Source organism: Puma concolor, chromosome C2, assembly GCF_028749965.1.
Source record: "Puma concolor isolate L17-30 chromosome C2, mPumCon1.1.hap2, whole genome shotgun sequence".
Taxonomy (NCBI): domain Eukaryota; kingdom Metazoa; phylum Chordata; class Mammalia; order Carnivora; family Felidae; genus Puma; species Puma concolor.
The window spans coordinates 141025784-141169962 of record NC_141675.1 but is presented as its reverse complement, the minus strand read 5'-3'; the positions used below and the strand labels follow the sequence as shown (position 1 = coordinate 141169962).

At 38.0% G+C, this 144179-nt stretch overlaps 1 pseudogene; it reads right to left on the bottom strand.

Moving 5' to 3' along the window:
- Nucleotides 1-63748: 63748 nt before the first annotated feature.
- Nucleotides 63749-137854, bottom strand: LOC112849794 (small ribosomal subunit protein eS6-like; annotated as a pseudogene).
- Between the last annotated feature and the right edge of the window lie 6325 nt (nucleotides 137855-144179).

Below are 144179 nucleotides of genomic sequence, written 5' to 3'. Positions count from 1 at the left end.
ATTACATTGCCCAGGGGATAATTTTATGTAGGAGAAGACTCTAAATTAGGTTCCTGGACTCTTGGGACTATAACTCAAACTTATTGGCACCCCCAGTGTTCTGTCACCATATTTTTTCAACTGTTTAGGTTTTGGATTTTGACAAATACACATTAGCAGGTGTGATCTTTTTTTAAGGAGCCATATGGCAACTGACTGGTATTTAAGTGACACAAAGGTGGTATTAACCAATTGTTCCATGACACAACAGCCATCTACATGAGCCTTGACTGCGTTTTGCTGTCTTTGTAATGAAGACAAATTTTAACTGTCCTTGACTCTGTGACGCGTGTGGCAGTTTGTCTTTCGCCAATATTTTAGGCTCTCATAAACATAATTAAATAGGAGGTAATGTAGTTTTACTCTGTGTTTATGTTGCCTCAATTCACTGCATTTTGAAGAAGTCTTAAATAATTTTGTTTACTCTTACATTGCGTGCAACCTACAACTTTTGCTAGAGCGCAAGGAATTATGAAGCTCTCTTAACTAAATCAGACTCCGCAGAAAATAAGACCTACAGAGGAAACAGTATTTATTTTGTTGATTAAAGTAGCATGTAGGTACCCAATGATTTACAGGCACAGTGTCATGTTCTTACAATATTCTTGGGGAAAGGAAAGTGTTGAGACTTCAGAAACATATTTATCCTCTATGCTGGTTTCATAAAACAAGAGACAGGATGGTTACCAGCCTTTATATGTGAAAACACCATTGTTGTTAGGGATTTTTTTTTAATTTTCTTTTTGACATTCTTTCAAGGAAACCACTCAAAAGTTCTTCTTGAAATTTTGAATCTGATTCCTTAAGAGCGCAGATATCTACTCAACCAGAAATGTATATTTTAATGACACATTTTATTGACCCCAAACAAAATTTGACTCACGATCTTAGATACTAATTAAAAAACCTTTTGAGAACTGGAATTCAAGAATTTTTGTGAGGTACGGCACTTGCAGCGTTTGTAGATCCATGATATTTGTCTCCTTATTCAGTGTGAACCAGAAAGTCTTCTCCTTTGAGCATAAGGCGTTTTAAAGTTAGTGTAACCACCTATCTCATAATGGAAAGCTAAAGAGTGCACAGCACAGCATCTTCTTGGCTTGGGAATGTTATAGTTCAATTCGCTGTAACCCCAGGGGGGCAGGCCCAGTGCCGTGTGATCTGTAAGCTTCCTATCTACAAATACAGAGGAAATTCTCAGCGGCTGCACCGTAGGTGGCATTAAAAATTATACTTTCAGCTCACACGTCTGTTGGAGATGAATGAGAAGTTAGATCCTGAACACTTATAATTATTTGATACTTTCTTTTGCCCACTCGTTACGATCCATTCACAGCAGGGGAGAGACAGCACAAGGGACTATATTGAACAGGTTTTGCGCCTACGCGTCTTTCAGCAGGATACTTAAAAGTGGTGCATGACTCAGAAACCTATTCATATGGTCTCTTGTATTAGTCCATTGAGACAAACACTTGCAGTCTGACTTGCAAACTTTTTAAAAAAAGATTCACACATGCAAAGTTTCCAATTTTCTGGTTATTTTGCTGTAACATTTTCCATGCTCGAATTGGAAAAAGGAAAATATAATATTGCCTGTATTTTTGTCTAGATTGGATGGGGGCCTATTCTCACATCTAAATATGAATCTTGCTTTTTTCTTCTTCATCCAGTTTATAGCCGTAGTCATGATTAGAGGAATAGTAAGTAGAGCTAACATTTACTGATCATTTACTATGCAACAAGCACTGGTTACTGCTTCATATACATTTTCTCACTTAAACCTCACAGCTCCTCTACCGTTAAAGTTTTTATATTCGACAGAAGTGAAGTTGAGGCTTAGAAAAATTAGGCACTTGGCTGAGATTCTAAAACCAGGAAGGGGTGGTGGTAAAGTTTCAACCCGAGTGTGTCATGTCAAAGCTCATGCTTTTAAACCCTTCTGCTTTCGTAATAGAAATCCTTACACAGAGGAAAGTTGTGAATGCAAAACGTAATGATATCATATTTATAAAAACTATGCAAAATGGAAGTGGAAATGAATGGGAGAATATTTCCCTGCTGAACTTGACTTCAGGTACTTTGGTAAGAGGAGAATTGTAAAAGGAACATGAGAGGAAACTTTTATTGACACGTTTTGATGCCCTGTGAAGCAGCGCCACCGGTGGGGATACTGGTTCAGTACTATCCATACTGAAGCAACATGACCTTGCGTCTTATGGAACCAATGGGGAACAACACAGGTTTATATTTTGCGAAAATAGAGAAATGAAAACATGATTAAAACCATTATGTTACTGTGGTCAAAGAGGTTGTTTAAAAAGATGGGTAACACTAAATGTCTTTCATCTTGTATCTAAGCCTCAGGTTTTCTTTTTTTTTTTTTTTTTTTCAACGTTTATTTATTTTTGGGACAGAGAGAGACAGAGCATGAACGGGGGAGGGGCAGAGAGAGAGGGAGACACAGAATCGGAAACAGGCTCCAGGCTCTGAGCCATCAGCCCAGAGCCCCATGCGGGGCTCGAACTCACGGACCGCGAGATCGTGACCTGGCTGAAGTCGGACGCTTAACCGACTGCGCCACCCAGGCGCCCCAAGCCTCAGGTTTTCAATCATTACTAGGTTCATTTTCTTTTTTTTTTTTAATAAGAAATCAGAATTCCAACCTGAAGACTATCAGTTGTATGATCTCCCATCATCATGGCGTTGAAGATGAAAAGTTGCATTTTTCATGAGTGGATAACCCTATTTCAGTTTCTTGCAAAAAATAAGAAAAGTTGAAAAAAAAAGCATAGATTGGGGAAGAAAACCACCAAAAGTCCCATTGCTGACAGTAATAATAGAATGTCAGGATGAGGGACATCTAGGGTTCTGTTGGCAGGGACAGTTATCTTAAATTGCCAATCTAAGAAACTAAATTACTACCTAGGCTGCAAACATATTACTAAAATCTTAGAAACCCCACAGCAGTTCTGTATTTATTGAGTATTAGAAAGGGGAGCCATACAATTTGTTATAATGAGGGGAATCTCTCTCTCTCTCTCTCTGTTTCACACACATACACACACACACGCACACATGCCCCTTCACTTCATAATATAGATGTAGGTTCTTGTATTACATTAAAAAAACAGAGGAGGAAACTTTTAAATTCAACAAAAAAACTCTAAATTTTGCTTAAGGGCAAAACTGTATTTTTCTGGAACCCCTATGGTTTGGTTCAAAATCATATAAGGATCAGTGTGTGTCTAGGGATGGGGGCAAGGCACAGGGAATGCAGAGAGGGCAATATTACAAAAGAACATGACGAAATTTTGGAGGATGATGGATATGTTCCTTGCTTTGATGGTGGTGATGGTTTCTTGGGTGTATACATATGTCCAACCTTCTCAAAATGTACATTTTAAGTATCTGCAGATCACTGTATTTTGATTCCACATCAACAAAGCTGTCTTAGAAAATGACATAAAAATAATGGTCCATAAACTGCCTGAATTTCTCAGTCCAGCTTAACCTGACTTTGTATGTGTAAGACATGGTACATATGGGCATCGTTCCCGCCTGTGCTCCCCAATGACATTAGGGTTTGTTGTTCATACGCATGTCTCCCCAGCTGGTTGAGCGGACATTTTGAAGTCTTAAAACTCTAGCATTTGGCTAAGAGAAATATATCAGGAACACCCTTCCATGGGTTGTAACTGATAACACCAACCCTTTATGTTTATATGGTAGCTCACATTTTCTCATGTGCTTTTACATCTGTTAATTCATTCGGCACCCTCATGACATCCCCTCGAAGACGTTTATTATATCCATTTTTGCAAATAAAGCTACAGAAATTCAAGAGACTTAAGAGACTTTCCCAAAGTCATAATGCCAGGTTTTCACCACATAGTGTTACCTACAATTATGCTCATGCAGATGAATTTTCTCTCTCTTATAGCCTCAATCCGATATTGAGCTCTAGACTAATCAATAAAATTATTCATTAGTATTATGATCCTTTTGCATCTATGCCCTCAAATAATATTTCCTGTGATCTTTTTATCAGAGCTGAGTGATGACAACCAATTAACAAATGGAGAACATTCTGTTATCCCACTTGGAAAGCTTGTCATTGTAATAGGTTGCTATAACGGAGCTCTTGCTGCCTTTTTTTTAAGCAACAAAAGTGACTTTGTTTTATGACAAAGTTGGGAATCCAGGAGACTGCAGTTGATTCAAATAATTTCAGCAGATTTGATCTGCCTGTCCCTCTTTTTCTTTGATCTGCTTCTTTTTGTAACCACAGGATGGGCACCTGCATGTGAAGATTGTAGCATCTCTATACCTATGATTCCGAAGAAGAGAGTTCTTTTTGTCCCAGTATATCATTATTCCCCCAAAGTACCACGTAGACATTTCTTGCTTGTCCTTAACTAGTTTGCTTGTGCTTCCTTAGTGATGCTGTGGGAGTATGGTAAAAACTGCACCCTATTTTTATTTATTTTATTATTATTATTTTAATATAAGAATATTAAATTATTAATTAATTTAATAATAAGCATGAGCTGGGGAGGGGCAGAGAGAGAGGGAGACACAGAATCTGAAGCAGGCTCCAGGCTCTGAGCTGTCAGCACAGAGCCTGATGTGGGGCTTGAACTCCACAAACTGTGAGATCGTGACCTGAGCCAAAATCAAGAGTCAGATGCTTTAACCGACGAAGCCACTCAGGTGCCCCTGCACCTTATTTTTAAAAACTTTTTATTCTGAAATAATTTTAGGCTTATTGAAGAGTTGCAAAGAGAAAACAGAGTTCCCAAATACCCTTTATCCACCTGCCTATAATGTTACTATCACACACAATAGCAAAATTAGGAAATTAATATTGATACAATATTATTACCTAAAGTATAGACTTTAGAGTTTACAAGTTTTTCCATTCTGTTCCATAAGCCCTTCCAAGATCCCATATTTCATTTAATCATTATGTTTTCATAATCTCCTCCAGTCTGGGGGTTTCCCCATATTTCCTTGTCTTTCATGACCTTGACAGCTTTGGAGACTACTGGTTATGGATTTTGGGGGAGGGTAGAAGAGAGGTGATTTGTGCTTCTCTTGTGTCATATCAGAGTGTTTATGAAATCAACCTGAATTATCACTGGTGATGCCAGCCTTGGTCACTTGGGTAAGCTGATGTCTGTCAGGGTTATCCACTGCAAAATTACTTTTTTCCTCCTTCCACGACCTCTTCCAGACACCTGCCCTTTTTCTGTAAAAAAGCGGATAGTAAATATTTTAGGCTTTGTGGACCATATGGTCCCTGTCACAATGACTTAGCTCTGCTGGATACTAGGAAAGCAGACATAGACAATACACAAACATGTCCCAGTGCGTGTCCTAACAAAACCAGCTTTTATTAGAAGGGATCACTAAGTCAATATAGATGTAAGGGGAGAGGAATTAAACTATACCTCCTGGAGGGAGTGATATCAAAGAATTTGTGAACATAAAACTATCACAGTAATTACTAAATATTTTGGAGGAGAAACTTTGAGGCTATACGAATATCCTCTTCTTAAAGTTTCTTCCACTAATTTTAACATCCAGCATGGATCTTTCCTGAAGCAGTTACTTTTTTTTTTTTTTTTAACGTTTATCCATTTTTGAGAGACAGAGAGAGACAGAGTGCAAGTGGGGAGGGGCAGAGAGAGAGGGAGACACAGAACCCAAAGCAGGCTCCAGGCTCTGAGCTGTCAGCACAGAGCCTGATGTGGGGCTTGAACCCACGAGCTGTGAGATCATGACCTGAGCTGAAGTCAGACACTTAACGGACTGAGCCACCCAGGCACCCAGCAGTTACTATGTTTGAATGATGACTTTCTTTTTCCCTTATTCTTTCTACATTTATTCATTGGAATTTTCTGGTAAGGAAGAGTTATATCTTCTTCTCTGCTTATTTATTCTAATAATTTCTTTATATCAATATGTCACCTTGGCTATTTATTTTTTTCCTTGGGAAATGAGCCAATACTTTATTTACTGTTCACATGGTTACAGCTTTGGCCATTGGGAGCCCTTCCAGGTTGGCTCCTGTGTCCCCGTGACAGGTGCTTATCCTTCTGTGCTTTGAGCACTTCCTTGGTTTCTGATAGTATGAGGCTCTCCAGGTTCATTTGGTCTTTCCCCTGCCCCAGTGCAAGAGTCAGCCATTGTTCTGCGGAGCACGAGTTCCTTTGCTGGAGAATGGTATTTAACAACCAATACCCAGAGCTAGCTGTGTTCATCGCCACACTCATTAGAGTTGTCACTTGCAAAGCGGATAAAGCTAGGAAATGTTATATGTTTACGAATCCACATGTAGACACATATCTGTGTTTATTTCTCTATCCATCTATTTATTGAAATAAACATGAATTCATATTGCTCTATACAATTTCAACCTGGAATCACAGTTTTATTCTAGCATTCCCGTTTTTCCTATTTGTTACTCTTTTCTCCTACGGTGAGAAAAACAGTTTTCATTTACGGACCACAAGAGATGGTTTCAGAATGTTTAATGTGTAGTCTTATGGGAAATAATTTACCAACTGGAATACAGTGTTTGTGCGCCGTTGTTTTTGTCTTTCGATTTAGAGTATTAAGTCAAAACATTGCTTTTGGAAGTAGTTTAGGAAATGTTATTCTTTACCCCTTCCATGAGGTCATGTCATGCACACAACTACTTTCATCTGTCACAGTCCACATTCTTCCTAGTGTCCCCCTGACGTCCTGATTGATGGAAATTGTAAAAATCTGCATATGGTGGAATTCAGTTTGTGATATACAGTTCATGGGATTCATGAATGCACACCCGGGTCTCCCCCACTCGAGTGCCATTCAGAACTGTGCCATCACCTTAAGAAAGCTCCAAATGATGCAACCACTAATCCGTTTCCTGCTCAGATCGTTGTTTGTTTTCTGGAATGTCACATAAACAGAGGCATATGAGAGGTAAACATTCTTCACCTGACTTCTTTTACTAAGCAAAACACATTAGAATTCATCTCTATTTTTGCATGACTCTAGTTTGTTCCCTTTTTGTTTCTGAATAGTATTACATTGTGAAATGTAATGCTTGTCTATTCACTCACCTACTGAAGGATGGTTCGGCAGTTTCTAGTTCTTTGTGGCCGTGAATGATGCTGCTATAAACATCTGCGCGCAAATTTTACATGAGCATGAGTCTTTAATTTGCTTGGACGAATACCCAGGAGTGGGACTCCTGGGTTGGATAAGGAAGTGTAAAGCTGCTCGCAAGTGTGGCATGGAGGTGAGAAATAGAAGAAATATAATAAATAGAGGAAAAACAAACAAACAAACAAAAAACCAACCTGTGGCAGGCTTCCAGTGTGAAGCAGGCCTGAACTTGGGGAGGGAAAAAAACCCATTAAATCAAAATCAGATTTTCAATTACTATTTTGGGCTGGACATGACTGGATCGAGAATATTTTTGTGACTCTTTAGGCTGAGTGAGCAAAAAAGGCTGGAGACGTGCGCTCTTACCTGAGCGATGAATACATTTTAAAGGGGTGGAGGGAAACACAAAATGTGCACTTAAAATCATTATAAATCATGTCTTTCAACATGCCATTTGTATTTTTCAGTCACTGCACACCAAAGTATGTTCACCTTTTGGTGATTAATTTACTACTCAATCACCGGAAATGATAAATTTGAGTCAATTTCTCACTACTTCGCTATTATGAAGGCAATGGAAATGATTTCAGGTGGGCCAATGGTAAAACCAATATAATACTAATTCCGAGAAAGAGATTAGGTTAAACTTAGTTTTGAAATCAGTGAAATGAGCACCAAAATTTCTTCAGGTGAGAAATCTAAAGGAAACCATGACATATATATATACATCTTTTTACCCATTATATATAATATAGTACCTCAGCTTACATAACATCATGTGAAATAAATATTTATTGAAGGCTGAATAAATAAAAATGTATAAAAGTGATACTCAGTAAACACTATTCTTATACATAAATCATTTATACTAGTATCCTAGATTATACTTTTCTTTATATATTTATTTATAAGAAAAAAGTACATAACATCTAACAGTTTGTTCTATTTAAAAAGTAATATGTTACGGGCACCTGGGTGGCTCAGTTGGTTAAGTGTCCGACTCTTGATCTCAGCTCAGGTCATGATCTCATGGTTCATGGGATCGAGCCCTGCGTCTGGCTCTGTGCTCACAGAATGGAGGCTGTTTAGGTTTCTCTGTCCGTCCCTCTCCTGCGTGCACTCTCTCTCTCTCTCTCTCTCAAAATAAATAAACATTAAAAAAATAAAAAAGTAATACGTTAATGGTTCATAATGTGCCAATTAATAGTGTTTAAGAATTCAGACTTTGAATAGAGAGATTTTAGTTTGATTTTTGGATTCACTCCTCATGGGGAACCCTGGAGTCTGTAACATCTCTGAATCTGCTTTTCTGTGTCTGCAGTACAGGAATCCTAATAATACTGATCTCAAAGTTTATTGAGAGAATAAAAGGAGATGTAGATATAAATAATGCCTGTGTCATGGTGAACTTCCCATAAATGTTAGCTGTTACAGCTCTTGTTATGTTACTGGTTCAACCCATAGCAATTCCTATCTGCTTTGCTGCACTATGCATGTGCGCAAAACTCACTTTTTTCATTTTGGCTACCTGGTCTCAGGAACACCTGCTTGCCATCTCCTATTTGTTATTTGAATGAGGTCCTGTGCAGCTCACCAATCACACAGATAATAGATATAAAGGCTGAACATATTGATTAACTACTAATTACCAGTTTTGACCGGAATGGGCTCTTTGATATGGTAGGAAAGATCATTTTGAAGCAAACGTTTTATTGAAACATTTCCCTAGGCGGATCTGGTTCTCTTGCGAAGAAAAAAAAATTACCTATATGTAAATAGCTAAGATAGGCACATTCGTGAGTAGAGACATTCTCTCTAAAGGACTTTTCTTCTGCTAAATTAAGGAAAATGAGACCCTACACATTTTTTTTAGACAAATTTGTTCTTAAAGTAAAATATATATGTGTATTATTTAAAATACAAAAATAACACAGGAACACGGACTTCGTGTATTTTTTATTTATTTTTAAAATTCTTTATTTTGAACATCTACAAAAATAGACCAAATAATATAATGTCCCACCTTTTCTGCCCTTCCCCCTACCCGCTGTGCTCCCCTCTCTCCCCAAATCCCCCTCCTCATGTGTTCAACAATTTATATTAAAAATAATCTGCTTCTGACTAGTCTTGTGTCATCTCTTACTTTTCACTCATTCTCCTCCTTCTGGATTTCTTGAAGCAAATCCCAGACATCGTATCCAGTCTGGGTTCATTTGTTGAGTCTCAGGGAAATGTGACTTTATAATTTTTACGGACGTAAAACTACCTCATGCCATTTAGTTCATTTTAGTCAAAAGCTATGCTTATATTTTATTTTTTTGAAAGATTTTTAGGGGCGCCTGGGTGGCTCAGTCGGTTAAGCGGTGGACTTCGGCTCAGGTCATGATCATACGGTCCGTGAGTTCGAGCCCCGCGTCGGGCTCTGTGCTGACAGCTCAGAGCCTGGAGCTTGTTTCAGATTCTGTGTCTCCCTCTCTCTCTGCCCCTCCCCTGCTCATGCTCTGTTTCTCTCTGTCTCCAAAATAAATAAACGTTAAAAAAAAAAAAGAAAGATTTTTAAAGTTTATTTTGAGAGAGAGAGCGCGCCCACGCAAACGCATGTGAGTGGGGAGGGGCAGAGAAAGAGGGCGAGAAAGAAACCCAAGATGGCTCCGTGCTGTCAGCAGTCCACGTGCTGACATGGGTCTTGATCTCATGAACTAAGAGATCACTACCTGAGCCTAAATCCAGAGTTGGACACTTAACTGACTGAGCCATCCACGCACTCCTATGTTTATATTTTAAAGAAATGCGATATGTTATTTGATAGGATCATTCTTAAGTCCAATGTCAGTTATTTTTTAACCAAAATATCATAGTTGAAAAGCTTTGAAAAAAGTTTACAGATACAATATTGGTTTACAAATCAGTGTATCATCTTTTAAAAAAAAATCTCTAGCAACGATCTAAAGACCTTATTGTGACATATTTAGTTTCACATAAAAATATGATATGTAAGTGTATTGAAACTTACATTTTAAAAAAGCTGAATATTAATTTTTATCCAAAATACTAAAAAATAAATCCAAATGTGATTATCTTTTTGTCTTTAAATAGAGTACATTCTTTTTTGCTGAAAATCACATAGCTGCATAGAAGATCTTGGGGTTTGACCTTTCAATTCTCATGACTACATTGTCCTGGTTGTAATCACTTTGGGAATCACTTTCTTGGCAGTAATTAGAGTTCCTTTTGCAATTTTATGAAATGAATATTGGCAATATTAGCAATCATAGGAAATTTCGGTGTCTAGAAATGCACCAAGCTTAGAGCTCAATGTTTGACCAGTATAAATCATAGCATTTGAATTTTAGAGTATCATGTATTGTCACAGAAAATGAAAGCTGTCCAAATAGCAATTATTTCCTATAGTTGGGATTTAATTCAGCAAAGAATTATTTTGAAGGGCATAGAGATTTACTTTGCTTTGATATGATAAATACCGAACACATGAATCATGAACCAGTTCACTTAAAGCACGTATTTTAAGAAATATTAAATCATCCTTCATAAACACTCAGTATTCAATGAGATATTAAAAAGCAGAAGCTTCACATTTGAGTTTGCACTTATATTCATCTTCCTTATGACCAATTTCTCATTTTTGGAAAAATTTCCTTACATATTTCCAGCTCAAAATATCTTGTGAGATGTAAAAGACTTATTTTAAGATATTAAATAACACCTTAATGCAGAATCATATTTTAATTTTACCCTAAACCCTTGATAGTTGTGTGTGTGTGTGTGTGTGTGTGTGTGTGTATAATTTTGATGATAAAATGTTTAGTCAGTAAAGAATACAGCTTTGATTTTGATGGTAAAGAGAAAAACAAAATGATTATTTTGAAATCAGAGTAAGAGAATGCAAGCATTTGCTAATTTAACCACATTATTTTAAAATCTTTTCTTTAAAAAGTCTATATTTGTTGAAAACGGTGAAGATCGTAATTAGATTTCTCTTCAGATTAACTTTTTAAATTAACACGGGGATCACTACACTAAACTATTTCCAAATTTCTATTTATCGTTAAAAATAACATTTTATAAACTAGATCAGTTGGATAAAACCATTTGACTTAATGAAATAAACATTTGAAATGTCTATAAATTAGAGACTGCCTAATTAAAAGTTCTTGATGTTGATCACGAGAATTGAGGAGAGAAGAAGAGATTCATTTTTTGTGATTCTATGAATTTAGACTGGAATGGTACAGAAAAGAATGGTACATAGAAAGAATGATACATTCGTAGTACTATTTATGTAAACAACATCCTAGAAAATTAAAATAAATAATCTTTCATTATGTTTACATTATGTTCAAATGATTGCCGTATCTATTATGCAGTCTAAAGACGAAGAATGCAGAACACTGCCATCGAAAATTTGAACTTACTGCTCACTTTTTTTGGAACTTAGATTATACCGAAAACAAAATGCCTAAAATCCACAATCTTTGCTATGATCCTTTCACAGACTGGTTATTTACCAGATTTCCTCACTTAGTAAACTGCAGTTGGTTTGCTGACTTTAGGTTTCCTGGACATGTTAATTCAGTTACTATTTACTGTACTATATATTGAAGATCTCTGTGCTGCATGGTCCCTCCTATGCTGCACGCATGTTAATTCAACTTGATATGAGTGGGTCACAGGGAATGAAGCTGGGCCAGTGGAATGGTTTTTTAAAAGGACCAGAGGGGAAAAGTGCCAGAGGAGGAGATCAGGAAGGAACACGTGTAAGGAACACGACGCATCAGAAGTCCGTGTCTGTCCTGACGTCTTAGGCATGAACTCAGGGCAAGAAATGTGAGATGAACACACAAGGTTCAGACACTGGTGGGATAGTGAGACAGGATGAGCAAACCCTGAGCGAAGGTGAAGCCCCCCCCTGGTGCGGAGTGGATGTAGAGGGCCACAGGCTCCTTTTAGGTCTAACCTACTCACAATATGTCTTTTCTGCTAAGTAGAAATAATTCATTTTCTAAGTGGTCAGCTAGCTCTTAAAAGAACATACTTCAAAAGGTAACAATTATTCGAAGCAATTCACCATGGGCAACTTTCTGCCCTGTTTGTTTCTGACTTGTTTTTGTCTCCTAGACCATGACTCCAGATTCCAACTTATAGCCCACTTCCGAGCCCTCTGCCTTTGGGATACACCAGACCTCTCTGTCTCAGCGTTGCACTGTCCTTGGCTTTGTTTTGTAGTTTTTGCCACTTCTAGTTGCTATGGGGACTGTCAGCTTCAGCCTCAGTCCTACAAAATCTTGTCTCCAGCCAGCACCTATCACGACCACCTTCATCCACGGAGAAATGGGCAGAACTCAGGTGGAGATACGAGGGTGGCAAAAGAAAACGTGAAAAAGTGGACTGCATTGGGATTTTCCCGTAAGATATAGTGTTCATTTTTAGGACACTTAGATTTTAAAATAGCTTTGTGTAAAATGATGTATGCTGATTGTATGTGTGTGTGTGTGTGTGTGTGTGTGTGTGTGTTGTCAATACCAATCAAACAGAACCATTAAGATTTGTGCTTTTTTACTATTGATACTTTTCACCTCAATAAAAAAAAAATCGGCCTGCAAAACCATGTACAGTAAAACTTTGGATTGCGAGCAACTTGTTCCGTGAGTGTTCCTCAAGGCGAGCAAATATTTTTAATGAATTTTAACTTGATAAACAAGCGACGTCTTACAGTAGGAGTAGTATGTGACCCCAAATGTCACGTGATCATGACTGAGCCAATGGTTCTTGAAATTCACTTTGATATACAAGGGCTTTGGATTACAAGTATGTTTCCAGAACAATTTGTGCTCGCAAACCAAGGTTTTACTGTGTATTGTAAAACCATTCATGCAAAATGATAATATACATATATTCATTTACAAAGAAGAAAGCAAAATATGTGCATTCTCACTATCCAAAGGTTACCACCACACTCATTTTGGCAAACATTCCTTCAGGAATTCCTCGTGTATATGTACATATAGATCAGTGGTTCTCAACTGGGCCAGTCCCCACCCCCCACAGACCCTCAGGAGATAATTGGCAAGGTCTGGGGGATGCTACTGACATCTAGTGGGTAGGGGCCAGAGATGCTTCTAAACATACTGCAACACACAGGATAGGGGTGCCTGGGTGGCTCAGTCACTTAAGCGGCTGACTCATGGTTTTTGGTTCAGGTCGTGATGTCCCTGTTCCTGGGTTCAAGCCCTGTGTTGGGCTCCACGCTGAATGTGGAGCCTGCTTGGGAGTCTCTCTCCCTCTTTCTCTCTGTCCCTCCCCTGCTCACATGCTGTCTCTCAAAATAAATATTTTTTTAAAAAGTGTTGCACAAATCCATATATAAGTAGTAAATACAATTCAAAGGAAAATATTAACAAATACTATAAATTAAACTGCCTTAACACAAAATAGCCTTATAACTTTGATTACCATGCCTGTAGCAGTATCGATCATAATATGATACATCTCTGTGAAACAAATTGTGCAAATATCCTAAACATTATGAAAAGAAAACAACATTTTGACATAAAGACTGCTTCCATAAAATATTTTTGAAAGAAATCAGTGGGGGGTGGGTGGTAGTAACAAATGACCAAATTAGGGATTAGTGAGATAGTCCACTTACCACGTGGGTGTATTTCAAAATTTATTTGAAGGGGTTTGGACATCATTCCTTCTTTTTTTTTAAATTTTTTAAATGTTTGTTTATTTTTGAGAGAGAGAGAGAGAGAATGAAGGCGTGCTAGTGGGGGAGGGGCAGAGGGCGAGAAGACACAGAATCTGGAGCAGGCTCCAGGCTCTGAGCTGTCAGCACAGAGCCCGATGCAGGGTTCGAACCCACGAACTGCAAGATCATGACCCAAGTCCGTCAGTCGCCTAACTGACTGATCCACCCAGGCACCCCTGGACATCATTCCTTCTGATGGACCATTAAAAAACAAGTAAAATCACTTAGAAAGACAGATACCATATGGTTTCACTCTTATGTGGATCCTGAGAAACTTAATAGAAACCCATGGGGGAGGGGAAGGAAAAAAAAAAAAGAGGTTAGAGTGGGAGGGAGCCAAAGCATAAGAGACTCTTAAAAACTGAGAACAAACTGAGGGTTGATGGGGGGTGGGAGGGAGGGGAGGGTGGGTGATGGGTATTGAGGAGGGCACCTTTTGGGATGAGCACTGGGTGTTGTATGGAAACCAATTTGACAATAAACTTCATATATTGAAAAAAAAAACAAGTAAAATCAAACAGAGATCTGCACAAATTAAAAAATGTAACCAAAGTCACCTAGCAAGTTTTGGGAGGGGATCCTTACTTTTCTACTCACTGGACATGTGTCTGCGGGGCTGTTTCTTAAGCTGGAATTATTTCTCAGTTGGTCTTGACAAGGCCCAAGGAACCCAAGACGATTTGCTTTGAAAAGTATTTATTTAGAAATGGCCAAGCTTAGAAGTAGCATAGACTTTCAAAAGTCACTTCTGGAGCAAATATTTGATCCAATACTTAGTAAAATGCGTTAACACAGATGCAAAGTACGCGGTGCTATGATGAGGTTGAAACGCCCAGAGTCTAAGAGACCCCCAAAAACAAACCACCAGAGTCCAGAGTCAAAGCTAAGCAGCAAGGGTCATTTATTGCAGGTTCGAACCTGGACCTCTGCGCCCCCATTGCCGGTGACGCCAAGAGGCCCTGAGAGAGGTTTTTACACCCCTTTTATAGACAGGTACAAACAAGTCATGGGGAAATCAGGAATTCTCCACAGTTACAGAGCTGCGATTGGTTGGTGTTTAAAGTTGGACACTTAACAGTATTCGATTGGTTCCTGCCTTTAGGTCAAACCACAACCGGGGGTTACGGGTATCAAAATGATTGATCAGGAATACACGGATGTGCCAAGCAACAATGATTGATCAGGAGTACACGGATGTGCCAAGTAACAATGGTTGATCAAGAATATACGGATGTGCCAGGCAATAATGATTGATCAGGAATACATGGGCGCGCCAAGCAATTGTACAGAAGCGGAACAAGCTGGTTAAGCTTGGTTAGGTTTCAGTTTCCCGTAACTTAAGCTTTTAAGTTTCAATTTTCTCAGGCTTTTCAAGGTGTTTTCTTTTTTTTTTTTTTAATTTTTTTTTAATGTTTATTTTATTTTTGAGACAGAGAGAGACAGAGCATGAATGGGGGAGGGGCAGAGAGAGAGGGAGACACAGAATCGGAAGCAGGCTCCAGGCTCTGAGCCATCAGCCCAGAGCCTGACGCGGGGCTCGAACTCATGGACCGCGAGATCGTGACCCGGGCTGAAGTTGGACGCTCAACCGACTGAGCCACCCAGGCACCCCAATGAGGTGTTTTCAAGCACAGACCCTTCAGTCTGCCACATCTGGGTGTGAGTTCCAACTTTACCATCTATTAGTTCCGGGACCCTGGGCATTTTAACTTTACTTCTACATGGCTTAATTTCCCCAAGACTGAAGTGAAAACTTGATATAGGTTTTGTGAGTTTTAAATGGGAAAATGTTTGTGAAGCACTGTACTGAAAACAATGTCTGATAAAAAAAAAATGATGCTCTGTTTTTAAAACAAGTTGTAGGCGTTTCAAGTTGGGAATAAAATTGAGGTCAGCGTCGGTATGGGCTTAGTAAACTATCAGTAACTTACCCAAACCCACAAAGTTCTTAAGTGCCAGAGAGGAGCATCAAACCAAGATTTTTCTGGGCCAAGTCCTCACTCCTGAGCAATATGCTGCAATGAGAGTGGCTTCCCAGTGTTAAAAGATAAACTGAGGCATATTAAAAATTTTAACAGTTTATTTGAGTTAAAATTGATTTGAATTGGGCAGCATCCAATCTAGCAGATAAGAGGGAGCTCTGAGGGGCAGTACAAAATGAAAGACTTTTACAGGCAGAAGGGAGCAGGAATAAGAAAGTCATACGAAGCAAAAAAGTGGATTGATTATCACAAAGTTACTTCTGTGTAGAAAATGGCAGAGGTCTGTCAGGTGGATGGTTTATCTAAGGCTGACCAGGAGATTCCTGATTGACTGGCTTAGGATTTTATTACTGGGAAAGTGGAAACAGAAATAGTTAAGCCTCAGTTTGGTGACGTGGAGCTTAGCATAAGCAACTCCATTTTGAGCCTGTTGTCTTATTCTGCACACTTCTTCCCAGCCCAGGTCTGCGTCCCCAGCCTGCCCAAAAGATTAAAAAAAGGAAACTCCCTATTCAAGCAGCCTAGAAATTTCAGATATGCAGATTTAAATGCAGTTTAAATGATATTTTATAATAGCAACATTATAGAAGCCTAATATATATTTTTTCTCTTCCTAGTTTGTTTTCCTACTTTTCCCTTTCAGCTTTGACTTATTTCTATTGTTTTTGTCTTGAGGTAGTATAATAACTTATTTTCTTGTCTGTCTTCCCTTCTGGACTATGAACTTCCTAAGGGAAGATTCTGCCTGTTGGTCATCTCTGTGTCTAGGGCTCCTGATGTAATAAATGGAAGATAGTTTTGAGTGAAAAAAAAATATATCTGAGATTGATGTGAAGCTTGCAGTATGGATCAGTTTGAATTATAGTCTTGGGCACAAGGATATCTATGTATTATCTATGTATCATCTATCTATCTATCTATCTATCTATCTATCATCTATCATTTTGTTTTACTGGTCTTATTGATGCATCAATAAGACTTGTTCTACGTTAGAGTCACTGCAGTGAAGCCTAGGATCTCTGAAGCAAGAGAGTAGGGATTTGAGTCCATGTTCTGTCTCTTAAGAACTGTGCAAGGGAAATTTACTTAACTTCTGTTGCTGTTTATCGCTAAAATAAATAAGGAAATTATAACACTTATCTCACACTTTTACTGTGAAGACTAAATAAATTAATACACTTTTACCTTTAAGAAGGGTGGGAGGCAGGGGCATCCGGGTGGCTCAGTCGGTTAGGCGTCGGATTTCAGCTCAGGTCATGATCTCCCGGTTCCTAAGTTTGAGCCCCACGTTGGGCTCTGCACTGGTGGTGTGGAGCCTGCTTGGAATTCTCTCCCTCTCTCTCTCTCTCTGCCCCTTCCCCACTTGCACACACACACTCTCTCTCTCAAAATAAATGAATAAACTTAAAAAATATGAATAGTGTGAGTCATGTATCATGCACTCAATAAATGTTGATTGTTACTATTATTCGGTGCTTCTTGGAGTTAATCTTCAGCTCTCCAGGTGGTTTTAGAGTAACTGAATTCATGTTTCTGGCCTTATTTTATCAAATTATTCACTGAAAAGTTCTCTATAATATAAAAACTTTCCTAAAAGTCAACATGGAGAATGTATCATCTTTGAGATCCATTATTATCCTATTAAATTCAGCTATCATACTAAAAATTACAACATTAATTTAGAACTAAATAATGGAAGTTTCTTTTTTTTAATGTTTATTTATTTTTGGGAGAGAGAGAACTAGAGACTGAGTGTAAGTGGGGGAGGGACAGACAGAGAGGGAGACACAGAATCTGAAGCAGGCTCCAGGCTCCGAGCTGTCAGCACAGAGCCCGATGTGGGGCTGGAACACATGAACCGAGAGATCATAATCTGAGCCAAAGTTGGATGCTTAACCGACTGAGCCACCTCAGGTGCCCCTGGCAGTTTCTTAATTTAGGTATCTAAAATATAAACTGAGCAAAGTGTTGAAGACATTTCTTTAACTGGCCAGAAGGAAACTCCCAGTCTGTTTACCTAAGATGCTTTAGAGCCAGTCTGAGAGAGCAGTGGCTCAACACGTGTGGAGCGACTACACAGGAAGCCTGAGAGCGAACGGACACTTCCTATTCCTCACACCTAGCTCAGCCCCACCCTGCACTTGGCCGCAGATAGACCTTGCCATGATGAGAGCGCATGTTCTGCACATGGGACCCAATGTGGGGGCTTGGAGGGTCGTGAAAGAGAAGCACATTTGGTTGTAAATTGTCCCCTTAGCTGCAGAACAAAGATAGAAAGTGAAAATTGGTCTCAACTCAGGTACACTTTTCCAGGAAAAGGCGGGGAGTGTGATGTCTGGGAAAGCAAACAGAGGATTCTGTAGAACACCCCAGTCTTTCCGGGGATGAACAAATACCCATCTGAGCATAATGGATTGAGCCATGAATTTACTGTAGGGACACAGCCATTGATGACATGGTATCTGACCCACATGAATGAATGAAAAACTCTATGAAGGGAACAAATAGAAAACAGAAACAAAAAATAGAGCAAATGAAACCTTTGTGCACATGTAGGTACTTGTGAGTTATTGAATTTAACACTTCAGTGTCTGCTGATATGCCATTTAAACATTTCTGACTTCTGTTTATTTATAGTCCAGAAGAAAGTCTTTGTTGACTTTAATAATGCTAAGAAGGTTGTTACTCCTTCTATGCGAAACAAGATTATTTTTACTTGGAAAATTTAACTGTGAAAATATAAAATCTTGGGACCCAACAATGGCGTTGCAAGAAAAATTACTCTACCTTGCTAATCAGTAAATAAGTTTCTCCATGCAAAACATAAAACGTGTAAAATGGCTGCTGGGAGCTTGTATTAACTACAAGTTATAATAACATTTGTTTTATCTCATTCCCCCCCCCGCCCAAAGTAAACTAGCCTTTTCTCAGTAAGAGGGCTCCATTAATTTTGTTTTCCTCTGAAAATTTCCATAAACTATTTAAGAAAAGTTTTAAATTAAAACAAACAATTATACTTGTATCCCTGGACTCTCTTACTTGAGTTGTAGCTCTCTCTTGTTATGGACGTAAGACTTAGGCATAAAACATGTCTAAATAGCACTGCTCAGTCTTGCCCCTTCTTCATTTCACGACCCCCACCTCCCCGATTCTGAGTCACTGTGTGGCTGTCTCCGGCACAGTAGAAAGTGGGGAAGAAGGTGGTCAGTGCAAGGCAGGATACCAGTAATTTTCAATAAAGCCCTAGAATATTGTGATGAATGAGAGCAGTTAGGTCTGAGGCTTCCCCTTGACATGGGGCACTGGATAGGTGAGGAAAGAATTTATGGGTTTACTCCTGACAAAGGAAGGAAAGAAAAGACCATGAAATAATTGTGAAAATTCTGGTGAAAGGAAAGATTATCTGCTGATTGGCAAAGAAGGAGTGGGGGTGGGGAGGGGACAGAAGAAGGGTGCAGATGGTCCATTCAATCCTTTATCATTGCCTGAGGGTTCCTCAAAGCCCATGGACACCCATTATCCCATCTGGATAATAAACTAGTCCATGCGGTCACTACTGTGTTTTTCTTGTTTTCTATTCTTATGAACCTATAAGGTCTTTCTGATGTCCTTGTCTATTCAAGTTCAAGGAGATCATTCTACCTCACCCTTGCCCCACATGAGGCTTCAGGATCCTCTGAGACATTATTTAAAGTCTGTACCTCTTTCATGCCACCGTCAGGTACAGGGGAAACCTTTTGTTTGCAGGCCTGCTGAGACCTGGGGAATTTTCTGAGGCTGTCTCAGTCTGTTGTGCCCTGATACATCCTTCCAGCAGCTCTACACTGCAGTTTTATTGCTTCCTAGGGCTCCGCCCAGGAAGGAAGGCAAACAGAGAAAGGCACTTTCTAGTTCCAGTAATACCCCAACCCTTTCCATCTAGCCTCCCTTCACGCTCAGACGGGAAGCTTGGCTCTTTCAGGGACCCACAACATCTACTCACCTTTCATTTCTCCTTTTTCTTTCCTCTGCTCCAGGTCAGGGGATGTCTAGCACATCCAAATATTGGCTCATATTTGAAATTTTACACTACCCCATCACTCAGAGTATGTACTTAAAGCTGACTGCTTCTCTGACAGGAGGCTGGTGTGGGAGGAAAAGAGTGGGGCTGGTAAATTGGGACTTACTGTGAAAAGCAAGAATAAGTTGTGTTTTCTTGCAAAAGCCTGCAATTCTGAAACACTTAAAAGCATTGATTTTCACTTTCCTTCCTTAAATCCCTACGCTTCCTTTTCGTCACTGGAAAGAACTGCTTAGAGTATTAAAATGAGATGTTTTCAGCCAGAAGATGTCCTTTCTGAGGAAAGGGTAAGCTTTTTACACAGATATATGCGATGAAAGCAATTCTTTCACTCGATGTTATCAATTATTAACAATCTGTATGGGAAGTTTAAAACGTCACTGGATGTTTGAAACTGCCTAGGAATTACCTCCATAGGGTTAGTTTTTCTTTTCTTTTTCTTTCTTTCTTTTTTTTTAAGTTTATTTATTGAGAGAGAGAAAAAGAGAGAAAGAGAGAGCGTGAGAGCAAGTGGGGGAGGGACAGAGGGAGAGAGAGGGAGGGGATCCCAAGCAGGCTCCATGCTGTCAGCACAGAGCCTGATGCAGGGCTTGATCTAATGAACCTGAACCAGTGAGATCATGACCTGAGCCAAAATCAAAAGTTGGACTTCAACTGACTGAGCCACCCAGGTGCCCCTAATTTTTCTTTTTTAAAACAATCTGTTGGAGACTTAAGAAAGTATCATTTAAGTTAATTTTCATAAACCAACAATTTCACTGTGTCTTTACAGAAATAGGCTGGGCCTCCAGTTCCTATAAATTGGATGTAAGTGTCCTCCCTCATTGTTTAGTTCAAGATCACATGGATTTTTTAAATATTTACTTTTGAGAGGAGGGGAGAGGCAGAGAGAGAGGGAGACAGAGGATCCGAAGCAGGCTTTGCTCTGTCAGCGCAGAGCCTGATGTGGAGCTCGAACCCATGAGCGGTGAGATCATGACCTGAGCTGAAGTCTGACGTTTAACTGCCTGAGCCACCTGTCACCCCGAGATCACATGTAGATTTAAATCTATATAGTAAATACCTACTTTTGCTTTCTACAAATGATCATTCACAATAGGTATTCAGTGATTTTTTATGATGGGGCTGTCGCACAAATCTGTTGTACACTGAATGTGGAACAGATGTTACCATTATTTTGACAAATTTTGTAAGGTACTTGGCATGCGTTTTGACAAGTGGTCATGATGAAGCTGCTCCAGATGGATGACAGACAGCTGTAGTGCAGTTCTACCAACTGATTCTTAGTCGTGAAATGCTTCAAAAAGGCTAAGGAAAGCTTTAATCTGAGTTGACAGTGGGAGATCCGTTTGCCCCGTGAACTGTCGGTGATTGTTAATGGGCTGGAAATACTTTTTTTTTTTTTTTAATTTTTTTTAACGTTTATTTACTATTGAGAGAGAGACAGAGAGACAGAAAATGAGCAGGGGAAGGGCAGAGACAGGAGGAGACACAGAATCTGAAGCAGGCTCCAGGCTCCGAGCTGTCAGCACAGAACCCGGCGCGGGGCTCGAACTCACAAACTGCACAATCATGACCCGAGCTGAAGTCGGAGGCTCAACCGACTGAGCCACCCAGGCGCCCCCTTTAAAAAAATTTTTTTTAAAGTTTATTTATTATTGAGAGACAGAGAGACAGAGCATGAGCAGGGGAGGGGCAGAGAGAGGAGGAGACACAGAATCCGAAGCAGGCTCCAGGCTCCGAGCTGTCAGCACAGAGCCCGTGGGCTGGAAATACTTGTTAGAGGCTAACTTCTCTGGAGCAAATCAAATAATTACCATTGTCAACTCCTTGCATGGTTAAGATAGTATCTCCAAACCCTGGCCTGTGCGATTGTGCTTAAAAGTGTGTTTATGTAAAAATAAAGATAAATTTTATATAAGCCATGTCAAGTGGGACAGCCATATCCTTAGGGTTTCTTTAGATAAGGTGTGTGTGTGTGTGTGTGTGTGTGTGTACATGTGTGTATCAGAAAAACTCAATCAGAGAATCTGTGTCCAAGTTTCACCTGTGTAACAACACAATTCATTTAATACAGTGTTTTCCAACCTCTATCATGATTAACTTTCTAAGGACAAGTTTTAGACTTTTTTCTCCCCCCTAATTAGCCCATTCCCATTGAAACTTTAATTTCACAGATATATTGTATATATGCTTATGTACTGTAATTCATCTATAATTGTATATTATTTATGAAATATATGAACTTTTGTCCGACCCTCTCCGCGAGAACCAACTTTTGCCTTTTGGCAGCAAAATCACTCCTACTGAGAATTCATAATTTAATGCTTTGTTTAATAGTGTAAGAGTCATTTATTAAATACCTGGTCTATATCAGATATTGTAATATGTGTTGAGGGTATAGAATAGAATAGTACTCTTGCCTGATAGAAGTTTATAGTCAGTGAAGAAGATTCCACCATGCAAAAACAATTATGATACCGCAAAAAGCTCTAACAGGACTATGTGGATGCCAATGGTGGGAAAGATCAATTGTGCAAAAGTCAGGGGACAAATCAAGAGGAAGAGAAAGAGTAAAACTGGGTTGTGAAGCCCGAGGAAGTATTTGTTAGATAAAGGTGGGGTTTAAGTCTTTCAGATAAACATATAAAATTTATGAATCATAGAAGTATGAGATCACAATCTTTCAGTTTTGTTCTTGCCTATAAATAAACTTAAAATAATATCTATATTACAGGAGACTGGAGGATTAGAGATACACTACACGTGAAAAACCTTTGGAGATTATAGGACACTAGATACCTAGATGCATTTAAACAATTATTAATATTATAATCTCTTGGTGATTAAACAATCTATTATTCAAAATACTAATTTAACTATCTGACTTCAGCTTGCTTCATGAGTTCAAGCCCCGCATCAGGCTCTGTGCTGACAGTTCAGAGCCTGGAGCCTGCTTCAGATTCTGTGTCTCCCTCTTTCAAAATTAAATTAAAAAAAAAAAAACATTAAAAAAAAACATTAAAAAAAGTTCAAAATACTAATTTAATAAGATGTTCTATTTGTAGCGAGTTCTGATAGCCCGAAAATTAAGTATAAAATCTTTTTGGTTGCAGCTTTTATTGAAAATATAAATCTTAATAAATTAGAAAGGAAACGTATATGCTGTACAGACTAACCAAAATACATGGATGGCAATTTATTTATATATTTATGTATAATTAATTGCGAGCTCTATTGTTGCCTGGCAAATTGCTCCAATGCACTGCAACTTAAACAACATTCATGATTTCACAATTCCTGTGGATTGGGAATCCTGGTGTGGCTTAGCTGGATATGTGTCACGCAGGGTCTTTTTTGGAATTTCAGTCAAGGTGTAGGATGCAGCTGTGGCCTCCTCTGAAGGGCTCCGAGTGTGGGATGTGGGCCAGGCAGCAGGATTTGCTTCTAACTTCACTCACTTGGGTGCTGGTAGCATTTAGTTACAGGCTATTGAAGGGAAAGGCCTCAGTTCTTTGCTTACTCTTACCCAGAGACCACCCTTAGTTCCTTGACATGAGAAATAGAGAGTGAGCAGGGGAGGAGTGGAGGGAGAGGAAGACAAACCCCAAGTAGGCTCCACGCTGTCAGTGCAGAGCCCCATGTGGGGCTTGATCCCAAAAACTGTGTGATCCTGACCAGAGATGAAATCAATCTCTTTGGGGGAGCTCACAATAAGGTGGGTGGCCTTTCTCAGAGTGAGTGAGAGAGCCCAAGAAGGAAGTCCCATTCTTTTTGTAACCTAATCTCTGGACTGATACTCCTTTACTTTTGTCATATCTTATTCTTTGGAAGAAGTTTATTAGGTCTACCCACACTATACAAGGAAAGGGAGGAATACCAGGAAGCAGGAATCACTGGGGGCCATTTTTGAGGTTGCCTACCATATACTGTATTAATTCACTATTCAATGCAGTGGTGATGACTGTTGAGAGTGAGTAATATTTTTATTGTCTTAAGAATCATTTAGTTCTAAAGTATAGCCAACATTTGATTATTGCTTGAAGATATCTAGTAACAGCTCATTGATAATGAAGGCATAATTTCCACTTTAGGAACAGCTGTGATTGTAGAGAAATCTCTCTCCATAATTTCTCAAGGAGACATTTGAAGACTGAGTGTATTTGTGCATTTCAGCACTTACAAGCAGATGTTTGAGGTCACTGTTTGGGTTCTAGAAGACAGAGGCTATAGGTTAGAAGAGACTGACTATGGGGAGACTGAGTCAAATACCTGTGTGTCTGTGAGGGAGTCATTCTTTTATTCCAACATTTATTGAGAATATAGTAAAAGTACTACAGCACTCATAGTTCCAAGTACTGAAAATCCATCACAAAAAAATCACCTTTGTGCTGTCAGTTCCAAGCCTGGGGAAGCAATGTCAAGAACTAGGGTTATAGGGCAAACTGATGCTGCACAGGAGAGGGTTACTGGAAAGAAGGAGGCTGTGGTATGTATTAGCTTATTCAAATAGAGTTCTTAGTATCTCAGTGTCCCTAGAGCAACAAAGAGACAACAATAGAATAGGTGGAGAGCACTCACTTGTAAACAGGGGCTAGTGTCAGGGGTTACCAACCACGAGCATTAAAAACATTAGGAGTCTTGCGAAGACTGGGTGGCTCAGTCGGTTAAGTGGCAGACTCTTGATTTCATCTCTGGTCAGGATCACACAGTTTTTGGGATCAAGCCCCACATGGGGCTCTGCACTGACAGCATGGAGCCTGCTTGGGGTTTGTCTTCCTCTCCCTCCGCTCCTCCCCTTCTCCCTCTCTATTTCTCTCAAAATAAATCAACATTAAAAACAAAACAAAACAAAACATTACAAGTCTTTAGTAGTAGAATTATTTGCAGAGCTGTTGAAATACTGTGTGCCCCTCCCTATTGCTGCCTCTCTCCTTTCTCCCCTCACAACATGGGGAAAAGTGAAGAGGTATTTCCCCTTTATCTTCAGCTGAGAGGGAAGTGATGAAGAAAAGCATGAGGCAAATGGGGAGTTTGTTTGTCACCTGGATTTGGGCAGCCTAAGTTGCTGCACTGGGAAGTGTGTCTAGATCTGCCAGAGAGAGAGGGAAGGGCAAGAGACAGGCTGCACTGTGTTGGAGATGACTTCCACTGGTGGTAAAGCGAATGTCTGTGTTTTTTGCGCCCGCACTCAGTACACCTACTGGCAAAGCAAGCAACAAAGGGAAGTGCCTGCTCCAGAGGGGCTTAGGCAGAAGCAGAAAACGGCCAGTAGAGGGCACACTACTGCTTTATTTGAATCGCAATCGGAGGCCCCCAGTGGGAGAAACTGAGACACTCCCTCAGCACTTGAGAAAGATTGACACTTGAGTGACCCCCCCTCACCCCCAGGACACTCTCATAGAGCCCGACAACTTCTAGCCCCCTAAATCGTACCCAATCTCTTTCTAAACCTTCTCACCTCAGGGCGCCTGGGTAGCTCGTCGGTTGAGCATCCGACTTGGGCTCAGGTCTTGATCTCCTGGTTTGTGAGCTTGAGCCCCACGTAGGGCTCTGTGCTGACAGCGCAGAGTATGGAGCCTGCTTCAGATTCTGTGTCTCCCCCTCTTTCTGCTCCACCCCTGCTCATGCTCTGTCTGTCTCTCTCTCTCTCTGTCTCAAAATAAATACAAACATTAAAATAAATAAATAAATAAATCCTCTCACCTCTTATTTCTGACCCCGGATGGGTCAGAACCTGAGCTGGTGAATGAAGGAAGCAGAGTAGAAAAGTAAGTCAAGATGCCTCTCCCCAAGAATCTTTCAAGCCCCGAGCCCCTCAAGCTTGAGGAATGGAGGAACTCTCACTCTAAATTAAACTAAGACACTCAGTGATGATTTGTTGGAGGAGTAAGCGTGTAGGTGCTCTTTTGGGGTACATTGTAGGCATGATAGCTATTGCCAGAGGGATTGGAGGCACCTCATATGTAAGCAAGAGAAGTGACAGAGAAGCATTAAGGAGAGGAAGGGAGTTTTAGGTCAGACTCCAGCTCCAGGGTCAAGCTTACTTGGATTGGACTCCCAGCCCTCTGCTCACCTCCTGCACATTCCTGGACAAATGACTAAATCTCTTGAAGACTAAGCTTTTTCATAAACTGATTGGGAATAATAACAGACTGATCTCACGGGGCTGTGAGAGTACATGGGAGAGTGGCTGCAAAGTGCTGGGCATAGAGGAAGGCTCAATAAATGTTCCTTGTTAAGTATGGAAGTGTTCGAAATTGTGGCGTAATGAAGGGTACATAAAAACAGCAGGTAATACCAGGGTAGGCGGTATTTTGCCTCAAATGTTAGTGCATCAACATTTTTGAATTCAGTCTTTCTGCGCTAGCTTTTGCTTTCTCTGAAACATTCCAACTTTTGCTAATAAGGTATAAACTTTTTGCTTTCCCGAGAAAAGATACGTCATTTAAATAGAGAAAGCTTAGCCAGAAAAATTTTGTCGCACATTTCACAAGTCAAAGGCATGCAAAATAATGAAATCTATAAAATTAAAAAGGAATGAGTTCTTACAGGGTCAAATAGCATTAGTACATGAAAGCTAACACCTAGAGAGGATATGAATAAGTCTATTGAAAAAACATATACATTTTCCCACAAATATATAAAATCTAGCATCCAGGAAATACATGTTTATCAATGTCATTTCTTGTTCAAAAGATGTTACAACAAACATAGATAAAAATAATAAAACCCCCTTGTTTTCAAAATTCTAATAACCCTTTTTTTTTCTACATAATACCCCACATCCCTTTTCTGTATTTTTACAAACTTCAGATTATGGTTTTTAGTTAATGTTAAATTACAACATACTCATGTTTCTATAATATCTTCATAATCGTTGAAAAATTATGAAAACACTAAAACCATTTAAAGTGTGAAACTAAAATATAAAAAAACTCTCTTAATTCCAAAATGACCATTACAACCACTTGATATATTATTCCCTTTTATCAAATCCAGTCTTGTCTTCCATATATATATATATATATTTATATATATATATATAAATATATATATATAAATATATATATATATGTGCTTTGAACACTGTGATTATTTTCCTTAAAGTAGATACAATACAGTTTGCTGCCTTTTCTACTTAGTTGTCTAAGAAATAAATGTACTAATTTCCCAGGAGTGTCGTGGTTTTATTTTATTCTCATTGGCATTTAACTTCTGGGCCCAGAGTTTTGACTATTCCTAAATATGTCAGCAAAATATGACATCTTAATTGCTCTCATTTCCATTTATAAGACTACTAATGATACTAAATATGCACCACAAATTTGTTTTAATCTATATTCTTACATTGTATATATATTTTTGCCCAATTAAATATGGGGATCTTCGGTAGTTCTTGTTGATTTTTGTGAATTTGTTATATGATAAAATATTAGCCTACTTGGCAACATTTTCAATATAAATATTTCTTCCCTGGCTAACTTCTTGGTTGTTATTTCAAGAATAACAGATTTTATCAAATATTTATCGTAGCAAGATTTTTACACTAATCTATACACTACATGGGATTTTTTTTTTATTGTCTGTTACGTCCACCTCCCCCAAATGAAGACGGGTTAAATTAGGATTTCAAACGAGTACTGAAGATTTTCTGTGATTCTGCTTCATTTGATTAGGAATTTGCATTCTTTTTAAGGGGGCTGTTTTAAACCACAGATTTATAGAGATAATTTGAGAGATTGCTACAGCTGAGTCTTCCACAGGACAAATGGAACTATAGGAGCTAGGGTAGACAGTTTCTATCTAGGTTTGAAATTCTTATGACATTTCAAGTCCATTTTTAACTTAAAGAGAATGAGAAATTGCAAGGACTTCGAATTCACAGTGTGCCTGAGGCAGTGATGGAGCTGAATTCTGCTGGTACTATTATTCATGGTAGACAAAGCTAAAAATTGAGGTTGCATTCTTTAAATAGTATATTAAATTGTGTCTTGAGAAAAAGTTCATTTAATGAGGGAAGAAATTTTCCGATTTTAGGCTTTCCAAATGACTAACATCATTATAAAATGCAAATAACCCGAATTAAAATTAATGTATTTTGTCTTCAGTTTTGAAGGAAGCTTTATATGTGTATATTGTTTTTGAGAAACAGTTATGGGTATAGATAGTAAAATGCAGTCTGTAAATTTCCATAGTATTAAGTTAAAAGAATACATCAATATTTACAGATTTTCTTAATGTGAATTTCTTAAATGTGGATTTAAAATGTTAACAAAAGTAAAAAAAAAAAAACCAAAATGACTAATATAATTCATCAAGTGAAAAAAAATTATAAAATTTTATTATAAACTTGAAGTCTTCTAACATGTGGATCCTCAGTTATAATTTATATAGTTATGATGGTTAATTTATATGTCAAATTGACTGGGCTGAGGGATGCCCAAATAGCTGGTAAAACATTATTTCTGGGTGTGTGTGTGTGTTTGAGGGTGTTTCCAACAGAGATTAGCACCAGGTTCTGTGACCTGCATAAAGATTACTCTCACTAAAGCAGATGGGCATTATACAATCCTTTGAGGGCCTATATAGAACAGAAAGGCGGAGGAAGGGAAAATTGTTTCTCTGCTTGAGTTGAGACATCCATCCTCCCCTGTCCTCAGACATCTGTGATCCTGGCTCTCTGGTTTTGGACCATTGGCTCTGCCAGTTCTCAGGCCTTTTGGTTTTTGTTTGTTTTTAATGTAACTTTTAGTTAGTTAATATATAGTGCAATGTTAGCTTCGGAAGTAAAATTCAATGATTCATCACTTACGTACAACACCCAGTGCTCATCACCACAAGTGCCCTCCCTTTTTTTTAAAGTATTTTTTAAAGTTTATATATTTATTTTGAGAGAGAGACAGAGACAGAGACAGAATCTCAAGCAGGATCCGTGCTGTCAGAGGAGAGCCCGATGTGGGGCTCGATCCTATAAACTGTGAGAACATCACCTGAGCTGAAATTGAGTCTGATAATTGAGCCACCCAGGCGCCCCTCCAAGTGTCCTCCTTAATACCCATCACCCGTCTAGCCCATCTCCTACCCACTCCCTCCATCAACCCTCAGTTTGTTCTCTATTGTTAAGAGTCTCTTGTGGTTTGTTTCCCTCTCTTCTCTCCCTGCCTTACCATATGTTCATCTGTTTTGTTTCTTAAATTCTACATATGAGTAAAATCATATGATATTTTTCTTTTTCTGATTTATCTGTTTTGCTTAAAATAATACATTCTACTTCCATCCACACTGTTGCAAATTATAAAATTTCATTCTTCTTGATGGTTGAGTAATACTCCATTATTCCATATATATATATACACAGCACCTTTTCTTTATCTGTTCATCAGTTAATGTACACTTGAACTCTCTTTTCATAGTTTAGCTATTGTTGATAATACTGCTATAAACATTGGGCTGCATGTACCCCTTCAAATCTGTATTTTTATCTCTTTTGGGTAAATACTTAAAAGTGCAGTTGCTGGATCTTACGGTAGTTATATTTTTAGTTTTTTGAGGAACCTCCATACTGTTCTCCAGAGTGGCTGCACCAGTTTGCATTCCCACCAACAATGTAAGAGGGTTCTCCTTTCTCCACATCCTTGCCAACACCTGTTGTTTCTTGTGAGGCCTTTGGGTTTTAATTGGAACCACACCACTGGCTTTCCTGGTTCTCCAACTTGCAGATGGCAGATCATGGAACTTCTAAGACTCCATAATATATATAGTATATTGTATATACTATATATATAAGACTCCATATATATATATATTACTATATATAGTATACTATATAGACTATATATTACTATATATATAGTATACTATAGTACTAGAGTATAGTACTAGAGTATATATTACTATATATATATATATATAGTATACTATATAGAGTATAGTATATACTCTGTATATATGTTCTGTTTCTCTGGAGAACTTGAATAATACACAAGTTAAGGATTGGTTAAGTGTATAAAGAACTGTGTACAGGAGAATGGAATATATCAATAAATTTATTCATTTGCATTCCCAGTTTCTTCATTATTCAACACGAAAGCAGGAAGGCAATGTACTTTAGAAGTGATAGTTTATTCCTTCTTATTGGTCATGAATTTCCTGTTCGCCCCAGAGCCTGGAGTTCTAGAGTGTTGTTGTATGCTCTACACCCCTCGTGTTTAGCCCATCTGCTTCTACACACAGTCCTCTGTACCCTGAACTCTGTAATGCCCAGTGTACAAATACGCAGTTCAGTTTTCAGGTCCACTCTTAATCCTTATCTTATTTGTTAAGCTCAGTGTGCTATTTATCAGTGAATTCTTGGTGCACTGTGACCACTAAACCTCCCCACAGGCTTCTTGCTGATACCGTTTTCGCTTCTCAAGGAGCCCAGTTTAATTGAACACAGCTGGCCCAAAGCTACGAGACCTTTGAATATCATCAGCCATCTTTCTTTACCATGTAATCCACATGCAGTACGATTTAAACCACTTCATAAGTTTTGTCTATTTAAGTATATTATCCTCTTAAGATTTCATTTTCCCCTAAGAGGAAAGTTGGTCTTTTGCTCCCCAATTACGTGTGTAGATAAGACGTGGTTTAGCTTCCTGGGGTACTATTACATCTTTTTTAGAGAGATGACTTCTACAGTTGAGCCAGTATATACCCGAAGCTGTGAAATATTACGGTATTATACATGAAAAGAAATATGATACAGGAGTAAAAGCCTCTGAAGTTACCACTGGTACTTGCATTTTTCGAAAGAGGGGATATTTTCATTAACTTCCACATTTGTCAGACTTCATTCAAATCGTACCAAGCGATGTGCAAGACAGTGGAAATGTAAAAATGATAATTGGATACTTATCCTAAGGAAATTCAAAATCTACTGACCTCAAGGATGGCTGTTCCTTCAACATTTATTTTATTTATAAAAATAACCAGGGATTAAACTAGCCATGATGCATTGCATCATTTTACCGTGTGACATATTTCACTGATGAATTAAAGAATGTCCTATCTGCTGGACTTGTTTTGTTCATTCATTCACTTGTTTACTTAACACATTTGTTTGGTTACCTACTAAGTTCTACTGGGAGAGACACACAAAAAATTTAATTAATACATGATATATACTTAGAAGATGTGGCAGCCCTGAATGTACATCATTTGGATCTCCCCTCAGGACAAAATGTGCTGCAAAAAGTACCGTCAGCCTACAGCTTCCAGAAACAGTGTCCTTGGAATTGCCTCTGCCCTGGAGCCCCAGATAGATAGCTCTAACCAATGATTGGGCAGTCCTGGGGAGTAGGGCATATCCGTTTCTGCTCACCCGTGTTCCTCCAAGGGGCCATCTTTGCTCTGGAGTTCTGTTGGGCTGGTGGAGAACTTCTCAGACTTGCATTTTAATCTGAAGCTCTTGCTCAGTCCTCTCTCTTTCTCCCTCTCTCCTCACATGTGTCAGACCTACATGCATTTACCTGCTCCTGCTCCCTCTCTCCTTTACCTTTCACGGTCAATACCCCCAGTTAATTTTCATGTGCTTCTAACTCTGTCTTGGAGCTTGCTACCGGAGAGACCTGAACTGACACAGGTAATGATAAGTATAATGAAAAAAAAATTGGTGGCATGGGGCTGGGGGGGGGGGGTTCATAATGTGGGAAATGGAGTTTAGCAATTTTAAAGCATGATAAGAGATGTATTTCTGAGAAGCTGAATTTTGAAGACATCCTTAAAGGAGAAAGGAGGATAGTAAGGCAGAGAGGATGGTCATGTGGAGGAGAATGAATGCTGTCAGTCTTCGTTCAAAAGGAGATATAATCTTACCCAGTGGGGATGTGCCAGTCCTATATGCAGGTTTAACATGGCGGAGGGACTTTTCCACTTATCCTTGAAGGAAGCCAGATGGGGGTCACCTGGGTGGCTCATTAGATTAAGCGTCTGACTTCAGCTCAGGTCATGATCTCAAAGTTTGTGGGTTTGAGTCCCATATTGGGCTCTGGGTTGGGGTTCTGGGCTGACAGTGTGGAGCCTACTTGGGATTCTCTCTCTCTCTGCTCCTCCCCCACTCGCTCACTCCCTAAATAAATAAATAAACTTAAAAAAAAAAAAAGAAACCTGATGGAAGAAAGATTTTACGGGTCCCACATGACATGGAAGCCACATTTCTCAAGCTGTGGAGTCAGGGGTGATGTCCCCATCTGTCATACAGCACTTGAATGAAGTCATGATTGTAGGAAAGGAACAAGTACATGTATCTTTATAAGATGAACAATTGTCCTATCAAAGTTGATACGAAATTCTTTAGTGGTCCGCAAGCATTTTGGACGATAAGTGCTAAAAAACACCATGATGTAATAGTTGTGAAAATCAGAATGAAATGTGTTTTTAAAATAATACACACCTACATGACATGTTTAAATTTTTGTTCATCTTCTATAGATGTTATTGTACATTTCTTGGGGAATAATGTTTCGAATTTTTTTTTCTGTTTCATCCTATTATTAAAACAATAAAAATACAAAGCTAAAATACTAGGTTACTTTGTAGCTCAGGATGAATAGACTTCGTTGTAAATTATCCTCAGATCTCTGGAAAATCAGGGGCCCCTGGCTGGCTCAGTGGATACAGCATGTGACTCTTGATCTCGGGGTTGTAAGTTCAACCCCACGTTGAGTGTAGAGATTACTTTAAAAAAAATAAAATCTCTGGAAAGTCAGCTAAAATGCCCTCTTGAGAAGGAGCTAAGAAATAAAAGTGTCATGTTTTCCTTTGGCTGAAATAGAAAACCAAATGATGTGGGGTAAATGCACAGGGAGGAAATGGAAAGTACAAGATAAATGACCTTAAATCATTCCCAAAGGTTAGGCTTGCCCATCTATATATAGCAGTGGAAAAGGAGACCAAAATATAAACAAGAAGCAGACGGGATTGTCAGCATCTTTGAAATCAGGTGGGTGTGTAATGAAGAGTCGGTTAAATATATCATAAGTGCTCCAAATGCCAAAATGGAATCTAAGACTAAGTTGAAGGAGGAAGCTTAATATATCTTAAATCTCACACACTGAAAGATGAAGTGTCCTCAGCAAACTTTTCAATTCTGAAACTTTCTTTTTGAAGGAGGGGCCTGTCAAAACAGCTTCCAGAGGTCAAATAATGCATCTTCTTCCCCAACACAGAGCAGTCCTCTCTGGTTTGCTGAGAAAATACTAATTTACCCTGTGGACATCCATTCCCAGTCAGCGCATTACTCTTTTAACACACTCTTTCCTAGAATGGTAGCAATAAAATATGGCAAGAGCAATGGATTTGTAGCAGATGGAGGCATTGCCAAATCCCCAAGGATTTGCTTGCCTCTGTGTGAACAGAAAAAGGCAGAAGTGCAGATCCCAGACGTAATCAAAGAATTCTTAGGGCAGAAAAAATTAACACTGGAGGAAAAATGTATTTTGCCAGAACAGATGATTAAAAAATTAAAACATTTGACAATAAAAGGCTATGTTGATGGCGTTTATTGTTGACTTCCCTAAGAAAAGTAAAATTATGGACAGAAAAAGTACAATTCTCAAGGGTAACTTAATTTCCTATGAAACCTTGGGATATAAAGAAGATAGGGAAATTAAACAAATTTTGTTTATTTATAAAGGAATATGGGGGCGCCTGGGTGGCGCAGTCGGTTAAGCGTCCGACTTCAGCCAGGTCACGATCTCGCGGTCCGTGAGTTCGAGCCCCGCGTCAGGCTCTGGGCTGATGGCTCAGAGCCTGGAGCCTGCTTCTGATTCTGTGTCTCCCTCTCTCTCTGCCCCTCCCCCGTTCATGCTCTGTCTCTCTCTGTCCCAAAAATAAATAAACGTTGAAAAAAAAAAATTAAAAAAAAAAAAAAGAAAGGAATATGGACATCATAGTTATTATAGACGTTATCTGACTAAGTGTCAAAAATAGCACTGCATATATTTTCTTATTATTGGTATCTGATCCCGGTAATGATGAAAAGAGTAGTGACTAACTTTCTACCTTGTAGAAAATGAATAATTAATGTTAGGGTTATTTATTAGTGCTTTTCACCAAAGTTTCTCCCCCTGACCTGCCTTGAAGTTAGGTGTGAATATGTGATGTACTTTGATCATTTACACGGGTGTGGAAGTGATGGGTGTCGCTTGCAGGTGGGATTTAATGTCCGATGCATCATTTCCTAAGCCCCCCGTTTTTCAGTCTTGGCCATTGTCAAAGCACTGTGATGCAGCGTGGAATCCTGAAAAAGGATGTGCACAGCAGAGCGAAGTGTCGCTGTAGTTCTAGTTCACCGCATTTGGGCTTGTTTATCGTCAAGCGTAGCCTAGTTTCTCCTGATGGATGTAAATGTTTAGTAAAATCAGAGTATTCATAGGAAAACAACTGATTTCTCTATCTGGTGGGTCTCTGCAAACCTGGAGTAGGAGTTTTCTCCTCATGATAAAAGGACTACAAAGTCTCATAGGATCTGGGCTGTTGCTACGTCTTGTCCTTCTCTCTGTCCTCTCTCGTTTGCTTATTTCTTGGGGGCTGTGCCGGGTTTCTTGCTGTTTCTAAAAATGCCAGCATGTTCCCACCTCGTGGACTTTGCACTATTTGTCGTTCCTTCAGATAGCTACGGGGCTCATTCCATCCCTTCATTTTCTTGTCCAAATGTCACGTTCCTGGTGAGCATTACCGCAGTTATTCCTTTTTAAAATTCCAAGCACTCCCCTCTGATCTGCTTTTGTAGTTATTACTATTTTTTAAATCAAAACTTCCTTTTTTAAAGCGGTTGAAGGTTCACAGCAAAATTAAGGGAAAGGTACGGAGATTTCCCATATACAGTAGTTCATCCCCACCCATGCCTAGCCTCCCTTATTATCAATATCCCACATCAGAGTAATACATTTGTTACAACACATGAACTTACACGGACACATCCTTATCACCCAAAGTCCATAGTTTACATTACAACATTATGGTTCACTCTTCTTGTTGTACTTTCAGTGGTTTTAGACATTCATACAATGACATGTATCTATCATTATGGTATCAAGCAGACTTTCACTGCCCTAAATATCCTCTGTGCTCCCCTACTCATCATATTCCTCCCTAACCCTGATCTTTATACTGTCTCCATTGTTTTGCTTTTTCCAGAATATCATATAGTTGGAATCGTCCCGTTTGTAACCTTTTCAGATTGACTTCTTTAACTTAGTAATGTTCATTTAAGGTTTCTCCATATCTTTTCATGGTTAGATAGCTCATTTCTTTTTGATGTTAAATAATAGTCCATTGTCTGGATGTAACATAGTTTATCCATTCCCCTATTGAAGGACCTCTTGGTTCGTCCCAAGTTTTGGCAATTATGGAAGGAAAAAGCTACTATAAAAAGCCACATGCAGGTTTTTGCATGAGGTGTAAGTTTTCACGTCATTTGGATAAATACCAAGGAGTGTGATTGCTGGATCATAAGGTAAGAGAATGTTTAGTTTTGTAAGAAACTGCCAAACTGTCTTCCAAAGTGACCGTAGCATGCTGCATTAAAGCAAATAAATGAGGGTATATGTTCCTTCACATCCTTGCCAGCATTCGGCGCCGTTAGCGTTCTCCATTTTGGCCATTCTAACAAGTGTATAGTGTTACCTCATTGTGGTTTGCATTTCAATTTCCCTGATGACACATGACGTGGAGCATCTTTTCAAATTACCTTTTTGCCATCTGTATTTCTTTAGTGAAGTGTCTGTTAAAGTCTTTGGCCCATTTTAATATCAGGTTTATTTTCCTATTGTTGAGTTTTAAAACTTGTTCACATACTTTGGATAACAGCCTTTTATCAGATGTGTCTTTTGCAAATATTTTCTCCTAGTCTGTAGTTTGTGTTCTGGTTCTTTTGACATTGTCTTTCACTGAGCAGTAGTTTTTATTTTTTATTTTTTTTTTAAATTTTTTTTTTCAACGTTTATTTATTTTTGGGACAGAGAGAGACAGAGCATGAACAGGGGAGGGGCAGAGAGAGAGAGGGAGACACAGAATCGGAAACAGGCTCCAGGCTCTGAGCCATCAGCCCAGAGCCCGACGCGGGGCTCGAACTCACGGACCGCGAGATCGTGACCTGGCTGAAGTCGGACGCTTAACCGACTGCGCCACCCAGGCGCCCCTGAGCAGTAGTTTTTAATTTTAATGCGGCCCAGCTTATCAATAATATGTTTTTCATGGGTTGTGCCTTTGGCGTATTTGAAGATCACCATATTAAAGTTCATCTAGGTTTCTTCCGATGTTATCTTCTGGGAGTTTCATAGTTTTGTGTTTTACATTTTGTTTAATAATTCACTTTGAGTTATTATTTTTTTTGAAGAATGTGGTGTCTGTACCTAGTTCATTTTTTATATGGATGTCCAGTTGTCCCAGCACCATTTGCTGAAAAGACTATATCTTTGCCCCCTGTGTCAATGATCAGTTGACTTTATCTATGTGGATCTATTTCTGGACTCTCTATTCTGTTTCTTATTTACTTTTTAAGGAATGCTTACTCCCTTGTAACAACTATGTCATTAACCTATTTATTATTATTGTTTTTGTTTTGTTTGACCATGTGTAGTCTAGAAGAGCAGGCATTTTGTTTATTTGTTTTTGACTACTGTATCCCCAGTTCAGGGCAAGTGTTAGCCTATACAGACACTTTGTAAATATTTGTGGAGTGAATAAATGAAGAGATAACTAAATTAGGAAGTTACGGAATAGGGTACAGTAATACTGACTTCGTGAATTTTAACTACATCTGTTCTCTGGTGAATATAAATGTGGAAGAGAGGGGCCCATTGCTCTTGCAAAAAATAAAGTTTTCAAAACTATAAATCTTTAATTTGAAGAGTCTGAGCTTAGAACTGGTAGATTTCTAATTCTTGTTTTTAAGAATAAATGAAAAAGACAACAGAAGTCTGACAGAGAGTTATTGTCTCACAATAACATCTTTTTTTATTTTCTCCTTTGCTTGTTAAGAAAAAGAGGACATTCCTTTTCTTAAAAGAGTTGTGGTTTTCTTCCTCCTTTCTTGGAACCTTGTGGGTGATATGGAACTTACAGAAGTAGGCTCTGAAGAAAGGTGTTTTTCTGCACTTGTAGTGACTACGCTAGACTACAGTTCAAGGATGCCTTTTTCTTCTTTTCTTCTTTTGGTTGACACTGACATTTAGTTTTCTGAAACAACTTGGAGCACCGTGTGTGTTTCATATGTAGGCTTTTGCTTATCACACAAAGCTTCTTGGCTTATGTTATGCTTTGGTGGTCATCCCTCTGTGCCTACAGCTGAGAGTTTGGTTTTCACAATGATGTCAAATATTGCGGGGAGAGCAGCTGGCATAATAGTTCAGACATAACTAGGTCACCTTGTTTTAGCTTTTCATTTTTCCATAAATTGTATTCATGTTTCCTTTCTGTTCTTGGAGACAGTGTTTCAAATTGTAGAAGTAATGAATAAATTCAGCAGTCTCTTGTGCTTTGGAAAGGAGGGTATTACAATGAAAGAAATGTTATTAAAAAATATTTCTTGAAGGGAAATCCTTAGAGCACAAGTTAATTTTGCTGAACATATACTGGGTATTATAATAACATTATACAGCTTATGTTATTTCATTGGAATAATAAGGACCATTTATATTTTTCTTCCAAACCAGTCAGGAAAAATTGTGTGTGTGTGTGTGTGTGTGTGTGTGTCTATGCTATGCTTTAAAAATCTTATTTCATTACACGATGTTGGCTTAAGGAGAATTACTTTTATATTTAGAGATAGGTGGCCATGGGATAGATTTCTCAAATTACTATCTAAGGTCATACAAATATGGACAGGCTATGATAGTTATTTTCAGTAAGGGCAGATAAAGAGGCAAAGCCATAATGGTGAATTCAATATAGTTCAAATGTGTTCGCTTATACTTGACTGTGATATGCTCTTTCACAAGATATGTCATTTCCTTTTTTTAAGCTTATGTATTTATTTTGAGAAAGACAGAGAGTGGGGGAGGGGCAGAAAGAGAGGGGAGAGAGAGAATCCCAAGCAGGCTCCACTCTGTCGGCACAGAGCCCAACGCAAGGCTAGAACTCACGAACCACGAGATCATGACCTGAGCTGAAATCAAGAGTTGGACACTTCACTGACTGGCTGTCCATGCGTCTCTAGATGTATCATTTCTGAAATGAAATTAGACTAAGATGAAATGCATTTCTTTTATATTTTGGAAGGATAAAAATTTACATAAGTTAGAATTAGAGGCACATGGTGTTCTCCTCCCACTAGAAAGAAGTGATGCGTGACAGGGTAGGATCTTTGTGAGAAGTCAAGCTAATTACTGAAATCCAGCATAATTCCAGGAGGGGAAAACTGAGAGGCCTATTTTATCCCTAACTGATCAATAGATTACGTTCATGCAAATTATAGTTGTTTAACTCTGTCTATGCACTTAACCCAAGTATGCACTTGGGATGCATACATGAACAAAATGAAAGTCCTTGCTCTCGTGGAGGACATACTTCAAAAGTAAAATATTACATATCCTTTCAGATGGTGTATTTCTTGTGCAGTTTGGTTTACACTGTAAAACATTGAACACTTTTTCATGCATTTCCTCATAATAAACAGACTTTATGAAAGTTCTCATAATTCTACAACCGAAACCGCTGTGAACATTGTTTTAGCTTTCTAATCTTATTTACATATTAAAATACTACTTTTCACTTCATGGAGTACACAGAGATAAACAATCTCCTTCACTGAGCGTTCTGGTTCCTTTTGATTTCTTGCTATGAGGAAGGTATTTCTAAAATATCTTTGGGTGACACAGATTATATTTTTAGAATAAATTCGTATAAAGAGTGTTGCTGAGTACAATCACTGGGATATTTTTTAAATTTTTGGTAATATTTTTAAACAGATTGTATACTTTGCAAGAGTAATCTATCTTAAAATCTATTTTAAAGCTGTTCAGTTAGGTTCTTAGATTTGTGACAATTTTCATTTTCATTTTCACTCTGATATTTGTTCTTGTACTGACTGGGCAAAAAGCAACATTTTCTCAAACGTTATTCATTCATCTTGTTTCTTTAGCTAAGAGGATTATGGTGATAGATAAATCAAGCTGTAGAGTGCAGATTGTTTCTTAGAATGACAAATCCTCGGCAGGTATTCAAATTTGGCTTTTCTGTCCTTTGGTTATTGCATTTCCAGAGCCAGTTTTTATTTAAAAAAATTTTTGTAACGTTTATTTATTATTGAGAGGCAGAGAGAGACAGAGCATGAGCATGGGAGGGGCACAGAGAGGAAGATACCCTGAATCTGAAGCAGGCTCCAGGCTCTGAGCTGTCAGCACAGAGCTCGATGCAGGGCTCAAACTCACAAACCGCGAGATCAAGACCTGAGCCGAAGTCTGACGCTTAACCACCTGAACCACCCAGGCGCCCCGTCCAGAGCCAGTTTTTCTAGGGAAAGATTTCAGCTGTGTTCATGAAAAACAGCAATGAGCTGTGCAGCATCCTGAGGCCAGTGGATGTGCCAGTTTCAGTGCCCTAGGGACTGTTTTTAGCATAGGGGATCATCAGAGAAAAAACTCTGTGCTTCTTCAGCTCAGTTCCACAAACATTTATTTATCACCCACGACATACTTTGTTTAAAATTTTTTTTAATGTTTACTTATTTTTGAAGGAAAGAGAGACAGAGCGTGGGCGAGGGAGAGGGACAGAGAGAGCGAGACACAGAATCTGAAGCAGGCTCCAGGCTCTGAGGTGTCAGCACAGAGCCCTACATGGGCTACAAATCACAAGATCATGACCTGAGCTGAAGTCGGATGCTTAACCGACTGAGCCACCCAGGAGCCCTTCGTGACGTATTTTGATTTCATGTGAGATGCAGATCCTGTAACTGTGTCATAAGAGGGGTGTTCATCTTGGGGCATTGCACCCATCTATGGAATTTCTTCATAGCTAGCAGATAATTCCCAACTCAGGAGTATGTCCCATACGGTGCCCTGTGTTACTCTTTCCATAATCATGGATTTACATATTTTTCACAAAAGCTATAATGTAGCATTTGATTCCAAAAAGTGAAAACAAATGAGCAAAGGAAAAAGAGAGAGAGAGAGAGAGAGAGAGAGAGAGAGGCAAACCAAGAAACAGTTTCTTAACTATAGAGAACAAACTGTTGGTTACTAGAGGGAAGGTGGGGGGGGGGTGATGGGAGAAAAGGTGATTCGGATTAAGGAGTGCATTTGTGGTGAGCACTGGGTGTTGTATGAAGTGTGGAATCACTATATTGTACATCTGAAACTGACATTACACTATGTGTTAACTAACTGGAATTTAAATACAAACTTTAAAAACCATGAAAAGAAAATATTTCATATTTTCTCAGTGCATAACAACTGGAAATTGACTAATTCCTCCAATAGGTCTTTAATACTGGTTAAACAGAGTCAGGGTGTGTGATGTTTTTGCCACAGTCACTTTGAATCACCATTAAAGATTCTGGATATAGCTCCATGAGACTATGACGAATGTTCAGTAAATTTAAGAAAGAAAGTCAAAACTGGATTTAAGAAATAGAAATGAAATGTAATTTCAAGAACATAAATCAAAATTTATTGGTTTCCTGAAATGTGTGTTTTAAATGAATCTGGATGTCCTGCCACTTATTCAATAGAATTGAAAACATGAAGAGATAAATTCTGAGGTACAGTTGTGGTCTTACCAGATATTGGGGAGCCCGATATTTATTGTCATTTATTTTAGTGCTATCTGGTCATAGTAAAATATTATCTATGTATCTATATCTATCTATTATCTATCATCTATCTATCTATCATTTGTCTATCATCTATCTACTTTTTTAACATTTATTGATTTATTTTGAGAGAGAGAGAGAGAGAGAGAACGAGAGCGAGTGCACAAGTGGGGGAGGGGCAGGGAGAAAGGGAGAGAGAATCCCAAGCAGGCTCTGCACTGTGTGAGATCATGACTTGAGCAGAAATCAAGAGTCAGACGCTTAACCTACTGAGCCACCCAGGTGCCCCTACTATTTATTTTAAAGAGTAAAAAGAAAGCCTCATCACATCAGAAAACTTTTGGCAGGAGACATGCTGCCAAATACAGAGTGAGTGTATAAGCTAGGTTGAAATCTGCATGCGATTTTTTTCACACAACGTGAAAAGCAGAGAAAGGAGCACGTGCAGATGGCCTTTCCTTCCTTCTATTTGCAATTTCTCCTTGGGAGAATATTCTTTACCTTTGGACGGTGCTGAATTCCAAATATTTTGCTCCTTTTCCAAATACCATTTGAACAAATTCCATTTGCAATATCAGACAGACGACTCTGATGTATCAGCTCGGGCCTCAAATTACATTCTACCACTTTTTAAGGATACACATAGTAGCGTATCCTTAAAATCATCCTTTTAATAGGAAGAAACTCAATTTTTCAAAAATGATTTTCAGCACTGTCTTCTGTCCAGAAGCATTGTATCTGAATGCAATAAGACCGTTGTTAAATAACTAGATGTATGTTTGTGTATATGCATGTGTGTTTCAACAATGCCCAGAAGTTTCCAGAATGCCTAAGATTAATTCTATCTTTAATTGGATATGATAAAACTGTGAAAGAGTCAACAACTTGTTTGTAGAAAACATACAATCTTTTCCATTAAATGCACAACTGAGTATCATTGCATGTTTGGATAGAAAGAGCTGAAGGAGATGATTAAATAAGCATATGCATATATAATACTTACATATCTTTACCATAATAGGAGTATAAGTTAAACTTGTATCTTGAAGTACAAAGAATAGAGTCTCACACCATCAGACTTTACAACTTATTACAAAGCTATAGTAATCAAGACAGTGTGATGCTGACGTTAAGACAGACCTATAAACCAGTGGGATAGAGTTGGAAGTCCAGAATAAACTCTCACATTTATAGCCAATTAATTTTTCACAATTATGTCAAGGTCATTCATTTGGGGAAAAATTGTCTTTTCAACAAGTAGTCTTAGGACAACGGGGTATCCGTTTGAAAAAGAATTAAGTTGAACCCCTGATACCATACACAAAAACTAAAAATGGATTGAAGACAAATGTAAAAGCTAAAACTTTAAAACTCTTAGAAGAAAATAAGGCATAAATCTTTGTGATTTTAAATTAAGCAATGATTTCTTAGGTATGGCATCAAAAGTACAAAGAACAAAATAAAAAAGAAATAAATTGGATTTCATCAAAATTAAAAACTTTTGTGCTTCAAAGGATACCATCAAGAAAAAAAAATAAGACAGAGTGGGAGAAAATATTTGCAATCATATATTTGATAGACAACTTGTGTCTAGAATATATGAAGAACTTTTAAAAAGCAACAATAAAAAGACAAGTAACTCAATTAAAAATGGACAAAGTGGTTTATATACACAATGGAATACTATGTGGCAATGAGAAAGAATGAAATATGGCCTTTTGTAGCAACGTGGATGGAACTGGAGAGTGTTATGCTAAGTGAAATAAGTCATACAGAGAAAGACAGATACCATATGTTTTCACTCTTATGTGGATCCTGAGAAACTTAACAGAAGACCATGGGGGAGGGGAAGGAAAAAGAAAAAAGAGGTTAGAGAGGGAGGGAGCCAAAACATAAGAGACTCTTAAAAACTGAGAACAGATTGAGGGTTGATGAGGGGTGGGAGGGAGGGGAGGGTGGGTGATGGGTATTGAGGGGGGCACCTGTTGGGATGAGCACTGGGTGTTGTATGGAAACCAATTTGACAATAAATTTCATATTAAAAATAAAATAAAGTAAAATAAAAATTGCTTTACTAACGGCAAAAAAATGGACAAAGTATCTGAATAAATATTTCTCAAAAGAACACACACACACACACAGATCGTCAGTAAACAAATGGAAAGATGCTCAACATCTTTAGCCATCAGGAAAGTACAAATATAAAACAGAGGAATAAGAATCATATGGTATTTGTCTTTCTCTGACTGAATTACTTCATTTAGCATAATACTCTCTAGCTCCATCCACGTCATTGCCAATGGCAAGATTTCATTTTTTTGGTCACTGAGTAATATTCCATTGTAGATATACACCACAACTTCTTTACTCACTCATCAGTTGATGGGCACTTGGGCTGTTTCCATAACTTGGCTATTATAGATAATGCTGCTATAAACATCACAATGCATGTGTCCTTTTGAATTAGTATTTTTGTATTCTTTGGGTAAACACCTAGTAGTGTTTAATAAATAAAACAAATGAGCACAGGGGAAAAAACAGAGATAGAGAGGTAAACCAAGAAACAGACTCTTAAATATAGAGAACAAACTGACGGTTACCAGAGGGGAGGTGGGTGGGGGGACGGGCGAAATAGGGGATGGGGATTAAGGAGGGCACTTGTGATGAATGAACATCGGGTGTCGTACGCAAGTGGTGAATCACTGACTTGTACACCTGAAACTAATATTACCTGTGTGTTAACTAACTGGAATTTAAATAAAAACATAAAAAAAAACCACCACAAGATACTATTTCACACCAATGAAGACGACCTTAATTGAAAAGATAGATTAGTGTCGCTGAGGATGTGGAGAAATCACATCCCTCATATACTGCTAGTAGGAAGGTAAAGTGGTACAGCCTCTTTGGAAAGCAGTTCTAATGTCCTTCAGAATGAGAGAGATTACATGAACCAGCAACTCCACTCCTAAGTATATACCAAGATAAATCTTGCACATGCAAAAACTTGTACATGAATGTTCACAGCAGCATATACATAATAGCTTAAAGCAAGAAATAACCCCAATGCCTATAATGGATACACTTAAAAACACGTGGTGTCTTTATATGATGGAGTATTATTTGACAATAAAAAGGAATAAAGTATTGGGGCGCCTCGGTGGCTCAGTCAGTTAAGCATCTGACTCTTCGTCTCAGGTCGTGATCTCACAGTTTGTGGGTTCGAGCCCTGCATTGGGCTCTGCACTGGTGGTGTGGAGCCTGCTTAATTCTCTCTCTCTCTCTCTCTCTGCTCCTCCCTTTCTCTCTCTTTCTTTCTTTCTTTCTCTCCCTCTCTCTCTCAAATATAAATAAATAAACTTTAAGGAAGAAGAAAAAGGAATAAACTACTAACACATGCTCCAGCATGGGTGGACGTTGAAAACATGCCTAAGTGAAAAAAAAGTCACAAAAGACCACATATTGTATGATTCCATTTATTTTTTAAATATTCAGAATGGGCATATTTACAGAGACAACTTTCTATTAGAACTTTGTAGGTTAGAAGTTGCTCAGGGCTAACAAGGAATGAGGAAATGAGGAGTAAATAGGTCATGGTGATGGGTAAAAACCATTAAGGGGTACATTTTTAATAGGTGAATTGTGTGGTATGTAAATTATATCTCAATAAAGCTGTTAAAAGTAGATTTAATGAAAGTAAGTGGTCTTTAGCTTATGTGGCATGAAAACATTTTATTTATTTATTTATTTATTTATTATTTATTTATTTATTTATTTTGAAATGTTTATTTTTCAGACAGAGAGAGTGAACAAGGTATGAGTGGGGGAGGCAGAGAAAGAAAGGAACATGGAAGATCCAAGCGGGCTCCAAGCTCTCAGAGCAGAGCCCAATATGGGACTCGAACTCACCAACGAAGCCAAAGGCCGACAATTACCCGACTGAGACATCCAGGCACCCTGAAAACATTTTACATCACAACTTACTTTCCCTATAAGACGCAAGCATACTTATTCAAGTATTCAAGATGTATCTTGTTGGAGAAAATGAATAACCGAATTCATGTGGATGCCCAGAGCAGTTCGGTTTGGAGATTTTCTCTTTGGCTGGAATAGCTATTTGATCTAAAACAAAGAAAAGTAGAGCAGAGAGTTGAGCTAATCCATAACTGATTTATTAGAAACCTTGTGTATTGCCACTCACATAACAGAAAATAAATTATATATATGTGTGTGTGTATATATATATGTATATATATATACACACACACATATATATTACATATATTATTACATATATTACAATTATTACATATATTACATTTATTACATATTACATATGTAAAAATTACATATATTACATACATTGCAATTATATTACATATATTACAATTATTGCATATATTATTACATATTATTACATATATATATTACACATATTATATATATGTGTGTATATATATATATACACACATATATATATGCACACACATAAATACTTTATATGCATATATACAGTATATAGTTATCTGTGCATACATATATATATAGTTACCTATATATATGTGTATTTATATTATTATTTTTAATCCGAAGAATTTTAATTTTTTGCATTGGATATTTCAGTTACTTAAAAAAATCTATTTCTGTATACTGTAGTGATAAAGGAGCAAAAGTGAGATTCAATGTGCTCGTTGTGTATATGTCACATATATACCTATCTCTCCATATATATCACATACATACATTTCTCTCCATATATATTTACCTGTATAAAGTTTACTTCACATAGGGAATGAGTTAACAATGTTCAATTTCTTATGTTTTTCAAGCATGTCATTTTCTTTCGTATTTTAAAGCTTTGAACAGAGCATCTAAATAAAGCAGTAGAGTGGATTCAGGGACTTGCGGGCATATCCAGCAATGAGTGCTCCTGAAATGATACAATTTCATCTTATACTTCAATATTTCTTCTCCTCAGGGTAAGTTAGGTTTGTGCTATTGGAAAAATCTTAAATTATTGTTTGCATCCTTTATAGAATATGACACCCGAGAAGAGACAGAGCCATTTGTGTTCAGAGGCATGTGCAAGTAGGAATCTCTTCTTCCTGATCCTGCAGCCCAGGAATATAACCAGGGAACAAAATAGGTTAATAAGAAAAAGAGAGTGGAGAACGGATGAATTGCTAATATAAAAATTAGCCAGGGTTCAATCTAAGTAGCTGGCTTGAAATGATCCTAACTGGAATGATTGTTGCCTGATTGTAGATGTTCCTAATTATCCAACTCAGTCCATTTCCAAATGACATCAGTGCCTCTTGTACTATGATGGAAATTCAGGTGAATGTTTCCACATGCCTAGATAACCAAGCTAAGTTCAGTTTTAGATGCTCAAATAAAAGTTAGGTCATACTGGTTTCTTTCTTTCCTATTTTCCTCGCCATGTCTCAATACAGAATACTGGCATAAATGTCCATTACCATATAGCCTATAAAGGTGATAGTAGCAACAAAATTTACTGTGATGATGACAAATTGGTCAATCTTTGTGCATTTTTTTTTACAGTTACAATCTGAAATTTTAAGTATTTTGAAAACCATTTCAAAGTGAAATAAACATATTCATTTTAATTGATCTTGGGGATAGCTTTGATACATTAATGTAAAAGAAGTAGATATAAATATTTAAGGCGTTGGCACTTTTTATGTTATTAGAACTAAATATTTTACTTTTCCCTCTAACTTTGGTTTCAATAGAATTATTTATTTATTTATTTATTTATTTATTTATTTTTTATTAAAAAAATTTTTAGTGTTTATTTATTTATTTTGAGAGAGAGTGGACATGGGGCTTGAACCCATGAACTATGAGATCATGACCTGCAGGGATCACCCTGTTCATCACTCCCTGCAATCCAGCTGGAGCTCTATTCTCATCTCCAAAGTTTGCAAAAGTGACTCAGGCCAAACCTATTTTGTTTAGACGTGAGCATATCACTGAAACTAAGCTTTAAGTATGTATCATGTGACCTATACAGCAACTCTTAGCAGGAAAGCTTCCTCTTACCTGTTGCTTGGAAATCAATTGGCTGCCATCATGTAAGCATAAGGGAAGGATCTCTCTGAGATTGAGGTGGCCCAAGAAGAGGTAAGAAACCAGATTTGAACTACACTATTTATATTCAGCCATTAACACAAACCCATAAATTTGCTTTTTGCTTACGATAGTTTCAGTCAGGGTTTCTATCATTTGTATCAAAATGAACCCAATTTTACATATTGTGGGAAATTCTTCTTACACGGAATAATTGACTTTATCAGTAAAGTGTACTATTTTAGATCTGGATGTAATGTAAATTGGCTAATTCTTAAAAATATCCTATTTGAGGGGCGCCTGGGTGGCGCAGTCGGTTAAGCGTCCGACTTCAGCCAGGTCACGATCTCGCGGTCCGTGAGTTCGAGCCCCGCGTCAGGCTCTGGGCTGACGGCTCAGAGCCTGGAGCCTGTTTCCAATTCTGTGTCTCCCTCTCTCTCTGCCCCTCCCCCGTTCATGCTCTGTCTCTCTCTGTCCCAAAAATAAATAAACGTTGAAAAAAAAATATCCTATTTGAATGATAGCTTATGAAAACTCATCTTTTCACTTGTTATCCCTCTCTTAGAAATATTATCCCTTTTCCCAATATGGAAGGTGGTATACATATTTTTCATAGGGCTTCACAAATTATCGAAAGTAGATGGAAGTAAGAAATGATGCCTTTTGGAAAAAAAAAAAGAGAGAGAAGGAAACAAACCATAGGAGATCTCAATGATAGAGAACAAATTGAGAGTTGATGGAGGACGGTAAGTGGGGGATGGGCTAAATGGGTGATGAGCATTAAGGAGGGCACTTGTGATGAGCATTGGGTGTTATGTGTGAGTGATGAATCACGAGATTCTATTCCTGTATCCATTATTGCATTATATGTTAACTAACTAGAATTTATAAATAAAATTTAAATTTTTTTTTTAACGTTTTTATTTATTTTTGGGACAGAGAGAGACAGAGCATGAACGGGGGAGGGGCAGAGAGAGAGGGAGACACAGAATCGGAAACAGGCTCCAGGCTCTGAGCCGTCAGCCCAGAGCCCGACGCGGGGCTCGAACTCACGGACCGCGAGATGGTGACCTGGCTGAAGTCGGACGCTTAACCGACTGCGCCACCCAGGCGCCCCATAAATAAAATTTTAAAAGAGATATGATGCTTTTGCAAACAAGGATACTGTTGCATTTTGTGTCTTCATCTTTAATTTATTACCCTGCAGATAAATAAAATTTTGAAAGTCATAATCTTGAAGCATCCATAAAACTCTCAGAAAGATAATAAGAGGAGCAAATAAAATTTTCACCTATATCTTGACTTATGGGTGATGTAAACCATAATCAGGCCCTTATTCATTCAAAGATTCATGAATCTTTTACATATTGACTTATTCACTTCTGAAAAAAATAGTTGTAGCCAAAGAATAAAAGAGCCCAATGATCTCTGTTAGGTTTTTCCCACCCAGCAACTAGATCATTTTAGGTGGGAATTCATATGCAATCACAAGGCCCTGACTCAATGGTGAGGGGAGTTTGGTATTAGACCCTTTCCTGATTAGACTCCAGCAGGGATCATCCCTGATTTAAGATGTTCCTGGATTGGTTCTGAAATGGAAGCTCACTCTTAACACCCACTTCTGCATTTTCCCCTGTCCTATTAGTATTTATCATGTATCCTGGTTCTTCTGTGCAGAGACTATTACTCAGGCTAACTTTGGCCAAACTTTCAAATACTTCATTTCTATCTTCTGTCTCTCCTTTCTCCAATTAGATTGTGGTACAATGGGATCAACATTCAATAGTATGATGACTTAATTCCCAGTTTAGTTAAATAGATGCATTTCTCTGGATCCTCCATAGTACTAGGTAGGCTTTTGCCTTGATCATTCTCTTTTCTTACAGGAAATAAATCCCATCTCAAAGTCTTGATATCTGCTTGCTTTTGGCTCCAATTATAGACTCCTCTGGTTCCTCTGTTACCAAACTTCATTTGCACAAGGGGAGACTTGATTTCTAGTTGGGCTACTGCTGAGTCTTAGCCTACCTTTTCCTTTGAAACATTTTTTGCTCTAACACTTGGATCCGGTCCTTCTTGCCAAAACTTCAGTCTATGGGACTTTCCACTTGGTGGCTGCCTTTCCAGCTCTTACGTCCCAACTCTCTATTAATAATGAATTCTGATTTATTATAATAATGCTTTTCCCTTGTTTTTCAGTTTTCTTTGCCTAGATTCCCAAAGGAAGAGCAAAGCATTTTTAAAGCTAGTGATGGTTGTGATTGTATTTTCATTGTGTGCAATATTGTAAGATATGGGCTTTAAAAAAGACTCTTTTTTTTTGGAAATCATCATTTCAACATTTGGAAAGTTTAGGGTCGTTGGACACCTCAAAAAATATTTTGTTTACTTTTTTTGATCTTGCTTTTAAAAGCACATTGAGATATAATTGTGATATAATATTGGTTTCAGATATAAGATATAATGATTCAATAGTTACATGTATTGTGAAATGATAAACCACAGTAAGTGGTAAACGTCCATTACCACATATTTAAAATTTTTTTCTTGTGATTAGAATTTTTGAGATCTACTCCTTTAGGAACTTTCAAATATAAAATACAACATCTTTATCCATTCATCAGTTGATGGACATTTGGACTCTCTCCATAGATTGGCTATTATTGATAATGCTGCTATAAACATCAGGATATATGTATGCCTTTGAATTAGTAGTTTTGTATCCTTTGGGTAAATATCTAGTAGTGCAACTGCTGAATAGTAGGGTAGTTCTATTTTTAACTTTTTGAGGAACTTCCATACTATTTTCTAGAGTGGCTGCACCAGTTTGCATTCCCAACAGTGCAAAAATGTTCCCCTTTCTCCACATCCTTGCCAGCACCTGTTGTTGCCTGTGTTGTTAATTTTAGCTATTCTGACACGGGTGAGGTGGTATCTCATTGTGATTTTGATTTGCATCTCCCTAATGATAAGTGATGTTGAGCATCTTTTCATGTGTCTGTTAGCCATCTGGATGTCTTCTTTAGAAAAATGTCAATTCATGTCTTCTGCCCATTTTTTTACTGGATTATTTGTTTTTTGGGTGTTGAGTTTGATAAGTTCTTTACAGATTTTAGATACTAACCCTTTAACAGATTGTCATTTGCAAATATCTTTTCCCATTTTGTAGGTTGCCTTTGTTGATAATTTCCTTCACTGTGCAATGGAATATTAGTCATAAAAAATGAAGGAAATCTTGCTATTTATAACAACGTGGATGGTAGAGAATATTATGCTAAGCGAAATATTTCAATCAGAGAAAAACAAACACTAGGATTTCACTCATATGTGGAATATAAGAAAGCAAACAATCATGGGGAAAAAAGAGAGGAGGCAAACCAAGAAACAGACTCTTAACTACAGAGAACAAACTGATGGTTACCAGAGGGGAGGTGGGTGGGGGGATGGATAAAATAGGTCATGGGGATTAAGGAGGGCACTTATGATGAGCACAGGGTGTTGCATGTAAGTGTTGCACACCAGAAACTAATATTATACCATATGTTAACTAACTAGAACTTAAATTAAAAATATAATACAGGGGGTGCCTGGGTGGCTTGGTTGGTTAAGCATCCGACTTCAGCTCAGGTCATGATCTCACGGTCCGTGAGTTTGAGCCCCGCGTTGGGCTCTGTGCTGACAGCTCAGAGCCTGGAGCCTGTTTCAGATTCTGTGTCTCCCTCTCTCTCTGCCCCTCCCCTGTTCATTCTCTGTCTCTCTCTATCTCAAAAATAAATAAATGTTAAAAAAAATATATAATACAGTAGTATTAACTGTAGTCACCATATTTTATGTTAAATCCTCATGACTTATTTACTTTATCATTGTTAAGTTTGTACCATTTGACTTCGTCCCCCATTTTGCGCACTCCCAGTTCCTGTTTTGGCAACCACTGATTTGTTCTCTGTACCTGTGCATTCTGGCTTTTTGCATTCTATATGTAAATGAGATTATACAGTATTTGTCCTTCGCTGACTTATTTCACCTTGCATAATGCCCTCAAGGTCCACCCATGTTGTTGCAAATGGCAAGATTTCCTTCTTTTTGTGGTTGAATGATGTTCCATTGTGTGTGTGTATGCCACATTTACTTTATCTATTCATTCATGAATGGACATTTAGGTTGCTTCGATGTCTCGGCTCTTGTAAATAATGCTGCAATGAACATGGGGGTCCAGATATCTTTTCAAGTTAGTGTTTCCATTTCCCTTGTATAAATACCCAGAAATGAAGTTACTGGACCATATGGTAGTTCTATTTTTAATTTCTTGAGAAATTTCCATATCATTTTGCATAGTGGCTACACCAATTTACTACCAATTCTTACCAATACTATACAAAGGTTCCCTTGTCTTCACATCCCTTAACATCACTTCTTATTGCCTGTCTTCTTGGCAATAGAAATCCTAACAGAGATGATGTGATATTTCATTGTGGTTTCGATTTGAATTTCCCCCATAATTATTGATGTTGAGCACCTTTTCATGTATCTGTTGGCCATTTGTATGTCTCTGAAAAAAATGTCTGTTTAGATCATCTGTCCGTTTTAAAATGGGACTGTTTTTTTGCTATTGAGTTATATGAGTTCTTTATATCTTTTGGATATTAATCCCTTATCAGTGTATGATTTGCAAATATTTTCTCCCATTCTGTAGCTTGCCTCTTCTGTTTGTTATAGTTTCCTTTACTGTGCAGAAACTTTTTAGTTTGATGTAGTCCTGCTTACTTTTTTATTAAATATATGAACTCATTATATAATAGCTAATAATTCCAAGTAATGATATATTTTTCTTTATTTAGTCTCCTGTTGTTATTTGGTATGAACTCCTAAATTTTATCACTATTAATGACGAGGAAAATAAAATCAATAGGAATCATATGTAGGGAAGTACTCACAAAACCCATATGACCCAACAAATATGAACAATACCATAATTTTAGCAGTAAATTATGATTGTTATTTTTTAAGCTTTGTGTGTTAACCTGACCTTTGGGGAAATAATGTTTGCTTTGGTTTGCTCTGAAAACAGGAAATTGTTCTTCTCTCATTGAGTTTCCTGGACTCCTAAATACTTATTATTTTGTGCCTCTCCTCCCCTTTCCTAATCAAATGGTGATATAGTTTGATAAGACAGTAAAAAATCCAAAGTGCTAAATGGAGGCCTTTCATCCCCTGTAAAGCAAGGATAGGAGAAGGAATGGTGGTAAATACAGTTATTGGGACCTACATGGGGGCTGCAGTGATGAAGGGTAGAAAGAAATGTGATGTGAAGCACGAATGATGATAAACAAATTAAAGAACTGGGCATTCAAAGAAGTTAGGAAAAGTGAACCCCCAACTGGAACAACATCATTGCTGAGGATGGAATTGGAAGAGTCTGATGCCTGCCACCCCCTTTTCTCTGCTTTCCTTTATTTTCCTTTTAACCTTTTAGATTTTTTAAATTTATTTTTACTTTTATTTTATTTTGAGAGAGAGAGAGAGAGAGAGAGAGAGAGAATCCCAAACAGGCTCCACGCTCAGCATGGAGACCAATGCAGGGCTTGATCCCACGACCCTGGAATCATAACCTGAGGAGAAATCAAGAATTGGACGCTCAACCACCTGAGCCACCCAGGCATCCTTTTATTTATTTATTTATTTATTTATTTATTTATTTATTTATTTATTTTTGAAGAGAGAAAGTTTGGTTTCTCTTACCTCTACATGTACTATTTTATTATACTTGCAAGATGTTTGGCTCAACTTAGAAGAAGATTGACTTTAAAGTCCAAGTGACTAAATGCAGAAAATGTTGAAGTTATGTGCCTTATGGCAATTAGAAATACAAATTCAAACTGATCCCCTGATAACAGCTGATTCAGCATCAAGATCTGTAAACCAGGAGAAAAATAGATTTAGGTGAAAAATAAATTATTTTGCAATGACAATGATTTTGGTGTGGCTGATTTTGACTTTTTAAAAATTGGAAAATGTTTCTTGTCTTTTGACACAGCCGGAATTAATGCAGATGAATGGGAACAGTTGCAAGATAAGAAAGTGTCATCCATTAATTGTGACAGGAAAACTATCCTCATTTGTTTGCTTGGGATCTTACAGTCACTTGTCATGTGAAGAATTAATTGAATGCATTAAACATTTTAATTTGAAATCAAAATGAGCATTTCTTTGCTCACTCTTGAGTAGGAATACCCTGAATGACAGGGCTGGAAATGGTGTTCCATGTAAAGTAGTGAACTGGCTTTTTTCCTGCATACAGATGGGTTAAGCAACGGGACAATTTTCACTGTTTGTTTTGTGTATTAAGGCATAGGTTAGGCAAAAGTTCACTAAAGCCATTGATTCATCTGCATATAAAATGTCGAGTGCTACCCAGGAGAAAGTGCTAAATGTTCCACGGCATTGCAAATTTGCCTAATAGAGGAGAGAGTGCATAACTTACCATTTACTTGTTAAACCTCATTGCAACATTTTCGTTTTTTATACACTTTACAACTCAATTGAAATAAAAAACTGCAGGAGTTTCATGCGGTCAAAAATATAACTCGATTTTGCCTTTTGAATATTATTGTAGAAGTCCAGAATGTCGTAGTCTACAAGTCGTGAAGGTTATTCACTGAAGACAGAAACGAACTTCCAGAAGGTAAGTAAAACACTTTCTAATCAATTTTTACTTATACTTACTGTAAAATGGTGTCTTACAAGCAAAGAGAACAGTGTACCATTAGGCACTAACATTTTGTGTGTTGTGTATAATAACTGAAAGTTCTCAAAAGAAACCAGATAAAAGTCAACAAATTGGAAATAAGTATGTTGCATACAGGTATGTATGACCTCCTCGGAATTTCATTCAAGATGTGGTTGAAAACATTAAGAAAGGATTCTTGGGATAAGTATGGAAATAAGCAAGAAAGATAAGAAGGGCAAGAGTAAAATATCCCCCTTATGGGGGAACTTAGGAATTTTTTTTTTTAATTTAAATTCAACTTAGTTGACATACAGTGTAGTCTTGGCTTCAAGAGTAGAGCCCAGTGATTCGTCTCTTACATATGACACTCAGTACTTATCCCAAAAAGTGCCCTCCTTAATTCCCATCACCCATTTAATTCTTATAATAAACATAATTTGCATCAAAACCATGGGTGTGCCTGGGCATAGGTTTGAGAGTTTCTTTGCCTTCTGAACATTTCGTTAAATGTGGTTTTTAAAAGCACTGTTCCTCTCAGAATATATGTTTAGACAAATGGCCAAACATTGGAAATACCTCTGATTTTTATATGGGAGAATTAGGGGAGATATTTCATAATTGCATTTTTACATAAATTTTGAAGCTGGTTCTTCTCAAAGCCAGCCAAAGAGTTATAGGAAGAAGGAAATGGTGACTTTATTCCTTCGTAAAACTTCTTTATGTTTTATATCTTAATGGGTTTTGTGATGTTCTTTTTAAATATTTGCAGTCATTATCTGGAAAATACAAATGCTTCGAAATGCACTGTCAAACGAATGTATTATTTTTCTATATTTTAAGTGAGTCAGAATGAAGAAACGTTTTTGAACACTGCAGGCAAGATTCTTTAAAAAGAGATTTATTCCTTCTAAGTAGCATCATCTCCATGTAAACACAGAGTTTAAAACTTTTGAGGCTTTGTGCACTTGTATCATTTTAGATACATCTTTGTTGATTGTCTCCCATCCTTTGCTTGCCCCATTCCGGAGCTCCCCCCATCTATCTCTTAGTGTTCGGTTCTGCCCGTTAAGCACACAGGTTCGTCTTGATCATGAAGTTGACTAAGACACTCAAAAACATATTTGATGCCCTCAGTCATATACACCTTGCATCATATCCAGAGTCCAAATAACCTGAAACCCACCGTAGATGGCCACCTGCTTCTTCATTTGTAACCCTCCTTCTCACTCCCAGAATTAGGAATTCTAGTCCAGAAATCACTTCTGAATTACAGAAATTGTTATCTAAATTGTTCGGAGAGAAAAATACCACTCCATGTAGAAAACTCATGTGTTAAGACCCCTGCTAATGTGTGTTGCCTCTTTGTGCAAAATTAAAACTCTCCCCTCCCCGCACAAATGCACATATTCCCCTCTGAGGAGATGTACCCCAGCAGTTGCCCAAGGTTTTAAGGAGAGACATACCAGGTTTCTGCAGCAGGTGCTACTGAGTCAGGCCCCCCTTCTGCAGCGACCAGGACGTTCAGTCTTCTATAAATTACTGTCTTCAGATTAAGAGATTTGAGGACTGTTTCTAAAAGAAAATAGGTGATGAATGGTTTAGCAACTGGAATAGACCTGCATTTACAAAACACAAAGTGTTTAATGTTTACATTATATTGCATAGGTTTAATTTTGATATTAATAATACATGCTTATTTTAGTAGACTTTGAACAGACGGCAAAAAGAAAAGAAAAATCCCTTATTTCCCAGAGTAAGTCATTGTTAACATGAGATTCGTAGATTATTTTTACTTAAAAAGAAGGAATAGGCATTGTTGGCTACCCAACACTTGTGTATATTGCAACAACAATTTTAATGATTTTATGAATGTTTCAAAATGGGTGTAACATATATTACTAATTCCCAGTTGTTGGACAAACGGATCATCGAAAATATCATTCTACAACTGGAATTCTGATGTTCTTCATCTGAGTAATGAATTGTTTTCCTTTTAACGACATAAAAATTTTCATCCAACCCAAGGTAGAGGCCACCACTAGGGAACAAGGTTTTTTTGCTTTTTTTGGTTTTTGTTAACAACACATGATTACTGCTATTGTAATTATGACAACATTGCTACTGCAGAAAATTATCTTATTATGAATTTCAGTCTCTAATCTCAAGGATAATTTTTATTACCCATACTGCAGTTTTAATAAGATAATATGTCAAGAGTTTATTTACTGTTCTAGGTAGAGCCACAGATTTATTTATTCAGAGCCTTTCAAGCAATCAGACCACACGCCTGAGAACCATGTGCACATCTGATTAATTTTCTCATCTAAGCAGGGCTCCACTTTAAGAACATGAATACGGACACACAAAACATTCTTCCTTTTGTGAATATCCTAACTTGGAAAAGAAAGGAATATTATTGTCAATGCTACTGCTCATTTTACCATTTTTTTGTTCGAAAAGATTCCTTCGCTAGAGAAGTTACCTATACCACTGTTTTTCCTTTTTGTATTTATTGCACGTGAAAACACTGAGTTGCCTAATCAAAGAAAAAGTTGTCTGATCTTTTCTTTCCTGCTAACTGGGATTGCAAGAGACATTTTGAATCCATTTGGACAAAGATGATTTTTTTTTTTTTCTTTTTTAAACTAGCGGTTCCTTTTTTTTTTTTTTTTTCCCATGTGTTAATTCTTCTCTCAACATCCTGGCTTCAGTGGCTATTTTCAATGAAAATTCTATTAGCCATATCTCAATGGTATCATTAATCAGATAAATCTTTCTAACAGCTAACCAGGATTTCTCAGAGTGAGCTGGAATAATTTTCAAGGATATAAAGACACATAAAGTGACCGATACTCTTAGATAAAAAGCAGTTGACTCACGATACTCTGGACCCAATGGCCATGTGTCAGTCTGTGTCTGCTGTGGTTACTGCTCATGGTGCAGGTGCCCAGGCAGCCAAGACAACTGGATTTGACCAAGAGGTGTCCCCCTTGGTTTTTTTTTTTTTTTTTTTTTTTAACGTTTATTTATTTTTGGGACAGAGAGAGACAGAGCATGAACGGGGGAGGGGCAGAGAGAGAGGGAGACACAGAATCGGAAACAGGCTCCAGGCTCCGAGCCATCAGCCCAGAGCCTGACGCGGGGCTCGAACTCACGGACCGCGAGATCGTGACCTGGCTGAAGTCGGACGCTTAACTGACTGAGCCACCCAGGCGCCCCAAGGTGTCCCCCCTATTTTAAAGAACCAAACATCTGCCACTGACTGACAGGCTTCAGCTCCCGTGCTCCCTGAGGTACATTTCGCTTCTCTCCAAAATGCCACAAGTCACATGCAGGTCAAAAGAACCTCTTCCGTGTTTTATGGGGCAGCATTTTGTGTCTGCCCCCAGGAAGCGGGTAAGAGTGTGGGCACATGCAGAAGTGGTGTCTGAGAAAAGTATCTCCTTTCAGGTATTCCCACTGCCTGCCCACCTCCATGGAGGTGGGGGAGAATCCCGCCCATCTACCTGGCTACCTGCATACTAAGTGTGGGACCCACCTCTGTTACACAGCCAATCGAGGCAATGCTTTATTTAAAAAAAACAACGCATAGGACGCCTGGGTGGCTCAGTTGTTAAGTGTCTGACTTTGGCTCAGGTCATGATCTCACGGTTTGTGGGTTTGAGCCCTATGTCGGGCTCTGTGCTCACAGCTCAGAGTCTGCTTGTGCTTCTCTCTCTCTCTCCCCCATCTCTCTGCCCTCCCCTGCTAGCGATCTCTCTCAAAATAAATAAATAGACTAAAAAAAAAAAAAAAAGAAAGTCACTCTGTTTACTAGTAAGCAAAAGACACTGAGTCATATGAAAGAGAGGTAAGCCTCAGATAGAAAAGTAACTAAAAGTAGGACTTTGGGAAATGCTTCCTCTTTTTGTAAGATTGGACTCAATAACTTCTCATTAAGATTGCAATAAAATTTTGTGTTTCAGTAAGAATCCTATAGTCAATGCATGGTAGACATACATTTATATATGCATTTTTCTACCGGATTACCAAAAGGTAAAATCAACACTTTATATAATCTCACAGTCTTTTACAAATCCACATGCATTAAAATCAGTAACCATGATTACATAGAACATAGGACATAGAGTATTTTAGCAGCCACAGCTGCTATGCCAGTTCTCCAGGTATGTTATCAAAAACCTGTAAGAAACATTTTTTGGGGTCTAAGGCGAGAAGCTGGAGGAGGGATTCTGCATTTTTAAAAAAAAGTTCATTTATTTATTTTGAGAAAGAGAGAGAGAGAGCGTGAGCAGGGAGGGGCAGAGGGAGAGGAAGACACAGAATCTGAAGCAGGCTCCAGGCTCCGAGCTGTCAGCACAGAGCCCCACGCGAGGCTCGAACCCACCCCAGGATTCTGGTTTTTAGCTGACAGAATTCTGAAATTTGCCAAGTGTAGCTTAAGAGCTCTCACCATACACACACACAAAGGTCACTATGTGAAGTGTTATATATGTTAATTAACTTGATTATTGTAAATATTTTACAACGCAGACATATGTTAAGTCATCACAGTATATACTTTAAATATATACAATTATGTTTGTCGATTATACTTCAACAAAGCTGGAAAAAGAGAGGTTCGGAATGGGAGCTGTAACACCTCTAGGTCGCATCTCCCACAGGACACCCAGACCAAGTCGAGAAGAACAAGGTGGTTCATTACCACATGTAGGTCATCCTTCATTAGGAGGAGGCCGAAGAGAGTGACAAACGGAAATGCTTCTCAAAATCAAATTAAAAACTTTTTTTTTTTTAACAATTGGCAGCAAAAGCTATAGGTAAATCAAACCAGTTACAAATGATAACCAAAAATGATAATGGAAGTCTCAGCAAAAGAAAAAATCACGTAAGCAAGAAAAGGAGCCAATTGAAGGCAATCTATTCACTTTGAGTCTGAGTAAGAGAGGCAGAAAGAGAGAGAAGTACTGTGTCACAGAATGCAAAGAGCGACTCAACAATAAAGCAGAAGGCCCAGCATCAAACGTTATAGAGACCTGGGAGGATGAGGAATATAAACACAGACACACACACACACACACACACACACACACACACACACACACACCCCACAAACACCTATTGGCCCTCCAAGAACCTTATACTTTTTGTTTGAAAGAAAGCATCCAAAATACTATTGAACCATAAGTCAGCTGTAAAGGTATTTGTAGGTGAAGAAGTGAATGCAGGGAGTTTAGACCACACTTTTGAGAAATATGATGGTGCCATATTATTAGAGAGGGTAACAGATGTAAGGAAATGTATTCCGTGTGCACAGACTTGAGCAGTTTCATAATCTGCTTGAAGGAAACAGCAGACAGAGAAGACTGAGGATGAGGAATGGGTGTGAAGCTATCATTCAGGAAAGTAAGGAAATGTTAAAGGAAAAATGAAGGATAGAGGTTGAGGTCCAGAGGACATTTTAAACAGGGCAAGTATTGAGATGGGGTATTGGCTTAAGGAAGTGTGGTACATGTTTGTTAATTTATAGAATGGAGTCACCAGAGATTTGAAGTTGGGAAGAAAGGATGGAGGGTGGGATATAAGTTTACATGTACATATCTGCCCTAGTAGGTTTGGAAGCTAGGAATAAAGGAGTCAGGAGGCTGGGTGATAATGAGGACCCGATAAACATGTGGCACTAACGGGTAGGCTGAGTGTTGTAACTATAGGATTATCAGCCTTTAACAAAGTCCGAAGTCCTCGTGGGACTGTTGGCTTGATGCTATAAGGCTGAGTCGATGGCTAAAGGGTAAAGCAAGCAGAGTAACAGAACGGCTGCTGGAAAATCTACATTAATATTAATAGCCGACACTTCTTGAGCATTACTAAGTGGCAGGCACTCTTCTAAGTGAACTGCATGGCCTAACTTATTTATTATTCATACGAGATAAGGGCTATTAATATCTCCATTTTGTCAGAGGCACAGAGAATCTAAGTAACTTGGCCAAGATTTCAGAGCTTGTAAATGGCGAAGCCAAGCATAGAACCCAGACTTCTGACTCTAGAGGTCATGCTTTCAACCCCATCACTATTCCACCTCCCATATTAATGAATTAAATGAGTGGCAAGTGATAGAATTCTACTTTTTCTTAGGCAGCTCTTCAAGGGAAGTTTCAGGCTTGCGCGAGAGCACATGTTTCTCAGGTCTGGATGAACTTGCCCATTGCCCTTTCATCCTCGGGAGCAACCCTCCACTTTCGTAAGGTAATGGCACCCACACATGCTCCATTCTGCTTCCGTGTGCCCATGTTTGCATTTCCTGCCTCCTGTTAGCCTGGGCTGGGGTCAGCCCCACTCATTTTCATTTTTATTTTATCTATCTATCTATCTATCTATCTATCATTTAGTTGTTTTTTTAATGTTTATTTTATTTGACAGAGAGACAGAGCATGAGTGGGGGAGGGGCAGAGACCGAGGGAGACACAGAATCTGAAACAGGCTCCAGGCTCTGAGCTGTCAGCACAGAGCCTGATGTGGGGCTTGAACTCACAAACTGAGATCATGACCTGAGCCAAAGTTGCACACTTAACCAACTGAGCCACTCAGGCACCCCTATTTTATTTATTTTTATATTTTTTAGTTTATTTATTTATATTTAGAGAGAGGGAGAGGGAGAGGGGGAGAGAGAGAGAGAGAGAGAGAGAGAGAGAGAGAGAGAGAGAATCCCAAACAGCATCTGTGATGTCAGTGCAGAGCTCATTGTGGGGCTTGAACTCACGAACTGAGAGATCATGACCTGAACTGAAATCAAAAGTCTAATGCTCAACTGACTGAACCACCCAGACACCCCTCATTTTCATTTTTAAATACACATCCAATGTCTTCCCAGTATACTATAAGCTTAGAAAGGTCATTGAAGATAAAGGACATTGTTCCTATTATCTATTGCTGTGCAAAAGATCACCTCAAAAGCTAGTGTTGTGCAAGGGCAACCATTTATTATTTCTTATGCTTATGCAAATTTGGAAATGATTGCCTTTCCTTAAGTGGTAGGTAATATTAGTTACTAATACTTGTCATCATTATCAGCAGCATCATGGTATAAATGACCCACAACCAGGTATTGGAGAAGCTATACCTCTTCCCTTCCTAGAACCCCCACACCCTTGCATCAGGAGTGTGAAACTGTGGGAAATCTCACAGGCTGGGATTTCTGGGTAAGTTCCGGAATGTTTTAATGAACTCAGCCAGCATGGTATTGTAGAAACAACTTGGACCAAATATGAGAAGACTTGACACTTAGTCTGGTTCCACCACTTGATGGCTGTGCTAATTCTGGTAAATCATCATCACTTGTATTCTCTGCACATCAGTTTCTTAACTTAGGGAGATGGGTGCTCACCTCACTAGCTTGTTGCAACGTGGTTGCGATAATCAGATTGCTGGTATGTGTCGGGTACTCTAAAAAGTGTAAGGCGCCAAACCAGAATGCTCAGTATCTATTGCAGTCTTTCCTACCATGGTCCTGTTTGAAAAGCTTTGCACATGTTCAGTCATCTAGGAGGCCACAGCTGTTATTGACCCCACTTTACTTTTGGAGACCGAAGCACAGAGAGGGCCAGTCATTTGTCCAAAGCCGGGCAGCTCACAAATGACAGAGTGAGAAGCCAAAGAGAGGTGCTCACTCCCAACTGGGAGGGATCCAGGGAACCCTGTGTACCACCTCCAGGTGCCACTGTGAGGGCACAGAATGATGGCATCTCGAGGGGGAGGCTGGGAAGGGGGTGCCTGTCCCAGGCTGATAGGGAGTAGCCGAGAGCAGCCTTACTTGCTTATAGGCTCCTCTTCTCTCTGAGGCATTGCATGTGGCAGGGGAAGGTTATTTCCCTCCGGCTTTCTTTTAAGGTGCCTGTAACTAGCCCTTTGGGAATGCCACCCCGAAGGCTGAAACCCAACTTCTTCCTCCAGGAGCTCAGGGCTCTTGACAAGGGGGTTTTAGTCTCTTTGGTTTCAAGCAGAGAAACTGGCTTGGTCCTCAGTGATTTTGTTTATCATGCTGGAATTCATATCATATTGTTTCTTTCATCCCATTTGTCATTCTCTGAAACAGGAAAGAAGATAAAATGTAAGAATGATAACCTTCGGGAGAGCCCGAGCCCCAGATGGTTGTCCTCCAATGTCTGAATCAGAGGCTGTAGCTGAACATTTAGGCAATTTCCCGCTCTCGTTACAGATAATCATGGTTCCTAGAACTTTGAAGAATGCAAATAATTCCATGCATAACGTTAATGCAGTAATAAAATCCAATGGTGAAAATTCAGGTAAAAACCCCCTCACCTTCCAAGTATATGTACCTAGCTCCACAGGTGGCTTGGTTTAGAAAAAAATACTACTTTCTTTTTTTTTTTTTTTAACACTTATTCATTTTTTGAGAGACAGAAAGAGACAGTGTGAGCAGGGGAAGGACAGAGAAAGAGAGAGACACAGAATTGGGAGCAGGCTCTAGTCTCTGAGCTGTCAGCACAGAGTCCTACATGGGGCTCGAACCCATGAATCGTAAGATCATGACCTGAGCAGAAGTCTGATGCTTAACCGACTGAGCCACCCAGGTACCCCAAGAAAAAATACTACCTTCTTAAAATTTGTACATTTATTATCCCCCAAATATCCGTAAATTAGACTATGGCCTTGACACTTCCTAATGTAGTCAAGTGCTTATAACTTGGGTTGAAAATAAAATCACTGGTGAATATCATTCGATATTTAGCAAACATTTCTTAAGTGCCCACTTTAAGGAACCACTGTTTTACTGCAAAGGAGAGCAAGAGTTGGTTGCAAACCTTAAAGGAATTCCTGAAAGTGAGACTGTCAGATGAATAAGATTTCCAAAACTAAAGGATTGACTAGCTCATAGGAGCCCATCTCTTTAGTGGGAAGCCAGAGAAGTTGGAGAGCTTCCCGGCTGGTGCCATGTTGCCAAGGAAGTCCCAAGAGGGAATGCCTGTACATAAGCTGGGGTAGAGAAAGAGCTGGGCCACTTTCCCACATGTCCAGATAAAGAAGTCAGCCATCAAGGACTACTAGAATATACAAGCCAGAATCTCACCATGACAGGGTTCCAGTAAACAGAGATGTGCCAGCTCACAAAAATGAAAATCAATGGGAACAGTCCCACGAGTGAAATGGTCAAGATATATGTGTGTTGGGTTTTTAGGGCAAAAACCAAAGCAGACTCTGGTATAGCTTTTGTCTGTGCTTCTTTCTTTGTCGCCGGGTATGCCTTTTTGAGAATGGCTCCCTTAAAGACAAGGACTCCTGGTGTTGTATCTCCTTTTAGATGTGGTCTACAAACAAGATGGTGGCCTGAAGGAATCTAAATTTTGAGAACACTGGTGGAGGGACAATGGTCTGGGAGTTTCCAAGGGAAGGCAGGAGCCTTCCAACTTTTCCATCTGGTCCTGTGACCTGGATTAATAAGGGCGCAGGAAAGTGCCTACCAAAGTGAATAGAAAAAGGACAAGGTTCTCTGCATTTGCTCATTTCTAGCAGACACATTGTTCTTGGCTGACCTTTTAACAGTGGGAGAATGCAGCCATTGATGTCGTGTGAACATTCTCATGTTCAAGGGCACCCCCGGAATCTAGATGGATATTTTTGGGGCCATCTCTCAAATACCGGGATGAGCATGAAACCCACTGAATATGACCTTAGGCTGAAGAAGATACAGTTGTTTTTAGGGGCAAAGGGTCACGTCAGTGCTTATTGTCCACTGCCCTCCATTTGGAGGACAGAGATGTTTCTTATAAAACAATATGCAAAGAAAGGACAATACATCCCTTCTTGGTGAAGTGCAGTGAATGGAGTCCCATGAAGTGCAGTAGTGGTAAAGTGGGCTTTAATGAGAGGCATAGATTAAGAAATATAACTTTATTCTTACCTTCCTCATGAAGAATGTGGGGTTTAAGGATTTATTCATGTATAGCCAAAGTTTCAGCCCCTTCCTTCCCTTCCTTCCTTCCTTCCTTCCTTCCTTCCTTCCTTCCTTCCTTCCTTCCTTCCTCTCTTTCCCCTCCCTCCCTTCCTCCTTTCTTTTGTTCATTTTCTTTTTTGGATGTCTGCTCTTATTTCTTTATAACCTTAGAAAATCTCATTTTTGACAGGACTCAGGCTTAGAGGTAGAAGCTCTGAGAGAGGACAGCCTCCGTTTATTGCCAATCTGTTCCTGGCATTTTTCTTTGGTCTCCTACATTCTCTTGGCCAAAAGTTTAGCATATTCTGCAGCCTTTTCCTTATTTTTCTTAGATGCTGTTTCTTCAGAGAATCACGCCGGAATTTTTGCTGGAAGATACATGCAGTAACCAGATGCTGAATCTTGGGTGCTTTGTTTCTAGGTTTCTTAACTTCTTTGTTTAAGGGCTTTGTAACAACATGCTGGTGGACATAATCTTCTTTAGAGAAATTAAAAAGTTTTCGATTCTTTTTTTTTATTCTATTTAATTTATTTTTTGAATTTACATCCAAGTTAGTTAGCATGTAGTGCAACAGTGATTTCAGGAGTAGATTCCTTAATGCCCCTTACCCATTTAGCCCATCCCCCCTCCCACAAACCCTCTAGTAACCCTCTGTTCTCCATATTTAAGAGTCTCTTATGTTTTGTCCCCCTCCTTGTTTTTATATTATTTTTGCTTCCCTTTCCTTATGTTCATCTGTTTTGTGTCTTAAAGTCCTCATGTGAGTGAAGTCATATGATATTTGTCTTTCTCTGACCGACTAATTTTGCTTAGCATGAGACCCTCTAGTTCCATCCGTGTAGTTCGCGATTCTTTTGGTTCTTTTGGGGCCCAGGCGATGAGGCACACCAGTATCAGTGAGTCCAGGAATATCCTTCTCCCCGTGCCCCCAATTTTCTCTACAGTGACCAAGCTGAGAACACTGAGACTGGTATCCACAATGCAACCCTGAACAAATTTGCACTTTCTTTCTCCAGTCTTCTTGGTCTGTGGCAGGAATACCCCCTACTCAGCAGCAGTTGGACATAGCCACGGGTCAAGACATTTTGCTTCGTGAGGAGGCCTTGTTTGTCATTGCCACCATGGATTTGGACCATGTAACCCTTCCATTCTTCACCTGGACCCTCAGCAGCAACTTCTGTGGCCGTGTGCTTCTCATAAAAGACATGAAGTTTGTTTCCTTCAATGAGTTTCTGGCAGCCAGTAGCTGGGAAAGAGATGTTCAGCTTTGTCCTAAAGCAGCCTACCACCTCTGAGGTGTCAGGGAAACGAGCTCTTTTGTTAATTCTTGAGGCTAGTTTTGTAAGATTATTTTGAGAATCAAATTGAAACCTCTCACAGGTTAATATAGTTAAGCTACAAAAATTAATTTATTCAGACATTTTTTAAAAAAAGAAGAATGAAATTGCTTAGTGATGAATATATTCATTTTCCACATTATTTATCTTTTAAAATTTTATATGCTATTTACTTCTAATTTCTAAGTATCCCCTCGTTTGGGGACATGCCTTCAGTTGATTTTAGGAATGTATATTGTCCCTATCAGAGGTGAGGTGGGACAGAGTTTAGAACTTACTGAAATGGATATTTATAAATGTCTGTGGTCTTAATGACTTTCAAACAAAAAGTTTGTTATCCAAAAAGTTTTATAATATGATGTTAGCTTGTAAGAAGTGATGAAACTGAAGATTTTTTTTTTTCCTTCCCAGCTATATAACTTGTAGTTAAGCTTTAGAGATTGCTTTAGGAAAGAGACACAAGTTTGAGACTTCAGATAGAAGCACAAATTTTGCTGTCTGAATTTATGGTAAGTGACAAGAGGAGAAGTCAAGTTGGCTGGTACAGTTTTACCTCATCTTATTTCTTCCTTGATGTATAATCGGTTTTAGTGATTTAGACTCATTTAAAGGTCTCATTTTTCTATATGTGACACATTTCTGCAGCATTTTTAAAGAGAACAAAACAAACACTGTTATTTGCACCATCTTTCTTTTAAACTTGGTTATTTGTGAACATTTAGAATGAATTGCCTTTCAGAACTTTGATTGATTGGCTGACCCATTTTGAATAATGTAGAACCATTTATTTCATAGGGGGAAAAAAAGAGATAGCTTCATCTTCTATTTGAAAGAAATTCAACTCTTAAATCAGGCATTTTTAGTTTTCAAATAATCAAAATTAATGTCTTTTCAGAACCCTTACTTGATAGACCTTTCGTGGTGTGTTTTGATTAACTGTCTGGTTGATTGATTGATGGCCCTTCCCTTATTGGGCTGAATTGCTTGTGAAGGTGTCTACAATAAAAAGACCATGCTGTGTATTTTGTGAATGAATTCAGCTGTTGGTATTTCTTTTGTAGTTTATAAGAGGCTATGGATCATTCGGCGTTGGGACTTCAAAGCTGTATTTTGGCTTCTTCATTTTGATATGTTTTATACATCTAATACCTAAATTTCACAACACGTCAAATTACAATAGAAGGTTTATGTTTCTGAAAAATCACATTAATCTTTTAAAACACCTGATGTTATTTAACTATAGTATCAGCAGTTTATTAGTGAAGGTTTAACTATTTCTGCAACTGTATAATAACATTCATACTCCAGTTCTGGTTTGTCCAAAAACTCCTAGAGAAATGGAGGGAGATGCTTTCTATTTGTGACCCCTTTATGTTTGGGAAAGTTATTTTAAATTTCCACACTAAACTTCCTTTGGACTTTGAATCCAGGCTGTTGAATTAAAATTCTGATTCTACATTTCATTACTGTTGGTCCTGAACAAGTTTACATAATTGCTCTGTGCCCCATTTCTTTTCTATAGCTGGAATCATATTACCTCTTATACTATTATGAAGATCACATGACTTATTAGATACCTAGCACATAACAAGTTATTCTTATTACTTTTTATTATTCTTGATAACCCTAGCCTAAAGAATTATGTTTCAAATCTGCGAATTTCTATGTGACAGCGGGTGTTGGCAACATATTAGAATTCCAGAAGGCTTATTCTTCTTTCTGAATCTTTCTATGAAAGCAACTATAATTAGGTAATGCAAATTGAGATATTTTATCAATTTCCACTAACTAAACAGTTATTGAATATCTACCACGTGTCACACTTTGTATTGCACTTTATGAATGCAAAGACAAATAACATGGCATCTCTTTTTTAAATCTCAGTAAAATAGGTTATCAAACATTTGAGCATCTGCAATTTGCCTTGCATGTAGAATTATATTTAGGGGCCTGGGTAACTGACTAAGTGTAGGGCCTAGTCAAGATTATCAATGTGAACTGGGAAGATCTATGGTCACATCTTTCAGAGGCTCCATAGAGTATCATTAAAGACAGAAATTTCATCATTGAATTTTGGTGATGTTCAGGGAGGAGACAGAAGTTGCAATGCCCTATGCTCTCAACACCCTGCAAGCTTGGGGTATGAGGTAATCTGCTGGAGGGCCACGCAATTGCCCCTGATCAACCCAAGATTTAGGCCTGTTTATGAATGACATAAGTTCACAAATTGGCTTAAAGATGAAGATACTCAACTCATCAGGGAAAGTGATATCATGGTAGAAATATAGAGAATTAAAATCAGAGGGAGACATTTTACTCTAAGGACTAGTTATAATACACCCTGATTTTGAAATTAATCCTCCTCATTTGATAAATTTCACTGACATGGGGTGTGTGAATATACATGATAATCAGAAGATAGCTGGAGTTGTCTATTAACAAAAGATTAGCAGCTACCCTAAAAAGATAGAGATTTAAACACTTAGGAAGATAATTGGACAAATGTGTAAACTATGCTAGATCTTTTTCCATTGCTTTGCTGGTTGAAGTAAATTGAATCAGCATTGGGGGAGGGTGGACACTGTGCTTTTTAGGAGAAAGAGGGCAGGTTTTATGTCAGGCAGACATGGATGGGGAGGTGGGGTGATACGATAGGATGTTGAATCCTGACCTGTGATTCTACATCTGTAACCCTGGGTGACATAACGAATATTTTATTTCTCTAGGACCTCACATGCATAAACCAAAAACTGGTTTGAGGATTACTACTAAAATGTGTAAAAGGCACTTGGCAAGGTGTCTGTGTACCTGGTATTTCAATAGAGTCTTGAAGAATGGTTATTTCTGTTTACTTAAACCACTAACATGAGCGTATCCAACACTGGACTAGGGAAACTCAATCCTATTTTCTTTGGGAAGCTGGCTTAGGCTTGAGTGTTTTCCCCACTGGAATGTAAATTCTTTCAGGGCAGGAACTGAGCCTTTGTCTCTAATTATTCAACATCTAGTACAGAATCTGCCTCTTAGAAGTCATTTAATCAATTTTGAATGCTGAGTTCTACTCTGCTTAACAACTTGGGTGATCACAGAGGTTTGTAGATAATAATAAATGTAGTTCTGAAGAGAACAGAAATTTCTAACAAATACAATTCCTTTTCTGTGATGGGCAGAAACAATAAAGGAAATTTATCTTGACCTAACAAACATTTTTCTATTTTACTTAATAACAGTATACCTTTGATTTTTTTTCCCGGCAAATTGCTTGCATAATGGTTATTTGGCAGAAGATTTTTGTCTATTTTTGTAATTTTTTAAAGTAATCACTACACTGAACCTAATTTTTCAGTCAGTTCGAACTCACGGCCCTAACATCAAGAGTGGTATGCTTAGTGACTGAGCCAGCTGGCGCCCCGACAGTTTATTTTTAACTAATCTAATGTTTATCAGGTATAATCATATGATTGGTTGGCATTGAGCGAAATACACTGAGAGAGGAGTTTCTTTCAGGCATTATTTTTAGTACATTGAATCATTAAATATTGCATAGTTCATTCTCCTGGCTATAGCAAGGCAACCATGAAAGCTAGCTATCTTTTGCCCTTTAAATATTGATAAATGATAGAGACTACTGTGGTTAAAATGCTAATTAACACGGCAAGCCAGTCAAAAGTTGATTAGTAATTTAAATGATCTTGAAAATTGAATAAACTTTTAGAACTGGAAGGGACAAAGCCCCACAAATCAACGTGTTTTTGTCTATAAAAATCAAACAAAATTGCAATGAAAAAAACATTATTATTATTATTATTATTATTCTTTTGCTTAGCTACAAAATACAGAGTTGCTAAATTCTTCTTCATATTACATAAGAGCATGGATCATTTATTTTACTGTCTTTTAGTTCCTTACCCAAGAGCAGAACACTTACTGGGACCCCATAGGAGCAATAGTGACATATACTTAGGTTATTCACTACTAGAGGCTGTAGATGGCAGACATTTAAACAATGTCATCTAATCCAGAGGAGATTTTGTTATTGGATGGAACTTAAGCTTCCTTCCTTCTTCCTTCCTTCCTTCCTTCCTTCTTTCCTTCCTTCCTTCCTTCCTCCCTCCCTCTTCTTTTCTTTTTTTTCTTTTCTTTTCTTTTCTTTCTTCTTTTCTTTTCTTTTTTCTTTTCTTTTCTCTTTCTTTTCTTCTTTTCTCTCTTTCTTTCTTTCTTTCTTTCTTTCTTTCTTTCTTTCTTTCTTCTTTCTTCTTGTCATTGTAAAAGAAGTTAAATGGAAAATTTCTGAATCTTCTGAACTCATGGAATGATAATTTTCTGGCTTTGCTAATAGTTTTGTGTTTACTAAAATATAATAATTAAAAAAATGTTTTAGGATCTTCTTTGTTAGGAAGAAGAAAACCAGGTCACCATGAAGAAAAAACAATAAGTAATAAGAAACTGATGTTTTGTTTTATTTAGTTTTTGAAAAGATAATGTTTTAAAGTTTAAGAACTACTATATTCCTTATTTTCTAAAAAGTATTTTACACTTCCTCCTCCGAGAAATACTTTCATGGTTTTCTTCCTATCTCACTTGTCATTTAGTTATGTTATGTTCCTGAACTTTGGAACTCTGAAAAAGAGAGCAGCTTTTGGGCTCAGTTCCCTGCTGTCTTCTCTACTCTCCCTACATAACACATTGCCAAATGATCCCATCCAGCCCCATGGCTTTAATCCTATCAACAGAGTGATATAAAACTGTACCTTTGCAATTCTGATCTCATTGCTGAATTTCAGACTCTTAGGTTCTTTAGACTAATTGGCATTAACTGTTGGGAGTTTAACAGCTATGCCAGGTTTATTATGTTTAAAACAGACTTGGTAAAAATCTCCAAAGGTTGTCCCACTGATAAGGCTAGAAACTTCAGAGCCCTCCCTGCTTTCTCTCTGTTCCTGACATTTGACTTCTAGTCCATCAAAAATCCTGTTTACTACAAATGGACGCTTCTCTCCCACTGCTCTGCTACTGCTCCCAGTTTAAGGTTCCATGACATCTCCCCTAAATGGTGCAATACCACAGATGGCTTTCTCTGCTTTCATTCTTACTCTTTCCCCAGTGCTCCAACCCCTAAGAAAACATATAAGGGCATACTTTTAAAATTTAAGTCAAGTATCCTATTCAAAACCTTCCAAAATCTCTTCTTTCACAGTCAAATTGAAAGCCCTTTGTTGTGGTCTGCAAGACCCCACATGAGCTACCTTATGTCTACCCCATTCACACATTTCCTATGCCTTTCTTTCCTCATTATGCAATTGCCTTCATTCACATTAGTTCTCTTCATCAGAGTGTTGTTCTGCAAGAAACAGATAATAAATATATTAGGCTTTTAAAGCCATATGGTCTTTGCCACAACTTCTCCATTCTGCCATTATAGCCCATGAAGAGCTATAGGCAATATGCAAACAAATGAATGTGGTAGTGTTCCAATAAAAGTTTGTATTTAGGTGTTGAAATGGAATCTTACATAATTTTTACGTATCACAAAATATATGTATTTGCATTTTCTTCAACCATTTAAAATGTAAAATCCAGGGGCGCCTGGGTGGCGCAGTCGGTTAAGCGTCCGACTTCAGCCAGGTCACGATCTCGCGGTCCGTGAGTTCGAGCCCCGCGTCAGGCTCTGGGCTGATGGCTCGGAGCCTGGAGCCTGTTTCCGATTCTGTGTCTCCCTCTCTCTCTGCCCCTCCCCCGTTCATGCTCTGTCTCTCTCTGTCCCAAAAAAAATAAATAAAAACGTTGAAAAAAAAAATTTTTAAATGTAAAATCCATTATTTTTCTAAAGTTTTTTAATTTATTTTTTGAGAGAGAGAGAGAGAGAGCACCAGCTGGGGAGGGGCAGAGAAAGGGTGAGAGAGAATGCCAAGCAGGCTTCATGCTGTCAGCGCACAGCCTGATGCAGGGATTGATCTCACAAATCATGAGATCACAACCTGAGCTGAGGTCAAGAATTGGATGCTTAAATGGCTGAGCCACCCAGGCACTCCATTAAAATAAAAATCCATTCTTAAGGCATGAGCTGTGCAAACGCAGGCAATGGGCCAGATCTGGCCCACAGGACAGTTTGCCAATCCCTGTCCTTGATGATCCTTACATACGATAAGCTTGGTCTCATCCTAGGGCTCTCTCATTTGCTCTTTGATCTTCTGGACTTCTGGATACTTCTCTCAGATCTTTGCATGATTGTTTCTTCAAATCATCCATGTCTCTGATCCTATGTCATTTCCTCAGAGAGTACTTTCCTGACAACCATTCTCTTCCCACTCAATGCACTCACACTACTTATGTATTTTCTAGAACTTATCTCCACTTTGAGTTAAGTGATTTACTGGTATACTTGTTTAATGGTCTGTCTTTCCTATGAAAAGATTGACTCTCTATAGACAAGGATCTTGTCTTTTCCTCTACTTTTTTCCAAGCTCCCATTGTAATGATTGCCTCATAGTTGGCTCGATTAATATTTGTTGAATGGATATATAATCAGAGCTTTTTTTTTTTTTTTTTTGCCTAAAAGCAAAATTTGTTGGCTTGGTAAAAATGTCTGGGTTATCTAAGGTCTATAAAGTTCAGTTTTTTCATTTATAACGTATGTTTAATAATAACAGCATGAGATATCACCCTCACACCTGTCCAAATGGCTAAAATTAACAATGCAGGATGTTGGCGAGGATGTAGAGAAAGGAAAACCCTCTTGCACTGTTGGTGGGAATGCAAACTAGTGCAGCCACTCTGGAAAACAGTATGGAGGTTCCTCAAAAAGTTGCAAACAGAACTGCCCTGTAATTCAGCAACTGCACTGCTAGGTTTTTAACCAAAGAATACAAAAATACTGATTCGAAGGGATACAAGCATCTCAATGTTTATGGCAGCATTATCTACAATAACCAAATTATGGAACAGCCCAAGTGTCCATTGTCTGATGAATGGAAAAAAGATGATGTGGTGTATGTATACAATAGAATATTACTCAGCCATCAAAATAATGAAATTTTGCCATTTGTAGTGACATGGATGGAGCTAGAGAGTATTATGCTAAGTGAAATAAGTTAGTCAAAGAAAGACAAATATCACATGATTTCACTCATATGTGAAATTTAAGAAACAAAACAGATGAACATAAGGAAAATAAGAAAAAGAGAGAGGCGAACCATGAAAGAGACTCTGAACTCTAGAGAACAAACTGATGGTTACTAGAGGGGAGGTAGGTTGGGGGATGGGTTAAATAGGTGATGGTGGATTAAGGAGTGTGCTTGCTGTGATGAGAACCAGGTTGTGTATGGAAGTGCCGGATCAGTGAATTGCACACCGGAAACTAACATTACACTGTATGTGAACTAACTGGAATTTAAATAAAAACGTAAATGATAATAATAATAGCAATACAGAGGTTGATTGAAAGATAAAGCTGAAGATATGTGTGAAGAACTTAGACCAGTGCATCTTACAGATCAATAATAAATTACATGAATATGAGTTCTTGTCACTTTCTGGACTCTAAACTTTGAGGACAGAGATAATATCTTTCTTGATACTATACTTTCCTGGCTTCTGGCCCATGGAAAGGTCAATAAATGTTGTTGATTTAATGAGTGAGTGAATGAATAAATGATACAGGAAGTCAAACACTGCAAGTATGATAGACCCGTGGACATGCAGTGGTGGTATTAATCGAAGTAAGTATGTCACATGTAGTCAGATAATCATAGGAGTTTGCTTTGTATGTCTGTTTTTTAAACTCCGGGCTCTTGCTGGCCAACTATCATTGACTTCTGAACATGATGTGAAAGTTGAGATTTGGGAGCTTCAGTAGCCGGTGAGACAGATCTTATAAAGTTCACCTTGGGAAACAAAAACATTTGGTTCTTTGGGGAATTAGGAGACTCATAAGATTTATTTTATTTTACTTTATTTTATTTTATTTTTTAAAATTAATGTTTATTTATTTGAGAGAGAGAGAGAGAGAGAGAGAGAGAGAGAGAGAGAGGATGGCAGGGAGAGAGGGAGACACAATCGGAAGCAGGCTCCAAGTTGTCAGCCCAGAGCCCAACGAGGGGCTGGAACTCATGAATCATGAATGAGATCATGACCTGAGCCAAAGTCAGATGCTTAGCTGACTGAGCCACCCAGGACGCCCTAGGATTTATTTATTAATCTACAAAAATGAAACAGTTTGGCATATTTGATACATATTGTTTTTCTCAGGTTCTCGGAGGAAACTTAGATTTAACCTGTGAGGGAATGGCAAAGCTCTCTTCATCGAAAGCAAGGTAGTGCGGTGGTCGATGAATCAATGAACTGACCAAAGAATGTTCATTTGGGTCAGGCCACATCTGAGGGTGTGATGGCTTTTGGAACTGCATTTGCGAGGATGTTACACCTGAGTCCTCTTCGGGAATTCTGACTCTCTCCATTTGCAGAGTTAGACCAACTTTTTTTCCTCTTAGATTGTCCTGAACTTGCTCTTGATTGCCAGTAGTTTTTCTCCACGAATCATGTGATTGTGATGTGATGAGAAAAGATCAATAACCTCTTTGAAGTTTTCATTTCAGTCTGAAATCACCTTATATTCTATCTTCTGTAATTTTTGCCAAGACAAAAAATTAAAAAGATGGTGCTAGGAAAAAAAAAAGATGATGCTAAGCTATGAAAACATTCAAACATGTAATTGTGTCTAGTAAATGTAATTTTAAGTTAATCGTTGACGGTATATCTTTAGAGAAAATTTGAATGAGATCTTTTTTTTAACCCTGCCCTTGACACCTGGTTTTCAGCAGCCATGATGGAACTGCAATGAGCACAGTCCAGGAAGATGAAGACAATTTTGAAACATATTCTACTAAACAAACAAACACCACCCCCCTCCGCCAAGCTACAATAACGGAAACAAAAGAGCATTACAGATTTTAGAGGAGTTGAATAGTCTGTACTTCAGTGTAGTCAAACTTTTATTCTAAGCTGTATTACTTGAAGTTCAATACAGTTTGCAGCATATTCTAGTTCTCTAAGAGAGATTTTGCCGACAAACATGTCTTTCTGTAAACTTTAAGTTAGAAAGCAAATTTATCTGTTCATTTGAGTTTAATGCCTTTTCTTCAAAAATTGGTAAATTGTTCCAAACACAGGTTGAAGTGGAACGATACAATCTATAACTAGATATTGTTTCCTTGAAATCATGAAAAATACATACAATATGTGTTTATGTATATTTTATATATATAAATATTGTATACCTTCCCATTTATTTATATTTATGTGTGTATCTGTGCATGTAGATGTATATAAGTTTCCATAAAGATGCTATCATTTCAAATAACAGAAAAAAGTCTTAGAAAGTTTTACTGGAACTTACTGTCTTACAGAATATGAAGTCTGGGAGAGAACACTCGCAGGGCTGGTGAGGTCATCTGCTTAGCAATATTACTGAAGGCTCAGCTGTCCTCAGAACTTTGGCTTTAGCATCAAGTTCATTCCCTCATGGCTATAATTTAGCTGCCACAGCTCCAGCCTTTACTGCATCTCAGTACCTTCCTTATACAGAGGCAAGAAAAGTATTCTTATAAAAAATATTTGTTTTAGGGGTGCCTGGGTGGCTCAGTTGATTGAATGTCCAACTCTTGATTTCTGCTCAGGTCATGATTTCATAGTTGGTGAGATCAAGCCTCATGTTGGGCTCTGTGCCGACAGTGTGGAGCCTGTTTGAGATCGTCTCTCTCCTTCTCCCTCTGCCCTTCCCCACTCGCTTTCACTCTCTCTCAATATAAATAAACATTTAGAAAAATATTTGTTTTAATCAAAAGACTCCCACAAATGACTTCTTTTTGTAGAAAATAGAAATCACGTGTCAATTTTTAGAGAAATTATTTTCCACCACAATGGAGTTACCAAGATTAATTTGATGAGGCTGAGGGTGGGGTAACCTCCTTCAGGGCATGGCCAAGAAAAGAATCGAGGTTGTTATTTGCTCTATACTGCAGCTCTGCCCAGGAAGATGTGGGGAGGGGAAAGACTCACAGAGAAACAGCAAAGCACATCTGGTACAAATTCCAACTTTCTGTCATCTACATGTGCTAACACTTTTAGTGTTTTTTATTTTTGCTTTGAATTTCTAAATCAATTTTAGACAAATAATGTAGGGAGTCTATTGATGTAAAATTGCATCTTTCCTATCCTGATCATAAAATAATTAAAACAGAAGCATTTTGAAGCAAAAGGAAACCAAAGTTGATTCCAAATTATTAAAATATAGCTATTTAAAATGGATTTATGCTTGTATTTCCTTGTCGTGTGACTAAGGGTGTTATTTCCTTACTACATGAAGCAGAGATGGAAGAATTAAACAGTGATATGGAAGAGATTTTCAAATTGTACCTTGGTCAGCTATTAAGCCCTATACATTTCAAGATATTTAATGAAATCAGATTAAAGTGCACTATTACATGGTATATATATTTATATGCATATAGGTGTGTGTGTGTATATATATATATATATATATATATAGTGATGATTGTCCTCTTAATTAGCAAGTGATATTACAAATTTTTAAACATTTTATTAAAATCTAAACAATGACTAACTAAAGGAGAAATTTTGTAACTAGAATTTGAATAGAAATTTGGAAGGGAAAAATATAAAGGACAACTTTTCTAAACTAAAATAACACAAAACAAAAGCGTTGTGCTTTGTGGTTTTCTAATTCATTACATATAAGTTCCTCTCTCAGTTGATTTAACACTAAAATGAATATAAGTAGCAACCAGTTTTCCTGGAAACATACCTCTTTAGTGTTGCATGGATGTATAAGAACATGATTTGGTATCAATGACTTATTCCCAGGTTTCTATTGTTCCCATGCCTTCCTTACCAGTTACAGGGAACCAGAAACCACTGTAAATGTCAAGAAAAAGGGCTTTGGAAACTGTAGCCAAAACTGCTAAGCAGGATCATGTAGTAAAACATGGAATTTAAACAAAAAAAGAAATCGGAAGCAATAGAAAACATAAACAGCATAGAATTATTGGGAGTTCTGTATCAGACAAAGGAAATGTCTTCTCACTGGCTGAGGATGTTTTCTGAATTTCCAGGCATTTTCCATGGGAGTCCAAATCAAGTAATTTGTTGACTCTGATACTGTCTCACAGAAGAGAAAAGGGCGGGGGGAAGCACAACATAGTGGATGGAAATTCAAAAACAAGTACATATCATGAGGTGCCTGGGTGGCTCAGTCGGTTAAGCATCCGACTTTGGCTCAGGTTCTGAACTCACAGTTCGTGAGTTCGAGCCCTGTGTTGGGCTCTGTGCTGACAGCTCAGAGCGTGGAGCTTGTTTCAGATTCTGTGTCTCCCTCTCTCTCTGACCCTCCCCTGTTCATGCTCTGTCTCTCTCTGTCTTAAAAATAAATAAGTGTTAAAAAAAAAAAACAAGTACATATCAAAAGTTTGAATTTATAATGAATATATCATTTATATAAATATAAAATTTATAAAAATTTTTCTTCGTCCATAATCTTTGTAACCCAAATGGTATTTCAGATTAGCATGTTGCTCAGCAAATGAGATGAACTGATATATTAAGTGAAGAACAGGGGACAGGGATACTTCTGTTTCTGGGAAATGCTGGCAAGTGGTGGGAGAGCATTGGGGTCAAATGGCTGCCTGAGTCTCACTTTTCTTGTTGAATCTTAACATCGTTGTATGATGAAACCTGAATGCCCCCAAATTCTCATGTCTTCACGGATCACCTTTCCCTTTTCAATGCCGCTAACGCATAACACAGTTTGGGTCATCTTCCCATTTTGATGGCAGTATATCCCTGCCTTTCATGGGAAGATCCTTTGTCAGTTTCAATAGCCTAGGGATCCTTAAATGTCCAACAAATCCATCTTAAATGACTGCTTGTCGTCTTTTGCTTGAGATTCCTGTTCTGAGCACTCTGGTGACCAGTTTTTGCCCTCTTATAATCGTCTCTCTGGGCAATGATCCTCTGCACAGTGTTCGTTACATGCAAGGTCACACTCTCCACTCTCTCTGGTAACACACTCATACGCACACGCAAACACACACACACCATTCTCCAAAGCAAAAGGCCAGGGAAGCTTAAACTGCCATATAGCATTAAAAAAGAAATCTGAAAGAGCAGAATGGAATCACAATGCCACATATTAAAAATATAAGTAAGGAAAGAAAAATAAAAACCCCTTCCACTGTTGTTATCGCTCCTTTGAGTGCAGCCATTCTCCTTCATGGGCTCCCTATTTCTTCTGGCTCCCCCTTACCCTTCCTCTTCCTCTACCCTCTACCAGGCTGTTGCCATGCTTACCTTTCTAAGGAGCCACTTTCAACCATTTTGTCACTCCTTGGAGTCCCAGCTCCAATCCGCAGACTCAAATAAATAAATGAAATCTTCCTGTGCCCAAACAAATATCACTTCCTTTATTCTGTCCCTGAACTACTGATTTGTAGCAATGATTCCTGCAATTGTTATCCATGCAGCCCACACGAGTTTTCTGGAGCTTGAAGTAGCAATCTCTAGAGTTGATGACACTCTTACCTGGCATGGGTTCAAGACGTCTCCATGAAAAATGGCTAGGTTTGTTACAGCCAGCTGACTCATCGTGCTTAACCAGGTGGCTCCTCCTGCTCATGAAAGGGAAGCCTACCCCCCCTAAACAACATCCAATTTCCACCCAAGACACAGAAGTGGCTTCTGACCCAAACATTGTCTTTTTCAACTACAAAATTTAATGATACAAGTTCACCTTTTACCACAAAAAGAAGCTTCTAGAAACTTGAAAATAAGGGTTGTTGCTGCTATACACACTGCTGGAAACTATTGAGATGTTTTGTCAGGTAGCAGCCTCCTCAGTATATAGTCTGTTGTAGCATCATCTATCCATATGGAGTCGTATCGACTTTTGCATTGACCTCAGTCAGCATACTCTTATATCTGCTTTTTCATGCTTTATGCCATTGTAACTTATATCTTAGCGATATCTGTTAAAAGTAACAGCTGATTTTATGATAGAAATATGTAACGGTGGGTGAGACTGAAGGGAGGGATGTAAATTTCTAAATATTTTGCGGTCTAAGGATGTTTTTAAAATCTACTTGAAAATTGTCCTTAGATGAAATTGTGTTGTTTTACATTTACATACTAAATATTTAATGTTTACATGCAGATTTTCCAGCTTTGTTTTATTGTTGATCTGTGGTTTTGTACCTGGAAAACATTCTTTGTATGACTTCAGTTTTCTTAAATCTGTCATGTTTGTTATGTCTTTTTATCAACGTTTTTATTTATTTTTGGGACAGAGAGAGACAGAGCATGAACGGGGGAGGGGCAGAGAGAGAGGGAGACACAGAATCGGAAACAGGCTCCAGGCTCTGAGCCATCAGCCCAGAGCCCGACGCGGGGCTCGAACTCATGGACCGCGAGATCGTGACCTGGCTGAAGTCGGACGCTCAACCGACTGCGCCACCCAGGCGCCCCTGTTATGTCTTTTCAAATGTGATTTAACCAGGGGATTCTTCTGTGGGTTCGTGAGGAAAATGTGTATTCCCTTTTTCTTGGGCAGAATGTTTTTTATATACCTTTTAGAACCACGTATTTTGAAGTATGCTTCAAGTAAAAAATGTTCTTGTTGGAAAAAAAGAACTTTAATTGAGGGTACTCATTTAAAATAGAGCATATCAGAGGGGAGGTGGGGGGGTGCAGGGGATTAAGAGTACACTTACCATCATGAACACTGAGTAATGCTGTATAGAATTGTTGAATCACTACATTGTACGCCTGAAACAAATATGACGTAGTAGGTTAACTGTCCTGGAATTACATAAAAAACTCAATGAAAACAAAAATAAATCTTAAAAAAAAAGGAAAATTTTCCATAGAAACACCACCAAACAATCAGGGTGTATTGGTGCATACTTACCTTCTGGGCCCGGAAGGTATAAGTGCGATGCTATTTAAAGGTGAGACAAGCCTCTGCTATCAAACTGCTTTGGTCATTCTTTCTGGTGAGGTCGTGCTATAGATAACCTGTAGCAACTTTTTTTGACAAACAAATGGTATTTTCTTTGCTTTCTCCAGTCATTCTTTCTGGTGAGGTCGTGTTCCTTAAACAACCTGAATGCACAGATCTGAACGTCCTAAATTTATTGTGTTTAAAAATAAGACTGATTCACATTTTTGAAAATGTAAAACTTGACTAATAGATAACCTGTAGCAACTTTTTTTGACAAACAAATGGTATTTTCTTTGCTTTCTCCAGTGATAAAAGGCATATGATTATGTGCTTGATAGAAGATGTTTAAGTTTTTCTTGTACATAGAAATATTCCTTTTTTAAAAAAAATTATTTAAATTCAAGTTAACACAAATAGTTAACATACAGTGTAGTATTGCTTTCAGGAGTAGAACCCAGTGACTCGTCACTTACATATATATAACACCCAGTGCTCATCCCAACAAGTGTTCTCTTTAATGACCATCATGCATTTAATCCATCCCGCCCACCCACCTCCTCTCCAGCAACTCTCAGTTTTTCTGTATTTCAGGGTCTTTTTTGGTTTGCCCCCCATCTCCATTTTATCTTATTTTTCCTTCCCTTCCCCTATGTTCATCTGTTTTGATTCTTACATTGCACATATGAGTGAAATCAGATGATATCTTTCTCTGCCTGACTCATTTTGCTTAGCATAACCCACTCTAGTTCTATCCGCATTGTTGCAAATGGCAAGATTTGTCTTTTTGTCTGCTGAGTAACATTGCAGTGTATATATACACCACATTTTCTTTATCCATTCATCATTCAATGGACATCTGGATTCTTTCCATAATTTGGCTATTGTTGATAGTGTTGCTATAGACATTGGGGTGCATGTGCCCCTTTGAAACAGTGTATCCCTTGGATAAAACCTAGTAGTGCAATTGCTGGGTTGTAGGGTAGGTCTATTTTTAGTTTTTAATCCATACTGTTTTCCACGGTGGCTGCACCAATTTGCATTCCCACCAGCAGTGCAAAAGTGTTCCCCATTCTCTGCATCCTCACCAATGTCTGTTGTTTGTGAGTTGTTAATTTTGGCCATTCTAACGAGTGTGAAGTGATATCTCATTGTGGGTTTGATTTGTGTTTCCCTGATGATGAGTGATGTTCAGCATCTTCTCATGTGTCTGTAGCCATCTGGATGTCTTCTTTGGAAAAGTGTCTGTTTAGGTCTCTTGCCCATTTATTCACTGGATTTTTTGCTTTTGGGGGGTGTTGCATTTGATAAATTCTTTATAGATTTTGGATACTAACCCTTTACCTGATATGTCATTTGCTAATATCTTCTCCCATTCTGTCAATTGCCTTTTAGTTTTGTTGATTGTCTCCTTTGCTGTGCAGAAACTTTTTATCTTGATGAGGTCCCAATAGTTCATTTTTGCTTTTGTTTCCTTTGCCATCAGAGATGTGTCGAGTAAGAAGTTGCTGTGGCCTAGGTCAAAGAAGTTTTTGCCTGCTTTCTCCTCGAAGATTTTGATGGCTTCCTGTCTTACATTTAGGTCTTTCATCCATTTTGAGTTTATTTTTGTGTATGGTCTAAGAAAGCGGTCCAGTTTCATTCTTCTACATGGTTGCTGTCCAGTTTTCCCAATACCATTTGCTGAAGAGACTGTCTTTTCTTCCATTGAATACTCTTTCCTGCTTTGAAGATTAGTTGGCCATGTGTTTGTGGGTCCATTTCTGGGTTCTCTCTTCTGCTCCATTGATCTATGTATCTGTTTTTTTGCCAGTACCATGCTGTCTTGATGATTATAGCTTTATAATACAGCTTGAAGTCTGGTATTATGATGCCTCCAGGTTTGGTTTTCTTTTTCAGTATTACTTTGGCTATTCACCCAACTTGGAAGCACCCAAACATATAAATCAGTTAATAACAAACATAAAGAAACTTACCAATAATAATACCATAATAGTAGGAGACGTTGATACCCCACTTAGAACAGCGGACAGATCATTTAAACAGAAAATCAACAAGAAAACAATGGCTTTGAATGACACACTGGACCTGATGGCCTTAACCTATATGTTCAGAACATTGCATCCTAAAGCATCAGGATACATATTCAGCACATGGAACATTCTCCAGAATAGATCACACACTAGGTCACAAATCAGCCCTCAACAGTTACAAAAAGGCTGAGATCACATCTTGGATATTTTCAGATCACAAAGCTAGGAAACTTGAAATCAACCACAAGAAAAAATTTGGACATAGAAATATTTTATTTATTTTATTTAAATAGTTTCATGCTGGAAATGTGTGCATTTTAACTTCATTATATATAGTAGAATATAAATTCATACTCATTTATTTTTTTGAAACAAATATATCTTTCTTGTTTGCACTAACATTGAGCCATTGCAAAAATACTTCCTCCCACCCTGGGTTTGCTACAGTTAGACAAAATTCTTCTTTGGCATGTTCTGCCTGGAGGAATAACTGTTCTCTATCTTCATGACAGAATCTATCAAAGGGCTGTGCTTCATGGCCTGTCCAGTGACAGTGTTTCAAGAAAAATTGCTGATTGAAAATAATGTGCCACCCTACGACTGGGCATTGCTTGGATAAATCTCTCTTTTTAATGGCTGAGGGTCACTTCATCTCAGAGTAACCATATACACATCTGCAGAACTGTAGTTTGGAATATGCCTTTTGCTCAAATGGCTCCTTTGAGACCTCTCAAGATGTTTTGAAAATATTATTTAAGAGATCATGAAAATGTGATAGTAAATATATTCATGATCATGTCCAAATTCTGAATAACTCATAGAGTATTCTGTGGTGTTTCACCAGGGCCCTTTAAAAGTTATTCAAAATCATGAACTTTAAAAAAATGTAACTTGGTCTCAATTATGTAGAAGAGGGCTCTTGATTTAATAAAATATCAATGGGTGATTTGACTAGAATCGTTTTTATAGTAGTAGCCTCTGTTTGCCAAAAGTTTTGTGCTTCTGAATAAATACCTGACTTTTATCTTAAGTTACATGTACTGTAATATTCATATACAAATTTAAATGAATTTATATATTTCAAGTTTCATGTCAGAGTATTAGAAATTTAGACGTTTTGTTACTTGAGTTTTCTGATTAAATATGAGTCATAAAACACTCTATTGGGGTTTTGACTTCATCTGAAAAAACTATAAAGAATTTCAGTTTATTTTCCTAAACTAGTAGGTATAATACATAAACTGTATATTTGATTTTTTAAAATTTTATGGTTGAGGATCTTCTATGGACTTCATGGGTTTAAGCACTGCTAATTTTATGGGGATAATGAGTTAAAGCTAAATGTGAGTTGGATTCTGGAATTTTCTGGAAGTGTTTTGCTTAGTTTTTAATTAGTTTTTGATAGGTATATTCATGTGTGTATGCATGTGTGTGTGTGTGTGTGTGTGAAAGAGAAATCTCATAAATAGAGTGAAATGATATGGTTCATTGAGGATTTTTAGTTATTTGAGGGTTTATTCTACAAAAATAAAAAGAATCCTTTATAACTTATAAAGCAAAAATACGTAAATATCATACTATGTCAAATGAAGAAATTCTTATATTGTTCTTTCACAAATGTTACATAAAAATCCTATTTCTTAAGATGTTGAGCCATGTGGAGTGTATGCAGACATATGATTTCAGAGTGTAAATACAGTTGGTAATGTCTATGTGTTTATGCTAACAATACTTGAGAACAATAGTTTTCGAAAGTTTTTATGCTCACGTGCATAAGAAGTAAGAGCCTGAATTGGTGCAACAATTCACACAGTATCACATATGTTACACATAGGGATAGGGTTAAAGATTCTGAACTTACATATCTTAATATCTAATGTCTTTTTTCTTTAATTCCAGTGTAGTTAGCATACAGTGTTATATTCGTTTCAGGTGTCCAATATAGTGATTCAACATTCTACACACCACTCAGTGCTCGTCATGATAAGTATGCTCTTAATCCCCTTCACCTATTTTACTCATCCCCTCCCCCACTTCCCCTCTGGTAACCACGTTTGTTTTCTGTGTTCTTAATATCTACTTTCAGTAGAATCATAGAATGCTGGAGCTAAGGGAGTTTAAAGATCATCTAATTAAAATTTCTGAATAAATATAGATTGAAAGAGAAACCCAGAGGTTGGATATCTTCTCTGAAGGTATTTGGGGAGCCCAGGTTATCTTCTTGCAGTTGCACCTGACTGCTTCCTATCTAGAGCTAAGGCTTCCTATATTATGGCACTAAGTTGGTTTCTTATCCAAGAAGCTGCAGGTTGCAGTGCCCAAGGTCTAAGCCATGACTGCCCTTATTGTTTTATTTTCCTCATCCATGGTGAAGACAAGGGGAACAGTGCCTACATAGGCACGGTATTGCCCAAGAGCAAAAACAGAACTCTGGACCAGGGGCAATGCTTACCTGGGCACCAAAAAAAAAAAAAATCATCATGAAAATTTGTACTAGTAGGTGAAAACTTTGTGAAAAAGTACCTCATATGGAATGTGTGTGTGTGCGTGTGTGTGTGTGTGTGTGTGTGTGTGTGTGTGTGTTCCTTATCAGTAGCCCACTAAATATCACTTTTCTAAGGCCTGTTTTGATCTCACTTCTCTCCCCTTGCACTACCCATATTCCTTCTCTCTTCATCAGTGAAAGAGAAGAAGCCATTCTCTGATGTTTGGAGGTGATTCCAGTAGGTATATTTACTAGTCTGACATTGAAGGAATATTTATTTCTTTACATATTTTCCCAAACCCACTAGATGTAAACTCCATGAAACAGGAATTTTTGTCATTTTTGTACCCTGAACAAAAGATGGCACTCAGAGGCACTCAGCAAATACTTGTTGGATGAAATAGTAGTTGATAGAAAATCAGAAGAAACTTAGCTGCTAGTAAAAGAAATCCTAGTTTTAAGATTCTGAATCTTGAACAAAACCCAGACAGGATCATCCCTGGATTGACATTCCATTCTAGTACGAGAAAACTGAAAATTCAAGATGACTGGGGCTAATACTGAATCAAGTGACAAAAATGAAGCCGATTCACTCAGGGAGCACCTACACACTTCCCTTATATTATTTGACTAACGATTTCACAAATTTCCTAGTGAGAAAGGCATAGAAATTGTAGAATAAAATATAATCAACTTACCTATAATTTTATTTTAATAACTCACTTATTTAATATACATTTCTATATCACGGTTTCAATAATTCTCAACTAATCGCTTCATAAAGTCTCTATAAAATAATTTTTAAGGTACTTGAAGATACTACAGAGCCAACTACTATAAGCCAACTACAGAGCTGGGCCAGAAAGAGATGGCTAACCAAGATTTTGTTACTTGGGTTGGGAAGAACAGATAAAGAGCAGATCATACTCCAAAGGGGCTGTTAGGATTGGCTTCTATTTGTGTATCACCTTTGCTATACCTGCAGGAACCACATACATAAATACAAGTAAAAACATGGTAAACAGGAAATAACTCAGTACATTAAATTCCTATGTCTGCTGTGACCAATTACCATAAAATTAGTGGATAAAACAACACAAAATATTCTCTTATGATTCCGGAAGGCAAACATTTAAAATGGATCTTACTGGGCTGAAATCAAGTATTTGTCAAAGCGGCATTCCTTCCGGAAGCTCTGGGGGGAGGGGGTGGGAATTCCTTTCCCTTCCTTTTCTAGTTTACAGGCCACCTGCATTCCTTGGCTTGTGGCTTTATGCTCCCTCTTCAAAGTCAGACGTTTAACATCTTCCAATTTCTCTCTACTTCTGTCATCACATTATGTGTTTTGAATCTACATTTTTTTTTTTTTTACATCCACTTTCTTCCTATTATATGGCGTCTCGTGATTATATCTGGCCTATCTAGATAACCCAAGACAATCTCTGATCTCAAGATCCGACTTAGCCACATCTGCAAAGTCCTTTTGGCCATGTAAGGTGACAGAATCGGGGATTCTGGGGATTAACATACGTTGGGGGGCATTTTTCAGCCTCCTGCATTCAAGGATGTTTTCTACGATTAGAGAAACTCTTGATGGCTACAAAAACCAGTAAAACTCTTGTCACCCCAATTTGTTGTCCTGCTACACCAATTCCCACCCACGTGGGGGTTGATGGAGGAGGCACTGTTTAGGAGATACAATTCATAAGGACTTAATACATCTAAGACATTTAATAAATACACAGTGCATTAATAATTGAGTGTTTTCAGTTGAATTTTTGATTTTTACTTCAAATCAAAAGTAAGAAAATCAAGGCAAGATTCTTTTTTTTTTGGTTTTTTAAGTGCCTGAACCTTAGTTCCACCCAGAGAAAGCACTAGCTGGGGGTGTGCAGTAGCATCAAGGAGAACAAAAGCTTTTTGTTTTTTAATTTAATTTTTTTATTTTTAAAAATTTACATCCAAATTAGTTAGCATCTAGGGAAACAATGATTTCAGGAGTAGGTTCCTTACTGTCCCTTCCCCATTTAGCCCATCCCCCCTCCCACAACCCCTCCAGCAAGATTCTTTATCTTTGTGACCTCAGTTAAGGTGACTAACAGATGGAAAAAGGCAGCAACCAACGCAACTGTATAGAATCTATGCCATTTTATCTTAATCTCTTAGACACTAGACATGGCTGAAAATCTTTCCTTCCAGAATTAAATGAAGATAGAACTCAGAATCTGTGGCTCTTTCTTAAGAGACTTAGGGATACAGGCATAATTTTGTGGGTTAAAATAACTTTCTTGTTTTGTAAACTTATAAGTACCATTAATAACCTCTCTGCATCAATCCATGCTGCAAAGCCCAAGTAAAGATTTTAATAGGACAACGGAGCAGAGTGCTTGACAGGTATAGTTGATTGACAACATAGCTAATACTGAAATAATTGCTTGGTATGCAGAGATTTGCATATGCCTATAGCCTCTGCATTTAAAGACTTTGACATGATGCATTTCTAAAATCTTCAACTGTATTTTTTCTTGAACTGGAAGACTTCTTAGAAGAAGTGTTGATATAACAGTGCCAGTGCCTGGTCTTTGTGTCTCGACCATATGTTGAATTAGAGAAATTAACAACAGAGCTAAAAATCACGCTTTACAATGTCCCAAACTTTTTCTTAGTTTCAACACAATTTGGTGTAGGTTTGCATTTTACAATAGAAGACCGTTTTCACAACATAACAATTTTTATTGATTGCCTCTTGATTTTCTTTTTTCCACTAGGATTTTTCTTCAGTTACTTACGAATATTCATACGTGCTGGACGTCTGCTCATCTTTGAGTCAAAATGCATCATCATTTAGATTTGCTAAGGCTTGACGCATGACCACTTCTGTAGCAACTCGTCTCTAGACCACTCTAATTTTGCTTTATCTTTTGAATCAGTGCTTCCTGTATTTGGAATAACCATGCTATTATTTTTTCTAAGAATGAAATTTATGCTGGAGCAGAAGGAAATGGATCAGTACTTCAGGGCACAGTGAAAGTAGCACCCTGTGACCAACCAGCAAGATTAATTCCCACTTCTATCAATAAAGGGAAATGGCCAAAGTTCTCACCTTTTTGACCAGGCAGCACTTTATGGTGTCCCAAATGCCACATTTTGTCTGCTTTTGTTCTAACTTACCTAACCATTAATAGATGTATTTTAAAAGGAGAATAAAGGAAGAATTTAAAGGAAGCTCAGAGATTCAGTGCATAGACACTTTAACTCTATAGTTACATTTATTTATTTTTATTTTTTAATTTTTAACGTTTATTTTTGAGAAAGAGAGAGAGACAGAGTGTGAGTGGGTGAGGGGTAGAGAGAGAGGGAGACACAGAATCTGAAGCAGGCTCCATCCAGACTCAAAGCTGTCAGCAGAGAGCCCGATGTGGGGCTTGAAGTCACAAACTGCGAGATCATGACCTGAGCCGAAGTCAGATGCTTGACTGACTGAGCCACCCAGGTGCCCCTCTATAGTTACATTTATTAACCTATTCCTCTAAACCATTCAGGTCCTGTTTTAATTGGGTATTCTCTTCCCATATTTAACATTTATATTCATATTTACCTGTTTACAAAGTTGTCTGGAACAAATGAATTAAAGGAAAAAATAGAGACAAAAACATGCTATGGATACATTTTTAAGTATTTTCTGTGTATTATCTCATTAAATCTTCACAAGAACCCTATGAAGTAAGTACTGTTTTTATCTCCACTTCACAGATGGGAAAACTGAGGCTCACTATGAGATGCTCAAGGATTCACAGCTGTCAAATATAAGACTCAGCATTTAAGCATAGCTATGGCAGATTCTAAAGTCTATGTTTCTATCTAGTACACATTGTGCTCATGAAGTTTACCAAAATAGGGAGTATAATTAAGCATTATATCGAGATCAAGGCTTCTTGATGACCAAGATAAGATGAGCAAACCAGACAAAAACATGATTTCATAATTAAAAGAAAACATGACCATTCTTCAAGAAAGGAACAATTTATTTTGCTACTAAACTCTGTAAGATATTAATTACCTAAGACTTTATGGGGGACATGATATTGAACAAATTTAACTTATCTTAAAGAATTCTTCATATGGCTTTTTCTTTTCCATTTTGTTACCTTTCTTCTCCTGAAAACAAGCATAACATAAAATGTCATCCAGTACAATGATGTTTTGTTAATGAGTGCAGTTTGCTGGTCATTAAATTGGAATTAAAATTGACCTTGAAAAACCAAAGTGATTGGATGAATAGTAATTATCTCCTAAAATATAATTTCATGGGCAGAGCTGATAAAATTTAGTTTTGGGGTTTTCGAGGGATCCTTTTTGATTAGTAGATACTCTTTGAACCCTTTAACCTGCAGGAGGTTCTGTTAATGGGCTTTCGTGGAGCTGAGATAACTCACCTGTGTTCTCACTAGGATGACAGCTAATCCCACCTTTGCACACATGTATTCATAGGAAACTCTTAAGGGTTTCTCCAAAGAGCAGCTTTGCATTTGTTCTTGAACCTGGCAAACGCTAGTCTGTGACATGATAGTCCTGCTCTAGGAACAAAGCAGGGCTGATTATGATTGGATCTGTTAAAGTTTATTTAGCGCCACTCATAAACTTTGACCTCAGCAAAACCCCGTATTGCTTTTTTAGAATGATGGTGTTAATAAGAATTGTTTGGTTATAAAGATCAAATGTTACTTTGGCCATGGGAGGTTACATTTAGAAATGAGAATTGCAAAACAAAGTGTCCCTCATGGTACTGGTGAGAAGTAAGGGTCCCTGGCTGGGCTCATTTGTTTTCATGCCATGCCAACCTTCTTTTTATGTTTTTCCATAAATATGACTCTCCTTCTCTCTCTGTCTTTTCTTCTCTTTGTATTTCTTCTTCTTCTTCTTCTTCTTCTTCTTCTTCTTCTTCTTCTTCTTCTTTTTTTTTTTTTTTGGCTTGAAAGTAATGGCTTTATCAATAAATATACAACCATATGATGATGTAGATACAAATCACAAACACTACTCCATTCTCATACACAAAACTGCACAGGAGTAGCTCAAGTTCAGGGACATGAAAACATACACAGAATCTACTAGTAAGCTTACACTACATTGCGCTCTTTGTATTCCTTCATTTATGAACACTTTGATTCTTTTCTGTTTTGTTTCCAAATGTTCAGAGAAAAACCTGTTGGAATAATCTAAGCACCAGTGTCCCTATTGGGCTAAGTGTTTATCTAGGGCTACCGTTTTAGCCATTTCAATTATAGCCAGTCCCTGATTTACAATGGTTTGACTTACAGTGATTGGAAAACTATACCCATTCAGGAGAACTTACACTGTGAATTTTTAATTTTGATCTATTCCTGGGCTAGCAATATGCCATACAATCTTCCTCTGTGATGCTGGGCAATGGTGGTGGCCGCAGCTCCCAGTCAGGCACACCACTGCAAGGGTGAACAGTGGATACACTGAAAACCATTCTGTACCCATACGACCATTCTGTCTGTCACTTTCAGTGCAGCATTCAATACATTACATGAGATATTCAACATTTTATTATAAAATAGGCCTTGTGTTAGATGATTTTGCCCAGCTGTAGGTTCATGTAAGTGTTCTGAGCACATTTAAGGTAGGCTAGGCTAAGCTATGATGTTTGGTAGGTTAGGTGTATTTCATGCATTTTCAATTGAATGATATTTTTAACTTTTAATGGGTTTATCAGGCCATTGCCCCATTGTAAATTAAGGAAGATCTGTGTGTATTTGTTAGTGTCCTAAGGTTCTTGTAACAAATTATTACAGAATTGGTGACTTAAAACAGCAATTTTTTTCTCTCACAGTTTTGGAAATGAGAGCTACAGTCTCTCCAAAGGCTAGAGGGCAATATTTCCTTGCTTCTTCCAGCTTCTGATGGCTCCAGGCTTTCCTTGGCTTATAGATACATAACTCCAGTCTTTGTCTTCACGTCAACTTCTCCTCCGTGTCTGTGTCTTCTTCTGTTTTGTCTCATATAAGGATCCTTGTCATAGGATTTAGAGCGCACCCAGAAAATCCTGGATGAAGTCTTCTTAGGATCCTTAATTTAATTATACCTGTAAATACCCTTTTTCCAAGTAAGGTCACATTCACAGATTCCAGTAGTTAGGACATATCTTTTGGGGGAGGGCCCACCTTTGATCCAACTATTACCTTGTATGTCCTTGGCCCAGGTGCTCTTCAGTGGCCCGTTCCCTGACTGGGTAGGACAGGGAAAATCCATGGTCAATGATGCTAAAAGAAAAGCCAGGAGTAATCCTTTGTGGAAATTGTGGTCAAGGACAAGCTGGTATAATTTTGGCAAGCACGATGTTTGGCTTACTTAACACATTGACCATGGCTAATGGTGCCTTGAAATGGGCCTTCCAAACTTAGTTGCAAGTTTTGTAAACAAATTGGTTCTTTGAGTGCCATAGAATTATTCAGTATTGACCATTTGGATTTGGAAACAATTCCACCAAGAAAAGAGTTTTACCAAAATTAACAATGTCATATTCAATTACACAAATTAATATTCTATCCCGATAGACAAACTAGAAAATCAAAGAGGTTTATGAGAAATTTTCTTTAAAATTTTTTTTTAATGTTTATTTATCTTTGAGAAAGAGGGAAAGATGGTGTGTGCAGGGGGAGAGGCAGAAAGAGAGACATAGAATCCAAAGCAGGCTCCAGGCTCCAAGCTGTCAGCACAGAGCCTGATGTGGGACTCAAACCCACAAACCATGTGATCATGACCTGAGCCAAAGTTGGATGCTTAACCGACTGAGCCACCCAGGTGCCCTGGTAGAGGGTACAACTCTTAATCTTGGGGTTGTCATTTTGAGTCCCATGTTTGGTGTAGAGATTACTTAAAAGTAAAATCTTTAAAAGAAAAAAAAAACCCTGTAGTCTGTCATTCTTGCCTTCTTTCTCTGAGTTTGTTGGGGAAATAAAGTCCACTGGAAAAGGTATCACTACCCTAGGGTGTTGAACTCATACAACTGGTCCCAGAGCTGATTTCTACCTACAGACTTGAAAGGAGAATGCTGCAAATACCTGAAGTTTCAGTGATCTCCACACTCACTACAATGCTGCAGAGTATAGCTCTTTTTGGATTTGGCAGGAAATCTTTCACTAACATTGGCAAAATCTTTTGCCTACCTGTTGTTTTAATAAAGTATTGGAGCAGACTTCAGGAAATCAAAGGGTTTCATTTATTTAAATGTTGAACCAAAGAATCTGATTGCATGTACTTTTTTTTTTTTTTTTTTAAAGGAAGTTGGAGGGAAAACAATGTTAAGTCTTCGGATATTTTCTGGAGAACTTTTTTCTTTATTTTGGTTTTCTGAATCTGTGAACTCATCAGTTCAGTAATAAGTACAAAGAGAAGCAGGACAGCTAAACTGAAGGCCAAAATATGAGGATGGAATGAGAGTCCAAGGACAGATAATCTCATTCAAATCAGAATTCTATTTGTCCTCCATTCAGAATTTTTCATTAAACTTTAATTTAGACAACAATGATATGAAAGGTCAAATTTCAGATTGTCAGAGGCAAGATGGGTCTGGCTACAATAAAGGTTGTGACCTTGACCATCAGGGCTGCTGGGGAAGGAAATTTTTGGGCCTGCAAAAATCTAACCCTGGAGTGAGCCTTTCACAGGGTAGCACATTGTCTAATGTTTAGTGATTAAACATTGATTCCTGCAGACATTTTTACATGCAGAAAGTCAGTTGCATGGAAGGGTCACAACATTTGGCAGTTATAGAAAAGGGATGTGGAATTCATTGCTTCAATTTGATGTCCTCAGTGTGTCCACTATGGGAGGAGTGCTGGTGGTTACACACAGGAAAGATCATGTTTCATCTCCCGTGGGGAAGTGACTGAAAGAGTCATTCCTGACCTAGCCAAGCAGGCTACAGTCCAGGGAAAAATGCTAATCTTAGCAGAGAGCCAACCACACAGGGACAACCCTGGAATTCTAAGCAGAAAACAAGCAGAAATTGAGTTGCATGGATGAGATCAACATGTGAGGATTAGAATTTACTGAACTTGGAAGTTCCCTTGGCACTCAGAGACAAAGATAATCAAATCTATGTCAGGAAAATTAATTTAAGAGTCAATCACAATCTTGGTTGTGATAGTCTTACTGGGATAGTCTGACTTAGAGAATCATTGCTGAGAGGTGAGTTGCAAGATAACCAAACTATTACATGCTGTCCTTCTTAAGTAGTCAGGAGTTGATTGAGCTGAAAGGGATATTAACTAAAAATACTGAGTTTAAGAGAACAGATTCAAGACTTGGAAATAAACCCAAAGATCTTAATGCTTATTCTAAAGATCAGAAGGGACATGAGAAGGAGGTAAAGATCCAAGTGGAGGAGATTGGAAGCCTTGGCTGCCTTCTCCTAGAGAGGGTTTTATTTACTATTGCGCTGGTTTGCACAGTTCTTACCTGCTTGAATGTTCATTCATTTACTTGATGTAATCAGATGGCATTTAATTATTCATTCAAGCAATATTTATTACTATATTTGTATTGCAGTTACAATATTGCTGAATTATGTGGAAAATGAAAATTGTCAGAAAGCATAGCTGTTGCCCTTTATTTGCTTTTTACTTGGTTCAGTAATAGAATAAACATTGTTTGATCACATCTGTGTGTCTAGATCCCTATTAGAATTTAGAACGTGCATTAAAATGACTAAACAGTTCCCAGTCTTAAAGAAGTTTGAGGTTAGCATGGAAGGAAAAAGAAACCAAATGGAAATATAATACAAGCCATTATCAGTCACAAAAGTAATTTTAGAAGTTTGTCATTAAGTTGGCCATGCAAATTATTTTATAGATACTTTGTGGACTTTTTGGCAAAGCAACTTTTTAGTCACATAGAAAATATTGAGTAACCAGGATGCAATTTTCAAGTCTGTAAAAAGGGCTTAATTAACTTAGAAAGTAACATGAAAATGATGACTCTTAGATTTCCTGGTGGCAAGGGAGAAGTAGTAACAATTCCATCTATAAGGGCAGAATTAAGCAAATGAGAAATTCCAGAGTAAAAGTATAAGCAACTATTAACAAAAATGGTGTTCTATATTGACATACTATGTACACATTTTCTCCCTAGATTTTCTTTTCTTTAAATTTTAAACATCAAGGAATATTTCCTATACAGCTGTGCATGAATTTGACATAAACGTATAATCTACCAAAGACAATGATAACAATTTCACTTGTTTTACGTATCAATATTTACCTTATCTCTAGAAGTCATATGTCTGGATTATCCCTGAAAGAGCTGAGAAGAAATTATAAATGCATCCTGCATGAGTGAAATAAGAAAGTCTCTGTATTGTTTGAAATGCTCTGATTTGTTTTATGTCCACGATTTCTGTTACTTCTCTGCCCATCACTCTCAGACATGCCCATTGGAAATGAGTACCCTTGGCTCCTTACTGTCTTTGAGAACCACAGAGAAGCTATTCTTATCCAAAGTTTGTCTCTGCTGAGATCTTTTTTTTTGTACACACACACACACACACACACACACACACACACACTACTTTGGTCAGTAAAATTTGTAACTCTTGGCAAAATTCAAAATTCAGACCTTGGTTTGGCTTTTGTATGAACATTTATGTTCATCTTGTTTCCATCACAGGTGAGGTAATTTGCTGTACATGAGGGCCATTTATACATATTCAGCTTTTCTCATGTTTATATGTAATCAGATACACATTTAGCTATTTTCATGTTTTCACATGTTTTGTGTACTACTGTATTCAAATATGCTATTATCATACTCTTCCCATGTTTTGTAAGGTAGGTTGGTATTATTCCCATTTTAATAAAATACATATAGAAATAAGTTCTGCTGTTTCACAACAACAGAGCTAGTGCAGAAGCAGATATGAAAAACCAAACTTCTGCCATGGCCTTCCTCCTCTTCCTCCTCCTCCCTCTTCTAGTATCTTCCTCTTCTTTTTTCTGACTTTAATCTTTATTTTGTAGCTAATTAGGGAACTGCAGTTGCCTTGCTCTGCAGCAAAACATTTATTTGAGTTGAGATGGCTTTGCTGGAAAATACTTTTTTCCCCCTGCTTTGATGCATATTCCTAGTATCTGGTGTGAAAATGAATTAAGAACCCTAGGTGATGATGTTCATCTCAATGAATGTTTACTGCTTTCAACTTTACAAGAAGTAAAGATTATTCTTTAATTAGTAGGCAATTATAAACCTGACTTGAAAGCATTTCTTTAAAATAAATTCATTCTAAAACTGATTACTTCTTTAAATAAATGAGAAGAGATAGGGCAAAAAAAGGTTCAACAACTGGTATATTGGTGCATTAGATACTGCAGATTTTCTTAGAGTCACTTTAAAAATAAAATAAATCATTCCTTGGTCATAAGATAGTTCTATTTTTAATTTTTTTGAGGAACCCCCATACTGTTTTCCAGAGTGGCTGCACCAATTTGCATTCCCACTCACAGTGCAAAAGTGTTCCTTTCCTCTGCAACCTTGCCAACATCTGTTGTTTCCCAAGTCATTCATTTTAGCCATTCTGACAGGTGTGAGGTGGTATCTCATTGTAGTTTTGATTTGCATTTCCCTGATGATGAGTGATGTTGGGTGAGAATCTTTTCATGTGTCTGTTAGCCATTTGGATATCTTTGGAAAAGTGTTCATGTCTTTTCCCCATTTATTTACTGGGTCCTTCCTTCCTTCCTTCCTTCCTTCCTTCCTTCCTTCCTTCCTTCCTTTCTTTTTTGTGGCAATGTTGAGTTTGATAAGTTCTTTGTAGATTTGGATACTAACCCTTTATCCGATATGCTATTTGCAAATATCTTCTTCCATTCTGTCTGCCTTTTAGTTTGCTTTGCTGTGCAGAAGCTTTTTATCTTGCTGACGTCCCAATAGTTCATTTTTGCTTTTGTTTCCCTTGCCTCCAGTGACATGTCTAGTAACAAGTTGCTGCAGTTGAGGTCAAAGAGGTTTTTGCCTGTTTTCTCCTCTAGGATTTTGATGGCTTCCTGTCTCACAGTTAAGCCTTTCATCCATTTGAATTTATTTTTGTGTATAGTGTAAGAAAGTGGTCCAGGTTCATTCTTCTGCATGTCACTCTCCAGTTTTCCCACCACTATTTGCTGAAGAGATGGTCGTTCTTCCATTGGATACTCTTTCCTGCTTTGTAGAAGATTAGTTGGCCATGCATTTGTGGGTCTATTTCTGGGTTCTCTCTTCTGTTCTATTGATCTATATGTCTGTTTTTGTGCCAATACAATACTCTCTTGATGATTACAGCTCTGAATAGAGCTTGAAGTCCGGAATTGTGATGCCTCCAGCTTTGGTTTTCTTTTTCAAGATTTCTTTGGCTATTTGGGCTCTTTTCTGGTTCCATACAAATTTTAGAATTATTTGTTCTAGCACTGTGAAAAATGCTGTTGGGATTTTGATGGGGATTGCATTGAATGTGTAGATTGTTTTGGGTAGTATAGACATTTTAACAATATTTGTTCTTCCAATCCATAAATATTTATCCAAAGGATACAAAAATGCTGACTCAAAGGGTTACATGCACCCCAATGCTTATAGTGGAGCTATCAACAGTAGCCAAATTATGGAAAGAGCCCAAATGTCCATCAACTGATGAATGGATAAAGGAGATGCAGTGTGTGGTGTGTGTATGTATGAATGTATATACACACACAATGGAATATTCTTTTTAAGTTTATTATTTATTTTTGAGAGAGAGAGAGACAGAGACAGAGATAGAGACAGGGACAGAGTATGAGCAGGAAAGGGGCAGAGGGAGGGAGGCACAGAACTCAGAGCGGACTCCAGGCTATCAGCACAGAGCCTGACGTGGGGCTCGAACTCACAAACTGTGAGATCATGACCTGAGCTGAAGTCAGACACTCAACCTACTGAGCCAACCAGGTGCCCCTACATACACACAATGGGATATTGCTCAGTGATCAAAAAGAATGAAATCTTGCCATTTGCAACAACATGGATGGAACTAGATTGTATTATGCTAAGGGAAATAAGTCAGGCAGAGAAAAAAAATACCATATGATTTCACTCATATATAGAATTCAAGAAACAGATGAACATAGGGAAAGGGAGAGAAAAATAAGATAAAAACAGAGAAGGAAGCAAAACATTAAAGACTCTTAAATACAGAGAACAAACTGAGGGTTGCTGGAGGGGAGATAGATGGGAGGATGAGCTAAATGAGTTGATGGACATTAATAAAGGCACTTGTTGGGATGAGCATTGGGTGCATATAAATGATGAATACTGGGTTCTACTCCTGAAACAATACTACATTGTATGTTAACTAACTTGAATTAAATTATGTACTCTAAAAAAATTAATTAATTAAAATAAATAAAAATAAATCCCACAGACTTATGTTTGCTACTTTAAATTATAATTTTCTCTGTCTTTTCTTGATATTTAAAAATGTAAGAAAATGATACACAAGGAAAGTTTATTAGGTGAAAAAAAAATCAGTGTTTGTAAATCTCCAAAGAAAATATTCTAAAAGTTACTCAGAGCTTGTGTTTCTACATGTGGTATTAAAGTATTTAATTTTATCTTCATTTATATAAAGAGCCAGAAACATTACTGAATTATACTCCATTCTTTTCTTACTGGTATATAAAACCTCTTTACCTCTGTCTAATCCACATGAGGTTGCTCTCTGATTCCTTTTCTTCTACTGCACCTGTCTAGGTTAGATACCAAATTTACAACAGCTCTAGAGAATGAGTTGGAGGGTATTCTACTTATCCTACATGTATAAAATTCCATGAGTTGGTTAAGACTATTTGTAATTCAGCTTGCATATTTTGACATAGAAATGATTGGTTTAGTGATTCTATATTTTTAAATCGTCATAGAGTTCAAGTCTCCTCTGCCATTGTGCAATTTTGTTCGTATCTACCTTTTTTTGAAGACAAACCAATGCCTCCATTTTCAAATTTCTTTTTTAAATTCCACATTTATTGTACTTCCATTGTCAAACTGGCTTCTGCTTTTTGCCTCAATCATTGCTTCCCTTCCATCCCACTTACATGTAGGGTCAATGACCCTACCTTCCTTATGTCAAAGATCTTTTTTTCCTGAGTGGAAACATGGAATTCTAAGCTCTTTTTTTAAAATTTTAAGTATCGTTCACATGCAGTGTTACATTATTTCAGGCATATACCATATTGACTCAACAACGCTATACATTTTTCCATGCTCACCACAAGTGTAGCTACCTTTGTCACCAAAAAATGCTTTACAATACCATTGATGGCTTTTTCTGTGACGTACCTTTTATTCTCATGACTTGTGCATTCCATAACTGGAGGGTTGTACTTCTCACTCCCCTTCGTCCATGTTTTTCCATCACCCCCACCTCCCTTCCCTCAGGCAACCATCAGTTTGTTCTCTGTTTTCATAGACCTGATTTTGCTTGTTAGTTGTTTGTTTATTCATTTGTTCTTTTTTTTTAGAGTCCACATATCAGTGAAATCATATAGTATTTGTCTTTCTCTGTCTGACTTGTTTCACTTAGCATAATATCCTCTAAGTTCATCCATGTTGTCACAAATGGTGAGGACTCATTTTTTGATGGCTGTGTAATATTCCATTTTATATGTTTCACACACACACACACACACACACACACACACACACACACACACACACACCCATACCACCCCACATCTTTTCCATTCATCTGTTGGTGGACACGGGCTTGGTTCCATATCTTGGCTATTGTAAGCAATGCTGCAATAAACACAGGGGTGCACATATCTTTTTGAATTAGTGATTCTGTTTTCTTTGGGAAAGTACTCAGTAATGGAATTATTGGATCATGTGGCATTTCTGTTTTTAATATTTTTGAGAAACCTCCATACTGTTTTCCACAATGGCTGTACCAATTTACATTCCCACCAACAATGAACAAGGATTTCTTTCTCTCCACATCCTCACCAACACTTGTTATTCTTTCTTTTTTTTAAAATTTAGTCATTTAGGCAAAAAAGAGGAATAAAAGGCACCCATATTGGAAAAAAAGAAGTTAAACTGTCACTATTTGCAGGTGATATGATACTATGTATAGAAAAGCTTAAAGACTTTTCCAAAAAACTATTAGAAGTAATAAATGAATTCAATCAAGTTGTAGGATATGAAATTATTACTCTGAAATTGATTTCTATTCACTAATGACAAAGTAGCAGAAAGAGCAATTAAGACAACAATTTCATTTACAATTGTACCAAAAAGAATAAAATACTTGGGAATAAACTTAACTAAGGAGGGGAAAGAACTGTACTCTGAAAACTATAAAACAATGATGAAAGAAACTGAAGACAACACAAAAAATGGGAAGATATTCTAGGCTCATGGATTGGAAAAATCAGTATTGTTAAAATGTCCATACTACCCAAAGCGATCTACAGATTCAGCGCAATCCTTATCAAAACACCAACAGCAGTTTTCACAGAACTAGAACAAATAATACTACAATTTGTATGGAACCACAAAAGACCCTGAATAGCCAAAGCAATCTTGAGAAAGAAAAGCAAAGTTGGAGGGAACACAATTTTAGATTTCTAGATATATTACAAAGCTGTAATAATCAAAACAGTATGCTACTGGCAGAAAAATAGGCACATAGATCGATGGAACTGAATAGAGACTCCAGAAATAAACCCACACTCATACAGTCAATTAATCTATGACAAAAGAGGAAAAGACTATACAATGGAGAAAAGATAGTCTCTTCAATAGGTGGTGCTGGGAAAACTAGACAGCTCCCTGCAAAATGATGAAACTTCCTTACATTATACACAAACTTCCTTACACTATACACAAAAATCAACTCAAAATGTTTTCACAACCTAAATGTGAGACCTGAAACCATAAAGCTCCTAGAAGACAACATAAGGCAGTAATTCCTTTGACGTTAGCCACAGCAGCATTTTTCTTGCAAGGCAAGTGAAGCAAAAGCAAAAATAAACTATTGGAACCACATAAAAATAAAAAAGTTTCAGTACACTGTAAGAAGCCATCAACAAAACAAAAAGGCAATCTATTGAATGGGAGAAGATATTTGAAATGATAAAGCTGATAGGGGATTAATATCAAAAATATATAAAGAATTTATATGAATCAGGGGCACCTGGGTGCCTCAGTTGGTTGGGCGTCTGACTTCGGCTCAGGTCTTGATCTCACAGTCCGTGAGTTTGCCCCGCGTTGGGCTCTGTGCTGACAGCTCAGAGCCTGGAGCCTGCTTTGGATTCTGTGTCTCCCTCTCTCTCTGCCCCTCCCCTGCTCATGCTCTTTCTCTCTCTGTCTCAAAAATAAATAAAAACATTAAAAAATTTGTAAGAATTTATATGAATCATCATCGGAAAAACCCAAACAATCTGATTTAAAGCTGGGCAAAGGACCTGACTAAACATTTTCCCAAAGGTATACAGATGGCTAACAGACACATGAAAAGAACCTCAACATCACTGATCATCAGGAAAATGTAAATCAAAACCGCAGTGAGATATCACCTTACACCTGTCAGAATTTTAAGCTCTTTTGTACTGAGTTCTTATGTGCAGTATTCCCTTACATTTTTGCTTAATCCTAATATTTTCTTTCTTTTTTATCAGAGAGATTTTTTTTCAGTGTCTAACTCCACTGCCCATCTCCTTCTCCTTTCTTCTGGAATTTTTGCCCTGCAGCCTTTATTACTATTTTACTGTCATTCTGATTTTGATACGTTCATCTTCTTTATTTTAGTTTCCTTTAATTTGTCTTTTTCAAAAAAAATAGATGATTCTGGGTCTATTGTCATGACAAAATTCTTTTGCCTGATGTGGTGGCATGGTACCTTATAGCCTTGTGTCTATTTTCACTAGGTATTAAAAGTTATTGTAATTGGCTCTAGCTCAGGGCAAATCTAAGACTCTAAAAACTAAAATGTAGCCTAGATAGAGTTCAAAAGAACTACAGTTGTAGCACAGCAGACACATTCTTGGAAAATGTGGGTGCCCAGCCCCCTTTTGTACCTCACAGTCTTCCTCCTTTCCCCCACTGGTTTCATTCTAGATGGATCTTCAACTGGACAGAAAAAAAAAGGCTTTCCCATCAAATTGTCTTTTGACAATTGTCTTTTGACAACACAGGTTGCTCATGAATTTGATTTTCGGCTATTCCTTGAGTTTAAAAAAATAAACAAGCAAGCAAGCTAACAATAGTGGAAGCCACAAAAACCATCACATGTAAGCTCCCTGGATCCCAACTCCTGGTCACCTCTTTAGTAGCATATTCTCAAACATTCTTGCTGACTGTACAAGGTGTTCATACTATTGTCTTTAGTGTTATTTGAAATGGGCTTCGAAACAACTTCTAATTTCTCTTTCCTTTTCACTTGCTCCTATTTAAGTAGAAGAAAAAGACAGACAGACAGAGACAGAAAGAATGAGAGAATAAGAGAGAAAATAAGGAGAGAGAAGAAGGGGACCAGAAAGCCTTTGCGATGTATCTTGATGGGGTTCTTTCAAGAACTCATCCAGACACATGATTTATAGGCAATGGCTCTTCATCAGTGCATCTGGATTTCCTGTGGACCTAAGTCTTAGCTGCAGGATCTGCCCATGGGTGGCTCGTGCTGTCTGCCTTGTGCTGACTTATTGCCTTTATGCACACACTTCTCTCTCTTCTCTTTCCTTTTCAGTCCTGCTAGTAGTGAGAACACTTTGAGCAAACCAGAAGTCATTTACTCTTATTTTAAAAAAAATGTTTATTTACTTTTGAGAGAGAGAGAGAGAGAGAGAGAGAGAGAGAGCACAAGTGGGGGGGGCAGAGAAAGAGAGGGAGACTGAGAATCTGAAGGAGGCTTCTGGCTCTTACCTGGGGCTTGAACCCACAAACCATGAGACCATCACCTGGGCCAAAGTCAGATGCTTAAACAACTGAGCCACCCAGGTGCCCCAGAGGTCATTTATTCCTTTTTTTTTTTTTTTAAATTTTTTTAATGTTTTTATTTATTTTTGAGACAGAGAGAGACAGAGAATGAGAAGGAGAGGGGCAGAGAGAGAGGGAGACACAGAATCCGAAGCAGGCTCTGGGCTCTGAGCTGTCAGCACAGAGCCCGACGCAGGGCTTGAATTCACGAACCGTGAGATCATGACCTGAGCTGAAGTCTGATGCCTAACCGACTGAGTCACCCAGGCCCCCCAAGAGGTCATTTATTCTTAAGGAAATGCTGAAGACTTGTGCTATAGGCCTGGACCAACATACCTGCATTAGTTTTCATGATGTGGTAAACAGGGAAGGCCAGCAGATTTTAAGACGTCGCAAATTAATTCAACCTAAGTCAGTGATTCCATTTAAGATACATTAAGAGCTGAGTTGCATGAAAACAGAGGGTTATGAAGCTACCTCCATTAAATAGAAAGTGTAAAGTTTTTTATTGCTCTCTAGGCACCGATTATTAATGTCACAATGACACTAAAGAGTATTAAATGCAAATTTGCAAAGCTCTAAAGAGCTTTATTAGGATAAGCAACATTTTATTGAGTCCGTTCACTTGCTATTTTAATGAAAATCTGGATAAATAAATCTCCATAGAAGCCACTACAGATGTTGTATCATGCTTTCTGGGCAATAAGCAACCGGACTTGGCAGGGTGGTAGGGGAGGAAAACTTGAAGGGGGAAAGGGTAAGAGTAGAACAGGTGAGATTTTATGTCTTTAATCTGTATTTCAGAGTGACTTATCCTCCAGATCACTGAATGCAGTTGGCTAATAAACTATTCCCTAGTTTCTGATATCACACTGGATTTTCCATTATTTAAAAGTAGAAGTTGAATGGCATTGCCAAGTTTTGCAGGTAAAGAAAATAGAAAGTCAAGTGAGAAAGAAGGAAAAGAACGAAAAGTAAAAGGAAGGATGGAAGGAAGGAAAGTCAGAAGCAGATTTCTTTTGTTGTTGGGTACATAAGAAGCTGGTAAGTGAGGCAAGAGCCCTAGGTTTTAGTCGTGGGCTCAGCTATTTACTAAGAGCAGGCTCTTAGACTGTTCACTTAACATTTAGGATCTCAGTTTTTTTTGTCTTTAACACAAAAGTGAGATTCATTGTGCAGTTCTATCACACACATCGTAGAGAGATCAGCACCATTGGCTATAGTCTGCTAAATACCAGAAGCTCTCCTAGGTATTGGGACAACGAAAAACTTTACCACACACTTAATGACCACCACTGGGTGGCATTTGTGGAACCACTGGATCCAAGTTTACTTCCAAAGTTTTCTTTCATTTTAAAAATACCACATTGTAGCAGGTTATTTGTGGAGGACAATGTAATGTATTGCCTAAGGTGGGATACTTTTGAGCATGAAAGTCAGAGTTATTAATAATTATTAGGGGGCAGGGGAAGAACAGAAATTATAACTTACATGGTCATGTTGGTCATTGGTTTTGAGGACTCCTTTTTGAAGCAGTTTTAGTGTGAAAGTAAATATACCCCTAACTGGTACAAAAGAAAAGTGTGAAAATGAAAGGTGTATTATGAAATGAAGAGTCAGGTAAGCATTACTCAGATCAAAAATTAGAATATTAGCATCATCCACACCTGCTCTCCTTGTGACCTTTCTCAAGCATCCTCCCCAGGAACAGCCACCGTCTTGACTTTCACATTATTACTACTTTCAATTAATTTTCTTCTTTTCTAAAAGCGATGTATATTCCTTGTAAAACTATGTACGTTTAAATTGTATAAAGTAAAAAAAAAAGATCTCCCTCAATTCCAAATTTTATCCCTCTGTGGATGCTATAGGTAAAGATATTTTAGATTCTGGGCCACATGGGTGGACACATTCTACACGTACATTTTTCTTTTTAAAATTGAGATCTTACAGTACACGTCCTTCTGCAATCCGCTAAATTTATTGCAAGTACATTTTCTGCTTCCACATATGTAAGCAATGATGGTTTTGGTTGTTCTTAATAGTTGCAAAGACACTACTTTGTTCTCTCATTCTGGCGATGGCCACATGCAAATGTTAGATGAGAAGGCATCGAATGGGGGCAAGTTGAGATTGAAGTGAGTTTTATATTCTGAGGCTTCCTGCTTTTCATAGTGATCTAAACCTTTAAATTCCATCAAAGACGTGTTGGTACTGGTGGTTCCCGATTTTTCCTGACTTTGAGAGAATTTGTTATACCCGGCTTAGGTTTTACATAAGTAGCAATAAAATTAGATGCCGTTCAAGACTTACTCATTATCCACTCAGGCTTGTTTAGGAAGAGGTTTCATGAAACTAAACTTTCCTCTGCATGTTGGTTTTTCTAATCTGGGCCAGTTCATCTGAAAAGTTTGCTGACATGGTCAGTGTATTTTATGGATGTATTTAGACTGACCTAGTTTCATGCTGGGTCATTAACCACCTTCCCTCCCCGCCAGAAAAATCTGTTGTAAGAGGGTTGGTAAATCCGCAGGAACTTTATTATTATGTTCAATGGTATTTGTCATGGTAGTGATATAAGCCCCAAAGATGGAACATGAGTTTTGTTGCTGTCGAAGTGAATTCAGGGTAATCAGATTATAGCTGATGTAATTTAGATGTCTGGAGGTGGGGGGATTTCTGATAGCAAAATCTAATATACATGGCTCCCAAAATGTAAAGCCTCTCTGTAGAGGATGACCTTTGTCAAGGAAAACTTTTCAATGCCGACAACAACTTAAATGAGTTATAAACAGATTTTTCTGGAAGTTTTTGGTTTGACGATGACTTTGAATTTTGGAGTTAGGCAATGCAAGTAGTTTTCCCTCTATACTTGACCATTTCTTTCAGTCCGTATTCACCTTCCAGTGACTTAACAAGAGCCTCTCTTCTATTTGTTTCGTGGGTCACTTATGACAGGCACATGCCCTGCGTAGTTTCCCATGTGCACAGAAAAGAGGACTGAAGTCTAGATGAGCAACTTCTGCAACTGTACACAGTGAGTCGTGAGAGCAGAGATGAATCTTAGCTATGACTCAGGAGTTGATGCCTATTACCATGAGGCTACGATCCCCATTTGGTGTCCCAGCTATATCCAAACAGGTCTTTCTGCAGAGCCAACTGGTGAGCTGCCTTGTGGCTTGGTATCTCGGTGTTCTCCAGCACCAAGCAGGTGTCTAAAAATTTGTTGAATCCAATTCGCCACAGTGCCAGCTTCCTCAGTTCCATCAAGGAGAGAGTGAAGGCTTAAAATGCAGTTGCTTAGCTTTCCAATAAGAGGCCATAACTTATTGAGTTATTTCAGAGGTCTTGAAGTAATAGTCCTTCTGGGTCACTGAGGTGTAATTCCTTTCCTCATCTGATTCCTTCCCCCATTTATGCATCGGAGCAGAGAGGTAGACTCTCTGTGTTTCTGATGCTTTTCCAGTGGGAATGTTTACTTAGGAGGAAGGTGAATGGTGTTAAATTGTATTCATATTGGAAAGCCAGCAAACATCATGCAGTCCGTTGGTGAATTTTTGTGCAGAAGTTGTCAGATTTGTCTAAAACTTGACATCTTTATTTTTTAAAAAAAAAACTTAAACGTTTATTTTTGAGAAAGAGAGAGATAGGGTGGGAGTGGGGAAGGCAGAGAGGGAGACACAGAATCTGAAGCAGGCTCCAGGCTCTGAGCTGTCAGCACAGAGCCCTACGTGGGGCTCGAACTCACGAATCACGAGATCGTGACCTGAAGTCGGATGCTTAACTGACTGAGTCACCCAGGCACCCCTAAAACTTGACATTTTTAAAAGTGGTTTTGAGGGGCGCCTGGGTGGCGCAGTCGGTTGGGCGTCCGACTTCAGCCAGGTCACGATCTCGCGGTCTGTGAGTTCGAGCCCTGTGTCAGGCTCTGGGCTGATGGCTCGGAGCCTGGAGCCTGTTTCCGATTCTGTGTCTCCCTCTCTCTCTGCCCCTCCCCCGCTCATGCTCTGTCTCTCTCTGTCCCAAAAATAAATAAATACATTGAGAAAAAAAAATTAAAAAAAAAAAAAGTGGTTTTGAGTAAATATTTGCCTTCCCCCTTTGTGAGCATTGAAAGCATTCTGCAGCGATAGACATAAATAGATACAAAACCCAAAGCTTCTATAAGTGAAATATTACCTGACCGAATATACCGTGTGTAGGTTTAAAGCAGATTCTGACCTCATACTTCGTACTTTGAAAGTATGGGGTCAGTTTGTAAGTTTTCCACAGAGGAAATGCACCCTATTGTATCCTACATTCTCCTCTGTCATTCACTGCATTCCTGGGGAATTAAATACTCTTTTCCTCAGAGTTGTCAAGGAACATCCTTTTATGTTACTTCACTGGAACCATCTGCTTTTAAGACACTTTCTTCAGCACTAAACATGCAGAAAAATAGTGTAAGAAATACTAAATATCATTTTAGATGGCTTCCCCCATTTCCAAAATGCATTTCCCTGTGCCTCTTTTTCCCATTATCCACAGCAGCCACGTCAAACATTCCCCCTTCTCACATGTAAGATCCTGCCACTTCCTGTCTTGTTCTCTTGGATTCCAGCCTCCCTCACTTCACTGAGAAAGTACCAGTCATTGGAAGAGAACCTCTCAGCCTCCTGGCACCAAACTTGGGACCTGACTTGCAGCTGTATGTAATCCAGCCGTCCCCTCGGGCTGCGCAAAGTGAATCCCTTCCCCTGGGCTCTGGATTCCTCCATCCATCATTTGCCACATTTGAGGTAAAAAAAAAAAAAAATTACCCTTCACTTGCTCAGGGACACCTTCCTTCATTTAAGCATTTATAGGTGTTGAAGACTTTTTCATCGAAGGAATGAAACAAAATGAGTAATATATAAAATTTATATATATAAATATAAATTTTGAATTTATAAATTTGAATTATATAAAAATATAAATGTAAATGTAATTTGAATTAATATATAAAATTTGAATTAATAAATACAAATTTAATATAAAATATAAAATTTTTATATAAATATAAAATTTGAATTAATAAATACATTTCTGGACCTGGCAGATCTTTTCTGTGTACATCATCATTCTTCAACACTCAGGAATCAGTCCTGTACACCCATAGAAGCTCCTCTCATGCAGTTCTCAAGAATTCTCCATGTCCAGATGCTGTCAAATTTAGTTCAAATGCTCCTTAAAGGTCAAATAAGATAAGAGATGGTTTACTGAATTTAGGGATTCTTTTCCTCCTATCTTTCTAAAAATTTATTTCAAGTTTCCCTAGAAATCTCTATTTTTCTATTTATTTTTATTCCTAAATCAGTGATGGGTTATCTTCCTATGGAACATTCTGGAGATTCTGCATTCTTAGTTATAGTGTTCAAGGTATTGGGTTACTAGCTTAATTAAGAGCGGTGGGTAAGGGAAACTAGATATCTTTAAAAACCTGAGGAGTGAACAACTTTCCTGAGTTCCACATAACTTTCCAAGTTCTGCATGATATACATGTAAGTATGTGTTGGAGGAGGAAACCCCAAAACCCAATTATAAATATGTTGTCCTTGAATCTAAATCTGTGTTAACTGATGAATGGATAAAGAAGAGAGGGTATATCTATATCTATATCTATCTAATCTGTATCATCTATATCTATGTCTCTCTAGAATGGAATATTACTCAGCCACAAAAAAGAATGAAATCTTGTCATTTGCAACAACATGGATGGAGCTAGAGAATATTATGCTGAGCAGAGTAAGTCAGTCAGAGAAAGACAAATACCTTATGATCTTACTCCTATGTGGAATTTAAGTAATAAAACAAACAAATTTAGGGCGGGAAATCAGAGGCCAACCAAGAAACGGACTCTTGACCATAAAGAACAAACTGATGGTTTACTGGAGGGAAGGTGGGCAGGGGAGGGGGAGGAGAGTAAGGAGGGGTGGGAATGAGTTAAATAGGTGATGGGTATTAAGGAGGGCACTTGTTGTGATGAGCACTGGGTGTTGTATGTAAGTGATGAATCACTAAATTGTACACATGAAACTAATATCATACTGTATGTTAACTCATTGGAATTTAAATAAAAAAGAAAGAAAAAAATCTGTGTTAAATATAAACCAAGTACTTTTTGCTGCATTCGGATGGTTTTCATATGCCCTGAACTTTCTGGGATTGAAACTCCTGTGCAGACTGAAGAAGAGTGTAGTGCAAAATGCAGGACTTTCCCCAAAAGTTCCTCACCATTCTGGAAAACCACGTCCCCAGTGGCAACCTCACTTGGGGAATTTTAATCACTTACAGACCCCAGCTTATTACCTGCATTTGCAGTTGCTGTGTTCATTTTATCCCACATAGAGGGTAAACCTACAAACACTTCATTATTCTTTCCTTACATTAGAGAGCATTTTTCTTTTATTTCTCCTTTAGAATATAACTATGGTATTTTATTTTTTCAAATAATGTGAATGGGTAGTTTTTCCTATCCTTGTGTTTTATTTGTGAATGGAGGGTGGGCACAAGAAAATATTAGTTTAAAAAGTTTGCATGGGGGGGACGACTGGGTAGCTCAGTTGGTTAAGCGTTTGACTCTTGATTTTGGCTCATTATGATCACACTGTTCATGGGTTCGAGCCCCATGTCGGGCTCCATGCAGACAGTGTACAGAAGGATTCTCTCTCTCCCTCTCTCTCTCTGCCCCTCCTCTGCTTGCATTCTCTCCCTCTCCCGCCTGCACATGCTCTCTCTCTCTCAAAGTAAATAAACATTAAAAAAAATTAAAGATAAAAAAAAGTAAAAAGTTTGCATGAGATCTGGTAGAGTCAAAGACTACTGGTCAATTCTCTTTCTTCATGGTAATTCAAATCCTGAAAGTGTCGTTACCCATTTGTCCATTGAAGACTTGCATATACCCACATCTTCATTACAGACCTTTCTGCTGGGGTCTGGGCCTTTTATTCAAGCTGCCTCGTGGCCATAAACACTCATATGTTTTTCAAACCTTTGAAGTCAACTTATAGGTCAACTGCTCATTGACTTATAAGTCAATAATTGTAATGTTTATTTATTTATTTTAATATTATTTTTTTAATGTTTATTTATTTTTGAGACAGAGCAAGACAGAGTGTGAGCAGGGGAGGGGCAGGGAGAGAGGGAGACACAGAATCCGAAGCAGGATCCAGGCTCTGAGCTGTCAGCAGAGCCCAACGCGGGGCTCAAACCCATGAGCGGTGAGATCGTGACCTGAGCCGAAGTCGGGACGCTCAACTGACTGAGCCACCCAGGTGCCCCAAGTCAACGAATAATTGTGTTGAACAGATTCATTTGCCACAAAGGGGCTTCTGCTCCAACGTTTCCAACTCCAAGGGGCGAGGATCACGTGCACCAGTGACACTCTCAAATTAAATGATGCTTTTCTCATTTTCAGGCTTGCCGGCCTGGACCAGACCATCCTCACGTCTCACTTGCCATCTGGCTTTTCAACTACCCTCCTGGCTTACTCTTCTTATTTTCCATTCCTTACCCTGCTAAGATAAAAATATGATTATGCCACCAACCAATTTATAATCCTTCACGGCTTCCAGTGTCCTATTGAAGGTCCAAATTGCTGTGTATAAAACCAGGCAAACCTGGCCCCAGCCCACCTTTCTTGTCTCACCTCTGATCATTACATTTTAGACTCTAACTGGTTGAATTCTTTCCATTTCTTAACATGATATTTTCTTGCTTGCCTTTTTCTATGTAGTATATTTCCGCATAGAATATACTAGACCAGCTCTTTTCTGGGCTCAGTATTACTCACTTTCTAGGTATCAGCTTAACCAATACCTCCTCTAAATTTTTCCCTTACCCTTTTAATTACTTATGAACTCCCTTGGCAACTTATACTTACCTACTTTACTGCTTCATTGCTTCCATAATTATTTGCGTTTTTATTAGACTATGAACTTTGTAAAGAAACTTCCCATAACTTTTAAGACGGTTCTTCTCTGAATTGTTAGCACAGTTGGCACTCAGCACAATAAATAAATACACAGAAAATGAGAAAATACTAAAAAAACTCTGTGATTCATATGTTATATGCAACCAAGGCAGGAGTTTAATCAAACAATAGGTATGTACAACATGAGATGCTTTACTTTTTATTTCATTAAAGGCATTGTAGTCGTAAATAACTAATGGGTTGCAACTGTAGTTTCAAAACCACTGTTATGACGGCTCTGTGGATGTGAAAATTGTTCCTAATTAATGATATTTTTAGCAATTGCATTAATTAGGAGGTGGTCACATTTCTTTGATTTTTCTCTCCAGATGTTAAAATCCTAGTGGAGCTCTGTGACATTTTATAGCCTAAAGACAGTTGGATTTTTCAACTTTACACTGCAACAAGAATATCTTAAAAGTACCTGTGCAAAGCGTACATGGGCATGTATATTTCATGCACAATTCACATTTGTGTCATAAATACCCGGACATCGAAATGCAGTTCATCTGATCATGGTAGTGGCACAATTTTGGAACAGAACTGAAAGGCTGTCTACTGCTTTATATTATTCCTTTCCCAATGTGCCACACGGTTCTCCACATTTGAGGCAATTATTGGAAAGAAGCACTGTTAGAAAGCCTTTCCTTTCGGCAAGTGTAATCCAGAAATTCAGCCACTTTTTACTGAGCACGTACCGTGGGCTAGTCACTGCACTCGTCCCTGGGATGAATAGTAAGTAATGAACATGGCTCCACTATCTCAGAGCTTTAGGAAGTTACTCCCTCCTACTGCCTCATCCTCGGTTTTCTCTTCCTTCTTTCCTAATCGAAACTTGGATCTTCCTCCAGCCTTTAGGTCATGGATGCTTGTGTTCACATCTGCTCTTTATAGGACTAGCAGGCGGTTTCACTGTTCTTTTTGTTGTTGTTCTTCACAGTGTCTTCCAAGCAATTTCACATCCAACTTCACCCCCATTGTTCTTGCACCAAAGTCTTCCATTAGGTTAGGTTTTTATGCCCCTCCTTCCTGCTCATTCCCTCCTTTATTGAACTTCATTTTTTTTTTCATTCATTGAAGTCTTTGGCACCTGACTTGTCAAGCTCTCCTCCATATTATCTCTGGCTCTCATCCGGGGCACTTCAGTATCCAAAATCTGATTCATCTGGAGGCTAGCCTTATACAGTGTCCCAACCTGCCTCATCTTAACTTTATCTTCTTTTCACTTAAGCAACCCAGTGCTTTGAACTTATATTTCTTAAGCCTCTTTAACCACCCCAGAGATTAAACTTTAAACCCCACAGACCTCTATTCTTCAAATCCTTATTATTATACCGTTACTCTTTAGTCTCAGTCAAGAGGGTCCCCATTATTGTACCCGGTTTTATTTCTCCTCTGTATGCACCTTCCTGATGGGGTTTGGAGTTCAATGCAGAGAAGCGTCAGTGCCCACGTGGACCCCCTGCTCTTCCTTCCCAGACTGTGTGCTGAGTCATATGATGCTGGAGTTCCCTGCTCAAGTGCCCCTGAGCCTGCCTTAAACACCTAAACAGGCCCCTTCTCTATGTCATTCCTCTTGAGGGTGGCTCAGGATACTGCTCGTTATAGGTCCAAGGTTTGACCAAGAGGCAGCAGTTTGTAGGAAAATGAATGGAACTTCGACATGTGAGATTCCACAATCACATGCATGCAGGCCACACACACCCTCTTGGTATGAGATAAATCTGGGCAAGGAGGGAAGATGGCAGGCTGGGGACTGTGATCTGGCTTTTTCTGTGTTGCCCATTTGCTGTGGGACGGTGGTCCTTCCCTGTCATGGTGAATGTCGCTTAGTCAGGAGATGGGGAGTAGATATATTTTATTTAACAATTCTCTAGCTCTGTTTATAATTCTACTTATAATTGTTTTTAAGTTTTTACTTATTTTATTTTATTTTTTTTTTAATTTTTTTTTTCAACGTTTATTTATTTTTGGGACAGAGACAGAGCATGAACGGGGGAGGGGCAGAGAGAGAGAGGGAGACACAGAATCAGAAACAGGCTCCAGGCTCTGAGCCATCAGCCATCAGCCCAGAGCCTGACGCGGGGCTCGAACTCCCGGACCGCGAGATCGTGACCTGGTTGAAGTCGGACGCTTAACCGACTGCGCCACCCAGGCGCCCCTACTTATTTTATTTTTAAGAGAGAGAGAGAGAGAGCATGAGCAAGGGAGGGGCATAGAGAGAGGATCCCAAGCAGGCTCTGTGCTGACAGCTGAAGTTGAACAGGGTGAGATGTCTGTAGGCTGCCCACTTTTACCACTTTTGGGAGTAAAATGTTCTTTCTTTCCTTTCTTTTCTTTCTTCTTCTTCTTCTTCTTCTTCTTCTTCTTCTTCTTCTTCTTCTTCTTCGAAAGAGAGAGAGAGAAAGGGCATGAGCAGGGAAGGGGCAGAGGGAGACAGAGAGAATGCCAAGCAGGCTCCACACTCAGTGTGGAGCCTGACCTGGGGGCTGATGCCATGACGCTGGGATCATGACTTGAGCCAAAATCAAGATGCAGACACTTAAACAACTGAGCCACCCAGGTGGCTCTATTCATAATTTTTATATATTTAGGCATATGGTATGTGCATCTTCACTTGTACTCTTATCACAAATGTTAAGACAGGGTCTGCCAGCACACACACATTTCAACTATACTTCTATCTCTAGTTTTCTGGACTCTTGCATTTTATTAACGTTTGTCAGGTTTTCTTTATATCTAACAATTTCAACAACTTTTTGTATGTATTCAATTCTTAACTCCCTTTTCTACTTGAACTGTCCATTATGCAAAACTTGAACTACAAATCGCATTTATCATCTGCCTTCTTGGCTTTTTATCTTGCCTTCTGATATATGCTAGATAAAATAATTGACCTGGGACATTACTGTACTTTAAATTAATATGTGCTTCCGATTCTGTGTCTCCTTCTCTCTCTGCTCCTCCCCCGTTCATGCTCTGTCTCTCTCTGTCTCAAAAATAAATAAACGTTAAAAAAAAAATTAAAAAAAAAAAAGAAAAAGAAAAAAAGGGGGGCCTGGGTGGCTCAGTCGGTTGGGCGTCCGACTTCAGCTCAGGTCACGATCTCACGATCTCGCGGTCCGTGAGCTCGAGCCCCGCTTCGGGCTCTGGGCTGATGGCTCAGAGCCTGGAGCCTGCTTCCGATTCTGTGTCTCCCTCTCTCTCTGCTCCTCCCCCATTCATGCTCTGTCTCTCTCTCTCTGTCTCAAAAATAAATAAACGTTAAAAAAATTAAAAAAAAATTAATATGAAATCCAGGTGATGATTTAGATCAGTGTTTTCATTAGCATAAAATTAGAAGTTGTTGCCATCTATACATAAAAAGGGTATTAATTTTTTAAAATTTATTTACTTTGAGAAAGAGAGAGAGTGAGTGAGAGAGTGCACATGTGGGTGGGGAAGGGGCGGAGAGAGAGGAAGGGAGACAGAATCCCAAGCAGGATCCACATTCAGTGATGAGTCCAATGTGGGCTTGATCCCACAATTGTGAGATCACGAACTGAGCCAAAATCAAGAGTCAGATGGTCAATTGACTGAGACACACCCAGGCACCCCATATTAATTTAAAAAATAAGAACAGCATATCAAATGGTTCAGAAATCTTTAGATGTTTTTAGTTTATTCATTTTTAGTGGCTAGATGTGGTAAATTTATTGCAAAAGTGATCCCATTTTAAAAACGCTGTTTATAATGCGTGCCCTTTAAAAGATAATTTTATAATTACTCCCACTGGGAGATACCATCTATTTCCTCATATCTTGAGTTTTGGCTCTCCTTGTGATTTGCTTTGGCCAGTGGAATGTGACAGAAGTGACACATGTCTGCTCCGAATCTAGGACTCAAGACGCTGTGTACCTTCTTGCTGTCTCTTTGGATCTTGCCGCCACCATGAGAATAAGCCTGTGGGTAGTCTACTAAAGGATGAAAAACTACATGGAGAAGAACTGAGTCATTCTCCCCAAGGTTAACCCAGATCAGCATGTTCTAACCCTCTAACCAAATTGCCTATTGCCTAATGATGCCTGGGCAAAGCCAGCCAATATCAAGTGAGCCTGGCCAAGGTCAGCAGAGTCACCCAGGCTACTTACAGACTTGTTAACCACAGTAAATGTTTATTTGTTTATTTTTTATCACTTGTTTTGTGTTTGTGTTTGCTTTTTTATGCTTTATGCTTATGACAATTGCTAACCTATTATGATGATCAGTTTTATGGGTCATTGTGGGAAGGATATATACCCAGTTACTCATTAAAATACTAATCTAGGTGTTCCTGTGAAGGTATTTTGTAGCTAGGATTAGCATATATATAATCAATTAGCAGTTAAGTAAAGGAGAATATCCTAGATAATTTGGGTGATCCTGATTCAATCAACTGAATGTTCGTTAAGAGTAGAAATGAGATTTCCCGGGGCGCCTGGGTGGCGCAGTCGGTTGAGCGTCCGACTTCAGCCAGGTCACGATCTCGCGGTCCGTGAGTTCGAGCCCCGCATCGGGCTCTGGGCTGATGGCTCAGAGCCTGGAGCCTGTTTCCGATTCTGTGTCTCCCTCTCTCTCTGCCCCTCCCCCGTTCATGCTCTGTCTCTCTCTGTCCCAAAAATAAATAAACATTGAACAAAAGGCCATGTAGGCCATCCCGATGATTTAAAAAAAAAAAAAAAAAAAAAAAAAAGAAATGAGATTTCCCAATCTCGGTTCAGAAGAAGAAATTCTCAGTTCTTTTTCAGAAGAAATCCTACTTATGACTGCCATTTTAACTTATGGCCAGAAGTCCTAGCCTGCCCTTTCAGATAGTCTGACCTATGCGTTTGGACCAGCCTAGCCACCCACCAAAATCAAGTGAGCTAATTCTCTGCAATAAATCCCTTAATGTATGTCTCCTATCAGTTCTGTTTCTTGATTGAACCCTGATATATCTATACAACAAAAAAGTGATCTCTTACTTTTCTTTTTTTTTTTTTTTTTAATTTTTTTTTTCAACATTTATTTATTTTTGGGACAGAGAGAGACAGAGCATGAACAGGGGAGGGGCAGAGAGAGAGGGAGACACAGAATCGGAAACAGGCTCCAGGCTCTGAGCCATCAGCCCAGAGCCCGACGCGGGGCTCGAACTCACGGACCGCAAGATCGTGACCTGGCTGAAGTCGGACGCTCAACCGACTGCGCCACCCAGGCGCCCCAATCTCTTACTTTTCAAGAAAGGAATAGAGTTAAGAGAAAGGAATAGAAAACAATAATAACAGCAACCACTGTTTTGGCATTTTCACCTCCAGGTATTATGTAAGATAATATCACTATTGAGATGATTAAAATTCTTCCGCGTGGAATGTGTGACCTTTTTGAAATCCTGATATAACTACAAACTGGAGACAACAAAGGCTATTTGCCTCTAGATTTAAATGTTGTTGGTGACAAATTCCATGTGGGTCAAGCAAAGTGCTAATTCAAGTTCAACTCAGTAAATGAGGTTTTTATTAATGTTTAATGTTACAAGCATCTAATTTATAGTAAGGTTTCAAGTTTTCCATTTTCACCTTCCTCTTTATATTTTCCTTTCAATTTTTTAATATTTATTTATTTTGAGAGGGAAAGAGAGAGAGAGCAAGTGGGAGAGGGGCAGAGAAAGGGAGAGAGAGAATCCCAAGCAGGCTCCCCTGCTGCCAGCATAGAGTCCCACACGGGTCTCAATCCCATGAACAATGAGATCATGACCTGAGCTGAAATCAAGAGTCAGACACTTAACTGACCAAGCCACGAGTCAAGTTTTTATTTGAATTCCATTTCATTAACATACAGTGTGATATTAGTTTCAGGAGTAGGATTTAGTGATTTTTCACTTACATATAACAACAAGTGCCCATCACAAGTGCCCTCCTTAAAACCCATAACCCATTTAGCCCATCCCCCCACGCACCTGTCCTCCAGTAACCCTCAGTTTGTTCTCTGTAGTTAAGAGTCTATGGGAAGAACCATCTTCCTCTTAATACAATACCCTGACTCACCATTTGACATGAGAAGTAGTAAGGGTGGACAGAATTCAGCACAGAAGGTACACATCAGCTCACAAGCCTTGCTCTTTGGGACAGCTCTGGAGCTGTCATGCCCCATGGCCTTATCCTTACACTTAAACAGCCTCAGGGCAAATATTTTTTAAAAAATCTTCAATTTTTTAGACTTCTGCAAAACATTTGATGAAATGATTTTTTTAACTTGTTTTATTTTTTACTTTTTAAAATTTACATCCAAATTAGCACCTAGTGCAACAATGATTTCAGGAGTAGATTCCTTAGTGCCCCTTGCCCATTTAGCCCTTCCCCCCCCCACAAACCCTCCTGTAACCCTCAGTTTGTTCTCCATATTTATGAGTCTCTTCTGTTTTGTTCCCCTCCCTGTTTTTATATTATTTTTGTTTCCCTTCCCTTATGTTCATCTGTTTTGTCTCTCAAAGTCCCCATGTGAGTGAAGTCATATGATTTTTGTCTTTCTCTGACTGACTAATTTCATTTAGCATAATACCCTCCAGTTCCATCCACGTAGTTGCAAATGGCAAGATTTCATTCTTTTTGATTGCCAAGTAATACTCCATTGTGTGTGTGTATATATATATATATATATATATATATATATATATATATATATCACATCTTCTTTATCCATTCATCCATCAATGGACATTAGGACGCTTTCCATACTTTGGCTATTGTTGATAGTGCTGCTATAAACATGGAGGTGCATGTGTCCCTTCGAAACAACACACCTGTATCCCGTGGATAAATGCCAAGTACTGCAATTGCTGGGTCATAGGGTAGTTCTATTTTTAGTTTTTGAGGAGCTTCCATACTGTTTTCCAGAGTGCTGCACCAGCTTGCATTCCCACCAACGATGCAAAAGAGATCCTCTTTCTGCATCCTCATCAACATCCGTTGTTGCCTGGTTGTTAATTTTAGCCATTCTGACAGATGTCAGGGGGTATCTCATTGTGGTTTTGATTTGTATTTCCCTGATGGTGAGTGATGGTGAGCATTTTTTCATGTGTCATTTGGCCGTCTGGATGTCTTCCTTGGAGAAGTGTCTTTTTATTCATGTCTTTTGCCCATTTCTTCACTGGATTATTTGTTTTTTTGGGTGTTGAGTTTGATGTTTTTTATAGGTTTTGGATACTAACCCTTTATCTGATATGCCATTTGCAAATATCTTCTCCCATTCTGTCAGTTGCCTTTTAGATTTGCTGATTGTTTCCTTTGCTGTGCAGAAGCTTTTTATTTTGATGAGACCCCAGGAGTTCATTTTTGCTTTTGTTTCCCTTGCTTCCGGAGACATGTTGAGTAAGAAATTGCTGCGGGCAAGATCAAAGAGTTTTTTGCCTGCTTTTTCCTCAAGAATTTTGATGGCTGCCTGTCTTACATTGAGGTCTTTCATCCATTTTGAGTTTCTTTTTGCGTATGGTGTAAGAAAGTGGTCCAGGTTCGTTCTTCTGCATGTCGCTGTCCAGTTTTCCCAGCACCACTTGCTGAAGAGACTGTCTTTATTCCATTCGATATTCTTTCCTGCTTTGTTGAAGATTAGTTGGCCATACGTTTGTGGGTCCATTTCTGTGTTCTCTGTTCTGTTCCATTGATCTGAGTGTCTGTTCTTGTGTCAGTACCATACTGTCTTGATGGTTACAGCTTTGAAGTCTGGGATTGTGATGCCTCCTGCTTTGTTTTTTTTTTTTTTTTTCAAAATTGCTTTGGTTATTTTGGGTCTTTTCTGGTTCCATACAAATTTTAGGATTATTTGTTCTAGCTCTGTGAAGAATGCTGGTGTTATTTTGATAGGGATTGCATTGAATATGTAGATTGCTTTGGGTAGCATTGACATTTTAACAATATTTCTTCTTCCTATCCAGAAGCATGGAATCTTTTTCCATTTTTTTGTGTCTGCTTCAGTTTCTTTCATAAGATTTCTATAGTTTTCAGTGTATAGATTTTTCACTTCTTTGGTTAGATTTATTCCTCGGTATTTTATGGTTTTGATGAAATGATTTTTAAATAAACTCTTTCATCCATATGGTCATTTCTTAGAGATTATAACTACCTTAGGAAAACAGGTATCCTGTCCTTAAAGTAGGTATTCCAACTCAGTCTGGTGGGAATAAATGTGATAAAGGGAAGACACTGTGTAAATGGTGATTTAAAACCATCTACCTTTAAAAAAGAAGTAGGAAAAGTCTGTATGAAAGACATCAAGTGAGAGCTTTCCTTGTTGTCATAAATTTTAGGTTTTTATGTAATTAAGAATTATATACCTCAACAGTCAAATCCATATCTCTGATCCCACGGCCTTTGTTCTTAGCCTATATTATTTTAGTGGGCTCCTTTGAGTTGGGCGTAGTTTATGTGAAAGTTGTAGACATCACCGATGAATTCTAGTTTTGGAAGTTTAAGAACAATTTCGTAGACTTACCTTCTTGTTCATTTTGCCTGTCAACCACAGGTGACCTCATAATTTAGCTCCCTTATAGGTTGGGATGCACAGGAAATACATATTGGAAAGTCTGGGATTAGTTTGGGATAAGCATGCGTCTTATGATGTGGATGGTGCTAATAATAACATTTTTTAACTTTATATGATAAGGTACTAACAGGAAGGAAGTACCAAAAAAGGAAGAGTAAAATAACATTTTTAAATATTAGAAAAGGAAAATACAGTAAGTATTTGGATTTTGTAAAAGAGAAATGAGCACATTTGGAATTAGTGCAAAAATGAGATGAACAGAGTGCAATATATAATGATTTAATTTTTTATTTTTTAAGTTTTCATTTAAATAAAAAAAGAGAATCATAGGTATAAATGCTGAAAGGGGAAAAAATGGAATTAAAAATTGAGGTGGGTAAAGGGAAAATTTCAGACCCCGGACTACCACAGTGGTAATTAGAAAGGTATTCAAGGGTCTGAAAGCTTTTCTGTTTAATTTGAGGAAGAAAGTATAAATCACAAAGCAAAAAAGTGAAGTGGTGAATTATTAGAGATATTTTAGTAAATTCCATATCCAGACACCTGACTTCTAGAGTTTTTGCTTGGTCACACAGCAAGGTTGGCATTTCCTTTGACAGATAACTTTGACCAGGTGCTATGGGTTGAATGTTCATGTCTCTCCAAAATTCCTATGTTGAAATCCTATCCCTTGAGATGACAGTATTAGGAGGTGGGATCTTTGGGATGTAATTAGGTCATGAGGGTGGACTTTCATGAATGAGGTTGGTGCCCTTATGAAAGACACTGCAGAGATCCCTTCCCTTTCTGCTGTGAGAGGACATGGTGGGAAGAGGGTTGCATATGAGCCAGGAAGCAGGCTCTCAGCAGACCTCCGACATGCCAGCATCTTGATTTGGGACATCCTAGCCTCTAGAACTGTGAGAAATGAATTTGTGTTGTTTATATACCACCTGCTTTGTGGTATTTTGTTCTAGCAGCCCAAGCTGACTAAGATACCAGGAAATAGGGATAAAAGAAGGATATTACATGTAATGTATTACATGATGTTACATTAATGAGAGTAAATATGCAATAGAAGGACAAGTGGAGGGGCACCTGGGTGGCTCAGTTGGTTGGGCGTCTGACTTCAGCTCAGGTCATGTTCTCACGGTTCGTGGTTCGAGCCCCACGTGGGGCTCTGTGCTGATGACTCAGAGCCTGGAGCCTGCTTCTGATTCTGCGTCTCCCTCTCTTTGGCCCTCCCCCGCTCACGCTCTGTCTCACTCTCTCTTTCAAAAATAAATAAACATTTGGGGCGCCTGGGTGGCTCAGTCGGTTGAGCGTCCGACTTCAGCTCAGGTCACGATCTCGCGGTCCGTGAGTTCGAGCCCCGCGTGGGGCTCTGTGCTGACAGCTCAGAGCCTGGAGCCTGCTTCCAAATCTGTGTCTCCCTCTCTCTCTGACCCTCCCCCATTCATGCTCTGTCTCTCTCTGTCTCAAAAATAAATAAATGTTAAAAAAAAATTTTTTTTTTTAAATAAATAAATAAGCATTAAAAAAAAATTAAAAAAAAAAAAGAAGGACAAGTGGAAAGATGACCTAAATGCTACTATTTGGACATTTGTGTACAGCAAGGAGGTTTTACAAAATAGCATGAAAAATCATTTTAAGCAGGCTTGAGGTATCTAGAGTATTACCAACCCTCTGGTACTTTTTATGAATGCAACTAAAATACTGGAGTTTTGTTCTATAAATTATAAAAAAAATGGCTATATTGAATGAAAAAATGTTTAAAGAGCCCTTGAAAATACCACATGAAATAATAAAAGATATAAATTGTGGAAGACAAGCAAATAAGCTTTGGAATGTTATCAATATAGACAATACTGGACATAAAATGGTAGGTCCTCAATAAATATTTCTGAATGCTCATGGAAGATATGAGAAAAGAAAGGCGTTACGGAAGTTTTCATAGAGACACCCCAGAGAGAGGCAAGGAGAGAGGTTGGGAAGGAGAACACGAGGCCTATGAAGGTGTGGAACAAAACAGAAGCAGGGCTCAAAGGAGGAAAAGGAAGTGAGAAAAAGGAGACGAAGTCACTGCTGAGTTCAGACAAATCAGAACAAACTCATACGACGTTTCGTTATTTTCTAACTAATCCGATAAGGAAAAAAAAAAAAAAGTCATCCAATGTGCTCCCTGTCAGAAGTGTGTTTGAGAAACCCGTGAGCTCGCACAATTTTTTTTCACTGGTTGGCAGCAGGAAGAAGGGGAACGTGTAAAGCGTGAATGAGGAAGCAATGTACTCTCGCGACCTTTGGTTTGCTTTTTTCTTTTTTTAGATGCATTTTGAGGTTTTTCTGAGTCCTCCCCATGATCTCCAGGCCTTTTGAACACCAGAGGTGACATGACCGTTGTGGCAAACACAGAACAGGTCAAAGAAGCAGGAAGCCAACCCGGGGGTCACTCTGTGGAAACAACTTTGATTTTTAATTACGAAGGACATTTTTTAGCTTTAGTTTTTCTTGAAGTTCATATGAAACTCTTCAAAGATTTTCTAAATCTGGATCAGAAATAACCTCTGTCTCTAGTGTTCTTCTCAACTCTGTGATTTAGTCCCAAGCTACACGAGTTGGCTCGAGACGTTGATTCATACATCCAGCAGTATGTATTCTGAGCAACATTTGTTGGATGCTGGAATGCTGGCCTAAGAGCTGTTGTACATGGTGGGCAGAATCAGAGATTCCAGCCCTGATCTAATTGAATTTTGAGTCCAATAGAAGAAGCGGGTGCTAATCACACACCCACAGAACATGCAGTGATAAGTGAGGCACGTATTGTGAATATAAAGGACAGGGGATGAGGAAACTGTGTAACAGGAAAGTCCAATTTAATATGGGGGAGGGGGGTGACAGGAGGCTTTCTTGAGGAAATGACCTTTGAGCTGAGTTCTGAAAGACATGTAGGAGCCATTTAGGTAAAGGAGGATAGCAGAGAATGTCCTATGATGGATAGGGCAGGTAGGAGCAAGACAGACCGGAAAAACATCTTAATGTTTAGAAAATGTTCTTTAGCCTTTTTAATTATTTTTCAAAATGCTATATGAACTCAATTAATTCATCCTTTTATACCTTACAGCAGGTGGTAGAGTGATGTAGTGAAAGTGAGCAGGACTCAGGAGGCCTGGGTGTACAATTTTGGGTTCTATGCCCTCCTGATCAACCTCTCTGGGATTTAGTCTCCTATCTAAATAGAGGGAATTAGATAAGATGACCTTTGAAGTGCATTTCCAGTTAAAATGCTTTTGGTTCATGCAAAGGAATCCTGGATTAACAGTTACTGGCATGCGTTTATGTATTAAGAAAAATCTAAAGATTGTTTCAAGTGTTACATTACTGGCTCGTGAAAAAGAATCTGGTCTTGATCTACCTGCTGGTCCAGAATCTGGAACTCTCCCCAACCATCCCTGGGAGACAGTACTTAACTTGTCACATAACCAAGAGTGTCATTGCAGAAAAACACTGGTCAGTACACTTATGCATTTAATAAGTATTAAGAGACCGGTATTTGCAAATCAGTAGGATTGAATCAGAAAGGATTTCTCCTTCGAACTCTCGAACACATATTGAGAAAATTCTCCTGCACACAAAAAGGAATTTGTATCCTAAACTTTAGTCAAGCGATGGATCTGTTCATTAAGCAACGTTCACAGGGAAATGACTACATATTAGCCTGATTTCATGATTTGGGGATCATGATCTTAATATGGCAGACAAAAGATCAGACACCCCCTAGGTACCATTACCATGGGGACTTTGATTTGAATGTAAAACATCATCAAATGTCAATCTTATTCTTAATGATACTTTTATTTTTACCTACATAAACACACGCAAATAATTAGCAAGAAGATAACGATATGGGGTTTTATTTTTGAAATTGCCTGTCATGTCCTTACGAAGATAGGGAAATTCACTTGAAACAAAAGATAGTTCCTTCAGCAAAATCATAGGTTTTAAAGTTCTAATCAGTGCCACTCTTTTTTTTTTTTTAGTTTCGTTGGTGAAAAAATCTTTTTATTTTCTGGGTTTTAAGTGAGTTGGGAGTATTGTGCCAGAATAGCAAAACAAACATAATTTTCCATGAATATCTGGCTCATAAAATTGAGTTTTAGTCAGCTTATAGAAAAAGACTTCCATGTTTGGGATTGGTCACCTTTGAAGCTCCTGATCCTGCTATGCAGACCTCATAAAGAGACAACAAAGGACGGGCAGAGGGTGTGTACCTCAGTCGCCAATTTTGTGCCAATTACCTTCTCTGGAACAGGTGCTCGTATGGCACATTTGGTGGGTCTTAGACTTGCACTTTTCCTTTTTGCATTCAGAGAAGGAGACTTTATGAGTGAGAATAGGTGAAGGAATATTTCAGAGATGTGCAGATTAGTTCTGGAAAATTCAGTCCTATCCACATGGCATGGTAACCATCTGTTTGTTTTAATTGAAGCAGAAGACTAAGGGAGATTACGTAATACCTTTTTTTTTTTTTTTTTTTTTTCCTTTTTAAAAGCTGCCCTGGAGAACAATTGACCTGTACCTGAGAATCCTGTCATTGTATCAGTCACAGTGATCCACACCTCCATGAAAAGTTAATTTGATCTTGGTTTTGTTGATCAATGTACAGAATGAAGGAAGTGCTGGAACTGTTTTCTGCTCACTTGGTTGCCACTCAGCTGAGACATTTTGTTTAGCCCGGAGCATCAGACTTTTAGAGAAATATTGACAAATTGGAAGATATTCAAGGCCAAGAAGACCAGAACTGTAAAGGCAATTAAAAGCATGACAGAAGAAGCCTCCTCACCCAAAACCCAAAAGCACACTACACACTATATGTTATAGCCCATTCGACAATAAATTATATTTAAAAAAAGAAAAAAGAAACAAAAAAATGTATCAAGAGGAAAGCAAACAGCTACAAAAAAAAAAAAGCCTCCTCAAAGGAATTGAGACAGAATCCATACAAGCAAAGACTACAGGGGAATTTGAAGGCTCCTCTTAAATAAACCAAGACCTTTCCTGTGCGAGAGGCATTGGATTTGTTCCTTGTCGTCTTGCAGTTTCAGACTTGAATAAAAAAGAGAGTAAATTTCTAGGAGAGTTATATGAGGTTGATGTAGAGAAGATTTTTCTACCAAGGTGTCGAAAGCTGTTTTGGGTTGCCTCTGGAGAGCAGGACCTTGGGATGTAATAATTCCCATATTAGCAGGAGTGTTGGGATGCTGAAGAGGGGATTTAACATCAGATGATAGCAATACCAGGGGCCCTTAACATTCTCCTTCCACTCAATGTGTGTCTGTAGAATAAATACCTGGTCATCTGGCCACAGAGCGTGAATGTGACATTCATTCTTAGTCGTGTTTCTCCAATGTTCCAAGTAGTGTTTCTCCAACGGTCTAAGTCTCTGAGTTAGTTTTTACCCTCAGATCTTTAACAAAAATTAAACCTTTTTTGAGCCAAATTGCACACAGATAACTTGAATAGTCAACAAGTTTATATCTATAACCCTTTAACATATAAACACCCTAAAATATAATTTGGCCCTAGTTTATCTTGAGGTGAATTATTTTATTTTGTTTACATTGTTTAAAAGTTTTTTTAAAATTTATTTTGAAGTTAAATTTATTTTATTTTTTTGAAACATAAAAATCGAATGTGTTTATTATAATCTGTAAAACAGCCATTAAGTAAATAACTCAAAAATATAGTTTAAAAAATCCACAGAGGAATTAACACAGCACACTTAGAAGTATCTATTTACCACCAAATGAGGCAGTAATGAAAAAAAACAGAGAGCTAAAACCCAGGAGATCTATAATTAAATTTTTTTTTTTAGAGAGTGAGTGGGGGAGAGAGAGAGAGAGACAGAGACAGACAGACAGAGAGAGAGAGAATCTTAAGCAGGCTCCACACTCAGCAGGGCAAGGGTTGATCTCATGACCCTGGGATCATGCTCTCAATGCAGGAACTCATGCTGATAGGAAAGGCTTTATGAGCCCAGACACAGTAATGGCCACCTTTGCTGGCCTTTCTTTTGCCACGTGACACAGCCGCTGAGTGGGATCTTCTCCATTGCTGGGCAGCATGCCCTGGCCCCTCAGAAATGATGTCCATTGACCTGCATCCCTGTCTCAGGAGCCCAGATCTTCCTCCAGAGACTATTGTCCACCAGACTGTGGTACAGTGTCCAACTTCTTCTCCCGGAGATCCCCATCGCGGCGTGCTCATCCACCATTCTTGTCCCACCTACAGAGTTCCCAATCTTGCTCCTTCTGGCTCTTCAGTTAATCTCAGTTACCTCTGCCCCAGATGCACCTACTCATCATTCTAGGATGGCCTGAAACCTAACTGCTTATGCGTAGGAGGGGGTGGTGTTTGGGAGGGTGGTCAGGAAGTAATGGCTTTCTCTTGCTTTTGGAAACACAACGCTGCCCTCTATTTCCTGGGGGTGGTGCTAACACCCATTCTTCCCTCCCTCCCTCCCTCCCTCGTTTCCTTCCTTCCTTCCTTCCTTCCTTCCTTCCTTCCTTCCTTCCTTCCTTCTTCTCTCCCTCCCTTCCTGTCTTTCAATTCTGTCATATATTTTTGTCATATGAGAATCATTACGTCCCATGTTCTGTGAGTACATGTGGTATCTTTCACTTTAACTTCTTAGTGTGTGTGTGTAAGAACACATCTCATCACTGTGTACAATAAATAATTTCTACTCTTCTCGATGTTGTGAAGGATAAATGTAAGTCCGTACTATGATTGTGTTTTCAAATAAGTTCACATTGTATCAATTCATGTAGGATCTAATAATCTTGAGAAAGCCTTCCTTTGGTATCTGAACCTGACTTTGCCAATTCGGATGCTAATTACAGCTATTTGCACAGTGTATAGCATTACTAATAAGAAACCTCTCCATTCTCTCTCTCTCCACACCCAGACACACACACAAAATTAACACAGTATTGCAGGCTAATGTAGAAACTGTATCTGTCTAATATGTGTACATCAAAAATATAATGCATAAATCATATGTAGGTAGTATCTGTATATAAATAAAACAAGCAGTAATTATACTGATTGAAAAATATTATTTAAAAATACTCTGTTTTAATTTATTGATTGTTCCAGTTAATTAAAAATATGATGTCTGTAGTTTATGGAATGAATCTCTCATTTCCTAGTATTCAATTTCAATATATTATTAATATCATAACATTTAGGTGAATTTTTGCATAATGTCAGTATTTCATTTTATATGTTTTATTATTTTCCCCTATATATTCATGAATAAACCTTCTCTTAAAATTTATAAGCCAAAATTGAAATATGAATTATATGTAAATTCATATCTTCCAGTTATCTTTTTTACAAGTTCTGTATTACAATTACCACTTTCTTTTTTACAGTTTCTTCATTGTTAATATAAAAATGAAAGTGATTATCTTTGAAATTTTAAGGTATTTATTGAATCAAAATAAAAAAATGTGCATCTTGATAATGTGATTGTCATTAAACCAATAATTCTCTGGTCATTTAGCATTATTAAACTCTCTGTACTAACTACTTCAGCAAGTTTCATATTGTATATTTTCATTGACTAGGATTAATACCCATATGTGAATATATTAACATGAAACGATTAAAGTATTTATTTTGAGATATTAACTACAAATATTAATTATAGCTATTTTAAAGCTGAGCCATCTGTGGTCCATCTCTGCACAGAGTCACTATCAAAAGAAATCTATGCAAACACCCAGGAAATGCATAGACAGTTGTAGGCAAATAGGATTACAAAATGGTTTACAATCGCCTGACATAGAAACTTGTACTAGTTTATCTCTCCACAGTCTTAATCATCTGAAAAGTTGCTTTTTCAAAATCCCTCTTCTCTGGCTTCTCCCCAGATGGTAAGTAACACACACGTTATTAGCAATCTTGTTTACTTGTTCTCTGTTCCTACTGCTCAAACCACAGGCTTTCTGCACTTGAACCATTATTCCTGTCTGTGGTCTGATGGGAGGGGTTATCTGTTTCCCCTTCAGAATGCTTTTCTGCTCAGGGATAATTTTCTTCAACTTCTCTTGAATCAGTTTTCCATATTGCTGTTGAATGATGTATAATAACTAAATGTCAACATTTTATAACACCAACAAAATTTCATGGTCAATTATACATGTATTTTGTTTTCTCTAAATGCAATTTTTTAAATGGTCAAAGGAGGCAAGAGCTTTGTCTCAATTTATTGACCTGCAGTTTTATTCCTCATCTCTTTTCCATGCAAAGGAGAAAGAATAAAATGATTTTTATGAGATATATGTGATTTGAAATAGAAACCCTGTGCTTTACAAATGATTCATGCTTTAGTCTGTCATTGTAAACAAAATATTAACCAATATTTTTTTCTTTTTTTTTTTTTTTCAACGTTTTTTATTTATTTTTTTTTGGGACAGAGAGAGACAGAGCATGAATGGGGGAAGGGCAGAGAGAGAGGGAGACACAGAATCGGAAACAGGCTCCAGGCTCTGAGCCATCAGCCCAGAGCCTGACGCGGGGCTCGAACTCACGGACCGTGAGATCGTGACCTGGCTGAAGTCCGACGCTTAACTGACTGCGCCACCCAGGCGCCCCAACCAATATTTTTTTCAATAAAAATTTAATCAACTTTTGTTGAGAAGTAAATTTTGAGTCATTGGATGGAAATGATAGATGTTTATAAGATTACTAGTTTTGATGGATTATTCCTAGCAACTTTAGCTTCTGGTGCTCTTTTCATCATTCATTATTTCATAGGTTTCTGAGTCACCTTCTCTAGCTAATCATTATAAATGTTTTGATATTAGCATCAGCTAAACATGTTGGAGAAGTTATAACTTCTGTGAAGAAGTAACAAAATAGTATGGAATGCATTTGTAAGTCAGATAAGATATTATGTAGATTTCTTAACTTTTTGCCTAATAGCTCAATTTCCCTCCATTTATTAAAATGAGATAATTCTTTAAAACAAGTTCATTGGGGGGCGCCTGGGTGGCGCAGTCGGTTAAGCGTCCGACTTCAGCCAGGTCACGATCTCGCGGTCCGTGAGTTCGAGCCCCGCGTCAGGCTCTGGGCTGATGGCTCAGAGCCTGGAGCCTGTTTCCGATTCTGTGTCTCCCTCTCTCTCTGCCCCTCCCCCGTTCATGCTCTGTCTCTCTCTGTCCCAAAAATAAATAAACGTTGAAAAAAAAAATTTAAAAAAAACAAGTTCATTGGGGGCACATGGGTGGCTCAGTCGGTTAAGTGTCCGACTTCGTCTCAGGTCACGATCTCACAGTTAGTGAGTTCGAGCCCCGCATCGGGCTGTCGGCTGTCAGCACAGAGCCCACTTCGTATCCTTTGTCTCCTTCTCTCTCTGTCCCTCCCCCACTCTCTCTCTTTCTCAAAAGTAAATAAACATTAAAAAAAAAACAAGTTCATTAAAAAAGGTGGATAAACCCTAAAATCATGGAGTCTCTTCACCTAATTGTAGACTTGTAGTGAAGTCTTGTAAAATTCCTCTTGCACTTGTAGCCTGAGCATGGCACGTGCATGGAAATAAAGGGTACAGGTGAGGATTTTATTGTAATGGGAGAGAATAACAAAGATGTGAGTCTTAAATTGTAAACTCCTTTCTCTGAGCAACGGCCAAGGACCATAAAAACATATCCATTGAAGGGATCAGGGAGAGATTGGTGCTTAGAGGTGGTGTTGGAGAGGGTTTTTTTTAATGCCAAACCATTCCTTCTACAGTAATGAGGAAGGAGTTGGGCTCCAGAGAAGGGAAACATTTGGAAGCATTTGGAAAAGCAAAAAAAAAAAAAATCTCCGACTGCTTCCTCCCTGGATAGTGAATACCATTTTCATTATTTCTTATGCAAAAATACATATTTATTGAGGTAAAAATATATTTAAGCAAAACAAAAATGTATGACAAAAATTCCACCAGCCATATATTTCCACTTTCCACTGTTATTGTGTGCTATATAAATTCGAATACATTTTTATATGTGAATGTGTATAGTTACATGCAATTAAATAAGTAAATGCTCTCATGGGAAACTGGACATATGCTGAAAAAATGGCTAATAAGTGGGGTTTTCCATGAAACGATATACTTCCTTTCTAGGTTGATTTAATTCCACCAACACTACTATGTAATATTCCATTACACGAATATGCGATAGTTAATGTGTCTAATACCTTGATTTTAAGCATTTATGTTTTCAACTTTTTAAAATTATTTTAAGCAATTTTTCATTGATATCAGCATCATTTTGAGGTACATGCCTGGATATTTCCTTAAGATGAATCTCAGAAATGGAATTGTAGTTTCAAATATATAATATTAAATTGTTTTCCAGAAAAATCATACCATGGTATAGTCTTAGTAATTTTATGAATGCCTTTCTCCTCAGACCCCTTTACAAAACATGCATTTTTGCTGGGGCACCTGCGTGGAGCAGTAGGTTAGGCGTCTGACTCTTGATTTCAGCTCAGGTCATGATCTCATGGTTCATGGGTTGGAGCCCCATATCCGGCTCTGCGCTAACAGCATGGAGCCTGCTTGAGATTCTGTCTCTCTCTCTGCCCCTCCCCTGGTTGCTCTCTCTCTCTCAAAAATAAATAAACATTAAAAAAATAAATAAAACATGTACTTTTGTTATTATGTTATCATTTCTTAATTATTTTCTAACTGGCTATATAACAATTCATGCCTATTGATTTAATTTTTATTTTTAGAATGATAAATTAAAATCCTATTAACTATGTGTATCGCTGCTCTAGTAAAACTGTCTCAAAATGTTCTTAGTTGATTTTTGTATAACCCATTTAGTTTTCTTTTCAGTATAGGTAAGAATAAATCATAACTTTTAAACACCTTAGTTTCTTTGTAAACATTTAAAAATCAATTTGTACGAAGAAGTTTAAATATTGTACTTAATTAAATGTCTATTAACTTCATCTTACCCAGAACTTGTTCCATATTACATATTCAATATTCAATATTTTAGTTCTTTACATTTGTTATTTTATTTTGCTGTATGAGTATATAATTTATGTGGAATATGTATTGTAATAATGAGTGAAGAAGAGATGTGAGTTTATTTACATTTATTTTTTGAATGGTTAATTCCTTATTGCAATGTAGGTTCCTATAAAAATGTTCCTCAATTTTTTATAATCCCATCTTTTTTTCTTTATTAACATGTTAGTTAAGCATTTCATTACTATTCTCTATTGGTTATGCAGAGATTCCAATATGAATCTACTTAGGTTGTTTTTTCAGCCTTATTGAAGTCTTATTGAGAAATAAAATTGTGATAGAATGTAAAAAGGTATAATTTGACATATGTATGATTGTGAAAGGATTTCCTCCATTGAGTTAACACATCCATCACCTGACATATTTACTGTGTTTTGTTTTTTGTGAGAACACTTAAACCTACTCTCAATTTCAATTATATAATACAGTGTTATCAACTATAGTCACTGTTATACATTAGATCCTCAAATCTTATTTATCTTTTTAAAAATTGAGATGTAATTGACATATAATGTTATATAAGTTTCAGGCGTGTTATTTGACACATTTATACTTGCAATATGATTACCACCAGAGTATCTTGTCACATAATTCTCTTTTTTGGTGTGTGTGGCGAAAACGATTAAGATTTAGAGAGTTTATAATACAATATCATTGGCTATAATCATTATGCTGTGATTTTCCAGAACTTATTTCTCTACTAGTTGCAAGGTTTTACCCTTAAACAACATCTCCCCAATTCTCCCAACCCCCTGGTAACCTCCATTCTACTTTCCGTTTTCATTAGTTCAGCTTTTTAAAATTCCACATATAAATAAGATGATACAGTATTTGTCTTTCTCTGTCTGATTTATCTCACTTGGCATTATACCCTCAAGCTCCATCCATGTTATCACAAATGGCAGGGTTTCCTTCTTTCTCCTGGCTGGATAATATCTCAGTGTGTGTGTGTGTGTGTGTGTGTGAGAGAGAGAGAGAGAGAGAGAGAGAGAGAAATCTTTATCCATTCATATGTTAATAGACACTTAGGTTGTTCCACATCTTGGCTATTATGAATAATGCTGCAATACACATGGTGCTGTATTTAAATATATTTTTAGTATTTATTCATTTTTGAGAGAGAGAGAGAGAGAGCATGTGCGCGCGCATGAGTGTAGGAGGGGAAGAGAGAGGGGGAGACACAGAGTCTGAAGCAGGTTTCAGGCTCTGAGCTGTTCTCACAGAACCGGACATGGGGCTCGAACCCACAAACCACGAGCTCATGACCCGAGCTGAAGTCAGTCGCTTAACTGACTGAGCCACCCATGGTGCCAAATTTAAAAATACATTGCCAAACCATGGTCAAGGAACCTATGCTCTCTTTTCTTTGGAGTTTTATGGTTTCAGGTTTGTGTTCAAGTTTTTAATCTATTTTGAATTGATTTTTGTGTATGGAATAAGGTAAGGATCCAGTTTCATTCTATTGCAAGTGGATATCCAGTTTCCACCACTATTTACTTGAGAAATGGTCCTTTCCCCATTATATAGTCTTGGCTCTTTTGTCAAAAATTAATCAGAAAAAAAAAGAAAAAAAATCATAAATAAGTGGGTTTATTTCTGGGTTCCCCATTCTGTTTCATTGGCCTGCTTGTCTCTTTTTATTCCAATACTATACTATAGTAGTAGGTATACTGCTATATCTCTGTAATATAGTTAAAATCAGAGGTGTTATAACTCCAGCTTTGTTCTTCTTTGCTAATATTGCTTTGGCTGTTTGGGATCTTTTGTGGTTTCATTTAAATTTTAGGATTGATTTTTCTATTTCTGTGAAAAATGCCATTGGAATTTTGATAGGTATTGCATTCAACCTGCAGATTACTTTGGGTAATACAGACATTATCAAAATATTAATTCTCCCGATTCATGAACATGGAATATCTTTCAATTTATTTGTGTCTTCACTTTCAACAATGTCTTACGATTTTCTCTGTACAGATCTTTCTTGTCCTTGCTTAAATTTATCCCTACGTATTTTATTCCTTTTGGTGCAAGTGTAAAGGCATTGTTTTCTTAGCTTCTCATTCTAATAGTTTATTGTTAGTAGATGGAAAGACAGCTAATTTTGCATATTGATTTTGTATCTGAAAACTTTACTGAATTCATTTATTAGTTTTAACAGGTGTTTTTGTGGGGTCTTTAGGATTTTTGATATGTTATATCATGTTATCTGTAAAGACTACTTTTTTCTTTCTGATTTGGATGCCTTTTATTTCTTTTTCTTGCCTAATTGCTCTGGCCTAGGACTTCCAGTGTTCTATTGTTTTAAAGTGGTAAAAGTCAGCATCCTTGTCTTATTCCTGATGTTAGGATAAAAACTTTCAGCTTTTCACCATTGAATATGATCTTAGGTGTAGGCTTGTCATATAGGGCCTGTGTTATGTTGAGGTACTCTTCATCTATACCTGATTTGTTGAGAGTAGTTAGGGTTTTGATTTTTTAGTTTCCATGTATTTTTATAGTTCAGTGAATGTTTTGAAGCCCACAGTGTTACCTCCAACCCTTCTGTTGACTTCTTAGTTTCTTTGCAGCACCCTTCCATTAGGCAAAAACTGGATTCTCAACCTCCTGTTCACACCCTGTAGTTGCTATAGTTGCTTTTTTTTTTTTTTCAACATTTATTTATTTTTGGGACAGAGAGAGACAGAGCATGAATGGGGGAGGGGCAGAGAGAGAGGGAGACACAGAATCGGAAACAGGCTCCAGGCTCCGAGCCATCAGCCCAGAGCCTGACGCGGGGCTCGGACTCACGGACCGCGAGATCGTGACCTGGCTGAAGTCGGACGCTTAACCGACTGCGCCACCCAGGCGCCCCTATAGTTGCTTTTTAAAAATGTTTGCTTATTTTATTTATGAGAGAGAGAGAGACAGAGAGAGCGCATGTGAGAGCAAGCAGGGGAGGGGCAGAGAGTGAGAGAGACAGAGAGAATCCCAAGCAGGCTCCATGCTTCCAGCACAGAGCCCAACTTGGGGCTTGAACTCATGAACTGTGAGATGATGAACCGTGAGATAATGACTTGAGCCGAAATCAAGAGTTTGATGCTTAAGTGACTAAGCCACCCAGGTGCCCTGCTATAGTTGCTTTTTGAGTCTGAAAATTCTTATTGATAATTGATGCTAACCAATTGATGCTAACTTCTTTCTAAAATGTTCTTTATGGGTATGTGATATATTAGTCTTTATTTTTTCCACATCATAGTCATTGATGTAGAGAACACATGGTTTTCAATGAAAGTCTCAATGAAAAGGTCCACAAGAGAGAAACACAATTCTTTCATTTCATTTTGCTTTCTAGCATGAAAATTTGTATTGATAGTTAAATGTTATTATTTTTCATGAGAGTGATCATTATAATCTATTTAAATTATATTCTCTCTAGCAATAATTCTGTACATCTTCTATTAAGTCCCTTAGATTTTATGTCATTATATTTTCTTGTACTGTAGAGATATTTATGTCAATTTTTTAGTTAATAACAGCTTCTTTCATGCATTAAGTATATTAAAAATATATATATGAAACTTTTTGTGTGGGTGCATATCTAAATCCTGCTTCTAAAATGTCTCATTTCATATAAAGCCGTTTTGGAAATGTAACACTTCTCTATCTGGTGAATTGGTTAGCTCAAGGCTTCTTAAAAATCTGTAACTCTTGTAGACTGCATGTTCTCTCTCATTAATACCTTCTAATACACCCAACATGGATGTGAAGCTTGAAAGGATCAATAAAGACACAGCAGGGGAAAAGGCTCTGCCAGAAAGCTTTGATGGGTATTTTTTCAAAGAAGCACATCTATCTTGTCTGATAATTCTCCATTTTAAAAAGAAGACAGAAATTTCCCCCAAGGCAATATTGTTTTTGAATCTTAACCATAAGCTCACTAGTAATCAGGATGTTGTTCTAGAATATTATTGTGAATCTTCTTAAATAAATATGTTAGCTTCTGGTTAGGTAAAGCAAGGTGAATTTAGTGGTAAGATAAAGCAAGATAAATAAAAAACAATGGAAGATATACTTTGCTTTCTTTTTCTCTCAAATATGAATTGAATTAAGACTAAATCACAGATGAGCCAGAGTTCGTTGTTCATTTTAGAAAATAATTTAAAAATTTATAAAAGATATTTTGAATATTTAAAATGTGGCTGAGGACAGAATAGGGAATCCTAAATTGAAGACTCAATAATTTAAATTTGATATCTATATTTAAAATTAAATTTAAACTGATATTACAGTGATAATAAGGGTCATTCCATCAAGCTATAGCTATCTTAATCTTTTCCCCAATGGATAATGTTAAAGATGTAGGAAAAGGCGGTGGTGGGAAGAAATGCAGAAGAAATGGTTTAATCTATAAATTATAGTTTTTGTGCTTAGGTAAAGCAAATATACATGGTGATCACTTATGAAAAAAAAAAAACCAGGTGCCATTTCTCAAGGAGAAAGAAGAGACAGAACTTTTGGGAATCTTACACTGTTGCATTTAGTCATTGGTACTTCAGAGGAAAAAAATGAGAGATCAGGGTTAAGAAATGCAGAAGAAATATCTTTGTGTACTTCCAGAAACCTATTTCTTCTTAGATAAGCAAGAAAAGCACAATATACCCTAAGATGATTATGGCCTCTTAAAAGAACATTTGGCTACAGTATCACGTGCATTCCCTTCTGCCAGATGAGCCGGGACTGTGTTATGGTCCACACAGGCTTTCAGTGACCACATGCCAACCTCCTGCCAGGACCTTTCCTACCACGGCCTTCCTCCAGGCTGTTAAGAGTCAGGAACATACTGTAGTTACTCAGTTTTAGAAGGTAAGAAGTCAAAAGAGACCTGTCTGTCCATTGTGGAATCAGTGAAAGCGAAACCTTTGAATTCTTCTTGAAATTTATTTGAAGTTCCTTCCGAATAGTGAGATTGTCTATTTCCACCAATTTGTATGAGCAGCTGTAACTTACAATTCAAATAATTAAAATATGTGAGCCATGAATCTCTATTGCTTTCATTTATCTATCTTTTCTCAGACTATAACTGCAGGGTATATAAGCAAAAGCTAACAAAATAGGTTGCAATGAACCACGTAAAATAGTAAATTTGGGGGCCACCATGCAAAGACTTCTACAACTGAATATTTAGCAACATGGTCAACAATAAAATTCTAGGCAAATAGGTTGAATGTCCAAGGGAAATTAATATCATTGTTTTAGCATTTGTGTTGCCTGTAGTATATATAGAAAGGCAATTTTAGAGAGTTCTGCTAAAGCAAAGTTTATAAATTATTGGCATAAACCTTTACAATTATATTTGTTCAGGATCCTTACTCTATTTTGGTCATTTTAAATGGATATTATGGTGCTATAAAAACTTGAAATGGCTTAGACAATTGCAGTGACTTAAAAGGAAATCAATGCACAGAGTGCTGAATTTTACCCAATAGAAAAATAATGTTTTAATACTTAATTGTACACAAAACACAAGTCAGGCAGAAAAAAAGAGCATGAATCACTTTAGCTGATATTTTTTGTTTTTCCACAGGACAGAAAAATAACTTCACCGTAGGTCTTCCAACTGTCTGAATGGTAAAAAGCCACCACCTGGCATCTTTTTAAGATCATTGCTCTCTTCGTAAATGTCACCATTTTCATTTTGAAACCCCCTTTCGGCGCTCTGTTTTTCAGACACAAAATAATAAACTACCTGATACTTGGGTCAAAATAAATTCCTTACTTATGTGATACTGACTGGCTAATGCTGCCAGGAAACATCATGGTGAATTGCTTGCTTTTCCTGCATTGTTATCTATGTGACACAAAAAAGCTGAAGGATGTTCTAAAATAGAGAATTAGTAACATTTGCTTTATAGTCATGTTTCAGATAAATTGGTAACAAGGCTGCAGAAATGACAGAAGCTACTCTTGTTAATGTTACCACTCTAAATACTTTTTCACTACAAGCTTATCACAGCGAACTGGAAAAATGATCAGCCCTAGACTTAATCCATGGGTTTGTCTATCAGACATATGTATATTACCAAGTCACCTAATTTTATTAGCACTGGTTTTCTGAAATTTAAGGTGGGTACTATCATTGTAATATCTGCCTTTCTCACTCTAAAAATGTTTTTGGAAATGAAATGAAATTACAGAAGTTCTAAGTCTGGGGGCAAATCAGAGAAATCTACTAAGTGTTGAAACTGGTGGAATTTATTTTCTGGAACTCAGACTGAGTTAATGATTTTTTATCTCATGAAGTAGCATTGATAGGCATATAGGTTAGTAGATCTATGCAAGTACTTTTTTTTTAATGTTTCAAGTTTTTATTTACATTCTAGTTAGCTAACATACAGTGTAATATAAGTTTCAGGAGTAGAGTTTAGTGAGTCATCATTTACACATAATGCCCAGTGCTCATCGCAACAAATGCTCTCGTTAATATCCATCACCAACCTAGCCCATGACTCCCCACTTCCCCTTCAGCAACCCTCAGTTTGTTCTCTAAAGTTAAGAATCTCTTTTATGGTTTACCTCACTCTCTCTTTTTTTTTTTTCCTTCCCCTGTGTTTACCTGTTTTATTTCTTAAATTCCACCTATGAGTGAAATCATATGGTATTTGTTTTTCTCTAACTTATTTTGCTTAACATAATACTCTTTAGCTCCATCCATGTCTTTGCAAATGGCAAGATCTTATTCTTTTTGATGACTGAGTAATCCATTGTACACACACACACACACACACACACACACACACACACACACACATACACACACACCCCACTTCTTCTTTTCCATTCATCAGTTGATGGACATTTGGACCTTTGCATAATTTGGCTATTGTTGATAATGCTGCAAGAAACATCAGGGTGCATGTATTCTTTCAAATCAGTATTTTTGTATCCTTTGGGCAAATACCTAGTAGTGCAATGATAGGGTAGTTCTATTTTTAAATATTTGAGGAACCTCTAACTGTTTTCCAGAGTGGCTGCACCAGTTTTCTTTCCAACCAACAGTGCAAAAATGTTCCCCTTTTCTCTGCATCCTCACCAACATCTGTTTTTCCTGTGTTGTTAATTTTAGCCATTCTGACAGGTATAAGGTGTAGTTTTGTCCAGTTAAGAAATGAGCAGAAGACGTGAGTAGATGTTTTTCCAGAGAAGACATAGATGGCTAACAGACACATGAAAAGATACTCAACATTACTCATCATCAGGGAAATACAAATCAAAACTATGCAAGCACTTTGAAATGTCTAAAAAGAGCCCTTCTGGAACCTAAATGTGTCTGGTCCTCTAGTCTTCATGTTAATACCCATGCATTCTGTAACATGGACTGCGAGCTCATTTGAGGCCTAAGATAGAACACCAATAAGAAATTTAAAAACATTATTTATCATTAAATGATATTTTTTTTGTCCTCCTTTTTCTTCATTTATTTTCTGCACTTCACACTTAGCCACAAATAATTCAACTCCACTGGTCCTGAATTCCACTGAGTTCACCACCAAGAATTAACCATGGCTAATCAATCAGAGCCTTTTAACCATATTGTGTCAGCTGAGTTATTGCAAAATAAAACAAACAAGGTTCAATGTTTGAGAGCGAGGAGATCCATTGGGTAGGAAGTACATGAAGCAGGCATCCTAAAAGATTCAGAAAAGAGTTGACTTACAAAAATCAATGGTTAAGTTATGGTAAAGGGCGATATCTAGGGGATTAAAAGAGCAAACAAAACAAAACAAAAACCCCAAGCACATTCTTTCCCTGCTAATTCTTTATACTCAGAATGCTTACAGGTACCCAAAAGAAAGAAAAAACAAACATTGGGTCAGTCAATGCAGACTTAATGATAAATAGAAGACAACTGAATGCGAGTTCAAAGAAGAAAATTCACAAGATGACTGTTAGCATTAGCAACACAAACCCTCCATTCTGGACCTCCAACATCATCCTCAAACTGGGCTGGTTCCCCTTTCCTTTTCAATTCTGAAATGAAAGGCGATTATAGAAGAAATATACAGGCACCCATGAACTCAACGTGATCAGTGTTAACACTTGATCACATTTGGTGTAGAATAATTCTATAAGAAACACATTACAGATAACATTTTGAATTCTCTTTGTTCCTCTCTTATATTTCCTACCTCCTGCCCCCAAAGCAAACATTATTTTGAATTTTGTGTCCATCATCATATTCTACCTTCTTATATTTTAAGAAATTTTAAGGTACATATGTACATATATAAGATATATATATATATATATATATATATATATATGTACACATATATATATATATATGTACACATATATATATATACCCATAAATAATAAAAACAATGTTTTTTAATCACATAAATGTTTTCAGACTGAAAGTAGATTTGTTGCTCAATGTCATGACTAAGATACCTATGCATGTTGATACATATAGATTTGCTTTACAAATAAATTGTATATTATTTTACCACATAAACATACTACATTTTGGGGTGCCTGGGTGGCTCAGTTGGTTAAGCGTCCGACTTAGGCTCAGGTCGTGATCTCACAGTCCGTGAGTTCGAGCCCCTCGTCGGGCTCTGTGCTGACAGCTCAGAGCTTGGAGCCTGCTTTGGATTCTGTATCTCCCTCTCTCTCAGCCCCTCCCCTGCTCATGCTCTGTCTCTCTCTGTCTCAAAAATAAATAAAAACATAAAAAAATACTACATTTCATTCCTCTATTCCTATATTGATGAGCATTTTTATTATTTTATCACCATGTTGTGATAAAATTCTTTATGGAAATGTCCTTAGGCAGAAGCACTTGGAAGCTTCTTTAGGTTTTATGCCTAGAAGTGAAATAGCTGGGTAAGCTATGTATATTTTCAACTCTTATGGATATCGAATTGCTCTAGACAAGGATTACATTAGTATGCTTATCTGCAGTATGTGCATCTTCTCTCAGATTCCACGGTGCCCGATAAGATTCCCACATGCGTTTTCTTTGAGTGAATCTTTAACAGATAAAGCTTCAGAGGAATGTGCTAGAAAAACTAGGTAAGGCATCCAGTATTTTGGTTTATCCAATTCTGCTCTTGGTGAGGAACTAATATGGGATTCAGTTTAAGCAAGAGTTAGCTGGGGAGTTGGACTCCCAAGGAGAAGTCATAGTATTGAACCACAGTTCAGTTGCTAGGTGGTTACTCAGGAGACAGGGCAAGTGCAGCAGGAATAGTCAAATAACTTTACTTCCTGCTCACTAGTAGAGAGGAGCATGGTCCGCTTTGCCAACCTGACTCCTTTTGGCTCAGGCTGAGGTCGTTTGTGCCTGAAGTGAGCCAACACTTTTTAAAGAATGTTGCCCAGAAATAATACACAGAGTCATACATAGACAAATAGGAGATTTTTTCCCCCTTAGTTATACTTTTGTTCTTTGATTTTTTGGGGATGCTAAAAGTTCATAAGAGACAATCGTCACTCCAGTGCTTTTGGAATACTTTATCGTTCAGCTCAGTGAAGAATAAACAGCAACAATAATGAATAAAAATGTCCTGCTTATTAATTTTTCTAAAATGAATGAAATCTCAAGTTCAGTTACTGTAGGGAGTGTTGTGATTTGCAAAATATTCAACACCATTACAGAAGGGTAACCATTACAGTTACCCTTCTGTTTGCCTGGGGTGACTGCACTTTCCTGGCCCACCTGGTGAATGAATATTCCAGCTCATTCAAGGATTTGCTCAAGCACTGCCATCCAAGGGAATCCTTTATTGGTGCACACCCCTTGATGTTCATCTTGTCTGCACCGCGGCCCCACGTTTTCCTTTGCATATTGGTAACACATGATTCACCACATCGGAACTGTGCATTTATACATGTGTCCAAGACTTAGCAACGTTGCAAAAGAAGCAGCATGGGGGAGTAGACAAAGTGGACTCCAGATTGGACTGTCTTGGGTTGAAACCAAGGTCAGTCTGACATGAAGTGATGGAGGGTGGGGGAGGGCGATGGGGGATGGGCAAAATAGGTGAAGCGGAGTGAGAGACTCAGGCTTCCCGTTGTGGAATGAGCAAGTCACAAGAATAAAGGGCACAGCACTGGGAATACAGTCAATGATACTGTATACATTTGTATGGTGACAAATGGTAGCCACCCTTGTGGCGAGCGCAGCCTAAGGTATGGAGAAGTTGAATCACTATGTTGTACACCTAAAACTAAGGTCGCATCGTGTGGTCAACCATACTCAAACAAAACAATAAGCTTTCTGTACCTCAGTTTGCCCACCTAATAAAATGTATAACCGTTCACCTGCCGCATAATGTTGCCGTCAGGATTAATTACTATTAGTTCACATATGAAGACATTTGGGAGAGTGGCTGGTCATGGCGAGCATAGCAACATTGGTTGCTGCTGTTCTTATGTCCCTGAGGGCAGCGACCGTGTCTTCACCTATGGATCCAAAGCACCTTGCAGTATATCTGGCACATAAGTGATTGCACAGAAAACAGTTCGGTCAACACGGGTGTACCTAATATCCACGCAAGCATCTAAATAGAATATGTTTCATCCTCATTGGCACGTGTTCCATTTTTTTTTTTTTTTTACATCAGCCTCACATATGCCTGTTAGCTATTCTTTGTTTTGACAGATTCTTAGCTTAAGTTGTCACCTTCGTGGCAAGCCTGCCCCATATGTTATAAAAGGAGGCGGGGAAGCATGATAACTTTTAACAGCAGGGTGGACCCTATCGGCGGGGCGTTTGGGGACAAAGACATTTTGAAATGTTACATTATCTCAGCTACAAGCTGAGAAACACATTTATTTATAGATTCTACTAGAAGGTGCTGTCCTCCCTCCCTCACCATGATAGATGATTGTGTTTGGAGAAGACTGGATTGTTTTAAGAGCCTCACATAAATTGTTAGAGACAGTCTGTGAGGTAAAAATTACTTTTTAATGATAAAAGTGTTTATTTCCAAATCAGATGTTGTCTTTGATGACAAATGATTTCTCCCAGGATATAATGTTAAATGAAAATTTTGTGTGCACACCGAAAATATTTTACACTGAAAATCTTACCTTTGTTTGTCTTCCAATTAGCATAGCAGAGTAAATATTGTCGGGACTGTCAATAAATGGAATCGCATGGTTTCTTAGAAATGTATGCTCACTTCAGAATTCTAGCTCGTTTGTCAGGCATCTGTTTTTCAGATAAATGGGAATTCATGTGGATATATGTAATATGAACCTGTGATGTTTTATCCAGGATATTAGAATAGTGGATCATGCCCTTGTTGATGTTGTAGCCTGTAACTCACAGGCCTTCTTTAAAGGTAACATATTATAGGGTAGTTTTTTAATTTTTTGAGGAACCTCCACCCTGTTTTCCAGAGTGGCTGCAACCCAGCAATAGCACTGCTAGGAATCTACCCAAAGGATACAGGAGTGCTGATGCATAGAGGCATATGTACCCCAATGTTTATAGCAGCACTTTCAACAATAGCCAAATTATGGAAGGAGCCTAAATGTCTATCAACTGGCAAATGGATAAAGATGTGGTCTATATATACAATGGAAAACTACTTGGCAATGAGAAAGAATGAAATCTGGCCATTTACAGCAATGTGGATGGAACTAGGGGGTGTTATGCTAAGTGAAATAAGTCAGTCAGAGAAAGACAGATATCATATGTTTTCACTCATATGTGGATCTTGAGAAACTTAACAGAAGACCATGGGGGAGAGGAAGGGGGAAAAAAGTTACAGAGAGGGAAGGAGGCAAACCATAAGAGACTGTTAAGGACTGAGAACAAACTAAAGGTAGATGGGGGGGGTAGTGGGGGAGAGGGGAAAGCGGGTGATGGGCAGGGAGGAGGGCACTTGTTGGGATGAGCACTGGGTGTTGTATAGAAACCAATTTGACAATAAATTATATTAAAAAAAAGATTGGCTGTAAAACAAAACAAAACAAAATAAAGGTGGCCTATTATAACTTGGGTAGATTTTGATGAGTCTAATAAAGATAATACAGAAATAAAATTAATTAAAGTTAAATTTACCAGTTGTTTTATACGCTGTACCAATACCTGGATTCCTGAACTTACAGAAAACGTAATTATGAAAAGAGAGAAAATGGAGGAAAGCTCATCACAGATGGAGAAGGTGAGGGAAATGTACGTTACACTCACTGAAAACCAGGTGGTATTCGTACTTGGAATGGTGGAAAATTAAATTTAGATGTACATGATTTGTGTTCACACAAAGGTCTTGTTCTAAGCTTATTAGAAAGGATCAATTCAATATATGATACATTTATCAATTTTTATAGCTCATGTCTCCTGTGCCATAACACAAAATGGAGTCCACATTTTCCATTTTAAAGATTGGGAGATTTAAGAGAAGGCCAAATGTTTGTAAAGTAATTTCTGAACTAGTTTTATTCGTAGGCGACTTTCTTTTTTTTCTGATGGGTATCTCTCAGTAGAGGTGGCTTTAGAATCCCTTTTAAAGAGAGTAACTTAAATTGTTAAATTTAGACAACCTGGTGTCAACTGACTATATAATATTGTAACATGACTTTTAAGCTGTGTAAGTTCATGGAAGCTTCAGTTCATAGTATAAATTCATGTTGGCTGGGAATGTATTTTTACATTTAATTTCATTGTTTCTGAAAATCATTAGCTTCTTAATAACTTGGTGATTATCTAAAAAAGAATATTTTTAAGAGATTCAGTGTTCTCTGTGTAACATGTTGAGCATATTTGAAATATAGATGAAATCTTCTTCTATTGAACCCTATTTTCATTAAAAGGAATTTATGACAGCATAATTAAAAGATTAGAAATCGGCTTACTGTGTGTGGAAAAGTAACTTTATCATTTGATCATTTTAATTTTGAATATAATAAAAGGCAACCAATATTTTTAATAAATTCATTTCCAACTAAGTTAACTAAATGATTGCTCATAATTAGACATACTATTGAAAGAGTTCTATCGTAATTTTATTCAACATATCCTTGAAGATTTATTGCTAAAAACCAAAAGTCAATTTATCAAAGATTTAAAATTTTATCAGCATCAGTGCTAACTACTATTGAAATTTTATATTTGTGCTACTTTTCTCCTAGATTCATAGTAAAAGATAATTGGATCAAGTTTGGTATTTAAACACTCAACTTTCATTGAAATGCTTAAGTTATTTTTAGGGATTCTGTAGAAAGTTATGACTATTAGCTATATTAAAGGCAAAAGACTGTAGAAAAGGTTAGCTGCAATCTAAAGACACAGTCACCAATTTTTTAATTTTTTTTTTTTTTTTTTTTAAATTTTTTTTTTCAACGTTTTTTATTTATTTTTGGGACAGAGAGAGACAGAGCATGAACGGGGGAGGGGCAGAGAGAGAGGGAGACACAGAATCGGAAACAGGCTCCAGGCTCTGAGCCATCAGCCCAGAGCCTGACGCGGGGCTCGAACTCACGGACCGCGAGATCGTGACCTGGCTGAAGTCGGACGCTTAACCGACTGCGCCACCCAGGCGCCCCTCCAATTTTTTAATTTTAATATGGGAATCAGCTTCTCCTAGAAGGCCCCTGAATAAAAATTATCCTTTATTTGCAATATTAAGAAGGATTTGAAAGAAGTGTGAGTGATTGACAATAAATGTCTCACCATTGTTAAAACATTTAGATCAAAGCGTGAAAATCTTCGTCCATCTTCTAGCAATTTTATCTGTTGTGACAGCCCTGTTGCCTCTAGACTGGCTCACTGGGAGGAAACTCCATGCTTCTGATGTACATTAATATAAATCCCCTAAAGAGCTCCAAGAAATGTGCTGTGATTCTGACAGAGGCCTGGTCAGAAGTTGCAGGATGGTCACTCAAAGCAGTTGGGTGGCATAGTGCACCTCCTTCTCCCCCTCCCCCCCAACTCACTGGTTGTTCAGATAGCACCCCTGGATTTGGGTGTGCCTGTGTTGTGTCATCATCAGACACCTCCCTGTGATCTCGCACCTGCTCGGGTGACTGGACATGCAATTTGGAAAGAGGAGGACCAGGCATACATGATGCCAAACTCCAGCCTTGAATCTTTTCTCACGTGCCCCTTGTTTTCACCAATGCCTTCTGGTCATTTGCCCTCGGAGGAAGTTGAAGGTTCTCTGTGGGTCTTTTCTGTTCAGCCCCATGGGAGTTTTTCGTCTCTGGTATGTGGCACCAGGGGCAGACCCAAGTAGAAATGTCGGGGGATGGGGGTTCTCATCCCTGTCTCCCCTCTCTGGAAACTGCACAGACAGGACAAGCTCAGTTTTGACCTCTGTGTAAGAGATAGGAGAGGGACGGCACCTAAGAGCTGCTACAGGAAAAGGCCTCCATGTGGGGGCACTTGCATTTTCCAGCCAGACGACAGGCCAACCTGGCTCACCTGAGCTCCCACCATCAGTGTCCCCTTGCCACCCTCCTGCTGATAGCCTTCAAGTTCTGCTGCCCCTACAGCCGTTTATGCTCCCCCTCCTGGAACTAGCCAGAGCCCCAACAAATGTGCTGGCCACTCTGTCACTGCCTACGGAGGGAAGATGGTCCAGTGGGGCTGAGTAGACTGCGCTTGTCATAGAAGCCCTTTTCTGGGGTTCATACACCTCCCTCAGCCTTGCCCATCTGTAGTGGTGATGGTAGAGGCATTCCTGATACCCTCTTTAGCACACGCCCAAAGCTTTTCCTTCATGAACTTGGTTTGGAGCAAACTTCTCACCAACATACATTCTTAAACTGGTGGGTGAGAGAATATTAAAGTCACAGTGTGTCAACACCTAAAACACGTTCACTGCATACATATACTCACTCACAATCACCTTGTAACAAAGACATCCCCTTCCTCCCTTAAATGAAGACGCATACCTCTAAGGCTTTATTTCTAAGACTTTACGTACCGAACTTTCTCACATTTTCCCTCACTGCTCCAGACTGAGGTGTACTGTATGTGCAAACAAGTCTCGGGTCAAAATCACCAATGTGCTGCTCGTGCTCTTTCCTTTGGAAAGAAATTTCTCCTCTCCTTCCCCCCTGCCTCCCATACTCTTCTCACTTGTCCTCTCTCCTCTCCTCTTTCCTCCATTCTTTTTTCCTTTCCTTCCTTTTTCTTCTTTCCTTCCTTTCTTTTACAAACTAATTTTTCACAAACAAAAATGTATCCTGACACTGATTGGACATGAACAAAGTTACTTTTAGAGTGACGCTTTTCAGAATAAACATAAAAAATGATATTCACCATTCACTAATTATGAGACTTCCAGATATTAGGGTTATGAAATATATTTTAGCGGGTACTGTTTTCATGGAAAAAGGACTAGGGGTATTTCTGGGAAGAATTCATTCAGGCGCTAGTACAGATGACATGAGCAAAGCAAGAATCATTAATTACTGGTGGAATAGTTCATTATTTGACGAGACTGAATGAATTTTGTGTTCTACATTTCCTCTCCAGTCTTCTCTCCAGGGATAGAATTTCAGTGTTCTGAGCAGAGAAGCCAGGTGTGTTATGAGAACATAAAATTTCCTTTTTTAACTCCATGAAATTGATTTAAGAGAACATATTTGCTTTCCTGCAATTGAGAGAAATTAAAAATACCAACTCCCCTCGGTAATGTTTTACTTTCTTTGGTGGCAGGTCAGTTGCTCCCATGAGCAGTTTTTTATACCCCGAAAGCCTCAGGAATGTGGCCAATCAACACCCACTTGAAAAAAAAATCTATACTGATAAATGGTGTCATAAATAAGCAAAGGCATGCAATAATAATGGTTTTTTTAAAAAATAGAAATTGAAAGAAAGGAAATAAAGTATATCGATTAACCAAGACTTCCCAAACAAAAACCTAATTTTTTTCAATATTTTATAATGCAATTATTCATGTGTATTCACGAAAGTTCCATTAACTCTGCCTATTTACTAGGATTTTCTAAGAAAAAAAAGAAAATCACCATGTTAGCCAGACGTAGTATTTTTTTCAGTTTATTTATTTATATATTGTATGTCTTGCTAGACTTCATTATCAAAAAATGACATGCCCACTGCTCACAGCAGCTGCAATCCATTAGCCTAATGGATTGGGATTATAGGTTGCCTTAGGAATTGTCTATTGTGTGGCAAAATCAAATGTAAACC